General features: G+C 44.0%; 1 protein-coding gene across 2 annotated transcripts; it reads left to right on the top strand.

Moving 5' to 3' along the window:
- Positions 1 to 27,231: 27,231 nt before the first annotated feature.
- On the top strand, positions 27,232 to 107,247 carry LOC130360754 (interleukin-20 receptor subunit alpha-like). 2 transcript variants are annotated; one of them, XM_056563326.1, is made up of 8 exons: positions 27,232 to 27,511; positions 53,123 to 53,451; positions 76,348 to 76,462; positions 83,190 to 83,353; positions 89,073 to 89,218; positions 92,964 to 93,084; positions 102,453 to 102,589; positions 106,431 to 107,247. In XM_056563326.1, the coding sequence occupies exons 2-8, from the start codon at positions 53,400 to 53,402 to the stop codon at positions 107,214 to 107,216; spliced, it is 1,521 nt and encodes a 506-aa protein (XP_056419301.1). In that variant the 5' UTR covers positions 27,232 to 27,511; positions 53,123 to 53,399; the 3' UTR covers positions 107,217 to 107,247. The 2 variants fall into 2 exon arrangements, with proteins under 2 accessions (XP_056419301.1, XP_056419300.1); XM_056563325.1 differs by lacking the exon at positions 27,232 to 27,511 and adding an exon at positions 30,924 to 31,203.
- Positions 107,248 to 130,855: the final 23,608 nt, after the last annotated feature.

Here is a 130,855-nt window from a genome sequence, read left to right as displayed (position 1 = left end):
CCCCATACATTGCACCAGGAGCAGTCAAAAGTAGGCCTCAGCAGTACCCAAGAAGCTTTAATAACCCCTTACCCCCTCACGTTTGGCTCCAGAATTTCCAATACTGCGACACCACGTTGACTGCCAACCGTGCTACCGCCTTGCTGACTCAAGGGCAACCTGCAACTCTCTTCTCCCGATGATGAACCCCCCTTCTCCTGAGATCGAGCAAAAACAGGTGTGTTATGCTCTCAGATGTCCGGGGCCGCAGGCGCGCTCCACTGAACGGATTAGCATGTGTCCATCTTTTTTGGTAGCACCCGCAATCCAAACATTTTTAATTCCCAGACCCAGGCCCCTCCTCTGCGGCATCAGGAACCCATTTATTGCCTGAAAGACACAGCCTGGAGTTGGCTGATGCACGAGTACACACCCGGGCTTTAAAAAAGGCCCCCATTCTGGGCCGGTAGCGAGGGTCTAATAAGGTGGAGATCCAGAAGTCATCGCGCTGACGAATTTTGACAATTCGGGGGTCACTACGCAAGCAATTCAGCATGCATCGTGCCATTTGTGACAGTGACTCGCTGGGACTACCTGCCTCCATCTCCACTGCATACTGCCATGGTGTGTCTGGGTCCTCTGTCTCGCCTCCCTCGTAATAACCCTCCAGCTCCTCTGGCTGCTCCTGCTCCTCCTCTCCTGTCCAATGACCAGAAACACCGGCCATCTCATCCACCGTAAACTGTGCTCTGCTCTGCCCCTCATCATCCTCCTCCAGTTCATCCCCCACAGGACTCATGTAGCCTTCTGATGTAGGAGCAACGTCTCCATTGCCGTGACCAGCCATGTTTTCAATAATTTTTTGGAGTAAATGTAGGAGTGGAATTACGTCGTTCATGGCGTAATTCGAGCGACTAACAAAAAATGTGGCTTCCTCAAAGGGCCTCAGCAAACAGCAGGTGTCACGTCTGAGCTGCCACTCGTTCACATTGAAGTTACACAGGGGAGTACTCCTATCTGCTTGTATCATCAAAAAATCTGTGATGGCTTTACTTTGTTCATATAGTCTGTCCAACATATGGAGGGTGGAATTCAAACATGTGGCAACGTCACAAATGAGACTATGTTGTGGGATACCGTTATGACGCTGCAGCTCAAGCAAAGTGTGCTTGCCGGTGTACGAGTGGCTGAAGTGCATGCACAGTTTCCTTGCCATTGTAAGGACGTCTTGCAAATGGGGTGAAGACTTGATGTACTTCTTGACAACCAGATTCAACACGTGTGCCATGCAGGGTGAATGGTTCACACTTCCTTGTCGCAGCGCGGCCACAATGTTCTTCCCATTGTCGGTCACCATGGTTCCCATTTACAGATTTCGTGGAGTAAGCCATGCTCGGATTTCTTCCCTAATGAACTTTAGCTGTTTCTCCCCTGCGTGACTCCGTTCGCCAAGGCAAACCATGTGAAGGACGGCTTGACACCGCTGTGCCCTACACACGTGGTACGATGAAGGGCCACCGAGATTTGGACGTGCAGTGGAGGCCGAGGACACGGGGGAGGAGGAGGAGGAGGCGCACACTGTAAAAGGACCAACTGCCTGGGAGCCAGAGCGTGGAGGAGGAAGCGGTGTGACCTGTCCAAGTTGCTGTTGTGGCTGTGCAGGAACAACATTTACCCAGTGGGCCATAAAAGACATGTTTTGTCCCTGCCCGTAGTTACAGCTCCACACGTCGGCGCTGCCGTGCACTTTTGAACACACCGACAGGCTCAAGGACTGGCCCACCTTCTCTTGTACAAACTTATGCAGGGCTGCTACTGCCTTCTTCACAAAGAAATGACGGCTTGGGACTCTCCACCTCGGCTGGACACAAGCCATCAATTCCCTGAAAGCTGCAGAGTCCACCAGTTGGAAAGGGAGGGACTGCAACACCAGCAACTTGGACAGGAGCACATTCAACTTCTGCGCCGTTGGATGAGTGGGCGCATACTGTTGACCCTTGGACATGGCTTCGCCGATCGATTGTTGGCGGAATGGCTGACAAAAAGCAGAAGCAGGAGCGCCAGAAGGAGGGTTTGACACAATGCTCCCTTCGGCTGAGGTGGTGGAGCCTTGGCTGGATGGCGGAGGGGGCGGATGGCCACTGGGTGATGCGGCAGGCTGGACCACTACCTCGGAGCCACGGTTATCCCAGGCCGCTTTATGGTGGCAAATCATGTGTTGACGCAGGGCCGTGGTGCCGAGATTGGGACCCTGGCCACGCTTCACTTTCTGCCGACAGATTTTGCATGTGACTACGCTAAGGTCCTCCGGATTCTTTATGAAGAACAACCACACCGCAGAGTAGCTGATTTTCCCACCTGCAGTTCGCACTATTTCACTGCTATTGGCGCCGTCTCCAGGAACCTGTTCGACTACCTCCCTGAATGGTAGCTTGCCGCGAAGCAGGTGGTCTCCCCCTGGCACGTTTGGCTCCTGAATTTCCACTACCACGCTGATTGCCAACCGTGCTACTGCCTTGCTGCCTCATAGACAAAGAGCAAATCTCTTCTCCTGATGATGATGAAGCCCCGGCTTCTGCACCCAGCTCCCAATTGCGATCGGCTTCATCATCATCAAAAGATGTGTGCACGTCACTGATGTCCTCCTTGTGTTCCACGACAGTGTCTGCCTCAGGACCCTGAACAATTGAAACACCGCCTCCCACGTCACTCTCCGCATTACTACTTGGCCGCCTTGCGGAGCAAGGGACGCATGTCTCCTCACATTCTTGGCTGCCCATTAGATGCTGACTGTCCTCTATTACATCGTCCTCACTAAATAGTGGAGCTGAACCCAAAGCATGAGATACTTCTTTGGGAGAGGGAACAGCATAGGACAAAGGCAATGGGATTATGGGGACTGCTCCCGGGCCATGCCAACTGAGGGTTGTGTCTGAGGAACCCACCGACTCTTGACTGGGGTTGTCAGATGTCGCTTGTGATGATGGGGATGAGTGTGCAAACCAATTGACGAGGAGAGATGGGTCGACGACACGACCGCTGGGTGTTAACGGGAGCTCAGGCCTATTGCTGCAACTCCTGCTGCCACTCGCCCTAAGTCTGCTGCCAACTCTGTCTGACGTATGTAGGCCTCTGCCCCTTCTCTGTGCACGTCCTGGCACTTCCCTGCCTGACATACTTAGTGCGTTTATGAGGGTATAGAACAGCAGCAGGCGATTACTTACGGGTGTCCTTTCAAAGTATATAGGCCCTAGACAGAATAACAGTTGCTAAATAGTACACTCCTTTGTTGTATGTATGCCCTTTGCAATGATGAGCGCACTGTTAAGCGTATTTATACGCAGAAAAAAACTCTTTTTTTGTTATATACACCAGCCAGTGTATACTAATGTGTGGAATAGCACTGAATTTAGCACAGAGACAGAAATACAGGTACTAAATAGTACACTACTTGGTTGTATGTATGCCCTTTGCAATGATGAGTGCACTGTTAAGCGTATTTGTACGCAGGAAAACCTTTTTTTTCTTTAATACACCGGCAGGTGTATAACGTGTGGTATAACACTGAATTTAGCACAGAGACAGAAAAAAAGGTGGTATATGGTACGCTATTTGCTTGTATTTAGGACCTTTGCAATGATAAGGCCACTGTTAAGCGTATTTTTACGCAGGAAAAACTTTTTTTTCTTTAATACACCGGCAGGTGTATAACGTGTGGTATAACACTGAATTTAGCACAGAGACAGAAAAAAGGTGGTATATGGTACGCTATTTAATTGTATGTAGGCCCTTTGCAATGATAAGGCCACTGAAAAAGCGTGTTTGTACTCAGGAAAAAAAAAAATTTCTTTAATACACCGGCAGGTGTATAACGTGTGGTATAACACTGAATTTAGCAGAGACAGAGTAACAGGTGAAAAATGGTAAAAAGGCACTAAAGTCCACACTAATATGACTTACCGTATTTATCGGGGTATACCACGCACCGGCCTATAACACGCACCCTCATTTTACCAAGGATATTTGGGTAAAAAAAATTTTTTACCCAAATATCCATGGTAAAATGAGGGTGCGTGTGTGCACGCTGATAAATACGGTATTTCTGAACAGCAGCAGGACTCAACAGTGCAGCACCACCAAAAAAAAAAAAACCAGGGATTAAACCCTAAATTGCACTCTGGCACACAATTCTGAGCAGCAGAAGATTTGTGGAGCAAATAAAAATAAACTCAATTGGGCTGAAAAATGAGGAGATAAGATGCTTCAGAAAGTTCAGGCAGCTTGGAGATCTGTATGAGACAGCTGACAGCTATCTGCCCCTCTCTGCTGCAATGCTCAATAATGTGAATAGGAGGTTTAGCAATCAATGATCCTTCTCAGAGTAACAGCACAGCACTCTGCACTCCTGCCTTTCCCCAATGCTGATGTGACTAGCAGTTGCAGTGTAACGCTGTGGTATGAGCTATTCACACACACACAGTCCCGTCCTCTCCATCTGAGTGCATAGATTAAATGAAGAGAGGCAAGATGGACGCCGATTATATAGGGGCTGTGACATCACAGGGGTCAGTGAACACTGATAGGCTGCATCTCACATGTGGTTCAGGGTCAGCCCGCCTACCTTCATTCCCGCCGCTGTTTCCCACCCTCCCATAATCCCCTGCCCCATGTACTCACATGTGGATCCGCCATCTTAGCTCTACAATAGCCTGGAATGCTGTAAAATGAAGTTTAATGAAGCGATTCGTGCGATAGAATCGCGGCGATATTCGTATTCGTTGCAAATCGAATTTTTCATGAAATTCGTAACGAATTCGGGTTCGTCAAGTTCGATTCGCTCATCTCTAGTTGACATGAATGATCTATCATGAATCTTTATATTGTTTACATGCTGAGGTTTGAAGAAAGGATGTGGGCAATATACACGCTCTCTCACTTTCCCTCAGCTGTAGAAAGTGAAAACTTGTTCGTGGGAGTCTTACAAAACAGACAAACCAATGCCTTTTTACGTGTAGTTCTAGCATTTCTTTCTTTGAAGTACTGCTACCTGTAAAGCACATTAAAAAGGAACATATAACTCTCCTAACATGTCTACCTTAGTAAATATTTGTATTCTTTATGAAATAACATTTGTGGATCATCTTTTCTTAGAACTATTCATTGCTCTGTTAGGCTACATTCACAATACCGTTGTGCCCCGTCAAGAACGGCCATCAAAATCGGCCATCATTTTGACGCGGCGCAACAGGCAACAGCGAGTCCTGATGGACCCCATTATAGTCAATGGGGTCCGTTGGGTGCCGCTGAAAGCACAAGCTGTATTTTTTCTTCCGCTATTTTTAGAGATGAGCGAATCGAAGTTGAAGAACCCGAATTCATTACGAATTTCATGAAAAATTTGATTCGCAATGAATACGAATATCGCCGCGATTCTATCGTGCAAAATGCTTAATTAAACTCCATTTTACAGCGTTCCAGGCTATTGGAGACCTAAGATGGTGGATCCACATGTGAGTACATGGGGCAGGGGATTATGGGAGGGCGGGAAACAGCGGCGGGAATGAAGGTAGGCGGGCTGACCCTGAATCACATGTGAGATGCAGCCTATCAGTGTTCACTGACCCCTGTGATGTAACAGCCCTGTATAATCAGCGGCCATCTTCCCTCTGGTCATTTCCCCTAAGCACGAGATAGGGAAAGGAAGTGTGCTGATCGCATACAACGGCGTTATGCAACATATATGCAGCGGTGACATCAGCATTAGGGAAAGACAGGGCACAGTGTTGCTGCAGTTCTGACCGAGAACGATTCTAGCAAAACCTTGTATTCTCCTTACACAATATAGCAGGCATAGAGGTGCTGCATAGCAGTCACCTGCGTCATAGATCTCACAGCTGTTTTACCTGTATGGAGCATCTAATCTTCTCTTTTTTTCAGCCCAATTGAGTTTTTTCTGTTGCTCCACAAATCTGATTCTCACAATTGTGTGACAGAGTGTAAAAAAAAATTTCTGTGGTGCTGCCCAGTTGGGTCCTGCTGCTGTTCAGAAATAAGTCATATTAGTGTGGACTTTAGTGCCTTTTTACCATTTTTCACCTGTTACTCTGTCTCTGTGCTAAATTCAGTGTTATACCACACGTTATACACCTGCCGGTGTATTAAAGAAAAAAAAGGTTTTCCTGCGTTAAAAATACGCTTTTTCAGTGGCCTTATCATTGCAAAGGGCCTAAATACAAGCAAATAGCGTACCATATACTACCTTTTCTTCTGTCTCTGTGCTAAATTAAGTGCTATACCACAGGTTATACACCTGCCGGTGTATTAAAGAAAAAAAAGAACTTTTTCCTGCGTACAAATACGCTTAACAGTGCGCTCATCATTGCAAAGGGCCTACATACAACCAAGTAGTGTACTATTTACTACCTGTTATTCTGTCTAGGGCCTATATACTTTGAAAGGACACCCGTAAGTAATCGCCTGCTGCTGTTCTATACCCTCATACCCTGTGCTAAATTCAGTGCTATTCCACACATTAGTATACACTGGCTGGTGTATTTTTAAAAAAAGTGTTTTTTCTGCGTAGAAATACGCATACCAGTGCGCTCATCATTGCAAAGGGCATACCTACAACAAAGGAGTGTACTATTTAGTAACTGTTATTCTGTCTAGGGCCTATATACTTTGAAAGGACAGCCGTAAGTAATCGCCTGCTGCTGTTCTATACCCTCATAAACGCACTAAGTATGTCAGGCAGGGAAGTGCCAGGACGTGCACAGAGAAGGGGCAGAGGCCTACATACGTCAGGCAGAGTTGGCAGCAGACTTGGGGCGAGTGGCAGCAGGAGTCGCAGCAATAAGCCTGAGCTCCTGTTAACACCCAGCGGTCGTGTCGTCGACCCATCTCTCCTCGTCAATTGGTTTGCACACTCATCCCCATCATCACAAGCGACATCTGACAACCCCAGTCAAGAGTCGGTGGGTTCCTCAGACACAACCCTCAGTTGGCATGGCCCGGGAGCAGTCCCTGTAATTCCATTGCCTTTGTCCTATGCGGTTCCCTCTCCCAAAGAAGTATCTCATGCTTTGGGTTCAGCTCCACTATTTAGCGAGGACGATGTAATAGAGGACAGTCAGCAGCTAATGGGCAGCCAGGAATGTGAGGAGACATGCGTCGCTTGCTCCGCAAGGCGGCCAAGTAGTGATGCGGAGAGTGACGTGGGAGGCGGTGTTTCAATTGTTCAGGGTCCTGAGGCAGACACTGTTGTGGAACACAAGGAGGACATCAGTGACGTGCACACATCTTTTGATGATGATGAAGCCGATCGCAATTGGGAGCCGGGTACAGAAGCCGGGGCTTCATCATCATCAGGAGAAGAGAGTTGCAGGTTGCCCTTGAGTCAGCAAGGCGGTAGCACGGTTGGCAGTCAGCGTGGTGTGGCAGTAGGGGAAATTCTGGAGCCAAACGTGCCAGGGGGAGACCACCTGCTTCGCGGCAGCTTACCTTTCCGGGAGTTAGCGGGTTACCAGCACCGGTCGATGAAAGATAGAGACACTCTAATCCGTTCAGTGGAGCGCGCCTGCGGCCCCGGAAATCTGAGGGCATAACACACCTGGTATTGCTCGATCTCACAGTTGATCGTGCAAAGGTAGGGGGTTATTAAAGCCTCTTGGGTACTGCTGAGGCCTGCTCCTGACTGCTCCTGGTGTAATGTATGGGGTAATTAAACACTCTTGGGTAGTGTTTTTTTTTTTATTTACTGATAATTTTATCGGTAATAAAATTTTATTTTCCAGAATGCTAATCGTTACACAACGGAACGCTTGTTGCGTGTGATTTTTTAATGAAAAAATAAATAAATAAATACGGACAGGGATTAACTCTGCTTCATGATTTTGGGCGAAAAAAATCCTTTGGTGATCTGATCTTTTGGAGACAGATGCGCTTACACACATATTGAATTCGTTTTTGTAAAAGAATTTCAAACATTGTGTGGTTTATTATTTTTGAGAAGAATGTCTTTGGGTGGTCCACCGTCCTGCATTATAGAGTCTTGTGAACTGTTGGATATGCGCTTGTTCTTACAAAAAGGTATTTCTTTAAAAAATTTCTAAAATTTTGTTGTTTTTTGGAGGAGATTGTGAAGCCCGGGTGTGTACTGGTGCATCAGCCAACTCCAGGCTGTGTCCTTCAGGCAATGTATGGGTTCTTGATGCCGCAGAGGTGGGGCCTGGGTCTGGAAATTTCTAATTTTTGGATAGCAGGTGCTACCTATGAGAAATCGTTGTCAAAAATGTCATATATTGTGTTTTTTTTTTGGGGGGGGGGAGGGGGATTGTGAAGCCCTGGTGTGTAGTGTACTAGTGCATCAGCCAACTCCACGCTGTGCCATTCAGCCACTAAATGGTCTCCTCGTGCTGCCAACATGACCACGCTGGGTCATTGAGCCACTATATGGTGTCCTCATGCTGCCAACACCTCCACGCTGCGCCATTCAGCCACTATATGGTGTCCTCATGCTGCCAACACCTCCACGCTGTGCCATTCAGCCACTATATGGTGTCCTCATGCTGCCAACACCTCCACGCTGTGCCATTCAGCCACTATATGGTTCCCTCATGCTGCCAACACCTCCACGCTGTGCCATTCATCCACTATATGGTGTCCTCATGCTGCCAACACCTCCACGCTGTGCCATTCAGCCACTATATGGTGTCCTCATGCTGCCAACACCTCCACGCTGTGCCAGCCACTATATGGTGTTCTCATGCTGCCAACACCTCCACGCTGTGCCATTCAGCCACTATATGGTGTCCTCATGCTGCCAACACCTCCACGCTGTGCCATTCAGCCACTATATGGTGTCCTCATGCTGCCAACACCTCCACGCTGTGCCATTCAGCCACTATATGGTGTCCTCATGCTGCCAACACCTCCACGCTGTGCCATTCAGCCACTATATGGTATCCTCATGCTGCCAACACCTCCACGCTATGTCATTCAGTCACTATATGGTCTCCTGACACTGATGCCACCACCAGGCTCTGTCATTGTGCTGCAGTGCGGCAGTGATTCTAAGAGTGATGCCGGTAATCTGCATGTTATTCTGAATAACAGTATTATTTCAATACCCCAGCACACTCCATATGCATTTTAGGACACAGCAAAGTGTTCTATACCCCTATAGAGGCTGTATGTAGGCTAGAAATAGCCTTTTTTAATATCGATTCGCCGCGAACAAATTCGGATCGAAACAAACTTTTTGTGAAAATTTGGCGGATCGGCCAAATCGAATTTTTGAAAAGTTCGCTCATCTCTACCTATTTTCCCCGATATCGGTAGTGTGAAATGGGCCTTAGTCTGAACAGTAAGGCCCCTATTCACACATGCAATCCTGCAGATGAATTCAGCTTGTAAATTGTCTGTGGAATGTCCAGACAGAATTTTTCAGGCCGGAAATTCCGCCATGTGAATGTGGCCTAACTGCATGGATAAGTTAATAACTGGGTTTTTCTAATATTGAGTGTTTCCCTGCGCTGTCTGACACTATTCAATCAGTGCTGACAGTACCAGATTGTGGGGGACAAACACCTCTGACAAGGGGTATGGTGACACTCAGTTGTCAATTTATTCAAAAGTTTCTAGGAGGAATAACACAGGGATGTCACAGAGTTCTAAGATGCTCCAGCATTGTTATTTAACAGGGAATACAAAAATGTACTATAAAAAGAAACATCACAAGAGGTGAGAGATCCCTTTAACATGTTTCTATTTATTTGTAAACAAAAAAAAAATGTCATAGGATATCCACATATATAATCCGCTGCAGAATATGTTGCTAACCATTGTATTCTATGGGCCTGCATGAAATGTGCTGTGGATTTCCCATTGCAGAAATTTTGCTGTGGAACAGGCAATCAGGAGATGGAAGCGCTGGGCCGATCAGCTGTGGCGCCACTGCCCACACCACTTGACAGCTGGACAATACAAACATGCAGCTGCTTTATTCAGATGCCTATAATTGGTTGTACTACAGCTTCAGCAGCATTCTCAATATTCATCTTTCCTAGGATCCTGACCATTTGCCTTTTCCCCCACCTTGATTTTGTCTGAGAATTTGGACCTGACTGGTATTGATCCTTAGGCTTGTTTTCTGGTTTCCCATTATGTGTCTGTTTGATTTCACCCAGCTTGTCTGAGTTTCCCACAATCCAGTGTAGGGGCCGCTGTCCAGTTAGGGGCTGCTATTTTGGGTAGATTGTTTCAGTAGGTAGGGGCAGTGGCAGGTGTGAAAGCAGTGCTGGCCTGATCCCTACCTGATGTGGAAGTTTTACAGTGAATTAGAAGTGGGGGGATGGCAACATGTAGAGTCTCTGGGGAAAAAGTTGATACTGTGTGGAGCCAAACCAGAGACTGGAGAAAAAAACGATACCGGACAGAGTAAAGGATTTTTTTTTATTACAGAAATGACAACACGTTTTAAGGGGGAACTCCCCTCTTAGTCAGGTCCTCTTGTGGATTTGTGACTGATATTGGCACTTTCTGTGTATAGGAGTGAGAATTTGCAACAAAAGCCACATGCATTTTTTGCTGTGTATTTAGGGTGTATTTAGTCCTAGTGTCTAGAACAGCCTTTAATATGGCCATGCATACATTGGCATTGATTTACTATTGTAAGCCCAACATATTTTGTCGGGTTATGCACCAGAATCAGGCACATTGCACCAGAAATTCTGTCTGCTCCAGAATTTGCACCAGAAATCTGTCTCATTGCTCCAGAATTCTGTCTGCTCCAGGATTCTGTCTGTGCCAGAAATAAAAAACCCGACCAACTCTCCATTTTACTGAGAAAACCCGAAAAAGGGGCGTGTCTGTTGTGAAAAGGGTGCATGGCCAACAAAAAGGGGCGTGTCCCCGACATTTTTTACTAAGGTTTCCACAGAAAATTTGGTGGATTTGAGCTGAGGAAAACCCGACAGATCAGAGCATGTGTAAAAAAAGCGAAGTGTAGGGAAAAGTGCAAAATGTAGGGAAATATTAGTAAATAATGTGGGGGAAAAAATTGTAGGGAATTAAAACCCACAAAGAAAACGACACTCCACTCTTAGTAAATCAGGGCCATTGCCTATAATTGTGTAGGGTTATCCAGTCATTTTTGTCCACAATCTGAGATTGTACCCTAATACATTTGACTGCTTTTGTGCACTTTAATATTCTTTGAGCTGATTATGGTTGGGTGTACTGAATCGGAATAATTCCATTGAAGTTAGGGAACTGGGAGACTCCTACACATACAGGGAGATTTACCAAAACCTGTGTAGAGAAAGAGAGATGCAGTTAACCATAGTAACCAATCAGTTTATTTTATTTAACCCCTTAACGACCAATGACGTATATTTACGTCCTTGGCCGGCTCCCGCGATATAACGGGCCGGTCCCGGCATGTATCTGTTGCCGGGACCCGGGGCTAATAGCGCGCGGCAGCAATCGCGGTGCCGCACGCTATTAACCCTTTAGACATTCAAAGTTGAACACCGCGTCTAAACCGAAAGTAAAACCATCCCAGCTGCTCAGCGGTGCTGATCGGGACCACCGCAGTGAAAATGCATTGTCCCGATCAGCTGGGACACGAGCGGAGGTCCTCTTACCTGCCTCTGGTGTGTCCCCTCGGTGATTAATTGCTCCAAGCCTGAGATTCAGGCTTGAGCAATCGACCGTCGTGAACCCTGATCACTACAAAGCTATGGCTTTGCAGGAATCAGGGTAAAAGATCAGTGTGTGCAGTGTTATAGGTCCCTATGGGACCTATAACACTGGAAAAAAAAAGTGTAAAAAAAAAGTTAATAAATGTGATTTAACCCTTTCCTTAATAAAAGTTCAAATCACCCCCCTTTTCCCATAAAAAAAATCATGTGAATAAAAATAAATATAAACATATGTGGTATCGCCGTGTGCGTAAATGTCCAAACTATAAAAATATATCATTAATTAAACCGCACGGTCAATGGCGTGTGCGCAAAAAAATTCCAAAGTCCAAAGTAACGTATTTTTGGTCGCTTTTTATATCATGAAAAAATGAATAAAAAGCGATCCAAAAGTCCAATCAATACAAATATGGTACCGCTAAAAACTTCAGATCACGTCGCAAAAAATGAGCCCTCATACCGCCCCATATGTGGAAAAATAAAAAGTTATAGGGGTCAGAAGATGACAATTTTAAACGTATACATTTTTCTGCATGTAGGTATGATTTTTTACAGAAGTACAACAAAATCAAACCTATATAAGTAGGGAATCATTTTAACCGAATGAACCTACAGAATAAAGATAAGGTGTCATTTTTACCGAAAAATGTACTGCGTAGAAACGGAAGCCCCCAAAAGTTACAAAATGGTGTTTTTTCTTCAATTTCGTCGCACAATGATTTTTTTTTCTGTTTCGCCGTAAATTTTTGGGTAAAATGACTGAGGTCACTGCAAAGTAGAATTGGTGGCGCAAACAATAAGCCATCATATGGATTTTTAGGTGCAAAATTGAAAGGGTTATGATTTTTAAAAGGTGAGGAGGAAAAAAACGAAAGTGCAAAAACTGAAAAAACCCGTGGTCCTTAAGGGGTTAAAAAGAAGTAAAAATAAAAACATTTTAAAATAAAAGAACCAATCTAATTAGTTGTTATGAGCAACTGCACTACTGTTTCCCTTACAGGTTTTGATAAATCTCCCCAATAGTCTTGCAACTTGAAAAACAATCTTGGCCAATCATAAATATAAGGTTGTCTCTAAAACAGAACTTTCAATATAATCAATACACACAAATTATGAGAAAGATAAATACAACACTATCTATAATTCTTCATAAATGTTATTTTAAACAAGGTAAATGTTACACAAAAGGCAGAGTTATAATGGTCCCATCTCTCAGGTTACATATCCAGTGATACGTCATCCAACAGAAGTGAAGATTGTCTCACCCTTTCATTACCTGCACCAACCTGTCAATGCTATCCCATAAAATGCAAGGAATCACCATAAAAAGTGGTTACATTCCCCTGACCTGCTTGCAGCCACTGGATGTGGTTGGGAAACAGAAAACAGCAAAAGTAACAGTTTTACACAATTTGTGTAAATCTCAGTGATGATAATAGGAGTTGCGCAAACAGTGTAGCAAAGCCGGATATTTTGTTTCTGGAACTCCTGAGTTATGGAATCAGTGGAGCTAGCAATGTTACTTTCTTTATGCAGCTCTATTTAAAAGGGTTATCCATCATAAGGTGATTTTAATACATACCTGGCAGACAGTAGTGGACATGCTTAGGAAGGATCTGTGCTTGTCTTGGGGCTAAATAGCTATGCTGAGAGATTATCATAATGCCTGTGGCTATCTTTTTGTGAACTGGCTATTTCTTGCTGAAATTCATTCTCTCAAATTACAAATCCCATAGTTTCTTGTTTGTAAGTGTGAGGTCACTTTTCTCCCTCCCACACATCAGCCCCCCCTCCCATTGAAACACAAATGAGCTGAATTCCATTAAAAAGACCAGTGTTTTCTAACCAGGGTTCTTACAACTGTTGCAAAAATACAATTAGTTGCAGAATGGTCTCCCACCCAGCGGTGACTCCATCCATTGAAGCAGACAGGCTCACTTTGCACACCTGACTAGTGATTTAATGTCTCTGCCGCACTGCCTTGGAAAACCTGAGACCTGAGTAATTTTGTATGCTGTTAAAAATAAATAATGGGGCAAAAATCACAGAAGAATTGCAAGACCACCATTACACACAGGTACAGACACTATATTATGAACTACACTAACTTTACTGCCCCTTTAAAAAAGCGAAATGGAAAAGAAAAAAACTCCTGGAATACCCCTTTAACCTCTTTTGGAGGAGGGGGGCTTACATAAAACTGTAGCTTTTATTTTAGCTTCCCAACCAACTCTGGTGACCCCAACCAGCCTGAAGGGGGCTGGGGGTCCTCAATCTTGAGATTGGAATGGGTACAGAGGTAAGACCTGCATCTATCAGGCTTTATGTCATATCCTGTGTCCAGATGGAAATAATCCTTTAATGCTGGCTATATTAGAAAGGTGCCAGAATACACATTGCATTACAGCTTACTGTAAAAATGGTTATACTGACCCCTGTCCATGTGAGCATCAGAACTGGACTATGAAGCAATGTTAATGTCTGGGTGCAATGCATCAATTACCTGGGGAAGAGGTGGCATCAGGATGTACTATGGGAAGGTAAGCAGGCAGAGGAAGAGTGGTTCCCTGGGCTAAAAACAACTTAGGTGCTACTGGAACAACTTAGTTGCTACTGGAACAACTTAGGTGCTGCCAATGATATGGGTGTTACTTTGACACATTCCAAAATCTAAACATTTGCAGACCAAGCAAATTCCAAAACTGCAACGATATTGGGCTAAGGGAATTGCCCCTTAGGCACAAATTGTTCAAGAAATTCACAAATTGTATGAGAAACATGACAAAGAGTTCAAACATCAGACTTCAGATATCAATTCGAACTGAGAAATGGGCAATCAATGAAGCTCTTCTTACAAGGACAACTTCGGTTTTTGTGGACTTCATGACAAAACAGAGCTGTTTTGGCAACATGAGGAGAACCTGCATAATAATAAAATAGAAAAGCATCTAATGTTCATTATTCATTGTCACTGGAGGTGACAGGAGAGGGGCCCTTTTGCTTACTCTACTGTAATGTTTGTTTTTGTGTTTTTCTGTCTTGGGGTCTGTTCAGACACTGTTTTTTGTGTCTGAGCAGTTTCTTTGCTGATTCTTCCCAGGGTTTGGAGAGTTAATGCTCTCCCCCTATTGCAGCTCAGGTGTAACTTTAAAACCCGAGCTCTGTTAGAACTCTGAGCTGGTGATTAGTTCTTATTCTGACTATCACTGTTTTAGTCTATCTGTTAATTTCTGACTTTTAACCATGGTTAATATGCTTGTTTATGATAGTTTTTAGTCTGCTTGGGTTTTAGTACATCTGTCGGCGTTTAGTACCTTGTTATATCTTAGTCTGTGTTCACATGGTGAAGTGTGCCCGCTGGCTAAAAGTCTATTTGGTGTTTGTATTGATGACCCTCCATGTTTGGAGTGAGGAGTCTAGTTTGTTCTTTGTTCAGTGACCAGTGTGAACAATGTTCTATGTTTTCTGACCGGTTTAGTGTTTTACATTCAGTTCAACTGTTCATCCCCTGTATCTCCTGGTTTCTGCTGTATAATTATTCCATATCTAGTCTTGTGCATTCATTTATTCACATCTGCCGTTTATCTTGATTCTGGTTTCTGAACTGTATGTTAGTATGCTACAGTATATCCTGCTCTGTTTGTATATTTATATCCTGCCTGTTTTATCTTGTTGTTGGTTAATCCTGTTACATTTTTGATCTGTCTCCGACCATGTACAGTATTATTTGTGTACCTTTACGCCCAATGCACTTTAGCACAGGAAGGGACTGGCACCGTGGTTGTCGATCTGCCGTTATGGGCGGATGGGCAAGTAGGCAGGGAGAGTCTTTCTAGGGACAGCTTAGGGCTCACTCTCCCTGTCCACCCCCGGTCATAACATCTACATCCTCCTTTATATGGCAGGCAAAGCCATGGCCAACCCTGCAGACAGACAGTGCGGGTGGAGGGGCGGCTCTGTGATTTTAGTTAGATAAGGCCCTGCTGTGGGATGTAGAGCCAGGAGCATGGGGCCCTTTACATATTTCAGCTTGCCCAGACCCCTGACGGAAGTACTGCCTCTACTGCCCTGATGATGGCCTTGCTTCAGGGGGACAATTAAAAAATAAAAATAAGTCTAAAGATAAACCCTGGTGTGAATTCCCCCACCACTGACGTTTTAACAGTGCCTGGTAAACCCCTCTCAGTCAGTTATTGGTTGAGCAGGCAGTTCTTATGAATTGGACAGCATAAGCAGCAGAAAGTAGAGAGCTTCAGGGACAGGTAAAGTGTGAACATTTATGTACAATCTTCTAATCACCCATAGGTAGAGCCCCTCTATGTTTCAGTCACTGCTCTTGCATCTGAGACACCTGCAAAGTTAGTCATGATGATGCATATCGTGCATTTAGCTACTAGCTTTGATTTTGAGATCAATAATTCAGATCTGGTGTTATTTAATGCCATACAAATGCACCCTCAAAATGTTATCAATGCAGCATTGCCTTTGAAACCTAAGGTAAAGGTTGACAGATTGTTTTATATATTCCTAGGGTTGGCAGCAGATGTGTTACAAGCTTAGGTATTGCCCTATTAGCATGCCATCATCTTAGGGTTCAGGATGATAACATCTACAGTGCTAAGGAGAGTTTAAAGATGTTGGTTTCCCAAAGGCTGTTGTGTCCAAGGTATTCATCTAAAAACACACAAGAAGGCCAGCGAGCACTCATTAATCTCATAGGTAAACATTTTGATTAAACATTTCCTGGTACCTGACCTGTCCATGAACCATGTTAACACCACAACAGACTTCCTCCTTATAAATACCATTATATACTAATGCTTCTATCTGTGGATTGGGGATAAGATGTTGTGTACCAGAGTTCCCCCTTAAGTACTGTAAAAGCACAATATATTTGGGCGTCACTGCTGTAACATAAAGAGGCTGTGTAGCCCCTCTTCCTTCTGTATAATGTGGCATCAGCCATTAAGAGACACTGCTGCATGCCAGGCTGGATTGCTGAGACAACTGTCCAATGTCCAGTAAGACTTGTGCTTGTGTCCTAATAATTTCAATAGGATATGTGCATGATACTGCCCTAGCATATATCCTGTGCAGCATGTAGCAGTGTCTCTCAATACACAATGTGGACAAAGTTTTGGGGTATTCCTGGTAGGAAACCCCCCCTAAGCTCCGACTAGGGAACGTATTGCTTCACCCGAGATGGAGGACACAGTAGGTATAGATTATAGCAGTGGTTTCTTTATTCTTCAAAGTAAAGGTACATGATATACAGTACAGGTACAGAGAAGCTTAAAGGGGTATTCCATGAATTTCTTTTATTTGACCATGCTACAGGGGCTGTAAAGTTAGTGTAGTTCATCATATAGTGTCTGTACCTGTGTGTGATGGTTTTCTCACAATTCTTATGTGATTTTCACCCCACTATTTATTTTTAACAGCATACAAAATGACTGTTGTCTCAGATTTTTACCGCTTGCAATGCGTCCGAGACCTGACTAACTAGTCAGCTGATGACAGGGAGCCTGTCTGCATCAATGGGTGGAGGGATCGCTTGGTGGAAGAGAGATCAATCTACAACTAATGCAACAGCTGAAGGCATCCTGATTGAAAACCACAGGTCTGCAACTCATTTATGTTTCAATGGGTGGGGTGGCTGATGTGTGGGAGAGAGGAAAATGGGATTGTGGGATTTTTAGTCAAAATAAGAAAAGTCAAACAGGAAATACCAGTTCACAAAAAGCTAGCCACAGTGTTATGGTAATCTCACAACATAGCCATTTATCCCCAAGACAAGCGCAGATTCTTCCTAAGCATGTCCATTACTGTCTGCCAGGTATGTACTAAAATCACCTTATGGTGGAAAACCCCTTAAGGACAATGCATTTCCAGAGGTAGACACCTCTCTTCCTCAGGTCTAGAGCAAGTTGTGAACTAAATTTCCTGTTTGGTCATGTTAGGATTTGAGCTCCGGCCACACAAGGGCTGTGAGCGCATGGCCCTGTCTCCTTCAGCCCGTCACTCACCTCCTGTTTCTTCTGCCTCCTCCCCGGCCTCTCTTCTCTGGCGCATGTGTCCCCATCCCCTAGGGAACGTGCACGCCGGAGTTCTGAAATTTAAAAGGCCATTGCGTCCATTAATTAAGTAAACACCTGTGGCTCATTTAATAAATTTCTTCACCTCCCACACTTCCGTGCCGGATCTTTGTTGCCCTAGTGTCTGAGAGAACGCGTTCCTGTGTATTACCTTGCCATGTACCATACCCTTTGCTCCGTGACCTTACCTTGCTCCTTTGCCACCTGCCTACTGACCACTTACTGCGTTCATGACTACGCTACTGTGCCGCCTGCCCTGATCTTCTGCTATCCTGACCACGAGTTGCCATATCCAGCCTGTGCCTCGTATTCCTCAGCCACTTGTGTGGTCGAGCCGTGCCAGGGGTAGTGACCTGGGTGCCGCCTGCCGCAGCAAGTCCATCCCGCTTTGCGGCGGGCTCTGGTGAAAACCTTAGACTCTGTTCCCTGGTATGGTCCGTGTCATCTGCCACACAGGTCCAGCGGATCCACATCCTCCGGTGTTCCTGTCTACTGAAACCTGAGTGTTACAGGTCATTTTCAATCACCCCATAAAAATAGCCATTATGTCTACTGTAATGCTTTTAGAAAATATAGACAGTTTTCTGCTGTGGTAAAGTCATGAACTATATCTGGTAATGTCAAAGAAATGGAAATACTGAAAAAGTAAACGGTGCGTTAGGTCTAGTTTTGTGGGTTAACCGCATAACATGCACTTATAACATAAACAGATATTTCCTGTGCTTCTAGAGGAAACAAGTGGTAGATGAAGCTATGTCTATTTACAAAACATCAAAGGGTGCTGCTATCAGACACAAATTCTGGAGTTTCTCAATAACTGGTTTGGTGTGAAAACAGGAAAGTGTAATGTAACATATTATTTTTGACATTTTTTACTCTAACTCTAAAGGAAATGTATCATGAAGTTATTTATTGTTTAATAAATTAAGTGTATGTCAAATGGAAGTAACATGCTTGTTATTTCTTTAAAAAGTGGTAAACGAGTAGAGGAATGAAGAAAGTGTCACTCACCTCTATCGGGGGATCTTCATCTTTATTACAAATTCTGTGCAAACAGGCAAAGCAGGACAGGTCACACTAAACTGCGGGAGCGATACCTCATAGCAGTGTTTCCCAACCTTTTTCGGGTTGGGGCACACCTCGGAAAACCGAGGTTGACGAGCAAAATAAAAAGGGTAAAAAACGGTAAAAAACACAATGCACTATATCAATTTATCAGTGGGTATGTAGTTTAAAGTGCTGCTTTATACAGCAACTCACCAATGACATCTTCTCTAATTTGCTTTGTTGCCTTCTCTTCTCCATCTGGTCCGGGCCATCATCACGATTTCTTCCACACACAATTCTTCACCGTTAAACCTGCAAAACAAACCTATTAGGCTCCGCATGGGTTACAGAGGTGTGTAAAGGGGTGTACAGAGGGGTTTAGAGGAGTGTACATGAATGAAAGAGGGGTGTAGAGGAGTGTACATGGGTGACAGATGGGTGAAGGAGTGTACATGGGTGACAGATGGGTGTAGAGGAGTGTACATTGGTGACAAAGGGGTGTAGAGGAGTGTACATGGGTGACAAAGGGGTGTAGAGGAGTGTACATGGGTGAAAAAGGGGTGTAGGAGTGTACAGAGGGGTGAAGAGGAGTGTACATGGGTGACAGGGGTGTAGAGGAGTGTACATGGGTGACAGGGGTGTACAGAGGGGTGTAGAGGAGTGTACATGGGTGTCAGGGGTGTACAGAGGGGTGTAGAGGAGTGTACATGGGTGACAAAGGGGTGTAGAGGAGTGTACAGTGGGGTGTACAGGAGTGTGCATGGGTGACAAAGGGATGTAGAGGAGTGTACAGAGAGGTGTAGAGGAGTGTACATGGGTGACAGAGGGGTGTAGAGGAGTGTTCATGGGTGACAGGGGTGTAGAGAGGTGTACAGAGGGGTGTAGAGGAGTGTACATGGGTGACAGGGGTGTACAGAGGGGTGTAGAGGAGTGTACAGAGGGGTGTAGAGGAGTGTACATGGGTGACAAAAGGGTGCAGAGGAGTGTACATGGGTGACAGGGGTGTAGAGAAGTGTACATGGGTGACAGGGGTGTAGGGGGGTGTACAGAGGGGTGTAGAGGTGTGTATATGAATGAAAAAGGGGTGTAGAGGAGTGTACAGAGGGGTGTAGAGGAGTGTACATGGGTGAAAATGTGGTGTAGAGGAGTGTACAGAGGGGTGTAGAAAAGTGTACAGGGGTGTACAAATGGGTGTAGAGGAGTGTACATTGGTGACAGGGGTGTAGAGGAGTGTACATGGGTGACAAAGGGGTGTAGAGGAGTGTACAGAGGGGTGTAGAGGTGTGTATATGAATGAAAAAGGGGTGTAGAGGAGTGTACATGGGTGAAAATGTGGTGTAGAGGAGTGTACAGAGGGGTGTAGAAAAGTGTACAGGGGTGACAGTGGTGTACAGAGGGGTGTAGAGGAGTGTACATGGGTGACATGGGTGTAGAGGAGTGTACATGGGTGACAGAGGTGTGTAGAGGAGTGTACATGGGTGACAGAGGGGTGTAGAGGAGTGTACATGGGTGGCAGGGGTGTACAGAGGGGTGTAGAGGAGTGTGCATGGGTGACAGAGTGGTGTAGAGGAGTGTACAGATGGGTGTAGGAGTGTACAGAGGGGTGTAGAGGAGTGTACATGGGTGACAGAGGGGCATAGAGGAGTGTACATGGGTGATAGATGGGTGTACATGGGTGACAGAGTGGTGTAGAGGAGTGTACAGAGGGGTGTAGGGAGGTGTACAAGGGTGACAGTTCGGTGTAGAAGAGAACATGGGTGACAGAGGGGTGTAGAGGAGTGTTCATGGGTGACAGAGGGGTGTAGAGGAGTTTACATGGGTGACAGAGGGGTGTAGAGGAGTGTACATGGGTGACAGGGGTGTAGAGGAGTATACATGGGTGACAGAGGGGTGTAGAGGAGTGTACATGGGTGACAAGTGTACATGGGTGACAGAGGGGTATAGAGGAGTGTACATGGGTGACAGAGGTGTGTAGAGGAGTGTACATGGGTGACAGATGGGTGTAGAGGAGTGTACATGGGTGACAGAGGAGTATAGAGGAGTGTACATGGGTGACTAGTGTTGCTCGCGAATATTCGCAATTCGAATTATATTCGCGAATATCGCATATTCGCGAATTCGCGAATATTCGCAAATATAGCGCTATATATTCGTAATTACGAATATTGTTTTTTTTTGGTTTTTTTTTCACAGTACACAGGGGTGTAGAAAAGTGTACATGGGTGCAAGAGGGGTATAGAGGAGTGTACATGGGTGACAGAGGGGTGTAGAGGAGTGTACGTGGATGACAGATGGATGTACATGGGTGATAGAGGGGTATAGAGGAGTGTACATGGGTGCCAGAGGGGTATAGAGGAGTGTACATGGGTGACAGAAGGGTATAGAGGAGTGTACATGGGTGACAGAGGGGAATAGAGGGGTATAGAGGAGTGTACATGGGTGACAGGGGTGTAGAGGAGTATACATGGGTGACAGAGGGGTGTAGAGGAGTGTACATGGGTGACAAGTGTACATGGGTGACAGAGGGGTATAGAGGAGTGTACATGGGTGACAGAGGTGTGTAGAGGAGTGTACATGGGTGACAGATGGGTGTAGAGGAGTGTACATGGGTGACAGAGGAGTATAGAGGAGTGTACATGGGTGACTAGTGTTGCTCGCGAATATTCGCAATTCGAATTATATTCGCGAATATCGCATATTCGCGAATTCGCGAATATTCGCAAATATAGCGCTATATATTCGTAATTACGAATATTGTTTTTTTTTGGTTTTTTTTTCACAGTACACAGGGGTGTAGAAAAGTGTACATGGGTGCAAGAGGGGTATAGAGGAGTGTACATGGGTGACAGAGGGGTGTAGAGGAGTGTACGTGGATGACAGATGGATGTACATGGGTGATAGAGGGGTATAGAGGAGTGTACATGGGTGCCAGAGGGGTATAGAGGAGTGTACATGGGTGACAGAAGGGTATAGAGGAGTGTACATGGGTGACAGAGGGGAATAGAGGGGTATAGAGGAGTGTACATGGGTGACATAGGGGTGTACATTGGTGATAGATGGGTGTAGAGGAGTGTACAGAGGGGTGTAGGGAGGTGTACAAGGGTAACAGTTGGGTTTAGAAGAGTGAACATGGGTGACGGGGGTGACAGAGGGGTGAATAGGGGGTGGACATGGGTGACAAGGATGTGGTCAGAGGGGTGGACAATGGAGGGTGAACATGGGTGACAGCGGGTTGGATGGGGGGTGGACATGGATGACAGGAGGTCAGAGGGGTGGCCAAGGGTGACAAGGGGGTAAAAGATGGACAGGAGTGACAGAGGGGTGGACTGTGGTGACTAGTGATGCTCGCGAATATTCGCAATGCGAATTTTATTCGCGAATATCGCATATTCGCGAATATTCGCGAATATAGCACTATATATTCGTAATTACGAATATTCGTTTTTTTTTGTTTTTTTTTTCACAGTACACATCACAGTGATCATCCCTCTCTGCTTCCAGCTTGTGTGGTGTAAAGAAGGCTCTAATACTACTGTGTGTGCGAATTTCGCATATGCGAAAATTAACATGCTTATTTTCGCATATGCAAATGTGCGCTTATGCTAATTTTGTATATGCTAATTTTCGCATATGTTAATTTTCGCAATCGCGAATTTTTGCTTATGCGGAAATAAAACAAGAATATTACGAATATGCGAATATTCGCGAATATATGACGAATATTCGTCCATATATTCGCGAATATTCGCGAATTCGAATATGGCCTATGCCGCTCAACACTAGTGGTGACAAAGGGACAGATGGGTGAACAGGAGGGTGGACATGGGTGACTGGGTAGACGGGGGTAAACATGAGTGACAGCGATGGACAGGGGAGTGGACAAGGCGGACATGGATGACAGGGGGGGTGGACATGGGTGACAGGGGGGTGGATATAGGTGACAGGGAGGGTGGACATGGGTGACGGGGGGTGGAAAAGGCGGACCTGGATGACAGGGGGGTGGAAATGGGTGACAGGGGGGGTTGGACAAGGCGGACATGGATGACAGGGAGGGTGGACATGGGTGACAGGGGGGGTTGGACAAGGCGGACATGGATGATAGGGGGGGATATGGGTGACAGGGGGTGTGGACATGGGTGACAGGGGGGTGGACAAGGCAGACATGGATGACGGGGGGGGGGACATGGGCAACAGGGGGGTGGACATTGGCGACAGGGCTGAGGACATGGGCGACATGGGGTGGACATGGGTGATAGGGGGGTGGACATGGGCGACAGGTGGGGTGGACATGGGCGACAAGGGGGTGGACATGGGCGACAAGGGGGTGGACATGGGTGACAGGGGGGGTGGACATGGGTGACAGGGAGGTGGACAAGGCAGACATCGATGACAGGGGGGGTGGACATGGGGGACAGGGGTGGTGGACATGGATGACAGGGGGGGCGGACATGGGTGACGGGGGGGGCGGACATGGGTGACGGGGGGGGCGGACATGGGTGACGGGGGGGGCGGACACGGGTGACGGGGGGGTGGACCTGGGTGACGGGGGGGGGGTAGACGGTGGACCTGGGTGACGGTGGGGGGGGGTTTGGACAGGGTTGAGGAGGGGTGGAAAGGGTACGGTACCTTAAGCAAGCCGGCTGCGCAGCTTGCAGTTCCACGGCAGGCACGGGAGTCTGGCGCAGATGCAGCTCGTTCCGCTCCAGGGCACCATTTTCAGCTCACAGCGGACGCAGGGGACGCAGGGGGGAGGGGGACAGAAGGGGACGCAGGGGGGAGGGGACGCTGTGTGCGCAGTCATAAGCGCGCAGGCCAGGGAGGACGTTTAAAAAAAATCATGGCAAAATACCGCGGCGCCACAGGCAGTGCAAAATGGCACACACGTGTGCCGCGGCACCGCGGTTGGGGATCACTGCCTTATAGCAACAACTGTTTCCTTCATCTAAGCATACTTCCTCAGGCCACCGGTACAGGTCACAGCGTTCAGGTGTTTAATAAATAGGTAATTACAAGTTACCATTGAAACATTAAAACAAACCAAGAAAATGCTAAAACCAATGCAAACCATTATAAGAATGAACTAAAGTTGTTCCTAACATTTACACCCAGTGGTCCCAGGGCATTCAATTTCAATATCCACATAGCTTAACATTGATGTTTCTATCTCCACCATTGTATAATATTTCAATCTTTGGTGAGCTGGCGACTCTCAGTACATTGCCATCTTAAAGGTACAGCTTTCCAGTAACTATAGATTTGAGGTGTTCATTAGTGATGGGCGGCATTGGCCATATTCGAATTTGTGATATTTTGCGAATATATAGACGAATATTTGTCCTATATTCGCGAATTTCGTGTATTCGTTATATTCTTATATGTGAATATTTGCATATTCGAGGAAGAAAACTGAGGGGGTGGGCAACTTTACTATTGGTTGCTAGGGATGTTGTTGATTAGTGTTGGGCACGAATATTCGCAATGCGAATATTTATTGCGAATATTGCATATTTGCGAATTTGCAAATATTACAAATATAGCGCTAAATATTCGCAATTACGAATATTCATATTTTTTTCCACAGTATACATCACAGTGATCATCCCTCCCTGCTTCCAGCTTGTGGTGTAAACAAGGCTCCAATACTAGTTACTGTGTCAGACTGGCGCCAGAAAATTAGCATATGAAAATTTTCACGCATATTGATCCCTCCCTTCTTTTAGCTCTGCAAATTTTATGGTGAATGTGTCAAATTTTATGGTCAAATTTTATGGTAGTAAAAAAGTAAAGTATAGTAAAAAAGGCCGTGAATATTGCAAATATGCGAATATTCATCCATATATTTGCGATATATTGCAGATTCGAATATGGCCCATGCCGCTCAACACTATTGTTGATAACCTTTGACAAGTGTATTTGCATCTTTCTAATTGGCCCACAAGTGAAAAGGAGGAATATGCAAATATTCACATATGCGAATATACGCATATGCTAATATTCACATATGCGAATATGCGAATATGTGCATATGTGTAAAAATGAAAATTCGCAATTTCAAATATGTAGCGAATATATTCGTAATATTCGCAAATTAGTGAATTTGCGGTATTCACAATAAAAATTTGAAATGCGAATATTCGCACCCAACTCTAGTGTTCATTATAGATGAGCGAATTTTTGACAAATTTCGATTCGGCCAATTTGCCGAATTTTCCCAAAAATGCTGTTTCGGTCCGAATTTATTTGCGGCACGTTGCTATTCAAAACGGCTATTTATGGCCTACAAAGAGCCTCAATAGGGGTGTAGAACACTTTGCCTTGCTGTAACACGCACAGGGAGTATGCTGGGTTAGTGAAATAATACTGTTATTCAGTATGACATGCAGATTAGAGGTGTCGCTATTAGAATCACTGTTTCTATCTCTACCATTGTATAATATTTCACTCTTTTGTTTTCTGGCGAATCTCAGTACATTGCCATCTCTACTATGCGATAGAGGTAAAGCTTTTCCATTAAAGGAGTAGTCCAGTGGTTATTCAGTGGTGAGCAACTTATCCCCTATCCTAAGGATAGGGGATAAGTTGCAGATCGCGGGGGGTCCGACCGCTGGGGCCCCCTGCGATCTCCTGTACGGAGCCCCGACAGCCCGCGGGAAGGGGGCGTGTCGACCTCCGCACGAGGCGGCGGCCGACACGCCCCCTCAATACAACTCTATGGCAGAGCCGAAGCGCTGCCTTCGGCAATCTCCGGCTCTGCCATAGAGATGTATTGAGGGGGCGTGTCGGCCGCCGCTTCGTGCGGGGGTCGACACCCGCTATCTCGGCGGAGAGCCGGGGCCCCGTACAGAGAGATCGCAGGGGTCGGACCCCCCGCGATCTCAAACTTATCCCCTATCCTTAGGATAGGGGATAAGTTTTTCACCACTGGACTACCCCTTTAACTATAGATTTGAGGTGTTCATTAGAGATAAGCAAATTTTTTAAAAAGTTGATTCAGCCAATTCGCCGAATTTTCCCCCAAAAAATGTTTCAGTCCGAATTAATTTGCGGCAAATTGCTATAAAAAATGGCTATTTCTGGCCTACAGAGAGCTTCAATAGGGGTGTAGAACACTTTGCCTTGGTGTAACATGCATAGGGAGCGTGCTGGGTTAGTGAAATAATACTGTTATTCAGTATGACATGCAGATTCGAGGCGTCGCTATTAGAATCACTGTCGCAGAGCGGCACAATGACAGAGCCTGGAGGTGGCATCAGTATGAGGAGACCATATAGTGGCTGAATGACACAGCGTGAGGTGGCGGCAGCATGAGGAAACCATATAGTGGCTAAATGACACAGCCTGGAAGTGGCGGCAGCATGAGGAAACCATATAGTGGCTAAATGACACAGCCTGGAAGTGGCGGCAGCATGAGGAGACCATATAGTGGCTGAATGACACAGCGTGGTGGTGGCAACAGCCTGACGAGACCATAGGGCCTCACAATTGAAAAGATTAAAGATATTTTTTAACATTTAAATTGAAGATTTCAAATAGATGAACCAAAAAGTTTTATTTAATGTGCCAGCAGCATGAGGAGACCACATGGCGGTACAGTGACACAGCCTGGAGGTGGCAGCGGCAACAGGAGACCATATAGTGGTTGAATGACACAGCCTGGAGGTGGCGGAATCATGAGCAGACCGTATAGTGGCTGAAGGACACAGCCTGGAGTTGGCAGCAGCAAGAGGGGACCATATAGTGGCTGAATGGCACAGCCTGGAGGTGGCGGAATCATGAGCAGACCGTATAGTGGCTGAAGAACACAGCCTGGAGTTGGCAGCAGCAAGAGGGGACCATATAGTGGCTGAATGGCACAGCCTGGAGATGGCGGCAGCAAGAGGAGACCTTAGCGGCGTGACCAGTCCAACTTGCTGTTGTGGCTGTGCATGAACCACATTCACCCAGTGGGCCGTAAAGGACATGTATTGTCCCTGACCGTAGTTACAGCTCAACACGTCGGCACTGTCGTGCACTTTGGTACACACCGACAGACTAAAGGACTGGCCCACCTTCTGTTCCACAAAATTGTGCAGGGCTGGTACTGCCTTTTTTGCAAAGAAATGACGGCTTGGGACTGTCCACCTCGGCTCGGCACAAGCCATCAGTTCTCTGAAAGGTGCAGAGTCCACCACTTGAAAAGGGAGGGACTGCAGCTCCAGCAACTTGGACAGGAGCACATTCAGCTTCTGCGCCGTTGGATGAGTGGGCGCATACTGTTGTCTCTTGGACATGGCTTCGCCGATGGATTGCTGGTGGAATGACTGACTCGAAGTAGGAGCATCAAAAGATGGGTATGACAGACAGCTACCTTCGGCTGAGGTGGTGGAGCCTTGGCTGGCTGAAACAGGGAGTGGCATGCCACTGGGTGATGCAGCAGGCTGGACCACCACATTGGAGCCACGGTTCTCCCAGGTCGCTTTATGGTGATGCTGCATATGTTGACGCAGGGCCGGGGTGCCAACATTGGGACGCTGCCCACGCTTTACTTTCTGCTGACACATCTTGCATGTGGCCATGTTAACCTCCTCTGGATACTTCATGAAAAACTGCCACAACACAGAGTAGCTGATTTTCCCACCAACAGTCCACACTGATTGACTGCTACTGCCGGCGACTCCAGGAATCTGTGTTACACTTCCTCCCAGGAAGGTAAGCTTCCACAAAGCAGGTTGTCTACTCTGAGCACGTTTGGCTCCAGACTTTCCACTTCTGCCATCATGCTGACTGCCAACCATGCTACCACCTTGCTGGCTCAGCTGTTGCCTCATGGGCAACCTGCAACCCTCTTCTCCTGATGATGATGAAGCCCCTTCTGCACCAAGCTGCCAAGTGCGATCGGCTTCATCATCATCAAGTTTTGTCTGCACGTCACTGATGTCCTCCTCAGGTTCCTCAACAGTGTCTGCTTCAGGAGACTGAATGCTCGCAACACCACCTCCCACGCCACTCTCCTCATCACTACTTGCCCACAGTAATTAGGCCCTTAAGACTTTAACAGGAACAAAATGGTACACCACTTAGATGTATGTACGTGGTATGCACATATGAGGGGAGTACAATATGCTCCACTACGCTTAAAACAGTATTTGTCTAGAACAGCAGCAGGTGTGTACTTTTGCCTGGCCTTTCACAGTAGCTAGGCCTTTAGGACTATGACAGGAACAAAATGGTACACCCCGTACACGTATGTAAGTGGTATGCACTTATGAAGGGAGTACAATATGCTCCACTATGCTTAAAACAGTACTTGTCTAGTACAGCAGCAGATGTGTACTTTTGGCTGGCCTTTCACAGTAACTAGGCCCTTAAAGGGGTACTCCGCCCCTAGACATCTTATCCCCTATCCAAACGATAGGGGATAAGATGTCAGATCGCCGTGGTGCCGCTGCTGGGGAGCCCCGGGATCCCCGCTGCGGCACTGCGCTATAATTACAGCACAGAGAGACTGTAATGACGCGCAATACAGGGGCCGGAGCATCGTTATGTCACGGCTCCACCCCTTTCAATACAAGTCTATGGGAGGGGGCACGGCGGTCGTCACGCCCCCTGCCATAGACTTGCATTAAGGGGACGGGCCGTGATGTCACGAGGGGCGGAGCCATGACGTCACGCTGCTCCGTCCCCTGTATCGCCCGTCATTGCGCACAGAGAGAACTCGATCCCGGGGCTCCCCAGCAGTGGCACCGCGGCGATCTGACATCTTATCCCCTATCCTTTGGATAGGGGATAAGATGTCTAGGGGCGGAGTACCCCTTTAAGACTTTAACAGGAACAAAATGGTACACCACCTATGTACGCACAGGTTACACTTAATAGAGGACAATACGCTCCGCTACGCAACCTGTATTAGGCACTGATAGCAGGTGATTATGGCTTTTAGTGCTCTGCTCACCCTAACTGGCTAGCTACTAACAGCTTTTCAGTTGTTGTACACACCAGTGCTGCAGCACACAGTCACTGTGTACTACACCCAAAATTGTACTTTCTCTCTCAATATCTCTCCCTTCCCTATCAGTGCTTCTAGGCTTGATTTGGGCTTGAGGTGAATCGCTGCTGTAATACACCCAAAATTGCACTCTCTCTCTCTCAATCTCTCCCTCTTCCCTATCAGTGCTTCAAGACTGGATTTGGGCTCGAGGTGAATTGCTGCTGTAAAAATGCTTTTCTGTTTAACACACACTGCTTTCTGTCCCTCTCTGCAATAGAACGCTGATGTGACTGGCCGCAAGATAGCTGCCGATTATATAGGGCTGTGACATCACAGGGGTGACTGGCTGCTGATAGGCTGCATCCTGCATGTGATTCAGGGTCATCCCGCCTACCCTTGTTCCCGCCTTCCCAGCGTTCCTTGCCCCATGTCCTGACATGTGGAGCCGCCATCTTAGATGCCCTGGAGCATGGACCGCACTAAATGGAGTTTAATGAAGCAATCCGTGCGATCGAATCACAGTGATATTCAGATTCGTTGCAAAGCTAATTTTTTCTGAAATTCGTAACAATTTCGGATTCGTCACATTCGATTTGTTCATCCCTAGTGTTCATGTATCACTCATTTTCATGGTTTTGCCAATGTAAAGGAATCCACACGGACATACAATACCATAAACTACAAATGCTTTGCAGGTAATAAGTTGTTTAACTTCATGTAATATACCTCCTAACTGTAGGTTATTTTCACTTAGCATAAGAGAGCATAACAAACAATTTCTGCACAAATTATTAGCTATCGGGGCAACTGATGTTAACCAACTGAGGCATCCTGCCTTTGTCCCTGTCTTCTCTCATTTTTTTTAGGATATCACCAAGAGTCCTATTTTTCTAAATCAGGGGTTGCCTTTTAGCTACTTCAGCCACCATGCCCCCTCTCATAGGCTTGCATTGAGGGGGTGGAGGGTGACGTCACATAGGGGCAGAGCCGTGACGTCATGATACTCCGGCCCCGTGATCGTGATTCATCAGACCCGGAGCGATGTTCGCTCTGGAGACTTTTGATAGCGGGGTGCTGCATGAAAGCTTGCGGGGGTCTCCAGCGGCGGGACCCCCACGATCAGGCATCTTATCCCCTATCCTTTGGATAGTGTATTAAATGTCTTAGGTCCAGAATACCCCTTTAAGAAAAGGGTCCATTTATAAGATATACCAATGACGCCTGATGGCAGTATTGACAACGCAGTTTATACTGCTATTAGCAAAGGCAAAAGCAAATCTTTCTTTATTCATTTTTGGTTTAGATCTCCTGTGATCTCTTGTGGACCCTCTCAACAACTCTGTATCTACATTTTCAGCTTCTGAAAACCTATGTTACGTTACGCGCTCTGGCCGCACATGCTGGCCGTGAGCGCATGGTCCCCTTACCTGCTGTTCCCGACGGGGCTGGGACTCGCGCGTGTCCCCATTCCCTAGGGCGCATGGGCACCAGAGCTTTGAGATTTAAAGGGTTAGTACGCTCATCTGTGGCTCATTCATTAATTCCTCCACCCTCCTCACTCCCCTGCCGGATCATTTGTTGCCTTGTGTCTTAGAGAAAGCGTTCCTCAGTATTGTCTTGCCATGTATCTGATCCCATTGTTTGTGACTTTCACCTTGCTTCTCTGCAGCCTGCCTACTGAACTCTTGCTACTTCCTGACTACGCTACTGTGCCGCCTACCCTGACCTTCTGCTATCCAGACTATGAGCTACATAATCCCTCCGGTGCCTCGCATCTCCTCAGCCGCCTGTGTGGTCGAGCCGTGCCAGGGGTAGCGACCTGGGTGTCGCCTGCTGCAGCAAGTCCATCCCACTTTGCGGCGGGCTCTGGTGAAAACCAGCAGCGCCTTAGACTCCACTCCCTGGTACAGTCCGAGTCCTCTGCCACACAGGTCCAGCTGATCCAGGGGCAGTGTCTAAGGGATCTTTCAATCTTCACCTTAATGGGGTGGATTAAGAAAATTGTATTTAGATAAGACTATCACACCAAGATATACCTTACTAATATAGTGTTATCATAAATTGTGTGTATTACCCCTGAAAGAAGATTGTTTGGATCTTTAATTTTCAGTGTGATTTATTCTCAGCAGCTCTCTGGCTCCTCCCTCTCTCCAGGGACAATACATCATCCTCTTCTGTATCAGGAGGTTTGGCTGGATCTTGTCTCTGAACTGAAGCCCCAACCCCTGAGTGATATCACCAGCTCTGAAAAGCCCCTGCAGCCTACATCACCATCTACATGCCATATTTACATATTGATGAAGAGCTGAGGGAAAGTTGTGCATTCTGGAATTGTAGTACCGAGTAACTGCTCAACCCGGATGTGCAACTAGGAAGTACAGGACTAAGTCCCCCAAAGAAATGGGGCAGAGAGGTAAGCAATGCTTAATGCCTCTGCAGCATTTTTATGTTTATTACCTGATATCGGAGAAACCCTTTAACCCTCACAAGGTTATGGAATGCCTAAGTCACACCCCTTGAGCCCCTAGTAGCAAGTTTTATGGTGTGCGCATATTTCCAAGGCAAAGCACAAGAATTATAGAATTTCCGAATAAAGACAAATAATGTTCAGGGAGGGCAGTGATCCCACTACAGAAAACAGTATGGGTCAAGTACAAAATAACAAGGAAACACACACCTTCACCTTGAATAAGCACTTTCCAATCTTATTGCATAGGCAAGGTGTGGCATTTCTAAGCCAGTTTAGGTGATCAGGTGATCAGCCACAATGCTGAGCCCAGATAAACAGATAAATGTGTCTTCCTTTACAATAAACAGAGATGCAGGTTGTGGCAGTGGTGAAAGAGACATCAGCCAAATTGGTATTCATCTCAGGTCGCATGACTGAAAAAACTGCTGAGAAAGGCCTGCACACCGAAACACATAGGCCCAGATTTATCAAAGAATGTCTACGGTAGAGCTATTTTTCCACGTTTATTTGGGTGGTGGGTTTGACTATTGTGCATCTTATTTATCAAGAAGGTGCAGCAGGATGATGAATTTTGCGCAGCTCTGCTGTGGTGGGAAAAGCTCTACCACATACACTTTTTCTAGACGCTTGTGAGGGAGGGAAGTAGACACTTTCCCGGGTCCTGAGCGTGTGTCATAGAAGGGGAGTGGGACGCTGTCATCCACCAGAGGTTAAAGGTTGAATTGCGGAAGGTAGAAGTGATTCTCACGCCTACTGGTAGGTGGTGTACCTTTGCACCTAAAAAAGTACCTTTGCGTACAAAATAGCGACTTTTGACAAAAGTCGCAAATGGTAAATATGTGACCACTGCATGGTCAAAAAGAAAAAGTTCTATGGGAAGGCAAAAAGAGTGAAACTGTCTATATCAAAAGACGCATGAAAGTCTAAAAATATGCTGCTTGCACCAAAACATAGACAAAAAAAATGCTCTAAAAGCAATGATAAATCTCCCCCAGTAAGTATAGTTAAAATTGTCTATTTATGACCCCCTATAACTTTCTTTTTTATTTGTATATGGGGGTTTATAAGGGCAAATTTTTTGTGCTGTGACCTGTACTTTTGTGTATGTGTCACTTTTTGATAATTCTTCTTATATTTTTTCTGATGTGACAAAAATCTTCAATTTTGGACTTTGGTATTTTATTTTAACATATACGCTGCAGTAACTACTGTGGACAGTACCAATTGCCTAGTCCTGTATGCTGGGGTAACTATTAATAACCTCCTTTATTCTGTAAGATGTACACTACACATTACTAGTACTTCTCTAGTCCTGTATCCTGCATATAATCTCAGCATCAGCTCTTATTTTGTATATATGAGCTCTGCATAGTACACTTCTCTTTCTCTTATCCAGTATGCTGGGTATAATTATAACGTATCTGCTCTTATTCTGTATATGAGTTCTACACAGTACCACTTCTGATGTCCTGTATGCTGGGTGTAATCCACAGTGTCTTCTCTTATTAAATGGACACTGCACAGTACCATTTCTCTTGTCCTGTATGCTGGGTGTAATCCACAGTGCCTGTTCTTATTCTGTATATATCTACAGTGCACAGTACCTCTTCTCCTGGCCTGTATGACGAGTATAATCCTCATTATCTACTTTTATCCTGTATATAGGGACACTGCATTGCAGGGCTGTAAACCATTTAGACATTTAAATACAGTCAGCAACATGTTTCGTACCATCTATTAATGTCCACCAGTCATAAACAGTGATTTTTTTTCATTGTGAATGTGCGAATAGCAGATGTGCACTGTGAAAACAGTATGGTCAGTCTTTTTTTCACAAGGAGTCTGAAGTAAAGAGACTATTTACCTGTTAATCATGCAGTTAAAAGATATCTCTAATTCATGTCCTGTAAATCGTATCAGCGTTAGGTACCTCACACCAGACACCCTACGTGTTTCTGTCACAAAAGTAATTGTGACATCAGGGGATTCAAGCAGTGTGTAAATACAGAAACAGTGTACCACAGAACTAATAGTATAGGATTATTAATTCACATAAAATTAAGGATTTCATTAATTGTGGAACTAAGGCAGTTACCTATGTAGCGACTTGGTCGTGCACCAGGAAATACGTGAACAATACTATATGCAAATTGGAACACCTTGGTGACATCTGTAATAGGACATATTAATGAACAACATGATCCTAGCAAACCCTATTGTGCATACATGTCTCCGCCATGATGTTGATATGTATATTAAAGAGCGAATCCTGTTCATGCATGTCTCCATTAGGATATAGTTGATATAGTGATGTAAATGTCACCCTCCATTTGCATGCCCTCCTATATTGAGTATGCTTAACTGTTATGCATGCTCCTTCTTGAAAAGACAAACCTGTCACAGATGTCAATGCATATTAGAACAAAAACCAAGCCATGAGATGGAAAGAAGTGCCTGTAGAGCTCAGACCCAGGATTGTGTGGAGCCACAGATCTGGAGAAGGGTAAAAAAAAAGTTCTGCTATAATGAAAGTTCCCAAGAGCACAGTTGCCTCCATAATTCTTAAATATAATAAGTTTGGAATAACCAGTACTCTTCCTAGAGCTGGCCACCCCACCAAACAAAATAATCTAAGGAGAAGGGCCTTGGTAAGAGAGATGACCAAGGACCCAATGGTCACTCTGGCTGAGCTCCTCTTTGCAGGTAAGAGAAAGTTCCAGAAGGTTTACCATCACTGCAGCACTCCATCAATCTAGGCTTTATGGCAGAGTGGCCAGAACGAAGCATCTCCTCAGCAAAAGACACATAAAAGCCTGCATAAGCTTTGCATAAAAAACACCGAAAGGACTCCCACACTGAGAAATAAGATTGTCTGGTCTGAAGAAACCAAGTTTGAACTTTTTGTCCTCAACATCAACATTAAGCTTTATGTTTGGAGGGAGCGAGGCACGCTCATCACCTTCCCAATACCATGAAGCATGGTATCATGCTGTTGGAGTGTTTTTCAATAGCTGGGACAGGGGGACTGGTCAGGAATAAAGGAAAGTTAAACAGAGTACAGAACAGAGATGTTTTTAATAAAAACCTTTCCATACTGGGCGTGGAGATTCACCTTCAAACAAGACAATGGCCCTACGCACACAGCCATGACAACACAGAATCGGCTTAGGGACATCTCTGTGAATGTCTTTGAGTGGCCTACCCAGAGCCCTGACTTGGACCCAATGAAACATCTCTAGAGAGACCTGAAAATGGTTTCCATCAATGCTCCTCATCCAGCCTGACGGAGCTTGAGAGGAATGCAGGAAAGGTATTACGTGCAGACTAATGGGGGAAGATGTGAATTTATTTTTATTATAGCACAAGTCTACAACATAACAAGAAGGGGAAAAAAGTGAAACGGTCTGAAAACTTTCTGAATGTACTTTATCATTAGTGTTGCTCACGAATATTCGCAATTCGAATATTTGTCACGAATATTGCATATTTACGAATTTGTGAATATTAAGAATTTCGAGATGAAAATTCGCTATTACGAATATTCGTCTTTTTTTCAAACTGTTTAAAAACTGAGCACATTGTAGGGATCTCCTTCGACTGATAAATGCAATGCTTGTATCATTTCATTAAAGACCCAGGGATGAGACTGTGAGGCGAAAGGTTTATGCATGCGAATATTCTTATTGCGAATATTCGCAATACGAATATTCGCAATGTGAATATTCATGGAATTTCCTCCCTACTTATACCTGTGCGCCAATGAGAGTTCTGCAAGCACAGTTGTCAGAGCTTAGCAACGTCCCTAGCAACGTCCCTCACATGAAGTTATAGCGTGCATGCGCAGACGAGCGAAATTTCACTATTAATTTCGCATTCGCAATACCAAAATTTCGCAATTCAAAAAAACATCACGAATATAACGAATATTCGAATTTCACGAATATGGGACGAATATTCCACCTCGTATTCGCGAAATATCGCAAATTCGAATATGGCATATGCCGCTCATTACTATTTATCATAAATGGTTGCTGGTTATTTCATAAAACAGATCCTAAGTTCATATAGAAAACTGTTTTAAAAATGGTAAATCTCAGAATTGACGTATCTTTTTATTTTTTTATTTATTTTTTGTCTGACCACAGTGCTCTCTGTTGACACCTCTGGTCATGTCAGGAAGTGTCCAGAGCAGGAACTAATCCCCGTAGCAAACCTATCCTGCCCTGGACAATTCCGGACATGGACAGAGGTGTCAGCAGAGAGCACGGTGGTCAGACAGAAAATAAATTTGAAAATAACTTCCTCTGCGGTATAAAGCAGATGATGAGTACTGGAAGGGTTGAGATTTTTTAATAGAAGTAATTTACAATTTTTTTTTCACTTTCTGGCACCAGTTAATAAAAAAAAATGTTTTTCCACCAGAGTACCCCTTTAAGTAAATAAATAAAGAAATAAAAATTATATAGATAAGTTATATAGATGGGATAAAGTATACGAATAGATTAAGTGTGATAATTGAAAAATCTGCTAAAATTCTATCTTAGTTAATCAAACAGCTCTGATAAACTTTCAGGATCCCCAGAAAGACATGTGGCAAATTTTATTATAAGGCAATTGTTATCTATTACTTTAAATGAGTTCTTATTATAATTGTATAAGAGGTCTCATTTGTATGATTAACTCTTCATGGAGCTAAACTTTTAGATATACTGTAGTTGTTGTAGAGAGAAAAATGATACCTTTAAAGCTTATGCCGTTTGATTTTGCAGCTCTCGGTTCCTGTGTAAGTGCACACTATCCCTATAGCAGCTGAGCTCCCGCACTCTGTCCCGTTTGCTGCAGATATCAGTTCACCCCCTGAAGCTGGCAAGTCTATTAGGCACACGGTTAGGTGTTTGTCTATGGCTAGTGAATTCTTCGTAGGCTGCTTCTGCCTACTTAAAGAAGCACTCCACAATTTTTTTTGCTAATATAGTACAGTACAGTTTATTTTTTGCTTATATATGTTACAGCATAGGCTAATATTATAGAATAATGTATAGGTTCTTGTGTACGCCATGTGCTTACCTGGTTTAGCTGATGTGGCAGATAAAGGTTTTCAGCCATTATTGTTTCTGATTCAGAGCAATGCTTATATTGACATGCTGCAAAGAGAGTGATTTATTTTACCTAATGAAACCAACCTATATACTTGGCTATCAACACAGAATTTTTTTAGAGAAATATTGTTATGAGGTACACGTAAAATTGATTTGATTGAAGTCTTTAGGATGTGTTTGCATGTTGATCCTGTACTGTGTTTTTAACATGTTTTTACTACATTTTGCCTGTTTTCAAAATGTTTACCAAACTTGTGGTAAGAATGACATGTTCTATTTGCACAATATTTGCCACAGATGCAGCAAAGAAACACAATGGCTCTGATTTAATAAGGGTGGAGTGTAGTTTTCTTTGTATTCCCCCCACAGTATTTACTAAGGTTTCCCTGCATTTTGCACTTTTCCCTACGTTTTGCTTTTTTACACATGCTCTGAACTGTGGGGTTTTCCTCAGCTCAAATTCATCACATTGTCTGTAAATATGTTGGGATTTTTCGTAAAAAAATTAAAAAAATGACGGTGACATGCCCCCTTTTCCCAGTTGCCTTGCCCCTTTTCTGGGGTTTTCTCTGTAAAATGGAGAGTTGATCAGGTTTTTGATTTTTTTTGGGGCACAAATCCTGGCACAGATTCTGGTGCAGACAGAAATGATGGTGCATATTCTGAAGCAGACACAAATTCTGGTGCACGACCCGACAAACAGGTCGGGTTTACAATAGTAAATCAGGGCCAATGTGAGAACACAGCCTCAGGGGAGATGTATAACTCCTATTTGTGGTCGTAGCTCCTGCTCGGGAAGCGTGCCTACCTAACCTACTGAATACCAACCCCTACCTAGCCAGCAGTCTGAGGTGTGCCATAACTGCAGCGTATAGAATATGCCTGGAAAAAGAGGGCATACCCTGTGACTGAATAAATGAACCTTAGAGGAGGGTGGGTGGGGATCGAAGAACCCACGGCGCCTGGATGTGACGCCGCCGTGGGTTCTTAAAGCAGCCCGCTCCTCCCACAAACTCAGGCCAGCTGCGCAGGCCTAAACACTTGTGGTCGTAGCTCCTGCTCGGGAAGCGTGCCTACCTAACCTACTGAATACCAACCCCTACCTAGCCAGCAGTCTGAGGTGTGCCATAACTGCAGCGTATAGAATATGCCTGGAAAAAGAGGGCAAAACCCAAAAATTGCATGAAGTACGTTTATTACAGAAAGTTACAAAACCAACGATTCAAAAGCACTAGCCATCTCTGAACGAGGGTTAGGGATGTATTGCATGTAACATCCCGATTTCCAGCGCCCCAATTTCTTTATGACGTGAGCTGGAATTCCGTTTTTTGATCGGCAGCGCCGATTCTGAGTGAATGACCAGTCAAAGCAGATGGATCTCCACCAAGAGACCTAATGAGAATGCAAAGATATTTAATGAATTGAGAAGTGGTTAGCACATCATGCTTGAAACTTAACAGAGGACTCTCCGGAGAAGAACTAACACAATTACTAAGTAGAGCATTGAATACGGCAACCGGGCACCACTTGTGGATGGTAGGGAAATACCGAACTATGGTTACCTGACCGGGTAGGGAGGTTTTAGTGTTAAGCAAGGACAGCTCATAATGGTCTATAACAAACCTAAGTTGGTTGACTTTGAGACACTGACCCTTGGTAGATCTAGACGTAAATTCACCTGGCCTTAGGAACCCATAAAACCCAAGATATAAGGCTGCCTTTAAGATTAAACTATCTCGAAACCCAAATGGAGAGGTATCGAGAATGTCTGACAATTTCCTGAACCATTCCCCCGAAATAGGTTGCCTTACCGGAATGTTGGGAACCTCATTTCTCTGGATGCCCTTCAGGGCTGACTTGACTAGATGAGAAGAAAAGAGAGAATGACTATAGGGATTGGTTAAGGACAAATGGAACTGTATGCCCGCTAGATAGCTTTTGATGGTATTAAATGAGAGATGCAGAGATAAGTGGCAAAACCCTATATAAGCTAAAATGAACGGAACAGAGTCAATTGTACTTTCATTGGGCATGGCTTTGAATCTTGTAAACGAGTTCCAACCCGCATCATAGATTCTTTGAGTGTTGGTAGAAAGTGATTGATCAATCGTTGTGCTGCTTGAAAATGTAGGTTCAGTTCAGGATTAGTAAATGGTAAGGCGGGACCTGGGCCCCTAGGACATCTGCTTCTGGTATTATCTAAAAGAAGCGGGAGAGATTATTTCTAGATAAGGCATCCGCTGCCATGTTCTGAACACCGCTAATGTGGGCGCAAGTGAAGTTAAATGCATGATGCAGGGACAACCAAACTAACCGCCTTGCTAAAGCCATGATAAGAGGACAACTAGATCGGCCTTTCAACAAAATATCCACTGTAGCTGCGTTGTCTGACACAAACACAACTGTGGATTTCCTCCAAGCGTGACCCCACACCTGGGCTGCCGCCACTATGGGGTAGAGCTCAAAGGCTGCTGAGTTGCTTGTGAACCCGTCCAGCTGAGCGATCTCGGTAGGCCAAGACGCAGCGAACCAGTGAGTACCACAGATTGCTGCGAAACCCAAAGTGGAAACCGCGTCAGAAAAAATCATGGGGGACTGATTATCTACTGTCGGTATGAAAAAAGATATACCATTCCAACCAGTCAAGAATGCTTCCCACATGGCCAGGTCGGCCAGCGCTTGTTGGTCTAGGTATATGATGCTATTCTGCTGGGGCGCAGAGGGAAGCAGGCTCAACAGACGGGAAATGAAGGTGCGACCTTGCGGGATGATCAGCATGGCGAAATTGAGCATCCCCAAGATAGACTGCAGTTCTACCTTGGGTATATGGGGGTTGTCTCTGAAATTGCGGATGGCAGTTCTAATTCTAAGTAGCTTAGTTTCAGGGAGCCTGGCTTCCATCTTTTGCGAATCGAGCACCACTCCGAGGAAGGTAATGACTGTTGAAGGGCCCTCGGTCTTTGTCGGTGACACAGGCACTTTTAGCTGATCGAATACAGCTCTTAGGATGTCTAAGTCCCTAGGGATGGAGTTGGGTGGCTCGATTAGCAAAAAATCATCCAGGTAGTGTATAACGTGCCTACAATCGAACCTGTTTTCGAGTAGCCAATGTAAAGCCGAAGCGAAACGGTTGAACAGCCATGGACTGCTTCGAGCACCGAACGTCAGCTTAGTGGCGAAATAATACTGACTCTGTCAACGAATGCCGTGCCATCTTCATTTTTGTGGCATAATGGGGAGGAGCTTAAAGGCATCCATGATGTCAGCCTTAGACAACCATGCTCCCTGCCCCATGGAGAGAATGATGGCGATGGCCTCGTCGACAGAGGAGTATTTTAACGCGACTTCATCCGCAGGAATTAAAGAGTTAATACTCGGGACAGAGGAAGAATACGGGGCAGACAGATCATGTATTAGCCGCTTTTTAAATGGACCAATCACAAAACCTTTCTCTACTTCAACTTGAATAAGGGACGATACGGTGACAGGATCAGCCAGGGCTGACTTTAGGTTCCTGCATTCATAGGTCATATCAGGCAGAGCCACCAGACCCGTGTGGAAACCAGACTGGAATCCAGATAATAAGTGCTGCACAAATTGCTGATCTGGATGGCCCTGCAAAAACTGACCCAGGAAGACAGTATCAACCACAGATAGTCAGGATTTTTCAATTTTTTGACCACATGCGGTTTTAGGGTGGGCCCTATAGCAGATGAAGCAAATATGTAAGAGTCTGCATTGGCTGTAAGAGCAAGACGTATAATTGAAATTATTACATATTTGCGACTATCCTAAATACCGGATTGGCCTACCCAACTTGTCTGTTAAACCTGAAGTTTTGGGACCCTTGGCCTGACTAGCAGCTGAAGTGCTAGGAGGAGTTTCTTCGTTCACCGAGGCACACCACTCTGTGGTGTGGGAGGATGAATGACAGTTGGCGCAAACCGGGGCCTTGAGTCCTGCAAAATGATTGCAGTACAACTCAGTGTCCACAATTGCCCAGTTGACATTGTAATTGAACTGACTGAGGGCGGCCGCGGCTTTGGCCGCAAAGGATTTGTGATACTCATAAAAGGAATACCCTCCAAATTTATGGTATAGCTCTGTGATTTTGTACAGGTATAGATCCAGTTCCTCCCTTCTTTCAGGTTTCACCGTGCATATAATATCACGGTATATGCTGAAAGCCATTATGAATTCTGACAGGGTTAACTTCCTATTCAACCTGACGTCTTTGAACTTCAATACGACAGATACGTCACCACAGGCTATAGTTTTGTTTTCGCTCAGGTCGTGCGTGGCTATCAATAACAAAGCTATATTGACCTCTTTGCCTTCTAGTATATCCTTTTTTATGTGAGCCGGTATGAAATGGGCTGGCGCGATGTGAGGGACGGCAGAGGCAGTACCTGAGGTGCTAGCTTGAGGCTGGAATGGTGGAGGGAGGGTTATAGCCGGCGGTGAAAGATTATTAATCATGGCAGGTAGCTGCGTAAGGGAAGTCTGCAAGGTGGACATAGAAACTTCCTCAGGGTTAAGCCCTGCAGCCTCATTTGTCAAGATCCTATATAATTCTGCCTTACTGGCAGAGGCCGGGAAGGGTATACCCCTCTTGACCAACTCAGCAGTGAGTTTCGGCACAGTCCATGTTCTTAAGGAGGAAGTTCTGGCTGCGTTTTCCAGCACCGAAGCGGAGTCCTCTATGTCGGAGGCGTGAGACATTCTGAAACAATCAAAACCAAACTGCAGTGAATCTCTGAGCCTAGACTGAGCTGCTACCAACACCACACCTCACTTCACCTATCCACTTATCCACCCAAAACAACCTATAAAGGGTGACAGAACATCCGAGGGCGTGTCAGACAATGGTTCGTATGCGTAGAGGGCTTATCAAACATGCGTTAGTGATGAGTGAAAACGACTACCGCTCAACCAATACACTGTACTACTTAGACTACGTGACTTATGACTTGAAATAGGTGCACCGAAAAAATTTTTTAAGTAGCCACAACCTGAAGGCGTGTCAGGTTCATGAGGTGACTACTTAATCTGAGCGACTGATGTTCTTACCCGAGATTGATGTCTTGATGCAACCTAGAACTGAAACATAACACGCAACATCATGCAGGCCCGGAACAGACCTAATAAACTCAGTGCCAGGCTATACTAGCCATAGACCACTCTGCCACCAACACCATGACTTATCTCACCTACTCACCTATTAGCCAGTAATACTAAAAGGGGACAAAACATCCGAAGACGTGTCGGATACCGGACTGATGCGTAAGGGCCTAACAACTATGTTAGTGACACGTGCGCTAAATGGATCAACCAGAAGTTAACCAACGACACCCTGTACTATGAAGTACGTGACTAGGGAAGCGGATTAAGTGCACCGAAGGAAATAAGTCATCACAACCTGAAGGCGTGCCAGGTTCATGAGGTGGTTACTTGATATGAAATTGAAACACTCTTACCGGAGGCAGGTCTTGGCACAACCTGGAATAAACATGACATGCGACTTCACCTTAACCCAGAATATAAGAGGAACCTACTAGAGAAATCTGAATTGACGTACCTTAAGCCTGCGCAACCTATCAGGAAAGGATACGAGAAATGCTGAGTGGTGACCCGATGCAATGACAACCGATGAGACAAGATACTTGAGAACCCAGACACTCCAAAACGCTGGGTCAGAAGCTGAAACAGAGACCAGGTATAAGCTACAACAAGGAGCACCAGGCTAAACCTACCTAACTCACGTACCTGTCCTTAAGATGGTAGAAGGATGAGAGAGAGTAGGACCGGAACTTGGTGTTTGTTCAGGACACAACCGGATCTACGCAGAAATGTCCGTATTAGCAATGTACAAATCACCAAGAAACCAAAGAACGGAGCATACCTGGACCTTATAGGAATCTTGAACCGAGTAAGACCAGACAATGCAACCTGTAACAGAAAGTATTCCTAACTATGAACAGAAAAAGGAGGCCCCAGCTAACAAAAGCACTAGAACATACCTGAATATAACCACTTGCCAATTAACGATCTCTGACCAATCACAAGAAAGACACTGACTGAAGACACTGGTTGACACAGACCTGTGAACTAAATTTGACATGTTGTAGTGACTGAAACCCCCGACAACATTCCTGTAAGTAAAGTATTAACCCTAATATTGGTAAGTTGCTATGAAGATCTCAGAAGCAGACAACGAACATGACCTATGATAAACAAAAGAGTGTCGTGTGACTGACGTGCACAGCTTCATACTGAAACTACCTACTGTTAGAACTATGCGACTAGTGAAACAAGACTGGATTGCTTGTATGCGCAAAATGAAAACGAACGTACAAAATCGTTTGTGCAATACAGGTTACCCCTGCCGCGGTTATACCGAGCAACACCACAAGTAAGACAGTGATTCACGTGTGTAACACATATCCATGCATACTGCTGTTATGATATACTACTTTTTTTTTTTTTAATGATATGTAGAAATATATATACATATACATGCATAAATACATACACATATACGGCCTGTATGTGCACACATGCACACCCATACACATACCTACCCCCTATCTTTTATTTATAAATTTTATATTCAATCATTTATTTATTTGTTTTTTAAATAAACGCATGAAGATGTGTGAAAAGGGTGCGTAAAGATATGTGATCCCGCCTATGTGACCGAGGCAAGGCCATGGGATTGACATGATATGAGACTATTTGTCCTGGATATAGTTAGAAAAAATTACCAGTATTAAAATAAAACCACACATCGCATGGTAGACACTATGCCATAAACATAATGATAAGACAGTAATCGCCACCCTGCATCGATAGGAATGAATGATTGAGATATGGGCAGATGAGGTTAAGGAGCCAGGTGCGTGTAGGACAGCAATTACTGCGGCAGAGAGTGACGTATCATAACATTAAGTGCCTGCATTGTTTGTGAGCAGTGGGGCGCGGTGATACGGGATAGCATACCCACCGGGCCAATGCGGCCCTGTGGCAGGTGAGCTACCCCTGCCCTGAACACACAAACATGACATCCCAGGGCCGACATGCAGGCCAGGAGTCCTCTGTACCCCGCTTATTAGGGCGGCAGGTTAGCGCGACTAGCGGCCCGGCATGGCTGCAAAATGGTAACATACCCACAATTGAGTACCACAAAAGCATATGCTGGGTGAGTCGGGAGGTTGCCGGGCTAACCATATGGCGCAACGGAAACCAGGCGGCCCGACAACGCGACTCCCGGCGTCCCCAGCAACTCACCACCCGAAGCGCTGCTCTGTGCACACGTGTAGATGCCGACTTCCGGTCAGCTTGAACGGGAATCAGCTGACACCCGGAACTGAAGGATCGAAGAACCCACGGCGCCTGGATGTGACGCCGCCGTGGGTTCTTTAAGCAGCCCGCTCCTCCCACAAACTCAGGCCAGCTGCGCAGGCCTAAACACATATCATGATTTCATAGAAATAGCAAGAGCAGGGGTCAAGTCCTGGAAAAAAAAAGTGTGGGAACTCACCCAAGATTTTCAACGCGCACCCCCCCCCCCCACTCCCCCAAATAAATAAATAAAAATAAATATGTATGCATTTCTTAGTACATAAAGTGCAACATTTATTATAAACTGCTGGTGAACACATGAATTATACATATTATAATAGAACACATGTAATAGCAAAATAAGTGATCTTGTTTGCCATTCTGACAAAAATAACCTCCACAGTGTTTGATGATCTCCCACTCCTATGGATTTTAAAAATTAAATAATGTATAAAACAACATAGCAGAGTCCATTAGATCATTTCCCACAAACTGGAATAACGATGCCCTTTCTGTGCAAGATGATAAACTTTTTGAGATTTTGTATCATCTGCGCTGCCATGTGTGACCAGCCATTTTGTGACATATGGTAAAGGATCCCATAAATGCACAGGAGGGCCAATGAGACTGCTAAACATAAGAGAAGACAGGTATTCATTGTCAAGCCCACTCCTTATGGGTGACATGACCAAATTCATTGTACTGAAGCCCCTTTCACAATCACCAGATGTCACTGGTAAACTTCACTGCTGTCACAACTGCTTTCAAATTTTCAGGAATATCTGCACCACCATTATCAATGTAGTCTCTGAAACCTTCACAGATGGATCTATAGTTCAGACGGAATCTCTTGCAAAGCTGCTGCAGCTTCATTTCACCTTCACACCAGGGACTCTCCACACTGAGAGGCCAACGCTGGCAATTTAGGATGTCAATTTCAGACACTAGAGTTTCTAATTCTGTGGGGAAACTTCACGTCTGTTGCTTGCAGTTAAAGCATAGAGCCTAGAGCGCAAATTATCAACCAAACATTGATAACATTGAGGAAGATTTATTCTCACTTGGCCTTTTGAACTCTCTAAATTGATAGTCACACCTTTGAAACCCCCATTCTCAAGAGCTTCCAAGGCTTCTTTAAAGGGGTACTCTGGTCCTAAGACATCTTATCCCCTATCCAAAGGGGACCCCCGTGATCTTGCACGCAGCACCCTGTTACAATCAGTCCCCGGAGCTTATTCGCTCAGGGTCTGATTACTGTCAATCACGGAGCCGGAGCATTGTGACATCATGGCCCCGCCCCCATGTGATTTCACCCGAACACGCTCCGGGGACTCATTGTAACAAGGTGCTGCGTGCAAGATCATGGGGGTCCCCAGCGGCGGGACCCCCGCCATCAGGCATCTTATCCCCTATCCTTTGGATAGGGGATAAGATGTCTTAGCGCTGGAGTACCTCTTTAAGGTGTTTGCCAGGCATATTTAAAAATTTTTCAATAGCACAAACTGTCCGATTTATCAGCTGATCAGCTCGTGGAAGTGTGATGTCATCTCTTTGTAGGGCTTCAGATAAAAGTCCCATTTCCTGAACAGCATTTTCAACACCTGCAAGGTTTAATCAAGTCAGGACCTTCCTAAGGCCACTAAACATAGATTTCTGCTGAGTATTATGAGTTGAACTTAAACTTGCTTTTAAGAAATGACTGTGTAGAGCCGGATATGACTCCCAAACTGCTCGAAGAGCTCTCTGGCTTGAAGCTACCCATCTTACTGAAAAAACTTTTCCAATTTTAAGAATTTGTACTTCTAGTTCTTTTGCACATTCAGAGAGCTCTGACTGATTTTTGGGTGACTGATGGTACACAGCATACTTCTCAAAAAACGATGTTACATGATGAAGACCAGGAACTGAATCAATTGTGTCTGAAATTGACAATTCGAGCCTATGGCCTAGGCAGTGCCATTTCACGAGCTGTGGATAATTTTTACGAAGTCATTCCAAAACGCCTGACTTTCTTCCAAGCATTACATTTGCACCATCGCTACAAGCCCCAATCCAGTTTTCATCAAGAAAGTCATTACTAAACCCATGCTTAGCAAGACAAGCTAGAAGAGAGTCTTCAATAGCCTGTGCATCTAGTTTAGGCAAATCAAGCAAATCAAAGAAAGTGACTGGTCTTTTCCATTAAGTGAGGCACGAATATATACAATTATTACTGAATGTGAAGAAATTGTAGTAGACTCATCAATACATACAGACAGTTTTGGAGCCTGTTCAACAATTGCCTTGCAAAGCCTTTTCCTCATTTGACTGGCAATGCAATCTATTATTTGTGAAGCTGTATACTCAATATGGAGAATACATCCTAAGTCTACACCATTTGTAACTTGCCAGCTGATAAGATCTCGGAAGTCTTTGAAAGGGCGATTTTTTTTGCACAAAAGTAGGCAATGCGAAACACTTTGGTGGTGGAGGCAAACGTAAGCTTCTGTTGTTCTGTTGTTCCGTATTTTTCGTCCTATAGGACGCACCGGCGTATAAGACGCACCCAATTTTTAGGGGCAAAATCTAAAAAAATAAAGATTTTGAACCCAATAGTGGTCTTCAACCTGCGGACCTCCAGATGTTGCAAAACTACAACTCCCAGCATGCCCGGACAGCCGTTGGCTGTCCGGGCATGCTGGGAGTTGTAGTTTTTCAACATCTGGAGGTCCGCAGATTGAAGACCACTGCATAGGAGGTAATACTCACGTGTCCCCGCCGCTCCAGACCCGTCACCGCTGCCCTGGATGTCGCTCCATCACTGTCGCCGTGTCCCCGTCGCTCTGGAACGTCTCTGCTGCCGGCCGGGTATCCTCGCTCTCCGTCGCCATCATCACGTCGTTACGCACGCCGACGCACATACGCGACGATGTGATGACGAGGAAGGAGAGCGCCGGCCATACAGGGGATCCCTGAACGGAGAAGACACCGAGGAGGCAGGTAAGGTCCCCCCCGGTGTCCTGTAAGCACTAACCCGGCTATTCAGTCGGGCTGTTCGGGACCGCTGCAGTGAAATCGCGGCGGTCCCGAACAGCACGACTGAACAGCCGGGTTAGTGTCACTTTCCCTTCAGACGCGGCGGTCAGCTTTGATCGCCGCGTCTGAAGGGTTAATACAGGGCATCACCGCGATCGGGGATGTCCTATATTAGCCGCGGGTCCCGGCCGTTGACGGCCGCAGGGACCGCCGCGATAGGGGTGTATTCGCCGTATAAGACGCACCGACTTTTTCCCCCCAGTTTGGGGGAAGAAAAAGTGCGTCTTATACGGCGAAAAATACGGTATCTCTTTTCTAGATACAGATTGGACAGTTCCTGCCTTTACATGTGCTTCTGAAATCTTATGCACATGTATCTTTTTATGCAACATAGGTCAACATATCTTTTTTTGTTTTGCCATATGGAATAATCATACTAGTGCTCCATTCTTTAGAAATAGATACACCCTGTGAAATGGATACTCCAAGGTGTTTAACCTCATGACACATATTGCATCCTAAAAGGCCATTTTCTATGAACAGCCTTTGGTATTTATTTTTATTTTTTTAATTCTAGCCACTGATTCTGGTCCCAACATTCTGGTAGAATTTTCTCCCTGACATCAGCAGCTGTATCTTCATCCACATCAGTAACCAAGTGAACTACATTGGATTTACTGGCTGGTGTAGAAGCTGTTGTGGTGGATATTGGGTCATTTTGCTGATGTACATGCTCACACTGAGAGGAGCAACATGCAGAATCAGCATCCAATTTCTTACTGGATGCCTTTGAGAAGAAATCCATGATGGTGCCCTTTCGTTTGCTCATTTCTGCACAAATAAAACCATAAAACATGGTGTAAAATCATTTACTGAAAGAACAGGCGAACAACCTTGAATCTAAACTTGTAATCAAATATCTCCTTGTATCAACACAATACTACTGTTGGGTCTATAATATTCTGATACATTGATCGCTATATTTATACTCATATGCCTTTATTAAATGCTATATGCCATTGCTAAATATCACAGAAGAACTTTGCTTTCCTTAAGTCAAAACATTTCAGCTTGCTCTTTGCCCGTAATTAAGACTAGAACCCTGAGATGGAGTCTGTGGATACAAGAAGTCTAAACATTGGGCTTTGTGGAAGGATGGAAAAATCTCAACCTAGAGACGTTGCAACATAAGTGACTTATGCTATGCCATGCTCAAATGAACAATCAGCATATAGAACAATGATTTGATCCATAGTTTTACCCTCCCCTTTTTGTCAGATTGTAAAAACTAAAGTGATAATGTGTAATAAACAGAACTCCCTGGAGTCAGTGCGGAGAAGGGAATTTATACCAACCTTGTCTGGTGTGAATTTGCTTGTATCGACACACTGCAAAATAGCACAGCGGTAGTCACTCACAGTTTAAGGCTTCACATTAAGGCATCCTTGACACTACCACCTATATCAATTATATTAGGACAATTTTAAGCATAGTCATTAATATTTTTTTTTAACCCCTTAAGGACCAGGCCCATTTTGGCCTTAAGGACCAGAGAATTTTTTTCACATCTGACCACTATCATTTTAAGCATTAATAACTCTGGGATGCTTTTACCTTTCATTCTGATTCCGAGACTGTTTTTCGTGACATATCCTACTTTATGTTAGTGATAAAATTTAATCGATACTTGCATCATTTCTTGGTGAAAAATTCCAAAATTTTATGAAAAATTTGTAAATTTAGCTTTTTTTTTCACTTTGAAGCTCTCTGCTTATAAGGAAAATGGACATTCAAAATAAATTTTATATTGATTCACATACACATCATGTCTACTTTATTACTGAATCATAAAGTTGACATGTTTTTACTTTTGGAAGACATCAGATGGCTTCAAAGTTCCACAGCAATTTTCCAATTTTTCACAAAATGTTCAAAATCGGAATTTTTCAGAGACCAGTTCAGTTTTGAAGTTGATTTGAAGGGCTTTCATATTAGAAATACCCCACAAAGGACCCCATTATAAAAACTGCACCCCTCAAAGTATTCAAAATGTCATTCAGTAAGTGTGTTAACCCTTTAGGTGTTTCACAGGAATAGCAGCAAATTGAAGGAGAAAATTCAAAATCTTCATTTTTTACACTCGCATGTTCTTGTAGACCCCATCTTTGAATTTTTACAAGGGGTAAAAGGAGAGAAATCTTCCTAAAATTTGTAACCCAATTTCTCTTGAGTAAGGAAATACCTCATATGTGCATGTAAAGTGTTCGGCGGGCGCAGTAGAGGGCTCAGAAGGGAAGGAGCGACAATGGGATTTTGGAGAGTGAGTTTTTCTGAAATGGTTTTTGGGGGGCATGTCACATTTAGGAAGCCTCTATGGTGCCAGAACAGTAAAAAAACAAAAACAAAAAAAAACCACATGGCATACTATTTTGGAAACTAAACCCTCAAGGAACGTAACAAGGGGTACAGAGAGCCTTAACACCCCACAGGTGTTTGACGACTTTTCGTTAAATTTGGATGTGTAAATGAATATTTTTTTCACTAAAATACTGGTTTTCCCCCCAAATTATTTTTTTTTACAAGGGGTAATAGAAGAAAATGCCCCCCAAATGTATAACCCCATCTCTCCTGAGTATTGAAATACCCCATGTGTGGACGTCAAGTGCACTTCGGGCGCACTAAAGGAGTCACATTTGGCTTTTGGAAAGCAAATTTTGCTGAAATGGCTTTTGTGGGGCATGTCGCATTTAGGAAGCCCCTATGGTGGCAGAACAGCAAAAAAAAAAAACATGGCTTACTATTTTGGAAATGACACCCCTCAAGGAATGTAACAAGGGGTACAATGAGCCTTAACACCCCACAGGTGCTTGGCAAATTTCCGCAAAAGTTGGACGTGAAAAATAAAAATTTGATTTTTTTCACTAAAATGCTGGTGTTACCCCAAATTTTTCATTTTCACAAGGGGTAATTGGAGAAAAGCCTACCAAAATTTGTAACCCCATTTCTTCTGAGTATGGAAATACCCCATATGTGGATGTAAAATGCTCTGTGGGTGAACTACAATGCTCAGAAAAGAAGGAGCGCCATTGAGCTTTTGGATAGAGAATTTGGTTGGAATAGAAGTGGGAGGCCATGTGTGTGTACAAAGCCCCCCGTGGTGCCAGAACAGTGGATTCCCCCCACATGTGACCCCATTTTGAAAACTACACCCCTCACAGAATTTAATAAGGGGTGCAGTGAGTATTTACACCCCACTGGTGTTTGACAGATCTTTGGATCAGTGGGCTGTGCAAATGAAAAATTAAATGTTTTATTTTCACGGACCACTGTTCCAAAAATCTGTCAGACACCTGTGGGGTGTAAATGCTCACTGTACCCCTTATTACATTATGTGAGGGGTGTAGTTTCCAAAATGGGGTCCACTGTTCTGGCACTATGGGTGCTTTGTAAACACACGTGGCCTTCAATTTTGGACACATTCTCTCTCCAAAAGTCCAATGGCGCTCCTTCTCTTCTGAGCATTGTAGTTCGCCCGCAGAGCACTTTACATCCACATATGGTGTATGTTCTTACTCAGAAGAAATGGGGTTACAAATTTTGGGGGGCTTTTTTTCCTATTCTCCTTTGTGAAAATGAAAAATGTAGGGTAACACCAGCATTTTAGTGAAAAAAAATAGTTTTTTTCATTTTCACATCCAAATTTAACGAAAATGTTTCAAACATCTGTGGGGTGTTAAGGCTCACTATACCCCTTATTACATTACGTGAGAGGTGTAGTTTCCAAAATGGGGTCACTTCTGGGTATTTATAGTTTTGTGTTTATGTCCGAGCCACTGTAAAATCAGCCACCCCTGTGCAAATCACCAATTTAGGCCTCAAATGTACATAGTGCGCTCTCACTCCTAAGCCATGTTGTGCGCCCACAGAGCACTTTACGCCCACATATGGGGTAGTGCTGTACGCTTGTGAAAATTCAAAGTATGGGGCAACACCAGCATGTTAGTGTAAAAAAAAAAAATGTTTTTACACTAACATGCTGGTGTAGACCCCAACTTTACCTTTTCATAAAGGGTAAAAGGAGAAAAAGCCGCCAGAAAAATACCCTACGGCAGTGTTTCCCAAACAGGGTATCTCCAGCTGTTGCAAAACTGTTTTTCAACAGCTGGAGGCTCCGTTTTGGAAACAGTGCCATACAAGATTATTATTTTTTTTATTATTGGGGGGGGGGGGGGGGACTGCGTAGGGGTATATGTATATGTAGTGTTTTACTTTTTATTTTGTGTTAGTGTAGTGTACTGTTTTTAGAGTACATTCACATGGGCGGGCTTACAGTGAGTTTCTTGCTCGGAGTTTGAGCTGCGGCAGAAAATTTGCCACATCTCAAACTTGCAGCAGAAAACTCACTGTAAACCCGCCCGTGTGAAGGTACCCTATACATTCACATGTGGGGGGGGGGGGGGGCAAACCTCCAGCTGTTGCAAAACTACAACTCCCCGCATGCACTGACAGACCATACATGCTGGGAGTTGTAGTTATGTTGTAGTAGTGTGCCTCACGCTGTTGCAAAACTAAAACTCCCAGCATATACAGTCTCTCAGTGCATGCTGGGAGTTGCATTTTTGCAACAGCTGGAAGCACAGTGGTTGCGAAACACTGAGTTAGGATACAAACTCTGCTTCACAACCAATGTGTCTCCAGCTGTTGCAAAACGGCAAGGCTCAGCATGCATTGAAAGTCGAAGGGCATGCTGAGAGTTGTAGTTTTGCAACAGCTGGAGGCACACTGCTACAACTTCCAGCATGCCCTTTGGTAGTCTGTGCATGTTGAGAGTTGTAGTTATGCAACAGCTGGATGCACACTTTTTCATAGAAAAAAAATGTGCCTCCTGCTGTTTCATAACTACAACCCCCAGCATGCACAGACTACCAAAGGGCATGCTGGGAGTTGTAGTTGGAACTCCAGCTGTTGCAAAACTAGAACTCCCAGCATGTTAGTGTGCGTGGAGTGCGCATGTAACTTGAGTACAACACTACCTGCCAAGTTGAGCACATCAACCATTTTTACTTTAAAGCTGCACAGTAAGCAATTCTTTGAATGACGGTCTCCACAGCTTGTAAAGGTTATAATTGAGGCTATAAATGAGCCATGTATAAAGTTACTTAAAGGGGTACTCCGCCCCTAGACATCTTATCCCTTTTCCAAAGGCGGGTCCCCCGCGATCTCCCTGCTGCACCCACTGTTTGTTTAGAGCATCAGGTGCAGCACCGGAGATTCGTGACGTCATGGTCATACCCCGCTCGGGATGTCACAGCCACACCCCCTCGATGCGAATCTATGGGAGGGGGCGAGATGTAACTTGAGTACAACGCTACCTGCCAAGTTGAGCACATCAACCATTTTTACTTTAAAGCTGCACAATAAGCAATTCTTTGAATGAAGGTTTCCCTGCTGCACCCAGTGTTCGTTTAGAGCATCAGGTGCAGTACCGGAGATTTGTGACGTCATGGTCACAGCCACACCCCCTCGATGCAAGTCTATGCGTGGAGTGCGCATGTAACTTGAGTACAACGCTATCTGCCAAGTTGAGCACATCAACCATTCTTACTTTAAAGCTGCACAGTAAGCAATTCTGTGAATGAAGGTCTCCACAGCTTGTAAAGGTTATAATTGAGGCTATAAATGAGCCATGTATAAAGTTACTTAAAGGGGTACTCCGGCCCAAAACATCTTATCCCTTTTCCAAAGGCGGGACCCCTGCGATCTCCCTGCTGCACCCAGTGTTCGATTAGAGCATCAGGTGCAGCACCAGAGATTCGTGACGTCATGGTCATACCCCGCTCGTGATGTCACAGCCACACACCCTCAATGCAAGTCTATGGGAGGGGGCGTGGCCGTAACGTCAAAAGCAGAGCTTGACCATGACATTTTGAGTCTCTGCCCCGCATCACCAGTCATCTGGCAGGGAGCGTAGTTTGCTCCGTGCTCCGGATGTCTGGGGTGCCGCAGGCGAGATCGTGGGGGTCCCAAGCGGCAGGACCCCCGTGATCAGACATCTTATCCTCTATCCTTTGGATCAGGGATATGATGTCTAGGGGCAGAGTGGCCCTTTTAAACAAGCGATGATCTGATAGGTCAGCACCTGTATTAGTCATGGGTCTGCCCGTATAAAAGGACTCTTAGAGTTGGCTGCTGGATATAAGTGATAGAGTTTTTCAACACTGAAAGACCAACTGTGCTATATAGGATTGTTTTATGTATTCTGCATCTAGAAGACAGCAACTCTTTGTCCCTAACAAACTGCCATATAACGTGTTTACTTTTATTCATAATCATTGAAGACGTATCCAGTTTCACAATTCTTTCTCCTCCCCTTAACTATGCTTCCTTGTCTTTCATGCATTCTTCAGGTATTGCCAGGTGACAGACTCTAAGGAGGAAGAGATTGTTGGGTGAGGCTTATGATGGGAAAATATGCAGAGGAGAGGTGAGAAGAACTGAAAGGAAGGACGTTACTTGGGAATACACATGCTTTAAAGGCAAGAAGTATGGAGTTCTGAGTCTGAGTACCGGGACAAGGCACTTCACATGGAGTAAAGATTCTTCCACCCCACCCCCCCTGAATGTCACCTAAATTCTTCTACACCAAAGCCATGCCTTAGACACAAGGCCAGCCACAACAATAGAATGCTACTGCTTCTCCTGCTTCTTTTACTACAACCACAGAACAATGATTCAGGTAAACACTAAAATTATGAGTAAAATATGACTGCATGAATATCTGCTAAGGTAGTAAAGATAGAGTACAACTCTTTTGTAGTTTACTTGAAAAGTTTTTCGAATATTTTGAGACTTGAGACTCTACGTTTGCAATACTGTATCATAGCACACATGCACTTAGTGAGTTTCTAGACTTGAAGTTTAGACTTGGATGTCTAGGGAAACAGCACGTCTGTAAATCATTTCTAAAGACGAGCTTATATGAGTGAATAGGACCAGTTTACACTGGTATGAGACCATTACCTATAAGGGACTATGCTATAAATTGCATTATTGATTTTATGTCTAAAGCTTAATTTATACATTAAGCACTGACAGTTTAGTCATTTATCGAAGCTTTGGATGGACATTTCCATCCTAACAATTTTTCTACATAATCCACCATTTTGGGACACAAACTAATTAGCATTTTTGTGTACTATTGTTACCTTTTATTTTTTTTTTATACCTGTGACTCCAGTGACCTTGCATATTTTGTACAGTAATCTTGTTTATCTTACTCATTTATTGCTAAAGTTTATTCCCATGGTTAATTCCACCCACCTACATTCCACTCTATCAGACCAGAACCGGATTTGCAGCCACTTCTCCATGGTAATGCTGCCTTTTATACCCTAAAAATATGACACATTACCAGGGCACCATGAACCCCGTGCTGTGGGTCCTGGCTCCCAGCATTGATTCTCTGAGCCAATGCATAGTTTAAGGAATCCTGCTGGTTGTAAAGGGAAGCTTAACATTTTGTCTAACTTTGTGCTACTGTGTGTGTGGTTTGTTGTCCTGACGGTTACATAGTTATATATATATTTGTAAGGCTGAAAAAAGACATGTCTGTTCAGTTCTGCCTATTACTCTATAGAGTTAATCCAGAGGAAGGCAAAAAAAAAAAAAAAAAAAAAAATCATGACATAGATGATAATTTTGTTCATTTTAAGAAGGCACATGTTTGTATAGAGTAGGACCGGCCCTACAATGGGTCCCTCTGGGTCCATTGGACCCAGACAGCACCATCACAGGGGAGGCAAGAAAATTTTAACAGGCAGGCAGAGGCAGACTGACCAGCCGGTCCATTTGGACATGGTCTGAAGACGTGTAAAGGGCCCACCGTTCGCTGCTGCTACTGGGGATCCAGGACATTTGTCCTGGATTACCAGGCAGGCTCACTCCGCTTTCAGCTGTATGCGCTGCTCACGCATACAGCTGAAAACCTCTCAGTGCGAGACGCATCTGCATCCTACACTGAGAGAAGACGCGACCTCTGCTCCCACGCAGCACTGTGGAGGAAGGAATACTGGGGTCAGCTGTGTTTGAGGGACATAATCTGGTGAGCATAAGGGTTTTTCTGTCTTAGTTTTTTTTTTTTTTTCATCCAGGGTGGGGGATGCCGGCTACGTACTTGGGTAACTATACTGCCTACCTACCTGCTTGGCTTACTGTATACCTGGCTGTCTATCTACCTACCTGGCTAACTATATACCTGGCTGCCTAACTACCTACCTAACTCCCTGGCAAACAACATACCTGGCTTTCTAACTACCTACTTACCTTCCTGGCTAACTATATACCTGGCTGCCTACCTACCTACCTGGCTAACTATATACCTGGCTACTTAACTACCTACCTGGCTAACTGTATACCTGGCTGTCTAACTACCTACCTACCTGGCTAACCATATGCCTGGCTGCCTAACTACCTTCCTTCCTAACTACCTGACTACCTAACTACCTATATACCTGTAGTGTAACATTTATTTGGAAAAATGATGTGAGGTCTGCGGCAGGGCCCTTGTCACAGACTGGTCACTAGATAAAATGGTTACAATGGTATAAAATGTTAAAAATATAAAATATACACAGTGGTATTGCACTTCACTAATTGGACAATGAGACAATGAAAGTGGGGCAATGGGTCAGTGCAAACAGTATCTGTTTAGTTATACTGTAAAGTCATAATATAAGAGCCAGGATTAATCCAGATGAAAGTACATAGCAAAAAAGTTGATAATCCAATAAGGCAAATTTTCGGTAGCTCTGGAGCCTCCCAGATTGGGGCCCACTATAAACGTTTTTAGGTGCAGAGATACAGGCGATGCCCCCTCTACCCCAACGGCACAGGGACTGAATGCAAGAGGCCTATCGCTATACAGTTCAGGCACTTAGTGCCTCTTACCGGCTACAGTGTGCACAGTCAGGTGAGTGCAGCTGTGCTTGCGATCCGGATACACGTCCCTCTGTCCCGGCGGCACGGGAGAAATGTAGGAGGGGTGATATGATCCGGTGCTGGGGGTTGGAGATGATGGCTGGGAAGCAGCGTGTGGCAGCGCTGTGAAGCCTAGCGGTCGTAGCAGCGTATGGCAACGTTGGAGGTATCCTCTCTACCCCGACGGCACGGGGAGCAGGTGAGAGGATACCGTGCCGTCGGGGTAGAGAGGATACCTCCAGCGTTGCCATACGCTGCTACGACCGCTAGGCTTCACAGCGCTGCCACACGCTGCTTCCCAGCCATCATCTCCAACCCCCAGCACCGGATCATATCACCACTCCTACATTTCTCCCGTGCCGCCGGGACAGAGGGACGTGTATCCGGATCGCAAGCACAGCTGCACTCACCTGACTGTATCGCCTGTATCGCTGCACCTAAAAATGTTTATAGTGGGCCCCAATCTGGGAAGCTCCAGAGCTACCGAAAATTTGCCTTATTGGATTATCAACTTTTTTGCTATGTACTTTCATCTGGATTAATACTGGCTCTTATAATATGACTTTACAGTATAACTAAACAGATACTGTTTGCACTGACCCATTGCCCCACTTTCATTGTCTCATTGTCCAATTAGTGAAGTGCAATACCACTGTGTATATTTTATATTTTTAGTATTTTATACCATTGTAAGCATTTTATCTAGTGACCAGTCTGCGACAAGGGCCCTGCCGCAGACGTCACATCATTTTTCCAAATAAATGTTATAATTTTATGCTATTTTAGACACATTCTCTTTTTTTATTTTCTTTTTTCTCTCTCTCTCTTTCTTCTAATTTTTGACCTTACATCTTTTACTCTGACCTAGCCTAGCAGAACTGCCTCCCCTTTTTACACTATTAGTACTCTTTCTTGGCACATGGGTATGTGCAATGCAGTATCCTCGGTATAGGTTTTCTCTTTTTACGTTGAGCTCCCACATTTTTTTTAATATACCTATATACCTGGCCTAAATCACCACCTGTCCTGAGTGCTGCTCTAGTCAAGTTAGACTGAGTTCAGGAGTGGGGGAGAATAGAATTAAGCTTGAATATATACATTTTAAATTGTATAATTGGAAATATTCTACTGTCAGTTCCTATAACATCCCAGTACAGCCCCATATCACCATTACTGAATTGTGCTGCTGTGGAGCTCTTTCCCACTGGGACATATCTACTAATATGATGCAGTATATTGTGAATTGTGTTGCTGTGGAGCTCTGTGATACACTCAAATGCTGCAGAATAATGTTTGTTGTATTTCTGTGGAGCTTTGTAATCCACTCATATGCTGCAGAATAATGTTTGTTGTATTGCTGTGGAGCTTTGTGATCCACTCATATGCTGCAGAATAATGTTTGTTGTATTGCTGTGGAGCTCTGTGATACACTCATATGCTGCAGAATAATGTTTGTTGTATTGCTGTGGAGCTTTGTGATCCACTCAAATGCTGCAGAATAATGTTTGTTGTATTTCTGTGGAGCTTTGTAATCCACTCATATGCTGCAGAATAATGTTTGTTGTATTGCTGTGGAGCTTTGTGATCCACTCATATGCTGAAGAATAATGTTTGTTGTATTGCTGTGGAGCTTTGTGATCCACTCATATGCTGCAGAATAATGTTTGTTGTATTTCTGTGGAGCTTTGTGATCCACTCATATGCTGCAGAATAATGTTTGTTGTATTTCTGTGGAGCTTTGTGATCCACTCATATGCTGCAGAATAATGTTTGTTGTATTGCTGTGGAGCTTTGTGATCCACTCATATGCTGCAGAATAATGTTTGTTGTATTTCTGTGGAGCTTTGTGATCCACTCATATGCTGCAGAATAATGTTTGTTGTATTGCTGTGGAGCTTTGTGATCCACTCATATGCTGCAGAATAATGTTTGTAGTATTGCTGTGGAGCTTTGTGATCCACTCATATGCTGCAGAATAATGTATGTTGTGTTGCTGTAGAGCTCTGTGATACACTTATGTGCAGCAGAATAATGTGCGTGTATTGCTGTAGAGCTCGGATTCACTGATATTCTGCAGAATATTGATAATTGTATTTCTGTGGAGCTCTGTGATACACTGTTGTGCTGCAAATGTGAGTTGTATTGCTGTGGGGCTCTTGAATATGCAGTGTAATTTTATGCACCAGTACAAAAAAGGACATATTGGAAATAGAACAGTTTCAGAGACTGCTATTTTGCCTGTGTGCTTGTGATAACCAAATTATTTTGGAGGGGATGTAGCATGCTAATTGTCTCCCATAGTCCTTTTTCTGGGTCCTTTTTCTTGGACCCAGGAAGTACAATGTCTTGGGCTGGCCCTTGTATAGGGGGAACTATGTGCTTACTTGCATATTTTGCTGCATATTTTCTGCAGCTTATTATGTTACCCATTGACTTCAATGGGTAGGAGAATATGCAACAGCAAATATGCAACAAAATATGCAGCAAAGTACGACACTTGACCCTACCCTAAATGTATTTTAGAAATATAAAAACTGTAAAACTTTCTATATGTAATTTTTGAGGAACCTACTTTTAAAGTATCATGGCTTACTGTATCATACACCAGTACTTATGATAAATCAGTTACTTAACCCCTTCCCGCAGAATGTCATATATAAATGCCGGGTTGTGCAGTGCGTTCGCGCATCCCGGCGTTTATAAATGACATTCAGTTAACCCGGCGATGCGCAGCATCGCACGGGTTAACTGGCAGAAGTCCCGCTGTTTCCAGCAGGGGACAACTTCTGCTTCACCCCCAGGACCATCCATTGATGGTCCTGGTCAGCGATCACTGTGATTGGTCCCTGTGGACCAATCACAGTGATCTGGGGTGAAAGTTCAGATCCCCCGCACTGCCCGCCCCTGGAAGTCGGGCAGAACGGGGGACGATGGCTGCGGGGGCTCGCGGGGACCTGCAGCATAGGGGGGGGGAACACGAGGGGATCGGCGGACTTACCAGATCCAGCGGCGGGACCGAGGAGCAGCGCGGGACCGGCCACGTGGACGAGCAACGACGGGTAAGTACGTAGTCCTCAGAGGCAGCAGTGAAGATCTTCACTGCTGCTTCTAGGAGTCTGAAAACTACAACTCCCAGCATGCCTAGACAGCCTTTGGCTGTCTGGGCATGCTGGGAGTTGTAGTTTTGCAACATCTGGAGGGCCCCCGTTTGGAGACCATTGTATAATGGTCTCCAATCTGTGCTCTTCCAGCTGTTGCAAAACTACAACTCCCAGCATGCACTGACTGTCCAGGCATGCTGGGAGTTTTAGTTCAGCAACATCTGGCCCTTCAGATGTTGCCAAACTACAACTCCCAGCATGCCCTTCAGCTGTCTGGGCATGCTGGGAGTTGTAGTTTTGCAACAACTGGAGACACACTGGTTGGGAAACATTGTTTCTAACTCAGTGTTTCCTAACTTGTGTGCCTCCAGCTGTTGCAAAACTATAACTCCCAGCATGCACTAACAGACCATGCATGCTGGGAGTTGTAGTTTTGCAACATCTGGAGGGCCCCAGTTTGGAGAGTATAATGGTCTCCAATCTGTGCTCTTCCAGCTGTTGCAAAACTACAACTCCCAGTATGCACTGACTGTCCAGGCATGCTGGGAGTTTTAGTTCAGCAACATCTGGCCCTTGCACCCCCCCCCCCCCCCCCTGTGAATGTACAGGGTACATTCACATGGGCGAGGCTTTTACAGTGGGTTTCTCGCATCTTGAGATGCAGCAAATTTTGCGCTGGGAAACTCGCTGTAACCCCCCGCCCGTGTGACTGTACCCTAAAAACACTACACTACACTAACACAAAATAAAATAAAAAGTTAAAAACACTACATATACACATACCCCTACACAGCCCCCCTCCCCCAATAAGAACGTCCGGTACACCACTGTTTCCAAAGCAGAGCCTCCAGCTGTTGAAAAACAACAACTCCCAGTATTGCCGGACAGCCGTTGACTGTCCACGCATGCTGGGAGTTTTGCAACAGCTGGAGGCACCCTGTTTGGGAATCACTGGCGTAGAATACCCCTATGTCCACCCCTATGCAAATCCCTAATTTAGGCCTCAAATGCGCACGGCGCTCTCACTTTGGAGCCCTGTCGTATTTCAAGGCAACAGTTTAGGGCCACATATGGGGTATCGCCGTACTCGGGAGAAATTGCGTTACAAGGTTTGGGGGGCTTTTTCTTCTTTAACCCTTCATGAAAAGGAAATGTTGGGGTCTACACCAGAATGTTAGTGTAAAAAAATTACATTTTTTACACTAACATGCTGATGTTGCCCTATACTTTACATTTTCACAAGAGGTAAAAGGGAAAAAAGCCCCCCAAAATTTGTAACGCAATTTCTCCCGACTACAGAGATACCCCATATGTGAGCGCAAAGTGCTCTGGGGGTGCACAACAAGACCCAGAAGGGAGAGTGCACCATGTACATTTGAGGTGATTTGCACAGGGGTGGCTGATTGTTACAGCGGTTTTGACAAACGCAAAAAAACAAAAAACCCCACATGTGACCCCATTTCGGAAACGACACCCCTCACGGAATGTAATGAGGGGTGCAGTGAGAATTTACCCCCCACAGGTGTCTGACGGATCTTTGGAACAGTGGTCCGTGAAAATGAAAACTTGTACAGCCCACTGTTCCAAAGATCTGTCAGACACCAGTGGGGGACAAATGCTCACTGTATCCCTTGTTACGTTCCTCAAGGGGTCTCGTTTCCAAAATGGTATGCCATGTGGGGATTTTTTGCTGTTCTGGCACCATAGGGGCTTCCTAAATGCGATATGCCCCCCGAGCAAAATTTGCTCTCAAAAAGCCAAATATGACTCCCTCTTTTCTGAGCATTGTAGTTCGCCCATAGTGCACTTCAGGTCAACTTATGGGGTACCTCCATACTCAGAAGAGAAGGGATTACAAATATTGGGGGGTATTTCCTGCTATTAACCCTTGCAAAAATGTGAAATTTGGGGGGAAACACACATTTTAGTGGAATTTTTTATTTATTTTTTTACATATGCAAAAGTCGTGAAACACCTGTGGGGTAATAAGGCTCACTTTATTCCTTGTTACGTTCCTCAAGGGGTCTAGTTTCCAAAATGGTATGCCATGTGTTTTTTTTTGCTGTTCTGGCACCATACGGGCTTCCTAAATGCGACATGCCCCCCGAGCAAAATTTGCTCTCAAAAAGCCAAATATGACTCCTTCTCTTCTGAGCATTGTAGTTCGCCCATAGTGCACTTCAGGTCAACTTATGGGGTACCTCCATACTCAGAAGAGAAGGGGTTACAAATATTGGGGGGTATTTCCTGCTATTAACCCTTGCAAAAATGTGAAATTTGGGGGGAAACACACATTTTAGTGAAAAAAAAACTTTTTTTTTACATATGCAAAAGTCGTGAAACACCTGTGGGGTATTAAGGCTCACTTTATTCCTTGTTATGTTCCTCAAGGGGTCTAGTTTCCAAAATGGTATGCCATGTGAGGGTTTTTTGCTGTTCTGGCACCATAGGGGCTTCCTAAATGCAACATGCCCCCCAAAAACCATTTCAGAAAAACGTACTCTCCAAAATCCCCTTGTCGCTCTTTCCCTTCTGAGCCCTCTACTGCGCCCGCCGAACAATTTACATAGACATATGAGGTATGTGCTTACTCAAGAGAAATTGGGCTACAAATGTAAGTATACATTTTCTCCTTTTACCCCTTGTAAAAATTAAAAAATTGGGTCTACAAGAACATGCGAGTGTAAAAAATGAAGATTGTGAATTTTCTCCTTCACTTTGCTTCTATTCCTGTGAAACACCTAAAGGGTTAAAATGATGACTGAATGTCATTTTTAATACTTTGGGGGGTGCAGTTTTTACAATGGGGTCTTTTGTGGGGTATTTCTAATATGAAGACCCTTCAAATCCACTTCAAACCTGAACTGGTCCCTGAAAAATAGTGAGTTTGAAAATTTTGTGAAAAATTGGAAAATTGCTGCTGAACTTTGAAGCCCTCTGGTGTCTTCCAAAAGTAAAAACTCGTCACTTTTATGATGCAGACATAAAGTAGACATATTGTATATGTGAATAAAAAATTTTTTTATTTGTAATATACATTTTCCTTACAAGCAGAGAGCTTCAAAGTTAGAAAAATGCAAAATTTTCAAATTTTTCATCAAATTTTAGGATTTTTCACAAGGAAAGGATGCAAGTTACCACAAAAATTTACCACCATGTTAAAGTAGAATATGTCACGAAAAAACAATCTCGGAATCAGAATGATAACTTAAAGCATTCCAGAGTTATTAATGTTTAAAATGACAGTGGTCAGATGTGCAAAAAACGCTCTAGTCCTTAAGGCCAAAATGGGCTTGGTCCTGAAGGGGTTAAAGTGTACCTGTCGTTAGCAAAACAGGAAGTAAGGGCAGGACAAGCTGGGCTCTGTGCAAGCTCCTGGCTTTTCAATCATCCTGCTGTGTGAGCCGGGACTGTGTCACAGAGCCTCAGTGCACAGAGCCCTGCTTGTCCTTAGTGTACAGACCACTGCTTGCCCTCAGTGTACAGAGCCCTGCTTGTCCTCATTGTACAGAGTCCTACTTGTCCTCAGTGCACAGAGCCCTGCTTGTCCTCAGTGTACAGAGCCCTGCTTGTCCGCATTGTACAGAGCCCTGCTTGTCCTCAGTGTACAGAGCCCTGCTTGTCCGCATTGTACAGGGCCCTGCTTGTCCTCAGTGTACAGAGCCCTGCTTGTCCTCGGTGCACAGAGCCCTGCTTGTCCTCAGTGTACAGAGCTCTGCTTGTCCTCAGTGTACAGAGCCCTGCTTGTCCTCACTGCACAGAGCCCTGCTTGTCCTCGGTGAACAGAGCCCTGTTTGTCCTCAGTGTACAGAGCCATGCTTGTCCTCAGTGCACAGAGCCCTGCTTGTCCTCAGTGTACAGAGCCCTGCTTGTCCTCAGTGCACAGAGCCCTGCTTGATCTCAGTGCATAGAGCCCTGCTTGTCCTCACTGCACAGAGCCCTGCTTGTCCTCAATGCACAGAGCCCTGCTTGTCCTCAGTGTACAGAGCCCTGCTTGTCCTCAGTGCAGAGAGCCCTGCTTGTCCTCAGGGCACAGAGCCCTGCTTGTCCTCACTGCACAGAGCCCTGCATGTCCTCAGTGTACAGAGCCCTGCTTGTCCTCAGTGCACAGAGCCCTGCTTGTTCTCAGTGCACAGAGCCCTGCTTGTCCTCACTGTGCAGAACCCTGCTTGTCCTGAGTGCACAGAGCCCTGCTTGTCCTCAGTGCACAGAGCCCTGCTTGTCCTCAGTGCACAGAGCCCTGTGTGGTGTCTGGGGTGTTGCAATAATATTACAGGATCTGGTGGTATTAACCCTTACTTGTCATGATGCCAGGGTGTGGTTTGCTTAGTATTGGAGGTCCTGCCGCCAACCGGCCCACAAACGGCAGGGATAATAAACGGAATGTCCACAGCAGATTTTATGAGATAACTGGAAACTTTTACTTGAACTTTTATGCAACGGTCTTTACAATTGTACAGTTTCTCTTGAGGTAACCGGGATGCAGGTTCCTCACAGGCTTTGCTGGGACTTGTGATTTCTAGCTTTAATCAGGCCTCTGTGCTACTAATTATAAGATTTGAGTGGAATAGTAGTCACACAGGATTTGTAGGTTGAGCTTTATAACTCACGGTTTTAGTGGCTGCTGGTCCTTTAGGCTTTGGCCTAGTTGAGATGAATTTAGATGTGCTGAATGTGCTTGCTTGATAGTCCAGAAATAAGAGAGAGAATTTACAGACAGACTACAGCCCTTTATATAATAGGGGGCTGGACTAAAGCCCATTGGTGCAAAGCCTGTAGGTCCTAAACCCAGAGAACTCTGGGTACATCACATGACCCAGGAAGGTCCCAAATATCTGTACAACTATTATAATATCATGTGACCTAGGTAGGTCCTATACATTCACACACTGTACATAAATACATTTTTATGAGGCAACCACAGGACAAGCCCTGCAGGAGAGCACTGTGGAAATGAAAAGACTCTAGGTGGGGGGACTTTAGACAGGATCAGGACAAGGTCCTGTACCGGGACACCATACCTGCTTGTCCTCAATGTACAGAGCCCTGCTTGTCCTCATTGCACAGAGCCCTGCTTGTCCTCAGTGCACAGTGCCCTGCTTTTCCTCAGTGTACAGAGCCCTGCATGTCCTCAGTGTACAGTGCTTTGCTTGTCCATGGTGCACAGAGCTCTGCTTGCCCTCAGTATACAGAGCCCTGCTTGTCCTCAGTGTACAGAGCCCTGCTTGTCCTCACTGCACAGAGCCCTGCTTGTCCTCGGTGAACAGAGCCCTGTTTGTCCTCAGTGTACAGAGCCATGCTTGTCCTCAGTGCACAGAGCCCTGCTTGTCCTCAGTGCACAGAGCCCTGCTTGTCCTCAGTGTACAGAGCCCTGCTTGTCCTCAGTGCACAGAGCCCTGCTTGTCCTCAGTGTACAGAGCCCTGTTTGTTCTCAGTGCATAGAGCCCTGCTTGTTCTCAGTGTACAGAGGCTTTCTTGTCATGAGTGCACAGAGCCCTGCTTGTCCTCAGTGTACAGAGCCCAGCTTGTCCTCACTGTGCAGAGCCCTGCTTGTGCTGAGTGCACAGAGCCCTGCTTGTCCTCAGTGTACAGAGCCCAGCTTGTCCTCACTGTGCAGAGCCCTGCTTGTCCTGAGTGCACAGAGCCTTGCTTGTCCTCAGTGTACAGAGCCCAGCTTGTCCTCACTGTGCAGAGCCCTGCTTGTCCTCAGTGTACAGAGCCCTGCTTGTTCTCAGTGCATAGAGCCCTGCTTGTCCTCACTGCACAGAGCCCTGCTTGTCCTCACTGCACAGGGCCCTGCTTTGTCTTAGTGTACAGAGCCCTGCTTGTCCACCCACACTTCCTGTATTTGTTCTCCTCACAAAGACACACAGGCAATAGATGCAGGGACAAAAATGTACACATTTTAATCACTGTATATTACAAATATACGTATGATGTTACTTTCTACATGATAAAAAAGTTTTTGCTAATGACAGGAACACTGTAAGCAGCAACAATGTCAGGTGTATGTAAAGGTGGCTATAGCTGTCAGCCATGCACACATAAGCTTACAGTTGTCCCTTTCATTCCACCTTACACATATGCATGCATGTATTCTTACAGGGTTTCTCCACTTGCCGGCGTTCGGAAGTAAATGTCATGAACGCTGTTATCACGCTGCAGGGGTTGGCCATGCCCCTGTGATGTCGTGGTCATGCCTCCTCAATATAAGTTAATGGGAGGGGGCATGATGGTCGTCATACCCCCTCCCATAGATTCTTGATGTCAAGAGAGGCATGGCCAACGCCCACAGTGTGAAAACAGCGTTCAAAACATTTACTTCTGAATGCTGGCCAGTTGAGTAACCCTTTAAAAGAGGGAAGGAAAAACTTGTAAAAGGGCTAATCCTCATATTTGCCTACTTACATGTGTTCCCCGCAACAGTGACAAGAGGTGGCAGGAGATGCCATAAAAAGCAGAGTTTGGCATCATAGCATAGGGAGAGTGAGGAAAAACTCACTTTATGCAGTGCCAGATAGCAAAGGAGCTCCAAGTGTATCCACTATAAGATACGTCAGTTGGCTAAAGCTAGAGACAAGGAGACCTGGAGAGACAAGGAGACAAGACTGTCTCCTAGAGGAGACAGACAGACTCTGGGAGGCATTGGTTCCCATTTTGGGCTGTGGTTGTGATAGCCTTCAGCAAGAGACACCAGTGAGAGATTAGCTGATCCAAAACCTGGTGTGGAACCCATCTACCTATGTCAACCTATGCGTTTTGGTGCAACATGGCGCTTGTATTCTGGGCAATTGTAAGTGTCTATCAACTGGCCAGAATTTGATATGAGTGATACACCTGGCAATAAAATTAAGCTAGTTGTAATGTGCGACATGATGTTGCCATTTTGTGCACTTGGCTTGCATGCTACACTTTTCAAGGAGAGAGCAATTGACGAAAACCAAGAAAAATTGGCAGGATTATTAGTCTATTTTATGGAAAGTGACTATAGGAAAGAGGTTTTAAAAATTGGAGAGGGTGTTGAAGTGCCAATCTCAAATTTGAAAACCACTACAAACAGTGTGAACATGGTATCAAACTCATATAAGGAAGTTGCTTTTAACCCCCTTTTTATTTTGAGGGTACACACCTCAGTTTTGCTTGCGCAAACCCAGTTCTGTGATCTTAGGGTTCACACAGGGCATTTAATTAATGGTATTGACACTAATTATGCCACAATTTTTACACTATTTCCCAATTGCACATTTTTTTTTATAGAAAAAAACGCAAATAAAAAAATGAAAAATTGCATATTCTTTTTGTTAACAGAATTGTTTACTGTAAAGTAAACATTGCACAGTTAGGTACGAGTGATCAGGGTTGGTGTGAGATTTGTGCACTTTTATGCGACTTTTCAAAAGTCCCAAATTTTAAATCGGGCGCCAAAAGTTTTGCCATGCAAAGCACACCCACTTTGCCCAACAAGCATGCCATCTGATGCCAGGGGTGCAAAAAACATGTGCGCAGGTGGAAAGTCACATTATAAATTACATTATGTTTACCATGCACATTCATTAGTACATGTCCCCCAAAGTTTTTTTTTCACTTTTTAGTGTTACTGTTAGATCATTTAGTCAGTAATTCCTTTCTGCATCTACTACTTTGAAGTTTGTGATCGTACGTATTTTCCCTTCCACTATATAGATTTTTAAATACAGAAAGACTAAGACTATTTCTCAGGGGCTAATATGGGAAGTGAATCCCCAGCAAATACTGTTCAGAGCAGAGATAACATTTTGGAGGGAATCCTCATATGCATAATGATTAGATAATCTATAAAACGTTTATAGAAATTATTTGGGGGTCTACCATCTAAATGACCCCCATGTACAGATTTGCGCAGCAAGGGGCAATTGCCTCCAGCATAATGGTCTGCTGTTTAAGTAGCATTAAAAGGTCCCTTTTAAATTATTACACTGCTGTAATGCCCTGTCCATATGGATTATTGCTATAAAATGCACTTACATCTAATGTAGCCCACATATAGCCCTCATAGCCTACCACAGGACCCACATTATTTGCTTTAAAAGGAAGCTCTTAACTCAGAGCTGCAGGCTGTTTACAAAGTTATAAAATCATGTTTTACTTTCTATTAGCTGTTTACAAAGTTATAAAATCATGTTTTACTTCTAAGCTCAAGAGTTGTAGAGGCCGTGTTGAGCTGCATCATGAAAGCCTCCTCCTTCTCTCACCCCTCTGACAGATGTACAGAAATTGACTTCCAGCACTGTACCTTCTAATCCTGGATAACTCATTTAAGCCTATAAGTAAAAAATAATTTTATAATTTTGCAAACAGCCATCTACTAAGCAACATACTTTATCTATCTATCAGCTATCTGCCCATGCCTGCAGCTGTGAGCATGATATAGAGCTGACAGATTCTTTTCAATTAATCATAGAGTAGTTGTTTTTTGTATTGCCCCAGATACCTAATGACTGCAAATGTCTTTGATGATGTTGTATAATATTAACATGCTAAGGAAGCTACAATGCATTATACTTTTTGAAGAAGTACTATCCCTAGGCTTTAGAATATATAATAACACCACCACTCCCTTTGTTTGCACCTCATATAAACAAAGTAAACTTAGTTAGGACATAACCTTTGGTTTAACTGATCCCATTAAATAAAAAAAAATAAAAAAGCCCTAAGGGAGAACTAAACTTAATGAATGAATTGAAGTAATGATTACACAACTAAATCTATATATGTGAAACTTCTGGCACATTTTGAAAATAAATACATGGATCTGTTTGGTTCATGAGTACTAAGTGACCCTATACATCCCAGTTACATGTAGTCATTTTATTTAAGTGTTAATAGAAATTTATGGAGTACAGAGCACCTTGTAAATGAAGGCGTCACCAAGAGTAGAGATGGAGCACACCGATGTTAGTTGTTTTTCCCTCTCTCACGGTCTGCCCCATTGTATCTCACATGTGTTTAAAGTGTAAAGAACCCAATGAGTGTTTTCAGGTTGAGCTAATGGCCGATAGGGCTTCAATGGGGGGGATGTTAGGTAGGTGTAGGAGGAGACAGCTGAAGAGGATAGCGTTGCATTGAAGATAGCGCTGAGTGATTGTTTAATTCTTCTCTTTTGATTATAAGTCATTGCATACTGTGCACTTAAAGAATGCAAGTGCCCACAACTACGATTTAGTGACTGGCTCCACAAACTGAGGTGTTAAGTCCAGTCCAGTTGTTAGTAAACAAAGCCGACACCATAACCAATAATTAATGGGGCATATTTTCTGCTATTGGGAAATATGCTTAAAAGTGCATAGCACCACTGTGAACTGCAGAGGTGTACTGTAGGATATTATATTGCGTAATGAAAAATAAACACCTTTTTTATATACTTTTTGCATACATTTATGAATCAAATTTTTTTTAAATAAATTTCTGAATTTTCATCAATGTCACCTGCACTACAAGCCTGTACCAACAGGTTAGTGGTGGCAAAACTGATGACAGATTCCCATAAAGGCATGAAGGAACACCTAAACAAAACTTTTTTTTATTTTTATACTGATGGATTGTTTTTTCCAATAATATAGTATATGTGCAAGCATTTTTATACACAAGTGGGATAGAAAATGAGGAAAGCACCATCATTTTGCTAAAGTTCTGTACCTATCTGCATTTTGTGCCTTTTATTGATGGTTCTTGTTATTGTGAAAGCTGGTGCAGTCTGCAGTTATTATTTAGTTATAATGCAAATAACAAAATGGAGTGGAAAATTGACAGACATTAAAAAGCCTTGTAATGATTCGCCTTGTAAGGCTGTCAGGCCATATTGACATTTTATATACATATTTAGTATCGCCACGTGCGTAAATATCCGTACTATTAAAATAAAATGTAAATGATCCCGTACAGTGAACGTTGTGAACGTAAAAAAAAAAGTCCAAAATAGCTGCTTTTTTATAACATTTTATTCCAAAAAAATTTATAAAAAATGTAATAAAAGTTTTGTATAAGTAAATATGGTATTAATAAAAAGTACAGATCACGGCGCAAAAAATGAGCCCTCATACCACCGCTTATACGGAAAAATGAAAAAGTTATAGGTCTTCAAAATAGGGGAATTTTAAACGTACTAATTTGGTTCAAAAGTTTGCAATTTTTTTAAGCTTAACAGTAATAGAAAAGTGCATAATCATGGGTATCATTTTAATCCTATTGACCCAAACAATAAAAAAACACATGTCATTTTTACCATAAATTGTACGGCGTGAAAACAAAACCTTTGCAAAATTGCAGTTTTCTTTTTAATTTCCCCACACAAATAGTATTTTTTTGGTTGCGCCATACATTTTATGGTAAAGTGAGTGATGGCATTACTACGGACAACTGGTCACGCAAAAAACAAGCCCTCATACTAGTCTGTGGATGAAAATATAAAAGAGTTATGATTTTTTGAAGGGGAGGAGGAAATGACCCAGCCATTTTACACCTTAGGACCCGGCCATTTTTTGCACATCTGACCACTGTCACTTTAAACATTAATAACTCTGGAATGCTTTTAGTTATCATTCTGATTCTGAGACTGTTTTTTCGTGACATATTCTACTTTAACATAGTGGTAAAATTTTTTGGTAACTTGCATCCTTTCTTGGTGAAAAATCCCAAAATTTGATGAAAAATTTGAAAATTTAGCATTTTTCAAACTTTGAAGCTCTCTGCTTGTAAGGAAAATGGATATTCAAAATATTTTTTTTTTGATTCACATATACAATATGTCTACTATTTGCATCATAAAATTGATGTGTTTTTACTTTTGGAAGACACCAGAGGGCTTCAAAGTTCAGCAGCAATTTTCCAATTTTTCACAAAATTTCCAAAATCACAATTTTTCAGGGACCAGTTCAGGTTTGAAGTGGATTTGAAGGGTCTTCATCTTAGAAATACCCCACAAATGACCCCATTATAAAAACTGAACCCCCCAAAGTATTCAAAATGACATTCAGTCAGCATTTTAACCCTTTAGGTGTTTCACAGGAATAGCAACAAAGTAAAGGCGAAAATTCACAATCTTCATTTTTTACACTCGTATGTTCTTGTAGACACAATTTTTGAATTTTTACAAGGGGTAAAAGGAGAAAATGTATACTTATATTTGTAGCCCAATTTCTCTCGAGTAAGTACATACATCATATGTCTATGTAAAGTGTTCGGCGGGCGCAGTAGAGGGCTCAGAAGCGAAGGAGCGACAAGGGGATTTTGGAGAGTACGTTTTTCTGAAATGGTTTTTGGGGGGCATGTTGCATTTAGGAAGCCCCTATGGTGCCAGAACAGCAAAAAAAAAACGCATGGCATACCATTTTGGAAACTAGACCCCTTGAGGAACATAACAAGGAATAAAGTGAGCCTTAATACCACACAGGTGTTTCACGACTTTTGCATATGTAAAAAAAAAAAAATTCACATTTTTGCAAGGGTTAAGCAGAAAATACCCCCCAAAATTTGTAACCCCATCTCTTCAGAGTATGGAGGTACCCCATAAGTTGACCTGAAGTGCACTACGGGCGAACTACAATGCTCAGAAAAGAGGGAGTCATATTTGGCTTTTTGAGAGCAAATTTTGCTCGGGGGGGCATGTCGCATTTAGGAAGCCCCTATGGTGCCAGGACAGCAAAATGGCATACCATTTTGGAAACTAGACCCCTTGAGGAACGTAACAAGGGGTACAGTGAGCATTTACCCCCCACTGGTGTCTGTCAGATCTTTGGAACAGTGGGCTGTACAAAATTTTTAATTTGCACAACTCACTGTTCCAAAGATCCGTCAGACATCAGTGGGGTGTAAATTCTCACTGCACCCCTCATTACATTCCGTGCGGGGGGTAGTTTCCGAAATGGGGTCACATGTGGGGTTTTGTTTTTTTTAAGTTTGTCAAAACCGCTGTAACAATCAGCCACCCCTGTGCAAATGACCTCAAATGTACATGGTGCACTCTCCCTTCTGGGCCTTGTTGTGCGCCCCCAGAGCACTTTGCGTCCACATATGGGGTATCTCCGTAGTCGGGAGAAATTGCATTACAAATTTTAGGGGGCTTTTTTCCCTTTTACCTCTTGTCAAAATGAAAAGTATAGGGCAACTCCAGCATGTTAGTGTAAAAAATTTATTTTTTTACACTAACATGCTGGTGTAGACCCCAACTTCACCTTTTCATAAGGGATGAAAGGAGAAAAAGCCCCCCAAAATTTGTTAGGCAATTTCTCCCAAGTACGGCGATACCCCATATGTGTCCCTTAACTGTTGCCTTGAAATACGACAGGGCTCCGAAGTGAGAGCGCCATGTGCATTTGAGGCCTGAATTAGGGATTTGCATAGGGGTGGACATAGGGGTATTCTACGCCAGTGATTCCCAAACAGGGTGCCTCCAGCTGTTGCAAAACTCCCAGCATGCTTGGACAGTCAACAGCTGTCCGGCAATACTGGGAGTTGTTGTTTTACAACAGCTGGAGGCTCCATTTTGAAAACAGTGGCGTACCAGACGTTTTTCATTTTTATTGGGGAGGGGGGCTGTGTAGGGGTATGTGTATATGTAGTGTTTTTTACTTTTTATTTTATGTTAGTGTAGTGTAGTGTTTTTAGGGGACAGTCACACGGGCGGGGGATTACAGCGAGTTTCCCGCTGCGAGTTTGAACTGCCACGCAAAATTTGCTGCATCGCAAACTTGCAGCCTGATACTCACTGTAAGCACCCTGCTCATGTGAATGTACCCTGTATATTCACAGGGGGGGAACCTCCAGCTGTTGCAAAACTACAACTCCCAGCATGCACAGTCTATCAGTGCATGCTGGTAGTTATAGTTTTGCAACAGCTGGAGGCATCCGGGTTGGGAAACACTGAGTTAGAAAACAGACAATGTTTCCCAACCAGTGTGCCTCCAGTTGTTGCAAAACCACAACTCCCAAACATTCTCATGCATGCTGGAAGTAGTAGTTCGGCAACATCTTTAGAGCCAGATGTTGCCGAACTACAACTCCCAGCATGCTTGGAGTTGTAGTTTTGCAACATCTGGAGGACAACAGTTTGCAGACCACTAATACAGGGGTTCCCAATCTGTGCCCTTCCAGATGTTGCAAAACTACAACTCCCAGTATGCCAAAACTGTCCAGGCATGCTGGGAGTTGTAGTTCTGCAACATCTGAAGGGCCAGATGTTACAGAACTACAACTCCCAGCATGCCTGGACAGTAAGGGCATGCTGAAGATGTGTAGTTTTGCAACATCTGGAAGGGCACAGTGGTCCAAAAACTGTGGACCTCCAGATGTTGCAAAACTGGAACTCCCAGCATGCTCAGACGCCAAGGGCTGTCTGGGCATGCTGGGAGTTGTAGTATACAGGGTCCCAATAAAGCAATGCATGTCGCTTTACGGCGACGTGCATTGCTGTAAAGGGCCCGAGCGCGGCTGAAGATCCACTCACCGGTCGCCGACGCCACCGCCGCGGCCCCAGTACTCCCCCGTCCCCCGCCGCATCCTCCGGTCTTCCTCCCGTCCCCTCCGGACTTCAAGGGGCCGGGCAGGGCGGGAGGAAGTAACCGCCCCCCCCCACCCCCCTCTGTGATTGGTCGGTTAGCTTCCGATGGATCGCAGGGGATAGGAGGAGGTGGCAGGCTTGCCACCTCGCTCCTATACTTTAGCATGGTCCTGGCTGTCTATGACAGCCGGGATCATGCAAAATTACCGGGCAGTCGGGTCCCAGAGACCCGATCAGCCCGGTATTGCCGCAGATCGCAGGGGCGATTTCCCCCGCGATTTGCGGTGATCGCCGACATGGGGGGCCTACATGGCCCCCCTCTGCGTTTGCTCTGGATGCCTGCTGAAGCATTGATGTCCTGGGTCCTTAAGGGGTTAAGGGGTTAAAGGGGTACTCCAGTGAAAAACTTTTTTTTTTTTTTAAATCAACTGGTGCCAGAAAGTTAAACAGATTTGTAAATTACTTCTAAGTCTTACTCCTTCAAGTACTTATTAGGTGCTGAATACTACAGAGGAAATTATTTTCTTTTTGGAACACAGTGCTCTCTGCTGACATCACGAGCATTGTTTTAGAGTAGTAAACCGTGAAAATGAGAAATTAAATTTTTTACACAAAAATGCTGGTGTAACCCCAAATTTTTTATTTTCACAAGGGGTAAAAGGAGAAAAAGCCCTCCCAAATTTGTAACCCAATTTCAACCAAATAATATCCCATATGTGGGCATGAAGTACTTTGCGGGCGAACAGCAGGGCTCAGAAGGGAAGTAGTGACATTGGGCTTTTGGAGAGAGGATTTGGGCTGGAATAGAAGTTGGGGGCCATGTTGAATTTACAAACGATGGTTCCTGGACAGTGGAAACCCCCTCATGTGACCCAATTTTGGGTAACTATTATGGGGGCCTCTATTGGCATTGCCCTGCGGCACTGCCTTCTGGGGGGCTTATAATCACTGGATGATGAAGAGGGGGAGGAGGAAGAAACGTGGTGTTCTCGGTGTTGGAGGCAAGCGCATGGTGTATGCCTTCTCCACCGATAAAAGCCTTTATCCATTATTGAGCCAAGGCTTAGCGTTAGCCCTAAAAACACAGCTAATGCTAACCACAGGGGTGTCGGGAAGAGTCGGTACCAACAGGCCCGGAGCGTCAAAAATGACGCTCCTGGGCTTAGGCAGTAACAAGCTGGCATTATTTAGGCTGGGGAGGGCCAGTAACAATGGTCCTCACCCACCCTGGTAACATCAGGCTGTTGCTGCTTGGTTGGTATCTGGCTGATACTGAAAATAGGGGGAACCCTATGTGTTTTTTTTATTTATTATTTTATTATTTTTGGTATCAGCCAGATACCAGCCAAGCAGCAACAGCCTGATGTTACCAGGGTGGGCAAGGACCATTGTTACTGACCCTCCCCAGCCTAAATAACACCAGCCTGTTACCGCCATTTTAGACGCTCCGGGCCTGTTGGTACCGGCTCTTGCCGGCACCCCTGTGGCGGTGGGTACCGGGGAGCAATAATTGGGGGTTAGCACTAACTGATTTTGGGGCTAACGCTAAGCCCTGGCTTAGTAATGGATTCTGTCTACAAGACAGCTTCCACTACTAAGCCTGAAAATTCAATTATAAAAAACACAACACATTGAAAAAAATGTTTTTTCTAAAAACAAAACACTCCCCCACAGCCCTCGTTAACCCTTTTATTGACATTTAAAAAAAGACTGTTCATCATCGCAATCTGCCGAATCTGACATAGTTCTCCGCATTCACATATCTAAAATAAGAATAAATCAAAAACAATAAAACTACAACCCTTTCTGTGACTTCTATCATAAAGCTGGTGTGAAATTTTGGATGTGAACTGGACTCTCACCCTTTTGAAAATATCATGTAAAGCAGACAATATATGTGGACACGCCCACTTTTACAAAACTGACGTGAACAGTGTAAACCGCCGCACAAAGCTCTTTGAAAATGTGGTCGATACTTTTCACGCCAAAATAGATTTTTTGGGGGGGCGCAAACTTCTTTGAGAATCTGTGTACTTTATAAAGATTTATGATTTTACTATTGTGAAGAGTTTTGTTCGCCGCACATTGCTGCTCCGGCACTAGCTATGTGAGCAGTGTACTGCGGGAGAATGCCACAGCTCTGTGACGTGTGAGGTAGAGAAGGAGTGTACGGTAGAGAAGGAGTGCACGGTAGAGCGAGGGGAGGGGGGGCGTTTCTATATTTGCACAAAATTTATCAAGGGAGTGCACAACTTTAGTAAATCTTGAGCAAGAGTGTAAATTACCGTATATGCCGGCGTATAAGACGACTGGGCGTATAAGACGACCCCAACTTTTACAGTTAAAATATAGAGTTTGGGATATACTTGCCGTATAAGACTACCCCTCCTACCGCTATGTACAGTACCTTATAGTTCCCCCACATTAGGTCGGCAGCATGTTCCCCCACATTAGGTCGGCAGCATGTTCCCCCACATTAGGTCGGCAGCATGTTCCCCCACATTAGGTCGGCAGCTCCCCCCCCCACATTAGGTCGGCAGCTCCCCCCCCCACATTAGGTCGGCAGCTCCCCCCCCCCACATTAGGTCGGCAGCCCCCCCCCACATTAGGTCGGCAGCTCCCCCCCCACATTAGGTCGGCAGCTCCCCCCCCACATTAGGTCGGCAGCTCCCCCCCCACATTAGGTCGGCAGCTCCCCCCCCCCCCCACATTAGGTCAGCAGCTCTCCCCCCCCCACACATTAGGTCGGCAGCTCTCCCCCCCCCCCACAATAGTAGGCAGGTCTCCCCCCTCCCCCCCCACAATAGTAGGCAGCTCTCCCCCCCCCACAATAGTAGGCAGCTCTCCCCCCCCCACAATAGTAGGCAGCTCTCCCCCCCCCCCCAATAGTAGGCAGCTCCCCCCACAGACATACAACTTCCAGACATATAGAGTGTATGGCTGGAGGCTGTATGTCTGTATACTGCCCCCCACAGTGTTCCGGTCACCGCTCCTCCGGCCCGGGGTCACAATCTACTGCTATGGCCTATGAACCATAGCAGCAGTCCCGGGACCAGAGGACCGGTGATCGGAACACTGTAGATGACGCGCCGCCGGTCACTCACCAGGCCCCGGCTGCGCTCGTCCTCCTCTGGTCCTCCTGCGCCTCTATGGTTGTACGCACGGGACGTCACTGACGTCACGTGCATACAACCATAGAGAGGTGGAGAAGAACAGAAGGACCGGAGGAAGACCGCAGGAGGACCGGAGGAGGACGCGCGGCGGGCGGGGAATGGTAAGTGACCTGCGGACATCCTTATGTCCCGAAAAGATTTTTTGGGACACGGGGATGTCCGGCATAGGAATACTTACGATTATCGTGCCGGCTCCTGTGTGCGGCTGCAGGTGGGGGCCGGCCAGAGCATGTAAAAACTAATTCATGAATACTAAAAACCAGGGTGCCTCCAGCTGTTGTGAAACTACAACTACCAGCATGCCCGGACAGCCTTTGCCGGTCAGGGCATGCTGGGAGTTGTAGTTTCACAACAGCTGGAGGCACCCCAGTTTTTAAGTATACAGTTATTAGTTTGTACATGCTCTGGCCGGCCCCCGCCTGCAGCCCCACACAGGAGCCGGCACGATTATTGCAAGTATTCCTATGCCGGACCCCAATACCCGGCGTATAAGACGACCCCCAACTTTTCAGAAGAAAATTCGGGTTTAAAAAGTCGTCTTATACGCCGGGATATACGGTAGACAGCAGTGTAAAGGGGTAGATCTGTGCCTACAATAGACACCTAATGATAAATCTCCCCCATGGTGTACACTGGGAGCTATGCTGTTTACGGTATGTAACTAACAGCTTAGCTTTCAGGGCTACACAGTTGATCCATCTCCTATAAATGTCAATTTCTGGCCTGGAAGCAATTTTTTCACGCATGGAAAAACCACTTTAAGTGCCATAAGCATTATACTGTGCATATAATATCACAACATAACTCTGCAAAAATATATTTATGGTTAACTTACCTGTTTTTTGCAGCAAATGATTCCTGTGGCATAGAAGTTAAATTCTCATCTAAGAACTTCAAAAATATTCTTACCTGGTCAACACCAAGAAATGAAGAAGACGTTCGCTACAATGTAATGTATAGCATGTGAGTTAAACTTATCTTTGTTTGATACTATATATTTACATTTTGATTATTCAACAGCTGGAATGACCATGTCTTCTACTTACTGCCCAGTTCAGATGGGAAGGCAGGATAACTATGAAATATATAGTACATGGTGTTGGAAGGGTTCACAACACAACACACCCTATTAGCAGCTGCTGCGTTCATCTCCAATGCAGACTGCGCTTAGCGTTTTTTGTTCTTTTTTTACAAAATAGAAGACATTAAAGTGTTTTAAAGAAGTTGCGATCATAAAAAGTACATTAATATACACATTACCATAAAGATTTTCCTAAACATTCTATTATTTTCTACATTTTGTTATTATTTAAAACTGCTTATCTTGTCTAGGGGGTGACATACAATCATAGTACTACAGACAGAACCTTTCCTAGCACTTAGCAGGAAGAGTTGCGTCATGACACGGCATGAAACTGACATAAGCCATCCTCCCTGCTCTGTCTGTTACTCATTTCTACAAAACAATTCATCATATTGGGATAAATGTAAGTTGCTGGTAAGTTCCTGCCTACATTCATACCAATATTATGATATATGACAGATTGCCAAAACTGTACTGTAGCTGTGAGCCTCTGGGATTATACAGGAAGGCGCATGTTGCACAATAACACTGTTGAAATGAATGTGTGATAAAGTGTAGGCTGTTCTTAATATTTCAGCTGTGTCTCTGCAACATTTACAGTGCATTCATTTTAAGGAATATTTGCCAGGAAAAAATTGTGTAAGGACATATTTGCGCATCTCGGAACCCTCATATATGCAGCGTCAACATTGACTGCAATGAATATCCCAGGAGATCCCTTGAAGGAATGAACATGTTGATTCTTTCAGTCGAGTCCAGAATTTGAATTTCAGAAAGTCAAATTCTGAAAATTCAGCATTATGTATGGTGCAGTACAGACACAGACACAGCTACACAGACACAGACACAACTACATAGACACAGCTACACAGACACAGACACAACTACACAGACACAGCTACACAGACACAGACACAACTACACAGACACAGCTACACAGACACAGCTACACAGACACAGACACAACTACATAGACACAGACACAGCTACACAGACACAGCTACACAGACACAGACACAACTACATAGACACAACTACACAGACACAGACACAGCTACACAGACACAGACACAACTACACAGACACAGCTACACAGACACAGCTACACAGACACAACTACACAGACACAGCTCCACAGACACAGACACAGCTACACAGAAACAGACACAACTACACAGACACAGCTACACAGACACAGACACAACTACACAGACACAGCTACACAGACACAACTACACAGACACAGACACAGCTACACCGACACAGACACAACTACACAGACACAGCTACACAGACACAGACACAGCTACACAGACACAGACACAACTACACAGACACAGCTACACAGACACAGACACAACTACACGGACACAGACACAGCTACACAGACACAGACACAGCTACACAGACACAGACACAACTACATAGACACAGACACAGCTACACAGACACAGACCCAACTACACAGACACAGACACAACTACATAGACACAGACACAACTACACAGACACAGACACAACTACACAGACAGAGACACAGCTACACAGACACAGACACAACTACACAGACACAGCTAAAGTAAGAAGGAGGGACAAAGTATGTTGTAGGAATCCAGCCTTGTAATAATTCGGGCTCAGTGTGGTCTCCCAGGTTGAAGAAGCACAAAAAATATATTGTGATCTAACAACGCGGTTCTCCCACCAGCATCAGGAAGAATCCTCCTTGCTAGTGAGGGTTACAAAAGGGAGGGTTTACAAAGCCACTCCCACATACACCATACAAAGCCATTCCCATACATACAGTCAGCATTTGGTTACAAGGTAATGATTCAACCTACAGAAGATATGACACACCTCCATGTGCCTTCAATAACACCACATCGGCAACTATGGTGCCCACTTGACACCACATCAATCTACGCCATATCGTACAATATCAAGGCAATATGACAACTTAGTATTTCCACGACGTACAGGCTGTCAGAAAATTCCACATTCTCCACATCAGCCTGCACCTCATCCATCCTTACTTTAGCTTTATCTGTGTGCCTCTGAATCTATAGAAAAAATGCAGGGCAGGTATGTTCAAACTCTTTGGGAATAGTATAAATCACATAGGTTACTTCTTACCTTATTTTGTTACGTACTTGACAAAACTACTTGTAGAAGAGTTTCACAACCAAGAATGGTGCTGCCTTTTTGGGAATTGGTCTACAGGTCCTTCCCTGATTGATGTAAGCATATGGAAATCCAAGGCTAAAAAAAAGCTTGGTTTCATGCGGTGCCAACCACAGGAAATTTAGTCTGTCAGAGATATAACCAATAGACTAACATACTGAGACTAACATACTGTAGTTTCTGTATTTATTTGCCATGGTGTATAGAAAATAAATATATGTTAGTCTATCGGATTTCTCTGACTGACAAAATTTCAAGTGTTTGGCACAGCATGAAACCACTTGAATGGGGAATAAGCACCACACAGCCACAAATGAATTAACCCCTTAAGGACTCAGGGTTTTTCCGTTTTTGCACTTTCGTTTTTTCCTCCTTACCTTAATTTTCCACTTAAAAATCCATATTATGGCTTATTTTTTGCGTCACCAATTCTACTTTGCAGTGACATTAGTCATTTTACCCAAAAATGCACGGCAAAATGGAAAAAAAAATCATTGTGCGACAAAGTCGAAGAAAAAATGCAATTTTGTAACTTTTGGGGGCTTCCGTTTCTACGCAGTGCATATTTCGGTAAAAATTACACCTTATCATTATTCTGTAGGTCCAAACGGTTAAAATGATACCCTACTTATATAGGTTTGATTTTGTCGCACTTCTGGAAAAAATCATAACTACATGCAGGAAAATTTATACGTTTAAAAATGTCATTTTCTGACCCCTATAACTTTTTTATTTTTCCACGTACAGGGTGGTATGAGGACTAATTTTTTGCGCCGTTATCTGAAGTTTTTATCGGTATGATTTTTGTTTTGATCGGACTTTTTGATCACTTTTTATTCATTTTTTAATGGTATAAAAAGCCCGACTGAGCAGCTGGGTCACTTTCACTTTCGCTTTAGAAGCTTCTAAAGGGTTAATAAAGGGTTAATACCGCACATCGCCGCGATCGGTAAGGGGTTAAAGGGGTACTCCGGTCAAATTTTTTTTCAAATCAACTGGTGCCAGAAACATGTACAGATTTGTAAATAACTTCTATTTAAAAATCCTGTACTTTTAAGCTGCTGTATACTACAGAGGAAGACAAGTAGTCATTTCCAGTCTGACCACAGTGCTCTCTGCTGTCACCACTGTCCAGAGTAGAACAACTGGTGGCAGAAAGTTAAATGGATTTGTAAATGATTTCTATAAAAAAAAATCTTAATAGTACTTATCAGCTGCTGTATACTACAGAGGAATTATTTTCTGTCTGTCCACAGTGCTCTCTGCTGACATCTCTGTCCATGTCAGGAACTGTCTAGAGCTGGAGAAAACCCCCATAGAAAATCTATGCTGCTCTGGACAGTTCCAAAAATGGACAGAGGTGTCAGCAGAGAGCACTGTGGACAGACAGAAAATAATTTCCTCTCTAGTATACAGCAGCTGATAAGTGTTGGACTGATGATTTACACAGTATTATACAAGATGGCATGTGCGGGGGATAAAGGGTTACTGATGCACTGGGTTTGCAAGGTACTATATGAGCAGAATGGAAAGAAATAGCTGCAGTTAAGGTGCTAAAGGAAGGGAGAGATAACACTGCAGTACTGTGGACATACAGCAGCAGGGACACTGGTAATTAGACATAATACAGCTACCCAGAGCTTTATGTGTGGTCAGGGGTGAGAAGGAAGCCTTGATTTACCTTTGAGGAATGCAAATTCAGACAGATTGCTTAACAGATTGCATGTGTACAGTCCAGGCTCTCTGGGTCTGTCTTTCCCTTCTGCAGAGAGTACATGGTAAGCCTTCCACTTCCTGTTATTTGTCCTGGTCTGTCTGTTACTAGAGAAAAATGTCCCCTGACAACAGGCAGTGGACAGCAGGTAACAGGTAACAACAAACCTAGACTTTAGAGCTGCTTTTCTGGGGTTATAAGTCATTTTTGGTTAATGAAGTTATTTACAAATAGGTTAGGAATCACATGAGCTATCAAATGGAGGGGAAGATATTCATTTTTTGTATCACTGATTGATACAAAAGAGTGAAACTGTCTATATCAAAAGACGCATAAAAGTTGCTAAATATGCTGCTTGCGCCTGAACTGCGCCAAAACATAGACAAAAAAATGCTCTAAAAGCAATGATAAATCTCCCCCAGAGTGTTTTTTGATTAACCAAGATGCCAATTTTATTTTTAAATTGTCGTATGATTACTTTTATCGTAATAGTTTAAAATTTAGCTGTTGTTAGAAAAAAACTTTTTTTTATTAAATACTGCCTTTAAAAATAAGCATTTTCTTACCAATTATAAAAAAAAGTGTTTGCTAAAGATGTGAAAAATTTGTTTAAAAAAAAAAATGCCACTAAGGGTCTTTGTCTCCTTAATTTTGACATAACACCTTGGTCTAATCTGATCCATCCTTATAACAGCAAATATAATCAGATTAACTGACGGGGGTGGGGTTATCTCTTTGCTCCATTAACTCTTGTACCTCACTGAACTCAGTAGTGGCAGATAAACCATTAAAGAGGGAGACGGGTTAGACATCTACAGTATTTACAGAAGAGGACAGTGATTTTCAGGCACACTGACTGCCAATACAAGGTACTACATCAATTAATTGATATGTTTCTCTAAGGGCACAAATTAATGGATTTCTTAGGAGTTGCACCCTATATTTTGGACATTGTTTTCTTCAGTGCAGGGAAGGTGGAGAGAAAAGAAAAAGTTGTCATGCTCCTAAAGAAATTCCCCCTGCCACTTACACAACTGCAGAGAGAGTGAGCATCCCTATAGAGAAGAAAATAAGAGATTTCACATATAAATGCATATTAATGTGTAGAATTGTTTTAAAGCAAATTGCTATACAAGCGTGAAGATATCTTGAGATTTTATCTAAACTAATAACAGTAGCGCTTTAACGGGACAGAAAGAAATAATAGGAAGTTACAAAAGCTCCAGCCCCGATCACTCATTCTCTCATAGTCCCATATAATCCGCAACCCCCCCCCCCCCCCCATAAAGCAAAACATGTTAAAAAGCAAATGGAGGCTGCTGTTTGTCTAATTTTGATCTAATCATTCATTGATAATGTAAACTTAAATAACAACGTTTAGGAATGCACCAGATTTATCACAGTGGCTCATGTAATTAAAAGTATGCCATATATTTAGATTATCTAGTCTAAATTCACACCGTCTATCAATTGTCAAAATGTCAGCATTTATGATGCATTTTAGACATGCCTCCTGTCACTAACAGTAGTGTGAACTGCAATCGCTCTATTGCATAATCAGGGATACAAAAACAGTCCAGAATATGCTTATATACAAAGCAACAACATTGACCATTTACCCAGATAGACCTCAATATTTATAAGTCACTGAGTGTAAGAAAATAAAGGGCTAATTTTAAACGTCTGTCACACCACCTCCCATAGACTTGCATTGCGGGGGCGGGGAGTGACATTCTATGGGGGCAGAGTCACAATGATGTCACGATACTCTGGCTCCGTAGTCGTTACCCGGCAGACTCAGAGGCTGCAGCACTGCGTGCAGCTCCCAAAGGTGGGTGCTGCATGTGAGATTGCGGGGATCCCCAGCAGCGGGACCCCCGCGATCAGACATCTTATCCCCTATTTTTTGGATAGGGGATAAGATGTCTTAGGGCCGGAGAACCCCTTTAATATATGAAAACAATGGTAAGTTTATTGGGTAAGGTGGAAGGCAGATATTTTGAATATACTGAAGCTTGACCCCTAGACAAGCCAAGTGGTTATAAATAATAAAATGTATTCATGAAAATCTTTATGGTAATATACTAATGTATTTTTATGATCTCATTCTCTTTATTAGTAAGAGAATCACTTCAAGAAAATCTCAGCAATGTTTTTGGAACACTGCAGCTATTTTTCCTCCAGTACGATACTGTTTCCTTATTCCTACATATTAAAGGGGTACTCCGGCCCTAATACATCTTATCCCCTATCCAAAGCATAGGGGATAAGATGTCTGATCGTGGGGGGTCCGCCGCTGGGGACTCCTGCAATCTTTCATTCAGCTCCCACCTCTGCGAGCTCTCTGCAGCACTGGAGGTTCCGAGTGTGCAGCGTGACAACCCCTGGGCCAGAGTATCGGGATGTCACGACTCTGCCCCCGTGTGATGTCACGCCCCGCCCCCTACCATAGATTTGCATTGAGGGGGCGGGGTGTGACATCACACGGGGGCGGGGTTGTGACGTCACGATACTCCGGCCCCGTGGTAGGCACTCGGAGCCTCCAGTGTTGTGGAGAGCTCGCAAAGGTGGGTGCTGAATGACAGCGGCGGGACCCCTGCGACCAGCAGCAGGACCCCCGCGATCAGACATCTTATACCCTAACCTTTGGAAAGGGGATAAGATGTATTAGGGCCAGAGTACCCCTTTAAGTTTTCTCTTATTTTTGTTTCCAGATATGGAATCGACGCCTGGAGTGTGAAAGCAGAATGCACAAATATCACTCAGAACTGGTGTGACTTAAGCAATGAAACAACCGATCGTCGTGAACAATATTATGGCAAGGTTGTTATCAATAACCAAGACTGTAAGCTATCTGAGAGATTTGACCCACTAGACAGTGAGTATGCCCATCTTCTCTGTGCTTCTCTATATAAGATGTTGTAGATCGGACACAGCAGAGTGCACATGTACAAGCACAATATGTCAGCACTTTGATTTCTTACTTTGGCTATAGGTTTTACAACCTCCTGCAGTGTCTGCCAAAGCAATTCTCTGTCTGGTTTGCTATCAGCCCTTCTCTGCTCTACTTAAATGGGCACTGTCAGATTCTAAAACATTTTATGTGTTGTACATCTTGGCAAAAAATTAACCTTTCTTATATGTACATGCAGGTGGTGACCACAGACCACTTCTCAGTTGGTTTTATTACCTAATAAATACAGTGCTCTACAGCACTTTACCCACATCCAGCATCTGCCTGTAATTACTGGAAATAAGAGCAGCGCCCTTAAAAGGTCTTTTTTCGCTATACCCACATACCCACATTTCACCACAGACTGTCCAGGAGCTGGCAGATGCTTTAGTCCAGGTCTGGGAGAACATCCCTCAGGAGACCATCCACCACCTCATCAGGAGCATGCCCAGGCATTGTAGGGAGGTCATACGGGCACATGAAGGCCACACACACTACTGAGCCTCATTTTTACTTGTTTTAAAGACATTACATCAAAGTTGGATCAGCCTGTAGTGTGGTTTTCCACTTTGATTTTAAGTGTGACTCCATATCCAGACCTCAATGGGTTAATAAATTTGATTTCCATTGATACATTTTGTGTGATTTTGTTGTCAGCACATTCAACTATGTAAAGACAAAAGTATTCCATAGGATTAGTTCATTCATTCAGATCTAGGATGTGTTATCTTAGAGTTCCCTTTATTTTTTAAACAGTGTACTGCATAAGAAAATTGTATTTGCTTTTTATATAACTCATGGCTTATAAAATGATGGCTTTGTCCAAGCTAAAGCAGAGGCATGGACAAAGTCCAGTAAGTGAGGGTGGGCTAGCACTCCTCACAGACAGGAGAGCGAACAGAGGAGTACTATCAGACAGAAGAGCCCAGAGGAGTACTATGTGACAGGAGAGAGCATGGAGAGAGCACAGAGGAGTACTTTCACACAGGAGAGAGCACAGATGAGTACTATCAGACAGGAGAGAGCACAGAGGAGTACTATCAGAAAGGAGAGAGCACAGAGGAGTCCTATCAGGCAGGATAGAGCACAGAGGAGTGATATCAGACAGGAGAGAGCACAAAGGAGTGCTATCAGACAGGAGAGAGCACAGAGGAGTACTATCAGACAGGAGAGCACAGAGGAGTCCTGTCAGACAGGAAAGAGCACAGAGGAGTACTATCAGACAGGAGAGAGCACAGAGGAGTGCTTTCAGACAGGAGAGAGCACAGAGGAGTCCTGTCAGACAGAAGAGAGCACAGAGGCATACTATCAGACAGGAGAGAGCACAGAGGAGTGCTATCAGACAGGAGAGAGCACAGAGGAGTGCTATCAGACAAGAGAGAGCACAGAGGAGTACTATCAGACAGGAGAGAGCACAGAGGAGTCCTATAAGACAGGAGAGAGCACAGAGGAGTGCTATCAGACAGGAGAGAGCACAGAGGCATACTAGCAGACAGGAGATAACACAAAGGAGTGCTATCAGGCAGGAGAGAGCACAGAGGAGTACTATCAGACAGGAGAGAGCACAGAGGAATACTATCAGACAGGAGAGAGCACAGAGTAGTGCTATCAGACAGGAGAGAGCACAGAGTAGTGCTATCAGACAGGAGAGCACAGAGGAGTACTATCAGACAGGAGAGAGCACAGAGGAGTGCTATCAGATGGGAGAGAGCACAGAGGAGTGCTATCAGACAGGAGAGAGCACAGAGGAGTACTATCAGACAGGAGAGAGCACAGAGGAGTGCTTTCAGACAGGAGAGAGCACAGTGGAGTCCTGTCAGACAGAAGAGAGCACAGAGGCATACTATCAGACAGGAGAGAACACAGAGGAGTGCTATCAGAAAGAGAGAGCACAGAGGAGTACTATCAGACAGGAGAGAGCACAGAGGAGTCCTATAAGACAGTAGAGAGCACAGAGGAATGCTATCAGACAGGAGAGAGCACAGAGGCATACTATCAGACAGGAGAGAACACAGAAGAGTGCTATCAGACAGGAGAGAGCACAGAGGAGTACTATCAGACAGGAGAGAGCACAGAGGAATACTATCAGACAGGAGAGAGCACAGAGGAGTACTATCAGACAGGAGAGAGCACAGAGGAGTGCTAGCCCACCTTCACTTACTGGATGTCAGGATCCTGACTGGTATGCGGAGAGGACACGGGTGGTGGATCCTCTCTGTCAGTGAGGCGATGGTTTGGGCCGTACCAGGGGAACGGAATCTAAGGGGTTACTGGTTTTCACCAGAGCCCGCCACAAAGCTGGATGGACTTGCAGCGGCCGGTAACCCCCAGGTCGTTCCACCCGATAGTGACTCAACTTCACTGACAGCTGAGACAGGCGCGGTACACAGGGACAAGGCAAGACCAAGGTCGGACGTAGCAGAAGGTCTGGGCAGGCAGCAACGGTTCGTAGTCAGGGGCAACGGCAAGGGTCTGGATACACAGGCAATGGAACACACAGAGCGCTTTCACAGGGCACAAGGCAACAAGATCCGGCAGGGACAGGAAGGGGAAGTGGGTTTATATAGTGTAGGGAATGTAAGGAACCAATTGGTCCAGGCACCAATTAATGGTGCACTGGCCCTTTAAATCTGAGAGACCCGGCGTGAGCGCGCCCTATAGAGCGGGGCCATGCGTGCCGGGACTCAGCAGGAGAACGGGGCAGGTGAGAGACACGGGGCGCGATCCGAGAGCAGGCACGTCATACACCTCGGATCGCGTCCCCTCCGGGAACATGGAAGCAGCGCTCGCGGTCAGCGGTGCCGACCGGAGCGCTCCATACAGAAGCACGAGGCGAGCGCTCCGGGGAAGCAGCGGGACCCGGAGCGCTCGGCGTGACACTGGACTTTGTCTATGCCTGTGCTTCAGCTTGGACGAAGCCATGATTTTATAAGACATGATTTCTATAAAAAGGAAATAAAATTTTCTAATGAAGTATATTGGAAAGGTTAATGTTTTGCCAAAATGTTCAACATATAAAAAGTTTTTGTATCTGACAGTGCCCATTTAAGGAACTTCTAAGCTGACTTCTGACCACATTCAAGTTGACAAGTAGTCTGATCACAAATCAGCTTTGAAGTTAGCAGGGTGGGAGTGTGAGATCTGATCAGATTGGGGATCCTGTGCTTCCTCCTTTATCTTTATTGACAGCCTTTTTGGTGTCTGACATCATTGTTTACATAGATAATAAGTTGGAAAAATAGTCCAACACGTTTAACCTAATACCAGCTGCTGTGTCAATACAGAGAAAGGCTGATGCCAATTGCCCCATAACAGACGAAAAATTCTTTCCACTATGGCATTCAGAATAATCCCTGGATGAACGTTGTATCCACATAAATCTAGTATCCATAACTTGTAATATTATATTTTCTTATTAAAACATCTAGGCCACCTTGAACATCATGTGATCATGTGGCAAAGTGTTCCATAGTCTCACTGCTCTTACTGTAAAGAACTCTTACCTGTAATAATGGTGAAACCTTCTTTCCTCTAAAGTAAATGATGCCACCTTCTTATGCTAACCAGCCTAAGTATAAAAAGTAGAAATATCTCAGTAATGTCCATTCCATATTTGTAAATAGTGATCAAATTAACCCTAATTTGTCTTCTCCAAACTAAATAACCTGCCATGGTACTGTAATTCTCCCAAACAAAAAATTTCCAGTCGCCCTACTCTGCATTTGCTTTGGTTTTGCTTACATGCAACATATTTATCATACTATCGCAGGAGGTTGATAAATTTGACACACGTAAGCAAAAAACAATATATTACTTCAGAACACCATTTTGTTTGAGTCCTCCTGTCTTTTGCAACTTTTTTGAATAAAGTCGCAGTTGCGCAAAAAATGTGAGACTTTTGAAAAGTGCTCTCCAAAGGCAGTTTTGTAAGCCAGGTCTGGTATAGAGTGGAAGGGCTTTCGACTTTTTGTTTAACATTTGCACCTGATAAATCCATTACCACTGCAAGTTTAAAACTGAAGTAGAATTTTGCAAGATCGTAGCTTTATGCTTACTGCATAGTTTCATCTTTAAATATTTAAATTCTGCTCTGTAATCCCTCTACAAGGTCATTAATAAACATATTGAAAAGAAGTGGACCCAATACTGACCCCTGCAGTACCCCCACTTGTAACTGTTACCCAACCATTGATACCAAGCCTCTGTTTTCTATCACTGAGCCAGTTGCCTACCAACTTACATATACCCTCCCCTAGTCACAGCATCCTCATTTTATGTACTAATGTTTTGTGTGGCACAGTATGATATGCCTTAGAAAAGTCCAGATATACAACATCCACAGCTTTACCCCGGTCCAATCTATAACTGACCTCCTCATAGATGCTGATCAGATCTGATGACGCATAAACCCATGTTGATGCTGTGTTAGAAGGGGATTTTCATCAAGACATTAAGAAAACCCTCAAAAATTTTACGCACAGCAAATGTTAGACTTACAGGCCTATAGTTGCCAGCAGGGGTAAAACTATAAGGGATGCAGAGGGTGCGGTTGCATTCAGTCCCCAGGAACCTGAGGGGCCCATAAAGTATTTTTTTCCTATAGGAGTAGACCAGTACTATATATGAAGCATTACAGCTGGGGGCCCTCTAACAGTTTTTCTAATGGGCCCAGCATATTCAGATTATGCCACTGGTTTCCGGAATTAAATACTGACACCACATTTGCCAACCACCAGTCCTGTGCAATAATCCCTAACATTATAGAATGTTTAAATATAAAGAAGAAGGGTCTGACTAGCATGGTACCTAATTCCTGCAAAACTCTGGAATGGATGCCACCATGCTGCGATTTGTGTGTTAATGATGATAAGGCCATCTGCACTTGTGTTGGGTTAAACAGGTGAGCTTTTTTGGAGAATTTACATTATCCCTTCTCATGTCATCTGACATTGTTTTTTTTTTTTTTTTTTTAAATAAATACAGTAGAGAAGAAAGCATTTAGTAGATTGGCCTTTTCCTCATCCTTCTACACTATTACACCGGGATTATATTTTAGGAGGCCAACATTTTCAGTTTTTGGGTTCTTCTACTTTGTAGCAATCTTTATCTCTTACAAATTTTTAGTGCCTCCCTGCTACTTACCGTATTTATCGGCATATAACACAATTTTTTTAGGCTAAAATTTTTATCCTAAAGTCTATCTGCGTGTTATACGCCGATAAACCGCTGCAGTTCAATGATTTAAAGCGGGCGCTTTAAATCAATGAACTGCAGCAGCTTTTGCAGGTGTAGAGACCTGCCGTCGCTTCTGGCTTCTCTCCCCCTGCTATCGGCGCCGCTGCCCCTTCTCTCCGCCTGGCTATTGGTGCCGCTGCCCTATTGCCGGCGCCGATAGCCAGGAGGAGAGAAGTGGCGCCGGCAATGGGGCAGCGGCGCCGATAGCCAGGGGGAGAGAAGGGGCAGCGGCACCCATTGCCGGCGCCGCTGCCCCGTTGCCTCCCCCATCCCCGGTTGTATAATTACCTGTTGTCGGGGTCGGGTCTGCGCTGCTTCAGGCCTCCGCTGTGCGTCCCCTGCGTCGTTGCTATGGCGCTGCGCGGCATACACTCATTTACTACATGTGTTTTTTCATTCTTTATTTTAGCTATACTTGATCCTCCAAATGTCAGACTTTTCCTAACTGGTACATCATTAACTATAAATTTGACTCATGTTGTGGAAAATCTCAGTGGTATTTATGATGGATTACAATATGAAATAAATGTTTCTGAAAAACTATATAAAACAGAGGTAAGTCATGATTCAAAACTGCTGTATTATAAGAATAGATTCAGTGGTGACCTTCTACAACTTCACTAATAATTGGGGCCTTTAGGTTTCCCCAAGGTTTGCCAAAAGTATGTGTGTAAAAGTAAAGTGTGTGGACAACCCTCCTAGTTAAGTTCAGGTGTTTCATCCACACTCATTACAAACAAGGAATAAATTCAAGCACACATCCATGCAGTTTTTATTGACAGCCGTAGTATATATAGGTCATAAACTTGTAATGAAGAAATTAGTGACTGTAAATGCAATTTTACACAGCAGTTATGGCTCCTGGACTTGCACTTTAAAGGAAATGTGTAGTCGGAAAATGACCTACTGTTCAAATCAGGTTTTTATGTTTATCCTATTTTTTTTTTATAATTTATAGAATGCTCACTATATTTTAATCCTGAAATTTAGTTTCTATTAAGGTCACTAGGTCTAAAACTAAGCTGAGATTTCTTGTTCTGTACAGATCATTTCCCAGTAATAAGGTCAGTGAAAGCGGGCACCAATTGAGAGATTACACTGGATCCCCACCATTCCCAGCAAATATTAGCATCCCCTCCCTGTAGCATGACCTCTGAAAAAGGTCACAGAGAATGCTCAATATCATCTTCAAGACAACTAAATGGCACAGGTCCTGTCTATTGCTGCCTATGATCCATGGGTCCTGGTGTTAAGCATATTACTAAATGCTGTTAGAGACAGCTCAGACAAGATTGCAGCCCGTGTAATAATGTACAATAAAAATAAAAACAAAAAAACATATTAAAAAAGGACAAATTTAGGTATCTGGGTCTAATCAGGAAAAGAAAATCTAGGCGACACATTCCCTTTTAGCAGTGCCCAATCTAGGTGCAGCCTGCAATTATCAGTGAATAAAAAGCGCTAGTGGTCATAAAGTAAATGCCTAGTGTAAGAGCGCCTGAAATGTGTCAATGGATAGCACATATGCCACAAATCAGTGTGTAATATATCTTAAAATATTTAAGCTGTTAGAAATTACTGCCCAACGGTAAGTGCTGTTATTGGGACGTGAAAGCGCTGAAGCCCGAGACAAGTAAAAATCACCTATCCACTGTTGCATCACTTGCTACGCAGTTCCAAACTGCCTTCGGAATTGACATCAGCCCAAGAACTGTGCATAGGAACCTTTATGTTTGGGCTTGAATGGTTCAGCATTTGCACCCAAGCCTAAGAGCACAGTACACATGCCAAGTACTCCATCATTAGACCCTGGAGCAGTAGATATGTGTTTTCCTGGAGTGATGAATTACATTTCACTAGCAGTCTGATGGACCAAGTGTTCATTCTTTCTGCAGACACTGCACGGTATGCATAGCCGTCTATGAGACTGCGCATTCCTGTGCGGTCCCCAGAGTTTGTGGAATGTTCCCACGGTGATTCTCTGTGTGGACATTCCGTAGTGTGAACATAGCCTCACAGTGTGATGTAAAATTTAATGGGTGAAAGATAATCAGGCTGTTTCCCTTTTGGGCTTGGGCTACTTCCTTTAGCGTAACATTAATGCTACAGCATACAAAGACATTTTAGGCAGTGATATGCTTCTGTTTGTGGCAACAGTTTGGAGAAGACCACTTTCTGTTCCAGGATAACTGAGAGTCTTTCCATTGAATGAGTTCTATTAGAAAAGTAAAGTTTGACATGGAGGATCTGAAGTGGCCTTCACAAAACCCTAACCTCAATCCCATCAAACACCTTTGGCCTGGACTAACTCACCAACTGCAAATTAAACTTTTTAGCCCAACATCACTGTTTGACCTTACAAAAATGATTTGGCCTACTGAGGTCTAATTCCCATAGGCATCCTTTGTAATCTTGAGTACAGCCTTCTCAGGACAGTGGAGGCTGTTATAGCTGCAAAGGGGGACCCAACTCCATGTTAGTAGTGTGTAGTGTGAAAGGGGCCAAAAATCTACAATACATTCAGAAGGTCTTCAGACCCTTTAAATATTTTTCACATTTTGTTATGTTGTGGCCTTGTGCTAAAATAAAATAAAAATTCAAGCTTTCCCCAATTGACCTACACTCAAACCCCATAATGAGAATGTAAAAAAAATTTTTTGAAATGTTTCCAATTTTCTCTAAAAAGGAAACAGTTAAGTTTTGCATGAACATAAGTATTCAGACCCTTTACTAAGACATTTAAAATTTAACTGCAGTGGCTTTCCATTTCTTCTGGTCATCCTTGAGATGCTTCCGAACTTTGATTGAAGTCCATCTCAGCTAACAGATACAGGATTGTGTGGAGACACAGATCTGGAGAAGGGTACAAAAAAAGTTTTTGCTGCACTGAAAGTTTCCAATAGCACCGTGACCTCCATTATTCTTATTATTCTACTTTCCTAGAGCTGGCCATCCCACAAAACTAAGTAATCGAGGAAGAAGGACCTTGGTAAGAGAGATGACCAAGCACCCAATGGTCCCTTTGGTGCAGCTCCAAAGATTCTTTGTGCAGATGGGAGAAACGTCCAGAAGGTGAACCATCACTACAGCACTCCACAATCTGGGCTTTATGGAGGATAGGCTAGAAAGAAGCCTCTCCTCAGTGCAAGACATATGAAAGCCCATTTGAAGTTTGCTAAAAGCACCTAAAGGATTCTCAGAGAGAATGTGAGAAACAAGATTCTCTCGTCTGATAAAACTAAGGTTTTCTGGTCTCAATTCTAAGCGTCATGTCTGGAGACCAGATACTGCTCATCACCTGCCCAATACATCCCTACAGTAAAGCACGTTGATGGCGGCATCATAATGTTGAAGTGTTTTTCAGCAGTTGGAATAAAGAGACTGGTCAGGGCTAAGGGAAAGTTATTTGGAGTACAGCTTTCCCTCAAGCCTGACCAGTACAGCGATATTCTAAATAAAATTCTGATCCAGAGTGCTCTGGACCTCAGACTAGGCTGAAGAACTTCCAACAAAACAATCAAGGAGATTTATCAAAACCTGTGTAAAAGAAAAAAAAAGAGGTGCAGTTGCCCATGGCAACCAATCAAATTGCTTCATTAATTTTTTTGGATGCTTTTTTTTATTTATGAAAGAAGAAATCTGATTGGTTGCTGATTGGTCTGCACAGGTTTTGATAAATCTCCCTCTATGACCCTAAGCTCACAGCCAAGACAACACAGTAGTAGGCCTCATCCATCCTGGCAGAGCTAAAGAGGACCTGCGGAGAACAATGGCATAAAATCCCCAAATCCAGGTGTGAGAAACCTTGTGGCATCTTACCAAGAGGAGGCTTATATTGCTGCCATAGGTGCTTCAACTAAGTACTGAGTAAAGGGTCTGAATACTTCTGTCAATGCAATATTTTAGTTTTGCCTTTTCAATAAATTAGCAAATATTTTTAACATTCTATTTTCACTTTGTCATTATGGGGTATTGAGGGAAGAATGATGGGGAAACAAGATTTTTTTTTAAGCACAACATAAAATAGTAAATATTAAAATAGTGAAAGGATCTGAGGAATTGTGGGAACAAATTAGTTCCCACAATCACAAGTTATCCTGTCCACTCAGTATAGGGGGATAACAGTCTGATCTGAGGATGGGGGGGGGGGGGGGGGGGGGGTTGATCCCCACGATCAAAAGGTTATCCCTGGGTATAGGGTATTGATTACTTGCATTTGTGGAAGGAATACCCCTTTAACTTATAGGCATGTTGTTAAGTAATATATAAAGTGAGAGGAATAATTTTTTTTTAAATTTAGAACTCATATTATACGATAGAAAATATAGATCTACAAAGAAAACACTGCGTATCTGCAAAATTGTCTTGGTTCAGATCTGCTACTACCTTTTCGAACAAAACATGTATAGGGGCAAAAGCAGGTAAGCTGAAATGTTAAAAAAAAATGTAATATCTTCCTATGAATTTGATTTTGTTATGAAGACACGGTCTGTTCACATGCTTTATTAGAACATGTACAATTTATTAATTGAGTTCTCACAATAGGGTCTCTACTATATTAACCAGAAAGGAGAATCATTCTGTAAGAGAGGTTCCCTTGGCTTCTTCGTGCATTATATTAACAATCTTCCATGTGAATGATGGTTCTGTTATCGTACAGTCACTTCCCTGGCAATATGTATGCTGGTATCTTGCTTGAATTGGGCTTTGTTGCAGATTTCTGTTGCGCAACTTATTGGCAGATGTACTTTTCATAGAGAATTCTGAAGGGCCACGGCTCCTCAACTTCTGTAACAATGCTTTGAGGGTGTCCACCTGTATCTTTGGTGTCCCTTCTCCTTGTTACCTCTCTGTGTTCTGCAGGCCGAACCTGAGCCTCCGCTTTCTAGGAGCTAGAGAACATATCTGCAGCAGTGCCTTGACCCAACAGAGCATCCGGGGTATGGATATGGGGTCCCGCTGGAAACATTTTAGATATTAATGAAACTGACACAAACTAACTTTTTTTTATTATTATTATTATTTTCTAACCCCATCCTACCCTTCCCCTGCCACCCCAAGCGGCACTGGAAATGAGAGAGGAGAATATATATATATATATATATTTTATATTACTTATTTTAGTATGTCCACAAAATCAACTTTTTCTTCTATTGACATTGTCATTATCCATTTGTCCCATACTGCATGACATTTTTCAAGCCTCCTTTTTTACTGCATGCCAAAATTCCAGATTGTTTATATTTCTGACTGTCCCCATATATTCATTTGATCCTATATTTTCCTTACTCATCCATTTTCTAGATATCAGCAGTCTCAAAATAAAAATCAATTTGATCGCTAGCTCTTTACACTTAATCAGTTCCATCATACCCAATAGCCAAATTTTGAGATTTTCTATCAACTTAATTTGCAGTTTTTTTCAAATTCTTTTATCACCTGGTACCATAACTTTTGAACCTGGGGACATCTGTAGTACATACAGTGGGGCAAAAAAGTATTTAGTCAGCCACCAATTGTGCAAGTTCTCCCACTTAAAAAAAAAAGAGAGAGGCCTGTAATTTTCCTCATAGATATACCTCAACTATGAGAGACATAATGAGAAAAAAAATCCATAAAATCACAGTCTGATTTTTTTAAATATTTTTTTTGCAAATTATGGTGGAAAATAAGTATTTCTGGCTCTCACTGACCTGTAACTTCTTTTTTAACCCCTTCCCTCTTTGGTGATTTTTCATTTTTGCACTTTTGTTTTTTCCTCCTCACCTTCTAAAAATCATAACACTTTCAATTTTCCACCTAATAATTGATATGAGGGCTTGTTCTTTGTGCCAACAATTTTACTTTATAATCATTAATAATTTCACTACAAAATCTATGGCAAAACCAGAAAAAAATTATTTGTAGGGCTTCTGTTTCTACGCAGTGCAGTTTTCGGTAAAAATTGCATATAATATTTATTCTGTAGGTTCATACAGTTGCAGGGATATGCAATTTATATAGGTTTGATTTTATTTTACTACTAAACAAAATTATAACTACATGCACCAAAATTAATACGTTGAAAAATTTCCTCTTCTGACCCCTATAACTTTTTTATTTTTCCGTATAAGGGGCAGTATGAGTGCAAATTTTTTGTGCCATAATCTGATGTTTTTATCAGTACCATTATTGTTTTGATCGGACTTTTTGATCACTTTTTATTCATTTTTTATGGTATGAAAAGTGACCAAAAATATGCTATTTTGGAATTTGGAATTTTTTTACGTGTACGCCATTGACCATGCAGTTTAATTAACAATATATTTTTATAGTTCCGACATTTATGCACACGGCGATACCACATATGTTTATTTTTATTTACACAGGTTTTTTTTTAAATGGGAAAAGGGGCGAGTCAAACTTTTATTAGGATAGGGGTTAAATCACATTTATTAACACTTTATTTTCACTCCCATAGGGGACAATAACATTGCACACCGATTTCCTATACTGATCACTGGCATTGGCACATGACATTGATCAGTATTATTGCCGCTCTACTGCTCCTGCCTGTATCTCAGGCACGGAGCAGTCATTCAGTGATCGGACAGCGAGGCGGCAGGTAGGGATCCTCCTTGCTTGATCACCGCGTCTAAAGGTTTAATGCTAGACATCAGCCCGATCGGCAATGTCCGGCATTATTCGTGGGTCCCGGTTTCTTATAGCAACCGGGACCCACCAGGTATAATGAGCGCTCACCTCCTGAGTGGGTGTCGTATCTCGGGAGCTGCAGATGGACGTTCATAAACATCCATTTGCGGCAAAAGGTTAAAAGTCTCTTCTGTCCTCCACTCGTTACCTGCATTAATGGCACCTGTTTGCACTTGTTATCTTTATTTAAAAGACACCTGTCCACAACCTCAAACAGTCACACTCCAAACTCCACTATGGCCAAGACCAAAGAGCTGTCAAAGGACACCAGAAACAAAATTGTAGACCTGCAACAGGCTGGGAAGACTGAATCTGCCATAGGTAAGCAGCTTGGTGTGAAGAAATCAACTGTGAGAGCAATTATTAGAAAATGGAAGACATACAAGACCACTGATAATCTCCCTAGATCTGGGGCTCCACGCAAGATCTCACCCTGTGGTGTCAAAATGATCACAAGAGCGGTGAGCCTGGTCCCGGGACTCGCGGTGTGGGACGTTCCCGCACACGTGTCCCGGGCGTTGCTAGGGGCAATGCTCCGGCCATTCTGTCCAGCCGTGAGCGCCCCTCGTCTAGTGCCTGCGGCAGCTCACTTACCTCCTGCTGTCCCCGTTCTACCTGTTTCTGTGCTTGGCTAGAACGTGCACCCCCTTCCTTTAGGGCGCGCATGCGTCGGCGTTGCTGGACTTTAAGGGCCAGTATGCCCATAACTGGTCACCTGCTGGGCGGACTCTATATTAGTCCGGCACTTCCCTATCATGGTGTTGGATCTTCGTGCTTAGTGCCCTAGAGAAAGCTTTTCATTTGTGTGCCATATTAGTGTTCCTGACCTCCAGCCTGTTGCCTGACCTTGCTCCTTTGCCACCTGCCTCCTGACCTTGTGCCTTTGACCCGATTACGCTCCTTTACCGCCAGCCTTCTGACCGGTGCTTCGTCCTGACAATGCTAACCATCTGTGCCAAGTTCCATCTGGGCAACCTGTGTGGACGGATCGTGCCAGAGGTAGAGACCTGGGTTACCATCAGTAAAACACTACACCGCCAGGGACTCAAATCTTGCAGTACCAGATGTGTCCCCCTGCTTAAGCCAGTACATGTCCGGGCCTGTCTGAAGTTTGCTAGAGAGCATTTGGATGATCCAGAAGAGGATTGGGAGAATGTCATATGGTCAGATGAAACCAACTGTGGAATTTTTGGGTAAAAACTCAACTTGTCGTGTTTGAAGGAGAAAGAATGCTGAGTTGCATTCAATGAACACCATACCTACTGTGAAACATGGGGGTGGAAACATCATGCTTTGGGGATGTTTTTCTGGCAAGGGACCAGGACGACTGATCAGTGTAAAAGAAAAAAAATGAATGGGCCAGGTATCGTGAGATTTTGAGTGAAAAACTCCTTTCATCAGCAAGGGCATTGAAGATGAAACGTGGATGGGTCTTTCAGCATGACAATGATCCCAAACACACCGCCCGAGTAAAGAAGGAGTGGCTTCGTAAGAAGCATTTCAAGGTCCTGGAGTGGCCAGTCTCCAGATAGAACCCCATAGAAAACCTTTGGAGGGAGTTGAAAGTTTGTGTTGCCCAGAGAATGCCCCAATACATCACTTCTCTAGAGGAGATCTGAATGGAGGAATGGGCCAAAATACCAGCAACAGTGTGTGAAAACCTTGTGAAGACTTACAGAAAACATTTGACCTCTGTCATTGCCAACAAAGGGAATATAACAAAGTATTGAGATGAACTTTTGTTATTGACCAAATACTTATTTTCCACCATAATTTGCAAATACATTGTTTAAAAGTCAGATGTGATTCTATGGATTTTTGTTTCTCATTATGTCTCTCATAGTTGAGGTATACCTATGATGAAAATTACAGGCCTCTCTCATCTTTTTAAGTGGGAGAACTTGCACAATTGGTGGCTGACTAAATACTTTATTGCACCACTGTATGGGCAAAGTCAGCCTCTACTTCTCCACATTTAGGACAGCAATATTATTTTCCTTTTGGTTAGTTTCTTGGGTGTATAGTATAACCTATAATTAATAAACAATTGTGTTACTCTATGATTCCTATTCCTTAACCCATGTTTCCCCCCATTTCCAAATAACTTTCCATTCTTCCTTACTTATTTCTTCTAAATCTTTATCCCATCTGGCACACGACATCATGCTAATCTGTTCCAGCCAAAACTCTTGGGCAGAACCTGCAACACAAACATATTAGTATTAGGCTCTGCACTTTTCCAGCATAATCCTCCCCTTTTCCCTACAAATGACCCCTCCAAACCCAATGCCACCAGCCTTGCCACAACGCACAAGGGGGAGATTTATCAAAACTTGTGCAGAGGAAAAGTTGCCCAGTTGCCCATAGCAACCAAACAGCATGCTTCTTTAGGGATAGGGGATAAGATGTCAGATCACTGGGGTCCCACTGCTGGGGATCCCCAGGTTCTCCACTGCGGCACCCCACTATCATTACTGCAGAGGGCGAGTTCGCTCTGCACGTAATGACGGGCAATACAGTGGTCCCTCAACATACGATAATAATCCGTTTCAAATGAACCATCGTTTGTTGAAACCATCTTATGTTGAGGGATCCGTGCAATGTAAAGTATAGGAAGTTGTACTCACCTGTCCCCGCGGCTCCGGACCATCACCACTCATCACCGCTGCCCTGGATGTCGCCCTCCATCGCTGTCACCGCGGGTGTGGTGTCCCCGATGCTCCGGACATTTTTTCCCCCGGGATCCTCGCTCTCGTGATGGCGACGATGGAGAGCGCCGGTGATGGAGGGGATACCAAAGAGGAGCTCCGGAGCCACACGGACAGGTAGAGAGCCCCCCACCATCACCGGAGCACACGGGGCACCGAAGCAGTCAGTGCTGCCGGATAGTCGTTTATGCGATTGCCCCGACATACAAAAGCATCGTATGTTGATGCTACCTTCAACATGCGATGGCCTCTGAGAGGCCATCGCATGTTGAAATTATCGTATGTTGGGGCCATCGTAGGTCAGGGGGTCACTGTACAGGGACCGGAGCATCATGACGTCACTGCCCGCCCCCTCAATACAAGTCTATGGGAGGGGGCGTGGCAGCCCTTTGGATGGGGGATAAGATGTCTAGGGGTGGAGTACCCATTTAAATACTGCTGCCAGCTTTATTCTTCCTGCCAGTCCTCTAATGTTCCATACCAAAATATTTATCATTTATAAACAAACAACAAAAATTAAAAATAAAAAGACAAAAAAAGACAAAACAAAAAAAATTATAAAATTGATTACACAGAAAGTAGCATTAATAGTAGTATTAATAGTAGTATTAGCAAAATCAGCAGATTCTATCCTAACTTTATGCATTACACCATTCAATCCTATGGATACACAAACTAACTTGAACTAACTGCATTGCAGGAGAAAAAAAATAACTATGTCTAACATAACACAATATATTAAGGTCAGATGAGGCAATGGGAATATAGGTCTCCTTTACCCACCCACAAGCACACTTGCATCTCACCCTGATCTTCCCCCTAACGGCTGTTAGGAGAGGAGAGATCAGATCCAAAGGAGAGATTAGACACATAGGAGAGATTAGACCCAAAGTCCTTCTCCTCCACATCACCAGGAGTGTCTGCAACCAAACCTCATGGCTGTTATTCTGGGTATGGCAAAGGGTGTAGGCCAGGGGAGAGGAGCTTCAGGTTTACCCTTACACCACCTTTAACAAGGTCAGTCCAGCTGTAGTTTCACCTACTGCTCACAGATGCTGTGGTCACTGCTCAGCTCATTTGTTGGGGCAGCCATCTACTGGACACTTCAGGTAATGCAGAATAGTGGCAGAATAATCCCAGGGGGTTACACTTACAACTGCAAAAAATACTACATTATCCTTTGAGTAGGTTATCAATGTTTGATCAGTGGTGTCTGACTCTCAGGGACCCCTCTGATAGAGCTGTCCTGGCACACTTAAATAAGACTTACTCACAACTGTGTGTACAGTAAAGCTTGCTTGGGGAAACATGAAGCGGCCTGTACTTTGATGGTCAGCAGAGGAACTGGGGGTCAAACCCTACTGATCAAACTTTCCTGGCTTATACCCTATCAATGCTTTTAATGGCTAAATGTAACATAAACTTAGAGCATATGTTACAAGTGTAACATAGTGGCCATGTGCTAGTTATATTTTTAAGTTCTTATTTTAGAACCCATAACTCCTTTGGTGCAAAATACAGGCGGCAATTGGGCCAAAAGAGTCTGTAATTTGCATAGAATGAGGGAAACCGACAGGGCTCAGTGGACTCTATTAACTACAATGAGATCTGTTGGGTTTCTGTCACGATGTAATTCTACTGGACAAATATCATTGCATTCTGCTGGATCTTTGACAGAATTTGCAATAGAAGATCCAAATGGAACCTCACAGAAGTAAATACAGCTACATCTACAAAAATATGGCTGTTGTACAACTCATCTGTGGCAGTAATAGATGCTGGATTTGTCCACTTGTTCAATTAGAGGACACATTGGAACAGTGCAACAGAATGTATACCATAGCTGTATGCAGTTTTAGGCCTATATAGGTGCATCATTCTGCCATTTAAGCCCTTTTTTTTTTTTTTAACAAAAATGATGAAGAGTATTTTGATGTATATATGGGACAATCGCATTCCTAAAGAACATACTTTAACCCCTTAAGGACCGGAGGTTTTTCCGTTTTTGCATTTTCGTTTTTTGCTCCTTGCCTTTAAAAAATCATAACTCTTTCAAATTTACACCTAAAAATCCATATGATGGCTTATTTTTTGCACCGCCAATTCTACTTTGTAATGACGTCAGTCATTTTGCCCAAAAATCTATGGTGAAGCGGGAAAAAAAATCATTGTGCGACAAAATTGAAAAAAAAACGCTGTTTTGTAACTTTTGGGGGCTTCCGTTTCTACGTAGTACATTTTTCGGTAAAAATGACACCTGATATGTATTCTGTAGGTGCATACGATTAAAATGATACCCTACTTATATAGGTTTGATTTTGTCGGACTTCTGGAAAAAATCATAACTACATGCAGGAAAATTAATACGTTTAAAATTGTCATCTTCTGACCCCTATAACTTTTTTATTTTTTCGTGTATGGGGCGGAATGAGGGCTCATTTTTTGCGCCGTGATCTGAAGTTTTTAACGGTACCATTTTTGCATTGATAGGACTTATTGATCACTTTTTATTCATTTTTAAATGATATAAAAAGTGACCAAAAATGCACTATTTTGGACTTTTTTTGCGCGCACGCCATTGACCGAGCGGTTTAATTAATGATATATTTTTATAATTCGGACATTTCCGCACGCGGTGATACCACATATGTTTATTTTTATTTTTATTTACACTGTGTTTTTTTTTTTATTGGAAAAGGGGGGTGATTCAAACTTTTAATAGGGGAGGAGTTAAATGATCTTTATTCACTTTTTTTTTCCACTTTTTTTTTGCAGTGTTATAGGTCCCATAGGGACCTATAACACTGCACACACTGATCTTCGATGTTGATCACTGGTTTCTCATAGGAAACCAGTGATCAACGATTCTGCCGGATGACTGCTCATGCCTGGATCTCAGGCACTGAGCAGTCATTCGGCGATCGGACAGCGAAGAGGCGGGAAGGGGCCCTCCCGCTGTCCTGTCAGCTGTTCGGGATGCCGCAATTAGCCGCCGCTATCCCGAACAGCCCGACTGAGCTAGCCGGGAACTTTCACTTTCACTTTTAGCCGCGCGGCTCAGCTTTGAGCGCGCGGCTAAAGGGTTAATAGCGCTCGGCGCCGCGATTAGAGGCGGGTCCCGGCTTCACTATGATGCCGGGCCCGCCATGATATGACGCGGGGTTACTGTGTAACCCCGCGTTATATCAGAAGAGCAGGACCAAGGACGTACCGGTACGTCCTTGGTCCTTAAGGGGTTAAAGGGGTACTCCGGTGGAAAACATTTTTTTTTTTAAATCAACTGGTGCCAGAAAGTTAAACAGATTTGGAAATGACTTCTATTAAAAAATGTTCACCCTTCCAGTCCTTTTTAGAAGCTGTATGCTACAGAGGGAATTATTTTCTTTTTTTAATTTCTTTTTTTGTCTTGTCCACAGTGCTCTCTGCTGACACCTCTGTCTGCGTCAGGAACTGTCCAGAGCAGAATAGGTTTGCAATGAGGATTTTCTACTGCTCTGGACAGTTCCTCATACGGACATCAGGTGGCCGCAGAGAGCACTGTGGACAAGACAAAAAAGAAAAGAATTCCCTCTGTAGCATACAGCTGCTAAAAAGTTCTGGAAGGGTAAAGATTTTTTTAATAGAAGTAATTTACAATTCTAAGAAGAAAAAGAGGGGTTGGTGCAGTTTCTTTTATTTTTATTTTTTTATTTTTTTTTAAACTACTATCCTTGAGGTTTGGGTTATTTTTTCACAACATAATTTACAATTCTGTTTAACTTTCTGGCACCAGTTGATTTAATAAAACATTTTTTCCATTGGAGTACCCCTTTAAGCATGCCTCTAGCCAACAGAATTCTTAGGCTGGGTTCACATTAGCCTAATTTATACATATTTTTACATGACAGCTTATGACAGCTAGAAGTCTGGCCCTCCCTTGGTCTGATGACCCAAACTGATGTTTGTCATGTAGGAGCATTTTCTTTTGTAAATGTTTATCCTGGAGCCCAATTGTCATGTGGATAAATCCTTAGCATTTCAATCTGAATATATAACTGGTATAAATACCTTTGCATGGTTAGTGTGTTGAAGTTAAAGGGGTACTCTGCTGCTCAGCATTTGGAACAAACTGTTCCGAACGCTGGAGCCGGCACCAGGAGCTCGTGAATTTATAGCCCCGCCTCCTCATGACATCACACCCTGCCCCCTCAATGAAAGTCTATGGAAGGGGGCGTGATGGCTGTCACGCCCCTCCCATAGACTTGCATTGAGGGGGTGGTGCTTGAAATAATGAGGGGGCGGGGCTATGAAGTCACAAGCTGCCGACTCCAACGTTCGGAACAGTTTGTTCCAAACGCTGAGCAGCGGAGTACCCCTTTAAGAAACTTGCAGATTTGTTTTTGTTACAGACCAGACCCCTGAAGAGAGAGGAAAAATAATGCTTTATATTTTGGGAGTCATACTGGTATTATTTACAGTTTCTGGTGTAGGATACGGTGTCCATAAATATGTTCACGTTGGTAACCTACAGCAACCACAAATTCTTGTAAGTATTCTACGTCTATGACTATATTCTAGCCTATGTTTAGTATTCAGGTTTACTTTTTTTTACCAGATTTTCTGGGGTTCACCCTTCTGCTCCATTGCATAAAATATTACCCAGTTAGTTTTATGAATATCATTATTGGGATAATAATAATATATTTATTATTATTATTACTGGGTTGTGTGATTGTTCTGATAATATTATTTCAGAACAATACTTTCTTCCTCTCCCAGTTACATCCATGTGCCCTAGCATATAGATAAGGGTTGTCTAGTGCTCATAACCCCTATTTCTCTTGGATAAGTGAAATATAGTAGCAGGGACAGATTAAGAGAATCATGAGCCTGGTGCTGAAGATTGTGATGGGCCTAGAAATGTGAGGAAATGGTGGTGGAGCGTGACCACTGACAGCTCCCGATCCACCATGCTATAGTACAGGAGGGGCAACAATCCCTGGATCTGCCACTGGCAGCACAGAGGTGATAGAGCAGGGGTCTCAAACTCAAATTATCTGGGGCCACTGGAGGTAGCAGCTGGGTGAGGCTGGGTCGCATGCGCCCCTTACATATAATGCCCCCATCATGCGCCCCTTACATATATTGCCCCCATCATGGGCCCCTCATCATCCACCTGCAACACCCCCCACCAGAAGTAGCACCACCATCATCTACCAGCAACCCCGCCCCCCATTCCCCCTTCCCCTGTGTGGTAATAGCATGAGCTTATGGATGATGGAGGTGCTATTCTGGGGGGGGGGGGGGGGGAGCATTAGGCAGGCAGCAGTTTCCCCACATTAGGAAGGTAGCATGTTCCCCACATTAGGTAGGTAGCAGTTTCCCCACATTAGGTAGTAGCAGTTTTCCCACATTAGGTAGTAGCAGTTTTCCCACATTAGGTAGTAGCAGGCTCCCCACATTAGGTAGTAGCAGGTTCCCCACATTAGGTAGTGGCAGGTTCACCACATTAGGTAGTGGCAGGTTCACCACATTAGGTAGAGGCAGGCTACCCACATTAGGTAGAGGCAGGTTCCCCACATTAGGTAGAGGCAGGTTCCCCACATTAGGTAGAGGCAGGTCCCCACATTAGTAGTAGCAGGTTCCCCACATTAGGTAGTAGCAGGCTCCCTACATTAGGTAGGTAGCATGTTCCCCACATTAGGTAGTAGTAGGTTCCCCACATTAGGTAGTAGCAGGCTCCCCACATTAGGTAGCAACAGGCTCCCCACATTAGCTAGCAGCAGGCTCCCCACATTTGGTAGTAACAGGTTCCCCACATTAGGTAGCAGCAGGCTCCCCAAATTAGAAGCAGGTTCCCCACATTAGATAGTAGCAGGCTTCACACATTAGGTAGAAGTAGGCTCCCCACATTAGGTAGTAGCAGGTTCCCCACATTAGGTAGTAGCAGGTTCCCCACATTTGGTAGTAGCAGGCTCCCTACATTATTTAGATAGCATGTTTTTCCCTCACATTAGGTAGTAGCAGGTTCCCCACATTAGGTAGTAGCAGTTTTCCCACATTAGGTAGTAGCAGGTTCCCCACATTAGGTAGTAGCAGGTTCCCCACATTAGGTAGTGGCAGGTTCCTCACATTAGGTTGTGGCAGGTTCCCCACATTAGGTTATGGCAGGTTCCCCACATTAGGTAGTGGCAGGCTACCCACATTAGGTAGAGGCAGGTCCCCACATTAGGTAGAGGCAGGTTCCCCACATTAGGTAGAGGCAGGTCCCCACATTAGTAGTAGCAGGTTCCCCACATTAAGTAGTAGAAGGCTCCCCACATTAGGTAGCAACAGGCTCCCCACATTAGGTAGCAGCAGGCTCCCCACATTAGGTAGCAGCAGGCTCCCCACATTTGGTAGTAGCAGGTTCCCCACATTAGGTAGTAGAAGGCTCCCCACATTAGGTAGCAAAAGGCTCGCCACATTAGGTAGCAGCAGGCTCCCCACATTAGGTAGCAGCAGGCTCCCCACATTTGGTAGTAGCAGGTTCCCCACATTTGGTAGTAGCAGGTTCCCCACATTTGGTAGTAGCAGGTTCCCCAAATTAGGTAGAAGCAGGTTCCCCACATTAGATAGTAGCAGGCTCCACACATTAGGTAGAAGCAGGCTCCCCACATTAGGTAGTAGCAAGTTCCCCACATAGGTAGTAGCAGGTTCCCCACATTAGGTAGTAGCAGGTTCCCCGCATTAGGTAGTAGCAGGTTCCCCAGATTAGGTAGTAGCAGGCTCCCCACATTAGGTAGTAGCAGGTTCCCCACATTAGGTAGTAGCAGGTTCCCCACATTAGGTAGTAGCAGGCTCCCCACATTAGGTAGTAGCAGGTTCCCCACATTAGGTAGTAGCAGGCTCCCCATATTAGGAAGTAGCAGGCTCCCCACATTAAGTAGTAGCAGGTTCCCCACATTAGGTAGTAGCCGGCTCCCCACATTAGGTAGTAGCAGGTTCCCCACATTAGGTAGAAGCAGGTTCCCCACATTAGGTAGTAGCAGACTTCCCACATTAGGTAGTAGCAGGTTCCCCACATTAGGTAGTAGAAGGTTCCCCACATTAGGTAGTAGCAGGTTTCCCACATTAGGTAGTAGCAGGTTCCCCACATTAGGTAGTAGCAGGCTCCCCACATTAGGTAGTAGCAGGTTCCCCACATTAGGTAGTAGCAGGTTCCCCACATTAGGTAGTAGCAGGCTCCCCACATTAGGTAGTAGCAGGTACCCCATATTAGGTAGTAGCAGGCTCCCCACATTAGGTAGTAGCAGGTTCCCCACATTAGGTAGTAGCAGGTTCCCCACATTAGGTAGTAGCCGGCTCCCCACATTAGGTAGTAGCAGGCTCCCCACATTAGGTAGTAGCAGGTTCCCCACATTAGGTAGCAGCAGGTTCCCCACATTAGGTAGTAGCAGGTTCCCCACATAAGGTAGTAGCAGGTTCCCCACATTAGGTAGAAGCAGGTTCCCCACATTAGGTAGTAGCAGACTTCCCACATTAGGTAGTAGCAGGTTCCCCACATTAGGTAGTAGAAGGTTCCCAACAACAGGTAGTAGCAGGCTCCCCACATTAGGTAGTAGCAGGTTCCCCACATTAGGTAGTAGCGGGTTCCCCACGTTAGGTAGTAGCAGGTTCCCCACATTAGGTAGAAGCAGGCTCCCCAAATCAGGTAGTAGCAGGTTCCCCACATTAAGTAGTAGCCGGTTCCCCACATTAGGTAGAAGCAAGTTCCACACATTAAGTAGTAGCAGGCTTCCCACATTAGGTAGTAGCAGGTTCCCCACATTAGGTAGTAGCAGGCTCCCCACATTAGGTAGTAGCAGGTTCCCCACATTAGGTAGTAGCAGGTTCCCCACATTAGGTAGAAGCAGGCTCCCCAAATTAGGTAGTAGCAGGTTCTCCTCTCTGCCCGGCGGCCTGACAAATGACGTCACTGACATCCTGCGCGGGTCTGCGGAAAGGACGTCACATGCGCGACGTCCCTCATCAGACTCGGGCCGGCCAACCGGAGACCAGGAGGAGGAGGGCGGGGTAAGTGAAGTCTTCTGGCATGTAGCGCTGCTCGCCTGAAGCAGGGTTAAATGCCTGAAGAAGTTACCTGCCCAGCTCCCGGAACTGCATGTCCTGGGCGTCGGGCAATACAAATTTCACATACCGCAAACTTTTGTTCCGCGGGCCATTTCTGGGAGTTTGAGGCTTGATTGTTGTGGGCGCCAGTCGGTCTGTGCAGGCCGTTTGTGCGTCCGCTCCATCCGCCCCTACGTTAATCCGGCCCTGTATAGTAGGCAGAAAAAGAAGACTAACATGCTATAAAGGAGACCATTGTAAGAACTGTGTTAATGTGTCTGTTTTTTCTGTTTTAGAATCTAACATCCAACAATAACAACAATTTAGTCTTTGTTGATGCGCATAACATAACAATAAACGTCATCACAATTGAGTCTGGTAAGTCAAATGAGCAAAGCACCATGATGGCTGAAAAAAACGATAAAACACAGGTGAAGGAAGATTTTTACTTCACAAATGATGGATATGATGTCAGTCACAGTTCAGGAGTTCCAGAAGATGAGGACATTGGCTATATCAGTCTTCTGGAACAAGTGCCAGCTACTAGACCACACGTGTCACCATATGACATGCCACATAATATTCTAGAAACACCTGCTAAACCATCAATGGCTTCATCACTTATTATAAACAAGGAAGGGGATCAATACGGTCGTATCAAATGCAATAAAACTATTACATCCATTCAAGAGAAGAATACGGTAGAAGCTTTTCAAAAGGCAGAGAGGTCAGAAGAAACATTTACATACCTCCCAAAAAATGATCAACATATTCCCAGACTGGATGTATTAAATTATAAACCACGTGAGGACTCATCTGAAGAACAAGATGCAGATACCACAGATGTGAAAGATGGCACAGACTATAGTGAATGTGGTACTCTCTTTATAGATTGGAGTCCAACCAGTCATCACCTCTATATACCAAACGTATGTAACAAAACAATAAAAGAAGTTGGCACTGAAGAGTGCCAGGAAGGATTGCTATCTAATCTTTACAAACCCATTGAAACAGAAGACTCCTCTGAAGAACTGGCTTGTCTAGAGCAAAGATGGGAGCTCCATGTAAACATGGTAGAATAAAGAGACCTTATGGGGAGAAAAATGGACTTAATATAATTATTAGTGTTGAGCGGCATAGGCCATATTCGAATTCGCGAATATTCGCGAATATACGGACGAATATTCGTCATATATTCGCGAATATTCGCATTCTCGTTATAGTCCCGTTTTATTTTCGCATATGCGAAAATCTGCGTATGCGAAAGTTACATATATGAATAATAAATAGCATATACAAAATTAGCGCGTGCAAAAATGCGCATATGCGAAAATTAGCATATGCAAATGTTCGCATATGCGAATTTCTGCACGCCAGTCTCACACAGTAGTATTAGAGCCTTCTTTACACCACACAAGCTGGAAGCAGAGAGGGATGATCACTGTGATGTGTACTGTGAAGAAAAAAAAAAAAAAAAAAAACGAATATTCGTAATTACGAATATATAGCGCTATATTCGCGAAATTCGCGAATTCGCGAATATGCGATATTCGCGAATAATATTCGAATTGCGAATATTCGTGAGCAACACTAATAATTATATGAGCAAAGCAGTGTTTCCTTATATTATTTCAAAATACCTGTATGTTTGCCTCTGTATTATTTTAGTTGGAAATAGGCTATTCTAATCAGATAGTCTTATACTGTATAACTGTACAGTGACCCCCCCCCCGACCTACGATGGCTCTGACATACGATCATTTCAACATACGATGACCTTTCAGAGGCCATCGCATGTTGAAGGCAGCATCAACATACGATGCTTTTGTATGTCGGGGCCATCGCATAAACGGCTATCCGGCAGCGCAGACTGCTTCAGCTGCCACCGGATAGCCGTTTACGGTGCCCCGTGTGGTCCGCTGACTATCACTTACCTGTCCTCGGGGCTCCGACGCGTCCTCTTCAGGATCCCCTGCATCGTTGGTGCTCTCCATCGTCGTCATCACATTGCTGCGCACGCCGTCCGGTCATCCAATTGGAGCGGCATGCGTCAGCGATGGAAGGCGACATCCAGGGCAGCGGTGACAGTCCGGAGTGGCAGGGACACATGGGTATAACGTCCAATACCAGTGGTCTTCAACCTGCGGACCTCCAGATGTTGCAAAACTACAACTCCCAGCATGCCCGGACAGCCAACGGCTGTCCGGGCATGCTGGGTGTTGTAGTTTTGCAACATCTGGAGGTCCGCAGGGTGTAGACCACTGTCCTATACTTTACATTGCACGGATCCCTCAACATACGATGGTTTCAATAAACAATGGTCCATTTGGAACGGATTACCATCGTATTTTGAGGGACCACTATAATCTTAATCTACAATTACTCTGCTTTATTCTCCATTTGCCCAATATGGAAATTCTTGCTACATATATAAAAGGGTGAGGCTATGTTCATACTGTGTTTACGGTATACGTTTAGCATGTGTGCTAAAAAAGCTCCAGGTACTTATACCAATTGTATCCATGCCTCAATCCACCCCACAGATGACATAAGGGGGCCCTTTTTTCACCTGTTGGTCTGGTCTGTGATGCAACAAAAGTTTATTAAAAAAAAAAATAAAAAAAAAAAAAAGGAAAGTTTAACACACACTATATATTTTTTAAACATGGAAGCCTATGAGGAAAATATGGCACTTTATTCTTATACAGAGCCATATGTCAAAGCTTTCTATTTGAGGTATATGTTGTTAAATGCTTTCAATGTATACACCAATAAAAGGCTCTGACATAATGTGACCACAGCTCAATATGTGCTTGTGTATATGGGCAAAATCTCACCCGTGTGAAGCATGGGGGGGAGCTTAAAATATAAATAGTTACATAGAACCTCCTGCAATAATCTATTTGACATGTAATAGCAGCCCTTGCATCACTGTGTGATGTTTCTGTCAAATATTTCACTTTTGCTTTATTTTATTATTTAATATCTTGTTGAATAAATATAGAGGAATTCATGAAATGCATATAGTAATTTGTATAGTAATTTTTTTTGTTTCACTGTTTCCTTTACAGTATCTTTAATTTAGAAGTATGCCAAAAACATAGTCACCTTCGCTATTTTCTACTTAAATTTTTTTTATTTGTTACCATTGTTTTTTTTTTTTTTTTTTTTTTTTTTTATAATGGAAGTCAACGGGAAACAGATTTTGCTGCATGGCACATAGCAACATCCTTTTTTAGCATCCATTAATATGTACGTTTTTTTCCTATAATGCAATGTAAACATACCCTAAGGATGTTGTGTTTGATATGTGCAACCAGATATTTACTGTTGGTGTTTTCTGCGCAGGGGTCACGCTGAAATTCTTTAATTCTAGCCCCACCTTTCTATTCCTGACACAGGCATCATCTGCATTAGAACCAAACCTACATTTGTCCATGCAGAGACTAGATGATTCCCTTTAACTGTAGCCTATACCAACACAATTCTGCATCCAATACTTTACTGTAACGAACAGTATACATTTTTTTACAGTGGAATTAGTTACAGATGGCACTGTATGTCTATACTGTGGCGTATGTTGGAGATATGTGTTGGAGCTCAACATATACAGTCATGGCCGTAAATGTTGGCACCCCTGAAATTTGAAGAAAATTAACTATTTCTGACAGAAAAGGATTGCAGTAACACATGTTTTGCTATACACATGTTTATTCCCTTTGTGTGTATTGGAACTAAACCAAAAAAAGGGAGGAAAAAAACTAATTGGACATAATGTCACACCAAATTCCAAAAATGTGCTGGATACAATTATTGGCACCCTTAACTTAATATTTGGTTGCACACCCTTTTGAAAAAATAACTGAAATCAGTTGCTTACTATAACCATCAATAAGCTTCTTACACCTCTCAGCCGGAATGTTGGACCACTCTTCCTTTGCAAACTGTTCCAAGTCACTCAGTGGCAGCAAAGCAACCCCAAAACATCATTGAACCTCCACCATATTTCACTATAGGTACTGTGTTCTTTTCTTTGTAGGCCTCATTCCGTTTTCGGTAAACAGTAGAATGATTTGCTTTACCAAAAAGTTCTATCTTGGTCTCATCTGTCCACAATAAATTTGCCCAGAATGATTTTGGCTTACTCAAGTTCATTTTGGCAAAATGTAGTCTAGCTTTTTTATGTCTCTGTGTAAGTAATTGGTCCTCCTGGGTCTCCTGTCATAGCATTTATTTCATTTAAATGTCGACAGATAGTTCGTGCTGACACTGATTCTCTCTGAGCATGCAGGACAGTTTGAATATCTTTGGAACTTGTTTGGGGCTGCTTATCCACCATCCGGACTATCCTGCGTTGACACTTTTCATCAGTTTTTCTCTTCCGTCCACACCCAGGGAGATTAGCTACAGTGCCATGGGTTGCAAACTTCTTGACAATGTTGTACACTGTGGACAAAGGCAAATCTAGATCTCTGGAGATGGACTTGTAATTTTGAGATTGTTGATATTTTTCCACAATTTTGGTTCTGACCTCCTCAGACAGTTCTCTTCTCCTCTAGTGTGGCACACACAGACACACAATGCAAAGACTAAGTGAACTTCTCTCCTTTTTATCTGATTTCAGGTGTGATTTGTATATTGCCCACACCTGTTACTTACCCCAGGTGAGTTTAAAGGAGCATCACATGCTTGAAACAAGCTTATTTTTCTGCAATTTTGAAAGGGTGCCAATAATTTTGTCCAGCCCATTTTTGAAGTTTGCTTTTTTCCTCTCTTTTTTGGTTTAGTTTCAGTACACACAAAGGGAATAAACATGTGTATAGCAAAACATGTGTTACTGCAATCCTTTTCTGTGAGAGATACTTAATTTTCTTGAACAATTTCAGGGGTGCCAACATTTACGGCCATGACTGTATATTGAAGCCACAGTGAGAAATTAGTCTAAGGAAAGTAAATGACTCCTTTACCCAGAGGAAAAGCCCTAAAGTCTTGGTCACTAGGTGTATAACTTTCCTGCAGCTCACTGCCTGTTGTTAGGCTCATTCCATCCCTTATAACAGAGAAACCAGGATGGAACACAGTTAGTGGGGATTAGCTAGTGCTCTGTGCAGAAGATAATCTGTGCTGTGAAGCTACAATCTGTGTCTGCCTCTTCCACAGCTCTTGGCAGCCGTCCCTTTTGTTAATACATGTGTTTCTTCTACTCTTGTACATAGTGCTGACTCGGGAATGTAACCCCCCCTATTTAGTTTGCAGGCTCTTCATCAATATCAGTTCAGAGCTTAAAGGAGTACTTTTTTTTCTTTTAAATCAACTGGTGCCAGAAAGTTAAACAGATTTGTAAATTATATAGAGGAGTTGGAGAGGCTCTTGTCTGACTACCCACCAAATAAACCTGGGCTACCTAATTAGACACCTATACCCAAGGTGTCAGATTGTAGTTTGTCTGTAAAAATATATATATTAGGGCTCAGGGTTTGAGACAACTGGACAGGTTGTGTTTCAAGTAATATTTCAATTTATTGATTATATATAGTGTGACAATAGAATATAAGGTAACATGTAAATAGTAGCAACTGCGTCTCACAGGGCCCTTGTGTAGGCGCAGCACCAACTATTAAGAACTGTAACATTTGTATAGTACAGTATATAAAATGTAAAAATATACTTGTAAAAAATTAATTGTAAAAAATATAAAATATAGAGACCACCATAAACATATATAAAGAGAGGGATCTGGGTGGGAAAGTCTTAGTCCATCCACAATGGTCAATAATCTCCTCTCATAAAAAGTCCTGCTAATATAGACAGATTCCGGTATTGTAGTAACCAATGGCAACCATAGGGTTAGTAACCCGTAGCAACCATTCAGATGAGTCCGGCTATTGTGGTAGTTAGCACTTCAACGTTTAAGTAGAAGATCTACTTGCTATTTGTAGACAATATTCAACATAAACAGCTAGTGTGCAGTCACTGTTAATATGCATGCATCTTTGTATGATACTTTGTATCTCATCGCTCCCGGACACTGATGCGCTGAACTTCACGGGGATGCTGCGATCTCCTCCTGTTGCGCTGTGTAATCCCACAGTGTGTTAGCACTGAGTAGCTGTCTTGGCATGTGACAGCATCACCCGAGACTCGGCCGTCTCCCACAGTGGTGATGTTGGTAGATGGTGGGTTGCGGGTTTTGTTGTCGCAGTGGTTCTGCGAATACGCATGTACATGTGCTGGTGGCGTCCTCGTGGCAGCGAGTCGCGGATGCCTCCTTCACCAGGTGTCGGGTAATTGACAGTTTATTATCCGGTATCGGACTGCTATTGACTAAGCAGGGCAAGTACACTGGTGGTCTCAATAGGTATTGAGGGAACGCTGGACGCGTTTCAGGACTGTCTCAGTCCTTTCTTCAGCAGCTGAAGACTGTCTCAGTCCTTTCTTTAGCTGCTGAAGAAAGGACTGAGACAGTCCTGAAAAGCGTCCAGCGTCCCCTCAATACCTATTGAGACCACCAGTGTACTTGCCCTGCTTAGTCAATAGCAGTCCGATACCAGATAATAAACTGTCAATCACCCGACACCCGGTGAAGGAGACATCCGCGCCTCGCTGCCACGAGGATGCCACGGCACATGTACACCGCTGCGACAACACCACCCGCAACCCACCATCTACCAACATCACCACTGTGGGAGACGGTCGAGTCTCCGGTGATGCTGTCACATGCCAAGACAGCTACTCAGTGCTAACACACAGTGGGATTACACAGCGCAACAGGAGGAGATCGCAGCATCCCCGTGAAGTTCAGCGCATCAGTGTCCAGGAGCGGTGAGATACAAAGTATCATACAAAGATGCATGCATATTAACAGTGACTGCACACTAGCTGTTTATGTTGAATATTGTCTACAAATAGCAAGTATATCTTCTACTTAAACGTTGAAGTGCTAACTACCACAATAGCCGGACTCATCTGAACGGTTGCTACGGGTTACTAACCCTATGGTTGCCATTGGTTACTACAATACCGGAATCGGTCTATATTAGCAGGACTTTTTATGAGAGGAGATTATTGACCATTATGGATGGACTAAGACTTTCCCACCCAGATCCCTCTCTCTATATATGTTTATGGTGGTCTCTAGTATATTTTTATATTTTATATACTGTACTATACATATGTTATAGTTCTTAATAGTTGGTGCTGCGCCTACACAAGGGCCCTGTGAGACGCAGTTGCTACTATTTACATTTTACCTTATATTCTATTGTCACACTATATATAATCAATAAATTGAAATATTACTTGAAACACAACCTGTCCAGTTGTCTCAAACTCTGAGCTCTAATATATATATTTTTACAGATTTGTAAATTACTTCTATTAAAAATGTTTAATCCTACCAGTACGTATTAGCAGCTGCATACTACAGAGGAAATGCTTTTCTTTTCGGATTTCTCTTCTGTCACAACCACAGTGCTCTCTGCTGTCCATTTTAGGAACTGTCCAGAGCAGAAGAAAATCCCCATAGCAAACATATGCTGCTCTGGACAGTTCCTAAAATGGACAGCAGAAGTCAGCAGAGAGCATTGTGGTCGCGACAAGAGAGAAATCCAAAAAGAAAAGCATTTCCTCTGTAGTATACAGCCCCTAAAAAGTGCTGGAAGGATTAAGATTTTTTTTATAGAAGTAATTTACAAATCTTTTTAACCCCTTAAGGACGCAGGACGTAAATGTACGTCCTGGTGAGGTGGTACTTAACGCACCAGGACGTACATTTACGTCCTAAGCATAACCGCGGGCATCGGAGCGATGCCCGTGTCATGCGCGGCTGATCCCGGCTGCTGATCGCAGCCAGGGACCCGCCGGCAATGGCCGACGCCCGCGATCTCGCGGGCGTCCGCCATTAACCCCTCAGGTGCCGGGATCAATACAGATCCCGGCATCTGCGGGAGTTCGCGATTTAAATGAACGATCGGATCGCCCGCAGCGCTGCTGCGGGGATCCGATCATTCATAACGCCGCACGGAGGTCCCCTCACCTTCCTCCGTGCGGCTCCCGGCGTCTCCTGCTCTGGTCTGTGATCGAGCAGACCAGAGCAGGAGATGACCGATAATACTGATCTGTTCTATGTCCTATACATAGAACAGATCAGTATTAGCAATCATGGTATTGCTATGAATAGTCCCCTATGGGGACTATTCAAGTGTAAAAAAAAATGTAAAAAAATTTAAAAGTAAAAGTAAAAAAAAAGTGAAAAATCCCTTCCCCCAATAAAAAAGTAAAACGTCCGTTTTTTCCTATTTTACCCCCAAAAAGCGTAAAAAACATTTTTTATAGACATATTTGGTATCGCCGCGTGCGTAAATGTCCGAACTATTAAAATAAAATGTTAATGATCCCGTACGGTGAACGGCGTGAACGAAAAAAAATTAAAAAAGTCCAAAATTCCTACTTTTTTAATACATTTTATAAAAAAAAAATTATAAAAAGTGTATTAAAAGTTTTTTATATGCAAATGTGGTATCAAAAAAAAGTACAGATCATGGCGCAAAAAATGAGCCCCCATACCGCCACTTATACGGAAAAATAAAAAAGTTAGAGGTCATCAAAATAAAGGGATTATAAACATACTAATTTGGTTAAAAAGTTTGTAATTTTTTTTAAGTGCAACAATAATATAAAAGTAGATAATAATGGGTATCATTTTAATCGTATTGACCCTAAGAATAAAGAACACATGTCATTTTTACCATAAATTGTACGGCGTGAAAACAAAACCTTCCAAAATTAGCAAAATTGCGTTTTTCGTTTTAATTTCCCCACAAAAATAGTGTTTTTTGGTTGCGCCATACATTTTATGATATAATGAGTGATGTCATTACAAAGGACAACTGGTCACGCAAAAAACAAGCCCTCATACTAGTCTGTGGATGAAAATATAAAAGAGTTATGATTTTTAGAAGGCGAGGAGGAAAAAATGAAAACGTAAAAATTAAATTGTCTGAGTCCTTAAGGCCAAAATGGGCTGAGTCCTTAAGGGGTTAAAGTTCTGGCACCAGTTGGTTTAAAAAAAAAAAAAGTTTTCCATGGGAGAACCCCTTTAATGTGGTCCATTTCTTGCGGTGCTGCTGCTGTTTCTTTCCTTTCGCCTCCCATAACCCCTTCTCCCTTCACATGCCATCTATAGTAGTGTACTTTTGTGAACCATCAACCTAGCACAGCTAGTTTTGACATAGCAGAGGCTTGATAGGAGCTATGATGAAATGAAGTGGCGTCAGAGGGTCCTTTACCTTCCTCCACCCACCATATTGATGATTCAATCATGTAGCCTGGCTCAGTCAGAATGTAACAGTGGAGCAGTGATCCCTCTGTATATTACTATGAAATAGGCATTGCAGTATACAGTAAAAGTAATCTAAAATAAATGTATAAAATAATTGTCCCCTTAAGGTACTTAAAAAGTGTCAAATCATTTTACAAAAACAGTTAAATAAAAATAATAAACATATTTGGTGAATGGCATAAATTTAGGAAATCATCAAATGCTAACAATGCTGAATCAGGGCTTGCCCAGAACTTTGACGTAAAAGCGTCTCGCCGAATACTTTGGCTCTGCTTGCCCAAGAAATGAGGAATACATGGCTTTTTGGCACCTGAATGCATGATAGGATGAGAAAGTTACACTGAGATTATGTTATGGTAGTGGAGTATACCTTGCAGTTAGCAGCAAGATAACATGACTTTACGTTAGCCAATCATTGTGTACATTATGTGACTTCTCCCAGGCCAATCAGGAGATAGCATAGGGGTGGGTTCAAGAGGCTGATAAAGCCTATACACTGCATTGCGTCTGCCATCTTGGAGAAAAAGCTTATTAGGGAGCACAAAGGAACTCACTGTTGCCTATGATCTCAGAAAGCCTTCACAAATACAGTAAAAAGCAAGCTGAGCAAAGCATTGAGCAGTGGACTGCCCTCAGAAGTGACCTGTTGCCTACATTAATGTGTCCAGTTGGTTCACCACAAATACCAGAAATGCAACTGCAGAATGATCCAATACAAGCTGTCACATTACAACACAAAGTAAGCTGAGCAAAGCATTAAGCAGTGGGCTGAACTCAGACAATGACCTGTCACCTGCATTACTGTGTCCAGTTGGTGCACTACAAATCCCAGCAGTGTCACTGCCAAACAGGCCCATTAAAGCTATCACATTACAATGCAAATCAAGTTAAGCAAAGAAGGGGGCTAACCTGTATTTAGTAATAAAAGGCATCTTACACCGAGTTACCTGTATTTTCTGGGTTTAATCAACCATAGTGTTTGTACCTGGGTATAACATAAATTCCCATTAAAAGTATTGAGAGTGAATGTGAAATTGTCATTTTATGCACAGTTGTTTGTATTTTCTGTTTGTTTTTTCATATAGTATTTCTACCTAGGTTTAACATAAATATGCATTAAAAGCATTGAGAGTCAAAGTTGACTGGCAGTTTCTCTGCTATTTGAATAGTTGGTGAGTGACAAATCACCCCCAGTACATAGCAATAACTTCCAGATGTCTTTCAGCAAAATAATTAGCAATGAAGAGCAGAATGGAGGTAGGGCCAAAACATCTGTCAAATATACCAGATGCAGGCCTGCTGTATGATCAGCCCACGAGCAGGTGATGATGATCATGATGTATCTGTAGGCTTGAGAAAAAAGAATTCCATAGGAGGAGCACAGTCGTATGGTGGTGTACCTATCTCTTTACAGGATTCTGCTGTGTGGAAATTCTATCTTAAAAGATGGAGCAAACCAGGCACAGTGCTGACTTTGCAAAAAGAAGATAAGGCAAAGCCTGGGTTTGAGTCTGGAATTACAGCTCTATGTAAGCACATGTAGGAAGTATGACTCTACATAACCACATGGAGCAACATCACAAGGCCTGGCTACAACTATCACTAGTTCACCACTGCCTGCTATCCATTGGCTACAGCTACGTCTAGTCCACCAATGCCTTCTGTCCACTGGCTACAGCTTCCACTAGTCCCTGTATGCCTGCTATCGACTGGCTACAGCTATCACTAGTCCACCACTACCTGTTGCCACTGACACATTGTGTTGTGCACAAGGAAAGAGATGAGTACTGCATAGCCACACTCTTAGACCCTCGGTATAATGCCAGAATGGGGTAATTTTTTTCACCTTATGGGGAGGAGGGTAAATTGGATTTTTATAGGGGCAATCTAAACAGCCAGCTTGCCATAGCTTTCCAATAGCAAACACCTGCCAAATGGCCCACTCTCTTCTCCCCATTTAACACTTCACTCACTGCCAGCACTAGCCCTGCAAGCGGCAGGATCACCAGCAGTTGCATCTTCACATTGAAGTACATGATGGCAAAGTTTAAAATACACTGGTGCCAGAAAGTTAAACAAATTTGTATATTATGGAAAAATATATATATAGAAAAAATGTTGCCCGGACCTTCCAAGATAGTGTAATCAATTGTATATGGAAAATGGATTTCTGGGTCATGCTCCAATAATAATTTAAAAAAAAATTTATTGTTAAAATATACCTCGATTAGCGTTATTTATTAATTGTGAGCTGCACTTACACTTTTTCTTTTCTCTAAATTTTTATATTACTTTAATTAAAAATCTTAACCCTTCCAGTACTTCAGCTGCTGTATACTACAGAGGAAGATGTGTATTTCTTTTCAGTCTTACCACAGTGCTCTCTGCTGACATCTCTGTTTATGTCAGGAACTGTCCAGAGCAGGAACAATTCCCCATAGCAAACCCCGCAGCTGGGGACCCCCGCAATCTTTCATGCAGCACCCAGCGAACAACGATCCGGGTCTGACAAATCACGATCATGGGGCCGGAGTATCGTGATGTTGCGGCTCCGCCCAGTGTGATGTCACGCTCAGCCCCCTTAATGCAAGGCTATTGGAGGGGGCGTGACAGCCATGACGTTACAATCGGTCCCGTGATCGGGATTCATCAGACCCGGAGCGATGTTCGCTCCGGAGGCTGATGATAGCGGGGTGCTACATGAAAGATTGCGGGGGTCCCCAGCGGAGGGACCTCTGCTATCAGGCATCTTATCCTTTGGATAGTACCCCTTTATTAGTCTATGAAGTAACTGAAGGAGCTGCACTAATTTCATAGACAAATGCTGTGAGCACCCAGGACTCACTGCTGATGCCGGACATTGGTAATCACGCCAATAACAGGCATTAACCCTTTAGATTCTGTGATCAAAGTTGATAGTAAGATATAAAAGCATAAAAATACTGTTGCCAGTCCTTCAGAAGGGCTGATCACGATCTCTCAAGTTCAATCAAGGTTACTATTCAGCTGACAGGATGCCCGGAGGACCCCTACCTACCTCTGTGCCATCAGGCAGCCTCTTAGTATACAGGCAGCCTCAGCAGAGTGCCATCAGGCAGTCGCTTAGTATATAGGCAGCCACAACAGAGCGCCAATAACAGTGTTTGCAATGTAATAGTAACATATGTGACAAAAAGAAGTGAAAAAAATAATAATAATAAAAGAAAATAATAAATGGGAATAGGCCCCTCTTCATATAAAAATTTTAATGACCCCCTTTTACACTTTTCAAATAAATTAATGCACACAAAAAATAACATTTGTGGTATTGCTGCGTGTGTAAATGTTCCATCTATTAAAATATAATGTTACTGAAACTGCATGGTGAATGGTGTAAAAATTGAAGAATTGCATATTTACCCAATTTATATAGTTTTTCTATTATTGTACTACTTTAAAAAGAAGTCAAACTTTATTGAGCAAAATCAGTATACCGTATATGCCGGCATATAAGACGACTTGGCGTATAAGACGACCCCCAACTTTTACAGTTAAAATATAGAGTTTGGGATATACTCGCCATATAAGGCTACCCCTCCTACCACGATGTACGGTACCTTGTAGTTCCCCCCACATTAGGTAGGCATCATGTTCCCCCACATTAGGTAGGCAGTATAGTTCCCCCCACATTAGGTAGGCAGTATAGTTCCCCCCACATTAAGTTGGCAGTTCCCCCACATTAAGTTGCCAGTTCCCCCACATTAGGTCGGCAGTTCCCCCACATTAGGTCGGCAGTTCCCCCACAATAGTAGGCAGCTCCCCCACAATAGGTCGGGAGTTACCCCACATTAGGTCAGCAGTTACCCCACATTAGTAGGCAGCTCCCCCACATTAGTAGCAGTTCCCCCACAATAGTAGGCAGCTCCCCCACATTTGTAGGCAGCTCCCCCACATTTGTAGGCAGCTCCCCCCACATTAGGTCAGCAGTTCCCCCACAATAGTTCGTGAAATGTAGAAACAGACATACGACTGGGAATTGCACTTAAAAAGTTCTTTATCTCAATATTCATTCATATACAATATTCATTCATATTGCAATGAGATATACAGAACATAATCACCCGGTGCTCAATGAACTGTTCAGAGATCAATCCACTCAGTGTCTTCAGAACTCTCCATCTGAGACTTGCTGCTTGTTGGACGGTAAGTTCCTGGCCATGTGGACGCTAATTCTGAAGGGGTGTGGAAAGGCTCGCTAGCATGAGAGCTGCTGGACGTTTCAGGAGTCTCCACCCAGTATGTGCACACCTGTGGTCTGATTGTATTGAAAAGTTGATACCCCCACAATAGTAGGCAGCTCCCCCCACATTTGTAGGCAATTCCCCCACATTAGGTCAGCATTTCCCCCACAATAGTAGGCAGTTCCCCCACAATAGTAGGCAGCTCCCCCCACATTTGTAGGCAGCTCCCCCCAAAATAGTAGGCAGCTCCCCCCACATTTGTAGGCAGCTCCCCCCACATTTGTAGGCAGCTCCCCCCACATTTGTAGGCAGCTCCCCCCACATTTGTTGGCAGCTCCCCCCACATTAGGTCAGCAGTTCCCCCACAATAGTAGGCATCTCCCCCCACATTAGATTGGCAGCTCCCCCCAACAGACATACAGCTTCCAGCCATATACAGTGTATGGCTGCAGGCTGTATGTCTGTACTGGTCTGCCCCCACAGTGTTCCGATCACCGCTCCTCCGGCCCGGGTCACCATCTACTTCTATGGCCTATGGACCATAGCAGTAGGTGCCGGGACTGGGTAGCGGTGACCGGATCACTTAAGATAGCAGGTCGGCCCTGGTCGGCGCGCGTCCTCCTGCGGTCCTCCTGGTCCTGCGCTCCTCTGCCTCTATGGTTGTAGGCATGGGACGTCACTGACGTCCCGTGCGTACAACCATAGAGACGGAGGACTGGACCGAAGGAGGATCGCAGGAGCACACGCGCAGCCGGGGAATGGTAAGTGACCAGCGGACATCCTTATGTCCCGAAAATATTTTTCGGGACACAGGGATGTCCGGCATAGGAATACCTATGATTATCTGCCCGGGCCGGTGTGAGGTGGTTTTTTGCGCCCCTGTAGATCCATGCGTCCGCTCCTCCCCCAACTCTCCGAACATTTCTGAAGCTAGAGCTCAGGGAGGGCAGAGCAAGGGGAGAGAGAAGTACACGCCCCCTCCTTCCTCTCCCCGAGCTGAGGACGTAAATCTCCACGGCAGGTCCCCTCCCTCATCTCCCCTCCCTGAGGACGTAGAGTAGTGCTCCCAATGAGCTCTATGTGTAAAGGGGGACATATTGCAGGGGCTAAAGGGGGACATACTGCATGGGCTAAAGGGGGACATACTGCACAGGCTATAGGGGGACATACTGCAGGGGCTAAAGGGGGACATACTGCAGGGGCTAAAGGGGGACATACTGCAGGGGCTAAAGGGGGACATACTGCAGGGGCTAAAGGGGGACATACTGCACGGGCTAAATGTCCCCCATTAGCCCGTGCAGTATATCCCCCTTTTGCCTGTGCAGTATGTCCCCCTTTAGCCCGTGCAGTATGTCCGCCTTTAGCCCCTGCAGTATGTCCCCCTTTAGCCCCTGCAGTATGTCCCCCTTTAGCCCCTGCAGTATGTCCCCCTTTAGCCCCTGCAGTATGTCCCCCTTTACACATAGAGCTCATTGGGAGCACTGCTCTACGTCCTCGGGGAGGGGACCTTCCCGTGGAGATTTACGTCCTCAGCTCGGGGAGATGAGGGAGGGGCCTGCCGTGGCGATCTATGTCCTCAGGGAGGGGGCGTGCCGATCTGCCGAGAGATCTGCGTCCAGCCGAGCAGCCGAGCTCAGGGAGGGGAGATGAGGGAGGGAGCGTGTACTTCTCTCTCCCCTTGCTCTGCCCTTACCGAGCTCTAGCTTCGGAAATGTTCGGAGAGCTGGGGTAGGAGCGGACGCATGGATCTACGGGGGTGCAAAAAACCACCTCACACCGGCTCCCGTGTGTGGCTGCAGGCGGGGACCAGCCAGAGTAGGTAAAAACTAATACTGTATACTAAAAACCAGGGGGCCTCCAGCTGTTGTAAAACTACAACTCCCAGCATGCCCGGACAACCTTTGCCATGCTGGGAGTTGTAGTTTCACAACAGCTGGAGGCCCCCTGGTTTTTAGTATACAGTATTAGTTTTTACTTGCTCTGACCGGCCCCCGCCTGCAGCCACACACGGGAGCCGGCCCGGGCAGATAATCAGAAGTTTTCCTATCCCAGACCTCAATACTAGTGTTGCTCGCGAATATTCGCAATTCGAATTTTATTTGCGAATATCACATATTCGCGAATATAGCGCTATATATTCGTAATTACGAATATTCTTTTTTTTTTTTTTTTTACAGTACACATCACAGTGATCATCCCTCTCTGCTTCCAGCTTGTGTGGTGTAAAGAAGGCTCTAATACTACTGTGTGAGACCGGTGTGCGAATTTACGCATATGCTAATTTTTGTATAAGCAAATTTTCGCATATGTAAATTTTCGCACGCGCGAATATTCGCATATGCGAAAATAAAACGAGACTATTACGAATATGCGAATATTCGCGAATATGTCGAATATTCGTCCATATATTCGTGAATATTCGCAAATTCGAATATGGCCTATGCCGCTCAACACTACTCAATACCCGGCGTATAAGACGACCCCCGACTTTTCAGAAGAAAATTTGGGGTTAAAAAGTCGTCTTATACGCCGGGATATACGGTATTTAAAATTGTCCTGTTCTGAGCCCTATAACTTGTGTCAGGCTCATTTTTTGTGCCATGATTTATAGTTTTTATCAGTATTGTCTTGACTTTTTTTTATTGATTTTTATAATTTTTTTCTAATATATGATATGATTAAAAATCTATATTTTTGGACTTTGGTATTTTTTTTACGTTTCCACCATACAGGATCATTAACATAATGTTTTAATAGATTGGACATTTCCACATGCGGCGATGCCAAGTATGTTGATTTATTTTATTGTTGATTTTTTTTTTTATGGGAAAAGAGTGGAATTATATTTTTTTATTGGGAATGGGCTTATTCACTTTTATTAAAACTTTTTAAACTTTTTTTTACACTTATATAGACTATATATAGCAATTTTTAGATTGCAGATACTGCATAGGCATAGCACTGATCAGCATTATCGGCGACAGCAGAAGACCTCATAATGGCAGCAGGAGGCAGGTAAGGAGACATTCAGCTTATCAGCGATCAGATCAGCCATCCAGAACTGCCGCATAGCAGCAGATGCTGTGATCAAGTAGCCAGGAACCGCAGTCTATAATGCAAGCGCAGCTCCTGCACTCACATCATAGCTGTGGCATACAGGTACCTTCTGGTTCGCTAAGTCCCAGGTGCCCAGGGCGTACCTGTATGCCCTGTGTCCTCTAAGTGTTAAGACAATAAACTTTGACTTACCTCCTGCCGCTCCCCAATGCCTCTGGAATCGCTTTCCTATCCTCTGATGCCGTCTTCTTTCTGCTTTTTGGGCCCAACACATCAGAATGCTAATCGCCAGTCATAGTGATATTCCACCTTGGCCGGCCATAGGCTGAGAGTGGTTCCAGTAGAGCGATTCCAGTGGCATCGGGTGAGCGGCAGAAGGTTAGTCAAAGTTTACTATTTTAATTGCGGCAGTCCAGGTATAATGGGCAACTAAAAAATGTTACCCAATAACCCCTTTAATAGGACTTTTTCTGAACATAAATTTAAAAAAAGCCTAGAGAGCGTTTATTTTAAACAAATTTTATATATATATATATATATATATATATATATATATATTCAAATAAAGAAGTTCATATTATTAATAATAATAATAATATAATAATAATGTGGTGTCCAGGTGCATCCTGACCCGTCAAGTGGATGTCACCTAGCGTGTCTGCTCTAGACCCACTACTCAGGTTTAAATGTACAATTTATTGCAATGTAATATACTGTCTATGCCCTCATATGTGCCCCAGGTCATCCAATCCAGTCAGAAGCAAATTTGCAGTGGGGGGGAAGAGCCAAGAGAGCCCACGCACCCATTTGCAAAAAATAGAGGATAACAGGAGATAGAAAGCCCTGTGCAACTCCAGTCCATAAGTCTATAGTTCAAACCTGGTGGAAACCCTGATAAAGGATTCCTAAGTGGAGAGTAGAGGCAGTGTTTGTCAGCTCCTAAGTCTTATACAAGCTACATAGTCAAATTCAGACCAGTCTAAAACTGATGTAGGCAACCTCTTGGTATCCATGTGCCCAAAAAATTTTCGAAGCCGCTTAGTGTGCCGACAACTTAAGTGTGTGGCTTATTGTGGCTTTTTATGGGTGGGGTTCGGGGTGTAGCTTGTCACAGTGTGTTTATTTTATTTTATTTTTTTAAGAATTTTCCCTTTATATTGTCCTTGCTGTGAGGACCTTACAGTGAGGACAATACAGAGGGAGGCGATTACCCACAACAGTCATTAAAGTTTATGTTCAGCAATGATACCTATTTTAATTCAGACCAGCATAATACAGACTTCAGTATCAGACCCCTCCGTAATACACACCCCAGAATTAGACCCCTGCATAATACAGACCCCAGAATCAGACCCCAGTTGCGTCACATAGTAATATACATACAGTTACATTAAGGGACTCACCATTGAATGCTTTTCTGATTGGCGTCATCCACTTCCATTTTCATCACTATCTGGCTCAGACCACCATGTTGACTTCCAGCCAAAACCCATTTTTGCAGCATCTGCAGGACAAACATCTAAGTCTCCACATTTTTCAAGTGCCCCCCTCTGCTCTTTACAGTCTCCCTATCTTTAGCCCCCCCCCCCCTAAACAGTAATAATACCCCCCTGGGGTCCTGCACAGTAGATGTGGGTATGTAAATAGGTTGCACATTAAGTAGGTCCATCCCCCACAATAGACAGGTAGTTTCCCTATTAGGTAGGTATGTCCCACAGTAATTAGTTCCTTATTAGTTAGACCCCCCCCCCCCCCAAATAGGCATATACACCCTTAGGTAGGGGGAACAAGCTATGTAGCAAAGTAGCCAGGTTAATAAGTATGAAGCTAAGTAGGTAGCCAGGTAGCTAAGTACATAGGTAGGTAGCCTAGAAAGCTAGCCAGGTAAGTATATAGACAGCCCCCCCTCCCCCCCCCCCCAGGTACCTAAGTACATAGGAAGGTAGCCAAGAAGGTAAGGTTGCCAGGTAGGGAATTAGTCTTGAAAGCTAGCCAGGTAAGTATATAGCCAGCACCCCAAAGTATTTTTAGGTTTCCAGGTAGGGAGGTAGCCTAGGAAGCTAGCCAGGTAAGTATACACCCAGCACCCCTCCCAACATGTAGCTAAGCATCTAGGTAGGTAGCCAGGCAGGTTAGGTTGCCAGGTAAGGAGGTATGTCAGGTAAGTAGGTGGTCCGCAGACAGACCCACCCAACACACACATCCACCCACTATTCCTCACCTCCCAATTCCACCATGACTTAAAAAAAAAAAAGCGTATACTCACCTAATGTGTCTCTTCAGGCTGGCCACAGGGATCTCCTCAGCCTGATCTCTTCTCAGTCCTGCGGATCTCCTTAGAGTGATCTTTCAGTTGTATGTGCCTGTGTGCATACAGCTGAAAGTGGCACTCGCTTGCCTGGGGATCCGGAAAAAGTGTCCTGGATTCCCCAGTAGCAAGCATGCGCCTGTGCTGAGTGGGCTCCCTCTCCGACCTGGGGCCCTTGCATGCCACTCAGAAGTACCCCATGTGCCATGAGTGGCACGCGTGCCAGGGGTTGCCGGCCCCTGATATAGAACATAACTCAGCAAGTAAGAAGCTAGCCATTCAGCGAGGACTACAAGTCAGGTGTCAAGTCTTGGGAAAAAAATGTGTGGGAACTCACCCAAGATTTCCAACTTGCTAATGGGAACAGTGTTCCTGAGGGGAAAAAAGTTCAGGAACTAAGTTCCCAAGCGTTCCTGCAGGACTTGATCCTTGCTACAAGTCCCCTAGTGCCTAGAAGCAACTGTGATCCCTAAAGCATTAACTAACTGTTGAACTGTGTATTTTGCCAGTTCCTGTATCTGTGGTCGTTATTACCTCAGCCCTTGGTCCAGGAAGCTACTACCCTTGGAGTGTGGAGGTCAACACTACCCTGGCATTACAAACTTTATTCCAGTTTTAGCACCCCACCAGTACTACATACACACCATCACCCCAGTTATCCACCACAATAATTAACAGCTGTTTTGCTGGATTCGGTTCCATCGGTATGTTTGTTCTTATGTAAATAATCAAATCCACTCAGGTCACCATGATTTGGCATGTGAGGAGCCTTTTCAGCATTAACTATATCATTCCTGCTAGTTCTGATTATGCATTAAAGTTAATGCCAGGGTTAATGGACAGGTCACAGCAAAGCCCCCAAAATCTCTGTCGTGTCCTGGGTTGCTGCCATCCAAAGGACATGTTATGGGGAACATTGTAGATGTACCCAGTGCTTACTAGTTCTTTTAATTTAGGATAACATAACATTGTCTAGTAACAAGTTTGCTTTAAGAAATCAGGGTGTGCAGTTTGAAGACAAGGTTACAGTGATATGAATACTGTAGAATGGAGCAGTGGCCTTTGAACTGTGGGCTTTCGACTATTGTAAAACTACAAGTCAGGACATGCTGGGAGTTTTGGAGACCACTGGAATAAAATATACATCTCTAGTAAAATGCTCTGGACAAGTTGTTAGGCTGATCCATAGCCTAGCAAGTATAAACATAGGCACAACAGTCTACTCCTAGTCAATAATAACCTTATGGTTCTGCCTGTAGGTTATCAAGAAGCAAGGTTAAAATAGATAGGGGTAATAGAAGAAGAAGAGCAGAATCATTATGGCACATTTATAAAATTAACTGTGCCAGAAAAAGGTATGGAAAGTGAACTACAAATTGTCAAAAGGGGTATTAAATTGGGCATGCTAGATGGGTGACGTTAAGCTGCTGAAACCCATCTAATGGCTTTTTTCATTTAAATTTTTACAAGTGTGTTGATGGTTATTTTTTTTTTACATTTTGCTACATTTGAAATATGAATTTTTCTGAAGTTTTTAGTCCTTTAGAGAAGCCTATGGGAGAAATGCCAGGAAGAATGCCAGAGCATACTCTAACTTGAGATGGGTAAGTAATTCTTGTTGAGATTGCCATTGTGTGTAAAGAAAGAAACTTCAATGACCTAAATATGTTACCAAAAGTAGCAAGTTGGCTTAAACAGTTTGAGTACTATTTTATTTATCAGAATGAAAATATTTAGACCTCATTGTACATCTACTGTTCCTTAAACACATGTATGTATATCTATCTATCTATCTATCTATCTATCTATCTATCTATATATATATATATATATATATATATATATATGTATATATAGTCATGGTCGTAAATGGTAAATGTTGGCATCCCTGAAATGTTACAAGAAAATGAACTATTTCTCACAGAAAAGGATTGCAGTAACACATGTTTTGCTATACACGTTTATTCCCTTTGTGTGTATTGGACAAAAAAGGTAGGAAGAAAAGCAAATTGGACATAAAGTCACACCAAACTCCGAAAATGGGCTGGACAAAATTATTGGCACCCTTAACTTAATATTTGGTTGCACACCCTTTTGAAAAAAATAACTGAAATCAGTCGCTTCCTATAACCATCAATAAGCTTATTACACCTCTCAGCCGGAATGTTGGACCACTCTTCCCTTGCAAACTGTTCCAGATCTCTCTTATTGGAAGGGCCCCTTTTCCCAACGGCAATTTTAAGATCTCTCCACAGGTGTTCAATGGGTTTTAGATCTGGACTCATTGCTGACCACTTCAGAACTCTCCAGCGCTTTGTTGCCATCCATTTCTGGGTGCTTTTTAAACATATGTTTAGGGTCATTGTCCTGCTAGAAGACCCAAGATCTTGGACGCAAACTTAACTTTCTGACACTGGGCTGTACAGTGCAACTATAGTACGTAAGTAGTAGGGCCTCACGTCTGCCTAAGCGACTACACCTTGCGGATCAAAAACTAAAGAAAAATATTTATAAAGGTGCCGTAAAACTTAGCATTTAATTATATAGCTAGATAAAATTCACCACAATATTAGTGCAATATAGTAATACTATCACCAAATAATAATTATAGATAATTAATGTATGTATCCTATTTATGATGATCGCCTGGTATGTTTAAGCGAACCATTCACAATACATATCTGATTGCATTAAGTATGGGTAAAGATAACCCCAAGTACACCCGACGCGTTTCTGCCTGGTTAGGTTTACTCATTATCACATATATAACCAGGCTTCCTCAGGGGTAACACAACACACAAAGGGTTAATTGAACACTCAAAAGGGTTAATAATCCTATATAGAGAGTAATATGAATGGTCACAACCTTTAATGACCACATTCATCAAAGTGCAACACTGCAGCTCTAGACCGCTCCAGGTGGAGCAAAAATTAAATTATATTAAAGGATTTGTTCATCCAATGCAAGACACCTCCCCTCTGGGTAACGATAAACCCACTCTGGAATGATACCAATGATAGTACGGGAATGTCTCAAAAATGCCTCCTATATGAATAATTCCAGGTCCACTGTACTGTAAATAGATGTGCCAGATAACCTGAAAAAAGATCAAATACAGATACTAAATATATATAATAAAGAAGAGAAGAGGGCTTACCCTATCTTCATCAACACAGTTAATGATGGTTGTACTCACAATAAACTATAGGAGATCAGACCTGAGCTGCCTAGAAACAGACCAGGGTACATCTTAGTTAAGAAGAACATACATACACCGAGTCCTCATACATTTAGATAAGTAAGGCATCCCAAGGAGGACTTGTACTTACAGTGAAGAAGGCGAACAATCGCGCACGTCCTGCAGTGGCAGGGGACCCGACCGTCTGCCGGGATACACGCGCCCTGTATGCGCGCCGGCGTCCTTTTGTAAACCAGCGCTTCCGGGACCCGTCACATGAGCACCACCCATGTGACGCTGTACATGGGCGTGGCTCTGTTCCCGGAGCCGAGAGGCTCCGGACATTGCCGATTACTGACGGGGAGCGCTGGTTACAACCATTATCAAAATACTAAAGGCTGGCTCATATGGGAAGAGTGTGCAGGAACAACGTGTAACTTAGAAAGGATATATACAACGGCAATTCATAACCCTGGATATACAGGATTAGAACTATACATAACTAAAAGCATGTTTTAGTATATATAATGGAGGTACTATTCCAACCTATTATATACTTGAAGATACATAAGACTCCAAGAGGTAACCCTGATGCAATGGAAAATCCGACAAGGATAAAATGGGAATATTGGGAAATGGTGCTGAGGACAAGATCAGGAGCTTCTAACTTGCACCGCTATTGGGCATACAAAACGAAAAACTTATGTAAGAATAAAGAAGGGAATTAAACAAAGGGGGAGGGAATAAAAATATATTTGTAGTTCTCCTCTCTCTATTAGACCTGGAAATAATACTCCATTTATCAATCTAGTCAAGTTTAATACGTAGCCATATTAAACCATTAGCCAAACGCAGGTAACTTGCATATGATATAAACACAATATTAATCCTATATGCATACGGACCTCTATCTGACATGAAAATAGGATAACGGGGGGAAGGGGGAAGGGGAGGGGGAAGAAATAGCTGGGCCCTATGGGTCTACCAAACCCTAAGAGTTCCTAGAAAACGTCCCTAAACCTAGACGGCATGGACGCCCTAATAAGGGCGGTACCGTATTCTGGAACCTCCTACAGATACCTATTATGCCCTAAGTATGGGTGGTACTAGACATATCGGTCAGCTACAACCGTCCCTATCTACCTATCATTCCACCCAATAAAGGGAAGAGGTCCGTAATGTCATTAAGTAAAATATCTAAAGAAGTCGAGGATGTAATAAGTAAGGATATAGGTTATAAAAATGGAGCAAAAGACAACTGCTCATTCAGTCCTCCTGGGGACATAGATTTGAACTTAAAAATCCACCTTGTTTCCCTTTGCAAGAGGACTTTGTCCAAATTCCCCCCTCTTGGTGATGGTTTAATTTGTTCCAGACCCACGAAGGATAAACATTTGTAATCCCCTTGGTGTATTGTGTTAATATGGGTGGAAATTGGGGTGTCCCTCTTGTGCCGTATATCACCCAAGTGTTCCAGGACCCTGCGTCTAAATTCCCGCAGGGTCTTGCCAACATATTTGGCCCCACATTGACAGAGGGCTACATACACTATTGCCTTAGTACTGCAATTTATAAAGCTCCTGATCTCATGCCTCAAACCAGTATCACCATACAGTACAACCTTAGTTTTTTGTATACTCGGGCAGGCTTTACAATGCCTACAGCGATAACACCCGGGAGAGGAATATCTGTCTAGCCAAGTCTGGTTGGATTGTACTGGCAGATGGGAATGCACCAGATTGTCCCCTAGGCTTTTCCCTCTCCGGAAGGTTATCTCAGGGCGTTCACCCACTACCTCAGATAAATCTGGGTCTAACTGTAGGATGTTCCAGTACAGACCAATTACTTCCCTCACACGTTTGGATAGAACATCAAAGGTACCAATAATTCTGAGCGGTTGTTTAGTGTCAGTTTTTGCCCTCGGTACGAGCAATTGTGCTCTGTCTTGTTCAAGGGCAAAACGATAAGCCGATCTTAAGGTATAGTCTGGATAACCTCTTGTCAAAAATCTGGTGCGGAGATCCTTTGCCTGTCTCTTAAATTCAGCCCTATCTGAGCAGTTCCTCCTGAGACGGAGATACTGCCCCCTCTGTATCCCCCGTTTAAGGGGGACCGGGTGGCAGCTCTCCTATCTCAGGAGACAGTTGGTTGCAGTGTCCTTCCTATATACCGATGTCTGCAGTCCACCAGCACTGTCTTTACAGACATAAACATCCAGGAATGCCAGCCCCTCTTGCTGAATCTCAAATGTAAAGGAGAGCCCCAAGTCGTTGTTGTTCAGTACCCGAAGGTACTCCTCAAATTCTGGCCTGGAGCCAGTCCATAAAATGAAAATGTCATCTATATAGCGCGACCAAAAGGTCGCGCTAATAGAAAGATGTTCCCGCTCGTCTGAGAAGGCGGTGGTTGCCTCCCACCAGCCCAGGGTGAGGTTGGCATACGATGGGGCGCATGGGCTCCCCATCGCCGTCCCCCTGAGCTGGTGGAAGTACCGCCCCTCGAAGAGAAAAAAATTATGGGTCAAAATAAATGACAAAAGATCCAGTACAAACTTATTGTGGGCATGATGATAGATACCCCTAGATGTGAGAAAGTGAGAGACCGCATGAATGCCAAC

The sequence above is a fragment of the Hyla sarda genome, chromosome 3 (assembly GCF_029499605.1).
Source record: "Hyla sarda isolate aHylSar1 chromosome 3, aHylSar1.hap1, whole genome shotgun sequence".
Taxonomy (NCBI): domain Eukaryota; kingdom Metazoa; phylum Chordata; class Amphibia; order Anura; family Hylidae; genus Hyla; species Hyla sarda.
This window is presented reverse-complemented; position numbering and strand designations above follow the sequence as displayed.

Coding starts and splice junctions, on each gene's coding strand:
- LOC130360754 (XM_056563326.1), top strand. CDS start 53,400: ATGCTACTGCTTCTCCTGCTTCTTTTACTACAACCACAGAACAATGAT. Junction 89,219..92,963: donor AAAAACTATATAAAACAGAG/GTAAGTCATGAT, acceptor TTTTAAATTTAG/AACTCATATTATACGATAGA. Junction 102,590..106,430: donor TACAGCAACCACAAATTCTT/GTAAGTATTCTA, acceptor TTTCTGTTTTAG/AATCTAACATCCAACAATAA.